Here is a 144,179-nt window from a genome sequence, read left to right on the forward strand (position 1 = left end):
ACGGCCCTGTGTCTGTTGATAAACATTGCTGCCATCTATCATGGGTTTAATAAATTTGGCGGCTGTAGTTGATAAAACTTAACAAATTTGTGATTTATCTTTACATCAGGGTATTTCTCGTACAATCTGGTGTACAATCCTTGGCAGTGGTAGGCTACGAATTACCACTTACCAGACACAAGTTTCCATCTACCCAACGAAATGTACTTCAGGTCTCAAAAAAGTAACAATTCCGTCTAGTGATGAGACAAACTAGACCAAATTGAACGATTTCCAGCAATCTATTTTTAGCGACATCTGGAGTCAGCAGGGGCGCCGGAAGCGGGGGGGCAGGGGGGCGAATGCCCCCCTGCCCTCAATTTTTCTGCAGATGGAGGGGCAGGGGGGGCAATGGTGCCCTTTTAAAGTCATGTAAGTTACTGCACATTTTGCAATATAACAATTTCTGCTATTCGCTTTTAGCTAAATTATATTCTTTCATTTTTTCCTCAAAATAATATTTACGGCACAAAATTTTGCAACAAAGGTAAGAGGCCTTAAAACTCGTTTTTTGGCAGCCATCGTGGCTTACCGGGAGCTCCTTCTCGGCGGCCAAATCTGCGTGCTTGGAGGCCAAAATACAAAATAACGATAGCACAAGTAAATAGAATTAAACTTGCAACAATGCTAAAATGATCACTTAGCGTTGTTGAAGTCTGGGCCTGGGCGACGTCCTACAATAGAATCGTTGCACCACGCAATAACTGCTTTATCGGGGGATTGTAATCCAGTACTGCGGGACCATCTAACGACACTCGCACAAGTGTCTCCAATGTGGCTGATTTTAAAGAAGTTCGCCACTCCCCTAGAATTCTTTTTAGCAACGAAAAACAACGTTCGACATGTGTTGACGATGACGGCAAGGTAATAAAATAAGTATTTCAATGATGTGAAGGACATTACCAGTAAAAAGAAGCATAATTTTTGCAAAATATGAACAAAAAATGTTTTCCCCTCGGATGTCAACTAACTTAGTTCTCCTTTTTAACAACGATTCAATGTCCGACAACATCGAATCGACATAAAAACGACAATATTGCCAGCCGATGTAAATTAGCACTTCGGATTAAGACTTTGTTAAAATAAACGTCGGGAATTACAAACAAGACTTACAGCGCTGGTGATCGCAGATGGATATATTCCATCAATAAGTGTGGTGAAATGCAGACGGCAGCCCACATTATCAAGGATTGCCGGCTATACAGACCACCTCATGGTATGGAAGGCCTAGTTTCCATCGATGACGACACCAGGCAGTGGCTAACCAACGGATGCCCTGACAGGCCTGACATATAGCGACAACACGAGAGAAGAATAACAAATATTCCCGCACAATGCAACAATGGCGATTATGACGCGCTGACCTAATTTTGCGTCACTCTTTGATGCTACATATTTTCGACAGTTAATCTACGATCATTGTACTGCGAAATTAAATAATTGGCTAGAAGAGACCGGTGGCCAAACTTGGCCGATTGAGGAGGTAGCACTGGCGGTCATTCAAGCACTACTAAGCGGTCATGGCCGCCAGCAGCTTTAAGGCTTGGCAGTAGGTTACATCATTATAACATAGCGTGATGCCCTTCTTTGTATACCGGACACTTGTAGGCTATCATTACTCAATACATAGTGAGCTGATAGATTAGCATTATCGCTATATCTTATCTTAAAACTTGAAAAAAAATTGGCCCTTTACTAAACAAAAGTGCCCTTTTTTCGTAATCTTGCCCCCCCAGTCAAAAATCGTTCCGGCGCCCCTGGGAGTCAGCTGGAGACGGTTTTTATTTATGGAAAAGAAACCTTTGATTTTAACATGGCAAGGTGCAGGTTTTTTTTAAGGTTTGGTTTGGGTGACCGCTAAGTAGTTTTAAGAGACCGCAAGTGTTTCATTTAAATACCAAAAAATAGCCATAACTACATACAATCAACGCAACATAAAATGAATTATTCGACAAGGCACAGCTTAAATGAGTGTGACAGCGACCAAACAGCTTGCCCAACACGGCCGCCAAACAAGTTTGCTGCACAATCAAACAAAGTGTGCTTGTTGGCTTCTGCTTGTTATGTTTCCACACGTAAAAACTGATCATTATGCGCCATAAATCAGAAATAAACATTGACGAGTATCGAAGGTGCACTTCTTTTGTGAATAACTCTTTGATTCAGCTGTTAGCTGTACCTCCACTTCTTCTTTTTTTCCGGACGTGAACTATTGATCGTAGGCTATATTCGTATTATCGACAAGACATAGCGAGAAACAGCCATTACTTTTCTACTGTAGTTGCAAGTCCAAATTTTGGGAAACCGCTGGAGAAATTTGGGGGACCGTTTCGGTCCACCAAAACACCTTAAAAAAAACACTGCCAAGGTGAATAAACTGAAGAATGGCTTTTAAGATTAAAACGTATATTTTCGCTACTAAACAACTGCATGTGACGGACTTACAGCGATTTACTTCCATATTGGCAATGTATAACTTTCATAAGCGCCAGTGTTGTATTTAGCGCTGGGAGGATGAAGCGGTCAAATTAACGATAACTATTTATCGTCGGCCCACTAAGCCTTTCAAATATCTTAAGCAATTTATGTGTGTCTGAGTACGGTGTTTCATTATCTCATAGAACACCCCGAGTCCACCCCAACTGCCGGATCTTTTCAACTGAATTCAACTGCTGTCCTTGCACTCACTCCCACGAGCTTCAATCAAAAACTCGACCAATCTTGCTTTGTCATCCACTGGTAACAGTGGATAAAGAAGATTATGCGGAAAAATCCCACCACAACCAACACATGTCCAGAACATGTATATACGTCACTCATTACAACAGACAGGACGCCACTTATTATGTTGTATTTACAAATACGTAGTTAAAAAGGAGAACATGAAACGCACAAAGCTCATGACGCACGGCAGGAAGGGTTAAAGTACACAAATACCTCGCTACAAATTCAAAGCATGTATAATACCGTGTTTGATTGTCGATAAGAATCACTTAGTTTTCTACTTCTCTTTAAAAGGTGAATTCATAAATCATGGTAGGAGATAAACTGCTGTAAAAGTTCATAAAATATTGCAAAGTTTTTAATCTCATCTATTAATTTAAAACAAAAATTAAGTTTTAAATGATTTGCAAAAAAAAACATAAACAATAAAAGTGCACAGCAATACTGAACGTTAGATGAGAACCCAAAATTACAGAAAATAAATCAGCAGTCATATTTACACATCCCTAACAGAAATGCATCTCCAAGTGAAAAGTGAGTTACGAAATGGAACCCATTGTTTCGTGCACGCTGCTACTTATGGAAGCAAAACAAGTGCTCTGAACAAACCCAGACAGCAAATCAGCCGTTTTTACATTGATTCAACGTCTGCAGACTGCAGCAAAAGAATATGCTGACGTTAATTATGCATTTAAATCATCTATCGAAGAGTCAGAACAATATATAAAGAAACCATGAAAAATAATCACTAATAAGAAATTAAAAGTTTACTGATCAAAAAATAATTGAAAAGCTTGTTACATCACCAGCAAAGCAATCCATGATAAGTACCAAGGTGGCAGTTGATTAAAGAAATTAAAATCATTTGCAGACGGTTTAAAATGCAAATACTGTGGTGGCTTAGTATTGAACAGAAACATGTTATTGCAGTGACGTAAGCCTCAAGCTTACGTCACTGCAAGATAGAGGGAGAGAGCAATATGTTACAGAGCAAAATAGAGGGAGTTCATATGGGAGGCCACAGCTGATCAAATATGATTAATCTGTTAAGAAGCAGCATCAAGAAAGTAGACGTCCCAAACGCAAACCGGTGCATTCTACGCAACAATCAATTTTGCACATGATGAGGATTTTTTATAAAGTTTACATGAGGGAGCTTTTTACCAGAAGTAATCACGAATTAATCTTCTAGAAGTAAATTCATCAGAATAGAAAGTACATGAGAGGGCCAAAAATAGGTTATAGTAATAATTGTGGGGCGGTACAGCTGTGTACAACCCCAACCAAATAATAAATCAAAGGACAGTACTTCATACGTTATGGTGTAACACAGACAGTTTGTACCCATTGAAACTGTAATACAAAGATTAAGGTTTCAATAGAATTGGGGGGTGGTAGCCTATTCACAATTGACTTCATTTTCACTCGTTAATTGAAAGATTTCACTTGAATGATGATTTGTCGAAGTGCAAAAACTGAAGACAACATATATTCACAAGTTCATTATGATACATCTGCTTAATGATACTGTTTGCAACATAAGAGGATACGTCATTTTATACAGTGCTTTAAGTAGTGACTATAAAAAAAATCTAAGGTCCACGATTGTGCATTAAAGGTTTCACTATCATCTTGTAGTTCACGGCTAATCTGAAACGATTTATTGATCAATTATTTTCATATACATCAGGCCGATCAAACGAATAAAAATATTCACCAATGAAACCCACACCCTAGTTTAAATGCACATACACTATAAGAGCACACAAAATTACATGACACATATGTATATAGTCCGTATATGTATGTGGTTTTCAGTGAGATCATCATCATTGCTTGGAAATTCTTGCTGGCTGCATGGCGTCCAAGGCGCGGCTTATGTTGCCATTGTTAGCTTTCAGGAGATTCGTCAACCAACCCCCTTGGTCGTTGAAGCCCATGGCCAACAACTGGTTGAGGGAATCGCGAAGTTTAGCGTCTGGAAATAAAAGTTTCATTGAGAGATTGCATTTAATCGTTGAAAAAACGTACGGTAACGTTAATTTAGAGTGAAATGATCATATGTTTAAAATAGATTCATTCCGTCTTGTAATGTAATTAATAGAACACTTAAATCAAAAGGTTAAAAGAAAATTAATTTCAACCAACTACAGGAGTTTTAGAGTTTTAGCAAAGCATAAAGCAAATGATAAAAAACCCATGGTATCAACAACTATTCCGGCAACGTCTTTCAGTTGGGCGTACGCGTTTTGAGCCACCATTATTGGGAATAAACCTTTTCAAATTTAGCACCATCAATGCAAAGGTGGCTAAAAGCCCCATAAAAAAACCATCTATATAAAATACGCATTACATAAACACTATTTTGTACAAATTTTTACCTTCATCAGTTTCCATTTTGTCTTCTGCACCAGTGCTCGGAGGAGGAGGAGTCTTGTCCTTCACAAAGGTCCATTCTCGGTCAGAAGAGTCACCTACAAGAGGAGATACTGGTCAAAAATAACCCACATGTGTTCTCTCCAATTTTGGTGACTGGACCTGCAGCGTTGGTTGAAATCCTCTATAAGTATGCGAAACTGCCAGGATTAAACATCCTAGGCTATGAAACTTTCTCAGTCCGAGGACAACAATTTCACAACTACTACACATAGGCAGCACAAATAGTCAAACACGATCACATTTCAACAAAAAGAAACTTACTATATTACAGATTGAACATAAATATGAAAAACAACAAACATCACGAAAACCTATGTAATCTGTTAAGTTAGTATCTTTTTCGTCCCGGACGCGTTAATGACGAAAAATAAAATTATTGATGATTGATTGATTGAAGGTATTTCACATGTGGTAGCCTAAACGTTGCCTTTAATTTAAACACAGTAAAAATACTAAAAGAAATTCAAACTGTTTGAAAACTTACTGCTGTCTTCTTTTTCCGGCTTGGTATCAGGTGGGTTTGAACTCGAAGGTCCAGCTGCACCTTCACTGGCTGGTGCACTTGGATCTGGGTGTTTACTTCCAGGGCACTTCGCTGTTTCTCCCTTATGCTCAACATTAATATCAACATCAATACCAAACGGTTGCAGGAAATCGGCGACAGCATTTCCCATTGTCTGAAGATATTCCTTCCCTGTATTTGCACATAACTGCATCAAACATATGATTGAAGATGCTTGAACGTTCACTTTAAAAAAGTTCAAAATGAGTGTTTTATTCAAACACTTAAATCTACATACTACACAATCTACCTTTTAAAAGTAATTTTTCTTCGATTTCTATGCTAAAGTGCGCATGTAGCAGCTAGATACGTAGTTTACAGCAAGGTAAGTTGAAAACCACATGAAAAGTAACTTATTCAATATCCAGTTGTACACGAGTAGTCAACAGCAATTTGGCTTATAGCAATCTATTGACATAATTGCAAGATATAATCTAATCCCACATCACGAGTTGCTTTTTCTAGACTATGTACGTAAGAAACCATTTTATTTAAACTAACCTTCGAAGTTTGCTTGTGACTGTTGTTGATTTCCTTGAGTAGATGAAGCTGGATTTGGCTCACTTTGATCCATCTGCAACATATATCCACAATGCTTTCTTGATGTAAAATTACAAAAATGATACAAGCACAAAACATACACTCAATATCTATAGTACGGTAATCTACAACTATTACATTGCTTATTTTACGACAGTCCTAGAATACCTAGCTACCTACCACTGTAAAGGTTATTTGTTACATAATTAGGACTAAGTCAAGAATTATTCCATTATGTTGGTAGCTTATCAGTGAAGAAAAAGTTAGTATACCTTTTCTGGAGTAGATTGGCAGCCTGAAAAGTTTCCAGCAAAGAATGGAAATTTCCCATAGCATTTTGGATCAAATGGCATGAAAGGTTGTTGCCAACGCGAGTAACCTTGTCCAAAGCCACATCCTGAACCGCCTTCTTTTTGCTGGCTCTTAGATGAGTGTTCCTGTTAAGACAAAATAAATTTGTTGAATTTTTCCATTTTATATTCTATTCAATAAAAGTTTAGAAACAAAAATTGTTAAAATACAGATAACTATTGTTGAAAAATACAATAGGTTAGAAATTGCAGTCTCTACAACACCATATATAATGCAAAAACAAAACTTTTATGCTACAAAAGACTCTACTTTGATATAGACTTTGAACACATCCCCATTATGTTCACTTAATGCTTGTACAAGTTCCTCGTCTGAGTTGAAAGAAATAAGATCTCCTTCCTGATCTCTCCACTGAAGTGAGAAATTTTCCTCACCAAGGTTTGGGAATACGCTGGCAATCTAAACAAATATTCATTTCTTTATAAAATTTTAAATGTAGTCACTATCAATGTAGTTTATTTTTTGGATTTTTTTCAGTTAAGTCCATAGCAAAACGTTTTTATATATCTTAAAATAAATAGATCAGCAAATATACAAAAGTGGTCTAAAAAACTATTTAATCGGAATGCGTATTATGTCGTTAGAGTTGACATGCTACCTAAGACTAATCCTATATTGTCACTGTAAGCAATTGTGAAAATAGTCAAGTAATTCTGATAACATATTCTATGGAAGTACTGTAGGTTATATTTGAACACAATCTGATTAAAAAATATCAAACAGCCTACAAGTGAAAATTACAGAAAAGACAAACTATATATATATATACCTCATAAAGTAACATCTAGACATACCTTACGTCGTAAGTATTCATAGCTACTTGATACATCATGATCGACAGTAAATCTTCGAATTTCTTTGCTTCGGCATGATCTTCCTTCATACAAGTAGGCTTTATATTGAAGAGACATTTTCAGATAAATTGCTTGACAAATTTCAATCAAAGTTACAATATAATATAGCAAAGTCTTAAACAATTCAAATCAGATCTAAAGTTCCAAACAAAGATATTAGTTTAATTTTGCAACGTCAAGAATTTGGTAAACTGAACAAGTAGGCTACAGTAGTCAGTTTATCAGACAAATTTGCAACTAAGCCACAACACACAAACAGATAACTAAACTTTGCTAGACTATACTTTGAACAACGTTGTAACACCTTATATACCCAAAATTTGACATCTAGAAGAATCTCAAATGTTTTACAGTGGTGTAACATACCATGATGTGGCTATATTGATTCTTTTCGTTAGTGATAATGCAAAATTGAAAATTTCGCCATTTTCTTTTCTCATAACAGCAATGACTCAGCAATGTGGTGCAGAAAATAATCACATGACACAACAAAAATGAATACTTATTGGGTATTCCCCGTATCGTTATGTAATTCTAGCTGTAAAGCAATTTTTCCTGTAAACCTAAAGGTAATTGGCAATCCATTTTTAAATATAATATTAATTAATTATATCATCAATCGTTTATTCCAAGTCTTGCAATCTATATGAAGTAACAACAATAGTTCAACAAGTCCAGTTTACATGCAACACACGCTATTAAACATTATGCAATATGTGCATGACAAGTTAAAGACAATAAACGTGTAGCCTACGTTCAAAGTTATATTACGTGAAAATACTGTGTGTCTGCGCTTTTCTGCATTGTTAGATAGTAACGAGAATGATTTCATGAGCAATGAAATTAAAACAGAGCATTAGAAAAATTTCAGCAACGTTTTCTAAATGCTAAAAATCTTTCTTATGAAATGTAGTTATGCAACACGAGACTTTAAGCTCACTGGTGTTGATATAACAAGACAATCCATATCGAAAACTGTGAAAACCAGAACATAGAAATTTCCTCCACAGTTGACTTATAGCTTACTATTTTTACCATTATAGTTTACTATTTCATACTAAGTTAGGCCTATATATAGCTTAGGCCTACTATTTTTTGTTTGACCAACTGAACCTAGACTGGAAAAGCTGCATTGGTCAAGCATTATGATAATGGATCCAACATGTCTGGAAAGGTGTCCAAGCAAGATTAAAGAATGTAAAACTTTCCTGTCTATTTTCTGCTTATGGATGCTATTGCTTAAATCTTGTTGGAGTTCATGGTATGGTGTAACTAGGATTCCTGAATGTAACTGCGTTGTCCAGATGTTATATTATTTTAGAAATAATTGATCGACTGTCAGCGTAAGCTGGTGTTATTTTTAATTGTAGCCCAGCCAGATAGCAAATTTAAAGAAAACTGTCTCATTATGCAAGCAGCCTACTTGAGCAGTTTCAATCTTTACTTGTGTGGACTACACTCCTAAACAAGGTTCACTACACTAACCTATTCATAGCGATAAAAAAAAACTGTTCAATTGCCAATCAGCTGACGAATTTAATGGAATTAAAGCTTTAAAAGATGTACCGTAACCAAAGCTGGAGAGTAGGCTACTCGCACGCTTAAGTTGTTAAAGGAGCTATGAATTCAAAAGAAAAAAAAAATTTCTGGAGAAAGAACGCTCCAACAATTCCGTTTCACCAGCTCCATCATACCAGGGATATCATACATACGAAATTGTTTCTGCCGTATGTTGCAAAGGATTCGCTGGCTGTTGGTAGTTTATTAACAAATGTATCAACAAACTTAAACATATCATCGATAAGTTTGAAATTTCGTCGTATGTATGATGTGCAGTTGCGGGCATATGGAACAAATTGTAAGCCTACAACAATGACATTTTGGATGAGTTGGTACTTTTGAAAGCTCACACAGCAAACTGGAGCTGCAAACCGGAACGCACCACCCCAAAATCTGTACTCAAGGAAATCATTGATTACAACTTTCGAAACACTTTTTCCAAATATTTTTGTTGCTTTGAGAACTTGTTACGTAAACAAGTACCCCCAACCAGGGCCGGATTAAGACGAAACTGGGCCTGGTGCTGCAGCGCAAAAACAGGCCTATTTTTTCTAGGCATTGGTACATATGCATTCGACACTCTGACTCCACCGTACACGCGTAATCAGACCGACCAAAGAGCCTTTATTGCTTTCGACGCAGTCAGCCAAATTTTAATGAACATGAACAATAATAACGACGTGTTATCGTAAAAACTCGAGAGTAACATCAGGCTATGTAACACCAACACAATTCAATACCAATATTGCCTGAAAAGCGGAGTTAATGAAGAAAAGGCTAATCCAGATCAACTTAACGTTGGCATATTGTCAATGCTGCGCTAGTGCTGCTTACTTATACTACTGTTTTTCGAGCCTTAGCAAGCGCGAAATCTTCGATCATGTCAGTGCAGTCAAGGCTGCTCAGCACCTCATGTTCAATGCTCATAAGCGCCAGCATGTTTAGCCTTTCCTCCCTCATCGAGGACCGCAGCTCTCCTTTGACTATTCCCAGTTTTGAGAAGCTCCGCTCGCCGGAGGCATTAGACACCATCAAGCACAGATAGATGCGCAAAGCAATCTCGACGTTTGGAAATGTTTGAGAAAGGTTCAACGACGACAAAAGCTTGTACATGGTAAGCTCTGCTGACTCGTTCACACTCACAGATTTCTGGGTGCGCATAAATGCAGCAAACTGTATGAGCTCAGCCACCAGCGTGTCTTCCAAGTCATCTGGATACGAGGAAACGAGATTTTGAGCTTTATTCTCGATCTGCTTTATGCTCAATGACGTTAGCTCCGAAAGAAATCCGAATGTTGTAGATATATCCTCATACGCCTTCATTCGCTTTTCCAGTTCAGCTAACAGTCTGTCGATCATGACCAGATATATATGGGTTTTGAATGTTTCCCTAGGGGTGAGGTTTTCTTCGTTTGCAGCTCCTTCATCAGGCATTCGCTTTCGCTTACGGCCTCGACGTTCTTCAGCCTTGTATTCGCCGTGAGGAACCTTTTCGATCGCCATCTGCTCATACACGTCAAATCTGTCCCGTGCAAATTGAATCGTGTCGACCAGTGATGCCAATAAACTAGTTGCCGTATTCAGACTGACTGTAGGGTCTTGGAGGCTAATGCTCGTACTGTTGAGACGGCATAGGATATCGTTCCAGGCAGTCGCCATAACTGCTGTCTCAAGTTCGTCCATCCTGTGCGAAAATCCGTCGGCCTGGTTTCTCGTATCGGCCTTCTGCTCCTTATCTGGCGCAAGCTCATCCAGGACTTCTTGAATGCTCTTCCACCCTTCTACTAGCGCTTTGACAGCATCTGCACGTTCACACCATCGGGTTCCAGACAAACCTTTGAGCGTTAATGTGCAGCGATTCTTCAGTTTCTGCCAGCGATATGTCGATTCAGACAGGAAAACGTATAGTCCATTGACAAAATGAAAAAACCTGGTACAGCCAGCGCAGCCATTAACAGCCTGGTCTCCTACCAGGTTTAAACTGTGGTTGCAGCATGGAATAAAAGCAGCATATTTACATTCTCGCTTCACAATTGCCTGGACACCGTTGTACCGTCCTGACATGTTTGACGCATTGTCATACGACTGGCCTCTGCAGTTAGTAACATCCAAGCCATTTTCCTTCAGAAAGTTCAGAAGTATGCTAGCCATGTGCGTAGCGGTGTGTCTCATCATAGGCAAGAATGTCAGGAACCGTTCAACTGGACCCAACGGCAGAACATATCGAATAACAATCGTTAGCTGGTCGAGGTGTGATACGTCAGGTGTAGAGTCAATCGAGACAGAGAAATACTTCGCCTTCTTGGCTTCTTTCAGGATGGTGTCCTGCACCTTTTGTCCCATGAGCTGCACCAGCTCCTCGCAAATTGTGGATGACAAATAAGAAATGTGACCTTTCCCGCGGTTCGCATATTTTCTAATATGGCTAGCCAGCAGAGTATCGTACTCCGCCAACAACTCAATGATGCCAAGGTAGTTACCATTATGAGGGGAACCTATGATCTCATCCGCGCCCCTTATAGCAAGGCCACGCTTAGCTAGGAATATCAGAACGTCGATGAGCCGCTTTACAATCTGGCGCCAGTAACACCGCTCTTCCTCGACCTGTTTAGCGGCTAGGTAGTCAACACGACCGGCCTCCCTCTGTCGGCTCCCAAAAGACAACATAGCCTTGCGATGACCATCGCCGCTTTCATGCATTTTTATTCTGGATTCGCCTGACCTCCAATTGTCGAAACCGCTGGATACGAACTTGGTTGCTTGAACAGCATTACCACCGAACAACTTGCATGCAAAGCAGAACACCTTCCCGGTCGAAGGCGAGTAGCACAACCATTGTCTATAGGATTTTTCACCATTGAGCGGATGCGTACGCACGAAGAAGGTCTTAGTGCATCGACGTTGGAATGATTCACCTAGGTATTGTCTGGCGCTCTCTTCAAACATCGATTCAGTGTGTTGGCAGTGTTTTGAACCTTTCTTGGCCCAATATTCTCGAGTGTCAGCGTTGATTTTACCCCACTGTCCTAAATCATTGGTGATATCCTCCAGCGTTTGCGCCAGTGCTTCGCCAGTGATAGCGTCTCCTTTCACCTCTGCTCTCTCCGCTGAACTTTCCCGCTCTTTATCCTCTCTTTTCTCATCAGGTTCATCTTGCTTGGCCTGGTCTTCAGGAGCGCTCGAATTCGCAATCGCATCCGACGCAGGCAATTGAGACGAAGCTGCTCGCATTCCAAAGTATGAACTCAGTTTTGGAATTTTCGCCAGAAGCTTTTCTTGTTCTGCTGCTTCTTTCCTTTTCTTTTTCGCTTTATCCCATCCACTGAGTTGAGACGCCATAGCAAGCGTGCACAAAACGCAGCTAAATTTGTAAATTGTGGAACCGTAAAATTTATCGCATTAACTTAAAATCTTCCGTTACAATAAACACAACGCCGTATATTTAGCCTACGTCACAGTGCAAAAAAAACACATTAGCAATTGTCTTAGAATTAAGGCAGTCGCTAGCGTCCAAGTGAACCCCAATGCTTTCCATCATTTTTTGTTATAAACTGACACTGGTTTCCATCATTTTTTGTTGTGAACCGGCAGTTGTTTGCACGGTGTTAGCTTGTGAACCGGCAATGAAACAACATTGAACTCAACAATAATGATTGCTAACTCTTTTCCCAACCATAATGAGTACTAATCTTACAGCCTTAACCTAATCTATTCCTAAGGCTTAGCCTAACTCAGTGGTTCTCAACCGCCGGTCCGCGAAGTACCGTATCTTACTTTCTGCCAAGCTAATTTTAATCTGGAATCATAAGCATTGCAAAGTTGATACTTCCTGTAAAACTCATTTTACGCTTGGCCGATTCACAGCAGTAGGCTAAAACTGGCATAGCCTATCTCTCCTTTAGTCTAAGCGTAAAACGCGAAAATATAGGGCCGCCTGGAATAAATTGCGACCTTAACAAATTTGGTATCGTTGGAAAGCTTAATTCCTCTAGTTTAGGATTATCACTCTCCTCCAACCAGGGACCTTTGGCAAAAAAAGTTGTGGCCGTTTTTTAAGCAACACCTTGCGCCGCTAGTGGCGCAGCTAATCTAGCTATGTTTTCAGCAGAAACAGCAAGCCGAGTAAAATTCTGGCAGTCGAAGTTGCTCCGGTGACCACTGACCAGCTTATTAGCCATGTAGTGGTATCGATCTTGAACTCTGAGCGTTGCGCAAAAAGAAAAAAAAAATAGCCATGAGGTTTGTAAGTAACTAGGCAGTACTGAGTAGGTTTGGTACAGCAAAGATTCTTGATCTACCACTCTGTACTGGCTGCAGTACTAACCTAAATATCACAGAACTGAGTACCGTACCAGGCAAGCCTACAGTAGTTTAATTTGTTTTGGGAACTATTTGCAAGAACATCATCATCGGTACCGTAAGTTGTGTCAGGTTATTCATTTAATTTGGTTTGCAACAGAAGTCAAAACGTTAGATACGGTACCGGGCAGCAGGCGATACACAGGTACACTAGGCCTATAATTGTGTACAGTACGGTATGCCGGGCTATGATGAAAGTTAAAGGAAACAGGTCTAAATGTTCTTTACATGCAACATGTCTTATCATCTCTAGCTTATGTTAAATTTTTGAGTTTCCTGTTGTTCTTTTAGTTGAGTTCTCTTTCATTTAACATCTTGGATTTTAAATGGCATTGCATGCAGGTGTGAAGTATTTGTACCAATGAATGCAGTATGGTAGTAGTAGTAGGCCACTGTTACCAGTGCACTGGTGCACAAACTGACAAAGGAAGGGTGTTTATTGAGACCTGGTAGCTTCTAGTGATATCCATGCAATAACATATTCAGATATAGATTAAGTTTGAAAGAGCAAATGTTCTGTGTGGCCATTTTTTTCCCAGGTCTGATGTTAGTTTTCTCTCTTTACAGCTTTAAAGATTTTTATGAAATACCGGTAATGATTTCTAAGTTGTATAGCTTAGTTTATTAAACAGTTAGAATTGATAGACTAGGCTAGTTTTCAGATGTTATGGAGATAATTGAATAATGGAAAATCAGAATCATTGAATAATGGAAAATCAGAATCAACAACAATCAAGCTTTTGTACGCGCTGCACAAGACCTTCTGGCAGCCTCTGGTGGAAGCCCTAGCAAACAGTGGTGCCATGCGGCATGGTGTGAACAATAGTTAAGCAGCACGTACCCACTTCGCCAAGTATTCAGATCCCCGTGCGAAAACCAGCTGGGACATGGCCTCTCTAGACTTGCCTCATCAAGGCATAACCGTTTTCTCACTGGTGTTGGATGCTATGGTGCAGACATGTTGCGCTGGGGCTTGGCAGAGAGTGCTGCTTGTGAGTGTGGCGAAATGCAGACGGCAGCCCACATTATCAAGGATTGCCGGCTATATAGACCACCCCATGGTATGGAAGGCTTAATTTCCATCGATGACGACACCAGGCAGTGGCTAACCAACGGATGCCCTGACATATAGCGACAATACGAGAGAAGAAGAAGAATCAAGCTTTTTATAATGAAAGTTTATGCATCAAATGCCAATCTCATAATTTATCGAAGCTACAAGAAGTGAAACGAGGTGGACTGAAGACATTAATCAGCTATGCACAAAACATTGGTGACAGTCATCTTTATCAATATCTAACAGAAAAAGAAGAGAGCGAAAGTAGTTGTAAGGTGCATGAGGTGTGTCAAAAATTACTTGCTGTTTGCTCATGCTTGGAGTGGATGTGATACAACTTCTGCAATATATCAACAAGGTACCAATATAATTAATCAGCTTTGGTAGCAGTACATTTTAATCTTGCTTTCAGTGTTTTATATATATATAGTATTTGTTACAGTGTTTTATATATTCCTGAACTGCTTACCATGCTTGTCTGAAAGTACATTTTTACCATTTTCTGATCAGCTTTTAAAAGATATGCAAGAATTCAGATGGCAGTCATTACCAAATCCACTCAATATTATTCTAATATTGTAATACTTTTATTTGGAATGCCAATGTATGGAGTGTATGCACACATTATTTGGTGACAATGATTAATTATGTCATCTGTCTTGTTGCTTAGGAAAGCTAAAGATTTTCAATTACCTGAAGAAGGAAGAATTTCAACAATCTGCTGATGTATTTGGGAGATTAGATTCTACACGTGAGCAAATAGCTGATGCTGGAAGAGATTTGTTATTGAAAAGGTTAGTTACTGGGACTGTATTGGTGCACAGTTAATTAAATAAGAAGAAATGAAAATGTTGCTGAGTAGCCTACCAGTCTGAATGAGATTCACCGATAGTAATACTATATTTTGTTGATCCATCAAGCTTTAGTGCAAAACCTGCCGATTCACTTGGCCAACTACGGTACGTCAAGTACAATTAGTACATGCAGATGGTTGCAACAGCTTCCACTGTTCATCCTGATAGATTGCCACCCACCGAAGCTGCAATTCGTTTTCATTCCTTCAGAGTACATTTGCAGGTGAAATAATAGTGCGTAGCCTAATGGTATTGTAACACAATATTACATAATTGTAACACATTGTAACACAATCATTTAGTATAAAAGCGTCTTTGCTCTATAGATTATACCACTTGAAGATATTTTTCAAGAATTGTTTATTGTCGGTAACTTCAAAATATTACAGCAAATTGCGCTATTAAACTGCTGTAAGGAAAAGATGCAAGTTATAGCAAAACAACTTGCGTTATAATATGACTAGCATAAACATGTGGTGTACAACAAATCAAAAATTTTATGGCAGCAAGATTTGATTTATCTAAGTTGATATAAAACTGTTGCTTCAGGTATGTCAGTGGAAGCATCTTGACACTGAAATCTTGGATCTCGCACAATGGGGATGGAAAGCTGACGCAGCAGGTGCAGTTATGCCAATAAAGGCCAATTTAGATCCGCCACCAGAATGGCTATTGAACGTTGTACGATGCAAATGCAAAGAAGGAACAAAAAATCAATGTGGTACAATGTCTTGCAGCTGCAGAAAACATGGCTTAAAGTGCGTAACAGCATGTGGAGAGTGTCGTGGGGAAACTTGTTGCAATCTCAGTTGTGTACAAGAAGACTGCCCTGAGGATTGCGACATTTTGATCATGTTTCAATAAATGATCTGTTCTGCCAACAAATTAAAATCAAAATTTTACAAGTGCTCCAGTGATATTAAAAATCTTCTATTCCGTTCATATTGTACTCCAATGTATGCATGTCATCTGTGGGAAAATTATCATCAACGTAACATTAATCGCCTGCGTGTTGCCTTCAATAATGCATTTAGAATTACAGTAGAACTCGGTTAATCCGGATTCGGTTAATCCGGATTCGGTTAATCCGGATCTTCGCCTAATCCGGATGAAACTGGAAGTACAAATGAGTCAGGTTTGATAGAACCGTCATCGGTTAATCCGGATCTTCGCCTAATCCGGATGGAATCGCCGGTCAAATCGAATCCGGATTAACCGAGTTCTACTGTTTATACACAATTTGCCTAAACATTATAGCGTACGTGAACATCAAGTCTTGTGCAACATTATAACATTTGATGCATTACTTCGGAAATATGTTTTTTCTTTTGTTGGAAGATGCGAAGTATCGTCTAACTCTATTGTTGCCTCCCTGATGAGGTCCGATTGCCATCGTATATCAAATTATCGTTTTCATTATAATAATTCTATGTATGCTGATATCTAGTTTTGATGGCTGCCATGTCATCTGATTGTTTTTATCGTTCTGAATACTTTCAGTTCTTCTAACTTGCAACACTACCGTACCATTGTCTGTAAACTTGTAACATTAGATAGCCTATTTAGTGAGATTTTGTGCATTTGCAGTTTGTGTATTATTTCTTTGTTTTGTATATTGACAGCTTTGTCTGATGCAAATAAATATTATTTTTGTGTAGCCTATTGCCCAAATTTGGGCTACCCGAAAGATTCCACTGGATAGTTTAGCTGTACTCCTCAGACATGGCATATCCACTAGCAGTGTGAGTCGAATTTTCACCGTCGACAAGAACAATAGTTACACGCCTTGGGCAGTGGCCGAGTGGTTAGCGCGTTGGGCTCGCAGTCGAGAGCCTGCATGTTCGACTCCAGCCACCCGCACTTGCTGTTGTTTCTCTGGGCAAGAAACTTTACGATAATTGCCTCTACCCAGTGATCGATTTCGAGTAGTACCAAATTTAAGTCATGAGTAGAGTAGACAACCGGAAACAGACCTTGCAGTCGGCTGCAGCGTGGGTCAAGTGTACGTCGGAAGGCGTACACCGATGCATAGCGCTCAAGTCCGCTTTCCCGCAATGCAGGATAAAGATAATAAAACAAAAACACTCCACGGCATAATTATTGAAGTAAAGTTTTAAAAATTTTCGCATTTTTTGTATAATGCCCATAATATACTCTCGCCACTTGTAGCGTTTAGTTTCGTCATTAAACCGGACCTGGGGTTAAAATGCCCCCTTGAATCATTATATGAAGCTCCGTTATGTCTAAAAACGATTTTTTAGAACAAATGTATTGGATCTGCAATTATCAATGGGCTGAGAGTAATAGGTAAGCAATTTTAATTTGATGACGTCAGAGTGACGTCATTTAAATGTAAATAATATTTTATCAAATGTGAGTTGTCTCTTTCTTACACACATAGAGAAAAAAGTTAAAAATGAGCCTAAAAACTTGTGCAAAAGGAAAAATACAGTTTCGCCACTAGCGGCGCAAGGTGCTGCTTCAAAAACGGCCATAACTTTTTTTGCCAGGGGTCTCTGATTGGAGGAGAGTGAAAATCTTAATCTAGAGGAGTTAAGCTTTCCAACGATACCTAATTTGTTAAGGTCGCAATTTATTCCAGGTCAATACGTTTTACGCTTAGACTACTTCGTTGATACAGCAGAACTGTTTAATAATAAAGGTTAACCTTCCGATGACCTAGATTTTGTGCCGTTTATGATTGTTTCGTCATAAACTGCGTCTAGCTTTCAAAAAGTTTTGTAATACAAGGTCATTCTTCACTTTTTAGATGCTGCAATAGCTTGTCCTGTTAAACTACAGAAGGATTAATATGGAATCAACGAACCAACAAGTGTATTTTAACAAGAAGGAAAAAACTAAGACTTCTGAAACAAATAATTCTCAAAATGGAAATGAACCAAGTATCAGTAGGTGCAAATGTAAACTACGAAAAGGGCATATGCAGATAAGTTGAGTGTCACAGAGGGAAGTAAGAAACGAAAAGGGGAATTTGTCAGGCAATACAATAAAAATACTTGGAGCTTGGTTTTACAATAGTTCCGGGTAGTGAACAATCGTCACGGCCCTAATGTTTGGTGTGCTCCCAAATTCTGCCAAATGACGTTATGAAACCTTCTAAAGTTGTTCGTCACTTTCATTCAAAGCACAACAATCTTGAAGGCAAGCCACTTGAATATTTTGGACGAATATTCTCTGATATGAACGATTAAAAAAAGCAAATGAAAAGATGACGACTACCGAAAAATCCTTTCTTCATGAATCCTATCTAGTTTCTCTACGAATAGTTAAAACCAAAAAAAGCATACACGATTGGGGAAGAGTTAATAAAGCCGTGCATCTTATCTGCGGCTGAAGTAATGAAGGGCCCTGAAACAGCTCGAAAAGTGTTATAATTTTTCATCTTAAATAAGTAGTCTATGCCAAAATCTTGCTTTATCTTACGTGCCTAGGCGTAACACTGTGCCTAGGCGTGCGAAAGTCGGACTACAAATTTCATAATAAGAATTATTTGTGGGTTAATTAAGCAAAGGAAAACTGTTCAGCGTCCGGAAAATTCACGTCTGTTTTCGTCTGGGCCTATTTCAGGAATGGGCCTAATGCTGCAGCATCAATAGCATCCACCTTAATCCTGCACTGCCCCCAACGGTTGAAACCTGGTTTTAGCAAACAAAAATTTGTAAAGAATCGTTTGCGCTCCACCATAGGCCTAACTCACAACCGCTTGGACAATGGACAGCCTATGCATGTTTTGCATCAAATTTGACGTTGCAATATCTTTATTAGTTGATGCTGTGATCTGTAACTTTGGATTGCAAAAGATCCGGAATGGACTGAATGCTTTGTTGAGATGTTTTCATTGTATGTACTGTGTGTTTACAATTTTTTCTCCATTTATACCGGTACTAAAATTACCAGCTACAACAATTTCGATTCGCATCATGATTAGAACCAATACTGGCACGTAGACTTGTCTAGGGAAGAGACATTATCACCGACCTAACAGCGGCTCTTCCAGGATTCCACACAACAATATAAACAAGAATGGGTAACAGCTAACAGGATCATCAGCAAACACGCTCTCACTGCCCAAACACTACATAGATGGAGTACTATCAGCAGCCCTGAATGCTCACACTGCGAACCCAACATTCAGGACGTCAATCACCTAGCCAAGGATTGCCCAACCACCAAAATCAGTGGCGAATATGGAGCAGTTGTAGGCTTCAAGAATGTGGCAACTTTTTAAACACTGGTTGAAGCGCCATAGGCACCGCATATGAAATCTGCATACATGACACAAATTCGTTGCTTTCATGATTGCTAAAATTTTTTTTTATTGGGGCCAATTTTTTGTATTGTTTCCCGACCAGTCCTGATTTCTCTGGGAGGCCCTGCCATCACCAACTTAACTCTGGAAGCGTATGTACTTTTGTGCAGCTTTGTGGTTAAGATGAGATATAAATAAAATAAACTCCTTAAGAATGTGATCAATTTTATTTCATTGAAATTTTTTCACAAAAACATCCACATCAATAAAAGTCTTCACGAACATGATATGAACAAAACGTTTCCGCAAAAAACACAACAGGAATTCTTGTTATCAGAACTGTTGAAGTCAAGCATAATCTGCTTTTTTTACACTGATGCATGCAAAAAGCCATATTTTGCCATTCGTAGAACACTACAAAACATACCTGAAGTTTCTGTAATGACATTCACGTCTCTCATGAATTAGTGATAATTTTTATGTTTTATGACATTAACCAGACGTAAACCTGCAGTAAAGATTGCTTGACAAGTTATTGAACAGTATCATTTCTAAATCTTCAGTTTAAGTTGCATCGCAACTATCTTCACAACAAACGACAGCAGTTGGCAGTAATCTTAGGCAATCTTTTGTTGGATTAACGTCGTGTGGCATTGAAAAAATGTAAAACTTGAGTCACAAAAAACGTGAGCAAACAGTGACGTCACAACAAACAGTCGAACCTGCTGCTTTGAGTCTATTCAATCGATAGGAATTAGAAAAAAAGTTTCGTGTTTTCAACCAATGCAAAAACCAGCTAAGCTTTGTAAGGCTGATCAACAAATAAATGGCACAGTTAGATTTTCACAGGGCAGTATGTACAAAACAATATTCGCAAAATGTTCCGCTTAGTTTTCAAAGATGAAACAAAAAAATGAATAAGGTCAGCGAAACGTTTCGGCAATGAAATATGAATTGATGCAATAAGTTTAAACCAAACGTTTTAAAACGGTTCCACGAAAAATGACGAAGCGATATGAAATTTTTCAATCACAGGCTGATGAGCGTGTAATTATCACTTTGTTTCACCTTGCAGTGTTAACGTAGCTACAGGTTCGCTGAACCCTTCAGTTCGGCGCTGTTGTTCTAAAAGCAGCATTTAAGTTTTTATGTCGACTTATCCGTGTAAGATTTTCGTGTATTGTACCAAAAAAATACAAATACATTTGAATTCGTGCAGTGAGTGTAGTCAAATTTTGACTTTGCTATTTGGATTTTCGGTTGAATTTATGATGTTTTGACAATACAGGAGATATCCTTTGATTTATCCAGCCTTTTTATCCGTGTAGCTTAGCTTCACCCAGCTTTAAGTCAAGTTAAGCTGGGTGAAGCTAAGGTCGTCAGAAAGTAATGTCCTTTTTTAGATCTTTTCGTCTGGCGAGGTTAAAGCGATGTTAGAAAGACAACTTTTGCTGGATAAACTGGTAACAACGAAGTCAAAACGTGAAGGAGTGAACAAAGTACAACACAAAACATTATCGAAATAACTCGAAGTGGAAAAGCGTTAAATTAACGTGGAAAACACACGGCGTACCTCAACGCACCGGGCATAATACAAAAACTTAAATGCAACGTCAAGCATAGCAACGAATGTGTGTTTTACGCCAATCTAACGATAGTTTGCGTTCAATTACCGTATGCCTTGCACAAAAATACATGATACAAAAAGGTTGTTTGCGTGTGAAAATCACAATCCTATCTGCAAATGCATTGTGAAAAATGCTGAGTCATGAAAAATTCTAACAAAACGCTGAGTCATTGGCGTAAAAATGCTTCAACAGCAAAACAAGAACTCAAAAAAGAGCGAATTACCCGCAATTTCTACGTTATGCAATGTTCTTTACACGTTTACCTTTGGTCAAATTTAAAAAACTTTGAAAGAACACTTAAAAAATATGATTCAACAACGAATGGCATGTGCTGCGAAATACAATATCGAGAGTGTAACAAAGATTCACTGCAGAAAGAATGTTTGAAGTTAAAAATAAAAACGAAACGACGAATGATGGACACCTGGCTAAGAAAAATTGGACTTGAAGTAATGTAAAATGTACAACTTTTATCGCATCTCAGTCAGAAAATCAGTCTTTTTGCGTTGGTTCAACGTCTGTGGCTGTCAAAACAATGCATAAAAATGAATTTGCTGCCGAGATGATTAAAATGTGCTTTGAACCAAACCACGGTGAAAGTTACATAAAAAACTAGAAAATTCCCATAAAATGCAAATACTCGATTCAAGTACACGTTGATGTGATGTAAAATAACGTGAAAAGAAAATGAACGAGTGAAAACTGTTCAAACGCAATATGAAAAGTTAAAACCGACCTAGCACAATCCTTGCAACATTGTTTCCACAAATGTTGAATCAATGTTACAAGAGCGAATGTTGCCAATTGGGAAAACGATAGAATACACTGACGACAATCCATGACGTATTTAATACACAAGCCTCGCTGCTTCTGCTATAAAACGTTTTTAAAACGTTGATTCATTGGAAAAACAATTTTTCAACGTAAGTACTCATTTAGTTTTGCAAGTTTAAACATGATTCGGTTTGCAATAAGTTAACACAAAATTCAACTAGTGACAGAAGTCATCGGAATGACTTCAACTGTTGAGTTAACGTTGAAACTACAAAAAAAAAACTATTCACTCAGCAGTACGACAGTTAGCGACGAAAAGACTATTTCTCAACATTTAAGTGATATTTTAGTGTTTGAAAGCAGCAACTTTGAACTACGTGGACAATGCGATAGCTCTATTTTCTGCCACAACTGCCTTGTTTTGTGAAATCTCTCCACTCAGCTAGAATGATTAAATGTCTGCAAACTTTGTCAATGGAAAAGAAAGAAGTTGTAAACCGAGTGCACATTTTCTTTCAAGTATGTTTCACAGGAGCTTTGACAAATCGTTCAAACTACAAAGATGCAAAAACACGCAGATATTATAAACTTTTGTTACATCTAAAAAAGAAAAATTTCAAGAGCGTCCGATTTGACACCACGGTTGTTCTAGTAAAGCTATTAAAAAGAAGATCTAAAGACAGAAAAGAGGTAGACCAATTCTATATCACATCAAAATTCACCAGCATTGCAGAGAAAGTACAAAAAGATACATTTCACGGGTTACCACTTAATAAACACGGGGTGCTTCAGCACTTCGACAGCAGTCGGCCGATCGCGCGGGTCTGCTTGCAAACATCGGCGGCATAAATCTTTCAAGGCGGGAGAAAGACTGTCCGGAATCGGTGGAACTGTCGGAGAACTGGCGATCTACCAGAAAACAAGGGGTTTATAAGAAATGGCAGCCAGTAAAAGTTGTCAATTTAAAAGCGTTTCAACGTCGCAGGATGTTGAAACATTGTAAAAAGGTGATATGATCCTGTAACGTTTAAAGATGCGAAACAACAGCTGCTTGAGTAGGAAGCATGTAGCTAACGCTGCCACACTACCTTTGTAAATGTTGAAATTTCTAAAAACAAAAACATAGAGAATGTTCTATTGTTCTGTGAGTCATTGGCAAGTTTAGGCACAATGTGACGCGAAAAAGCCAACTGTAAATGTGGTTTAGGCACGCGGCTGGATCTCGACAAGACACATATTGGCATGCCGAAATAATGGAGGCAGCTGACTCGATGACTAGACCTACATGTTCCTTAGTTGGTTCTAGTTGTCTGTTGTGATACATCTGTGATCACAGTGTGTTGTATGGTGTCGCAATGGGCACAGAATCAAAATGATTATTGTTATGTTATCATTAGACGTCAGAATAACGTGAAAGAAAGCCATCTTCACGCAAACATCTGTTGTGGTGAGTCTCACAATATTAGGTTAACAGAGAAACAGAAGATAAGGGGTTTTCTGCTTGTTAAAATAAACTAAGTCAAATTCAACAGCTGAAAAAAGCCACAGTACCTTGAAAATGAGGGCTAAATGATTGGAATGCATGTCTGCTTCCCAAGGGGGTTTCCCCGATGCCATTTCGGTTACTACGCAACCAGCACTCCATACGTCACAACTGCGTCCATACTGCTCCCCACGCAAAACCTAAAAAAGCAAATAATAAATTTGAAATACTGATCTACTTGAATGAACGCCGCTTTCTAGGTAGCTTTCTATGCAAAATGCTTCAACGCACGTCTTTCTTAAAAAAGCAAGATTTCTTGGTATTTTTGAATGATGAGCATGTTTGTCTATCCAGGCTCATGCACGGTCGATGAAAGTTTGGATTGACTGAACCGAGAGACGCAGAAACTAATCTTCGTGTTCATCAAAACGACTTCACCATCAGATCCGAGTTAGGAAAATTGGTTTTTATTATTATATCAATGCAAAAAAGACCAATTTGCATTGTTGGTATGACATCAGCCATATTACATCAGCATCAGACAGCGAAATAACGCAGAAATGTTTTCAGACGTCAGTTTCATAACAAAAATCACGTTGCAAATTGTGGATAGTCAGATAACACACGAAATTAAACACAGGAGTATCCCATGACGTCAAAAGGTCATCACCTCAGGAGCCATAAAAGCGATGGTTCCCAGCAGTTGGCCTTGGAACTCTCCTGCTCCTGTTCCTTTGGAGGCGAGACGAGCAGCAGCGCCAAAGTCACTGACCCGTAACCTTTGACCCGTCGAATCGATCAATAGATTGGCGCCTGGTGTTTAGACACAGTTACATGGTGAAGACGATGATGTCATCACAATCAAGTGATGACATCATCACATCAGTGAGGGAACAAAAAGCCGATAAAGAAAATGATACGAAAGTTACGAAACCTGGCTTTCGCAATCGGGCGCATTAAAACATAAATCTTTTGTCAAACAACGTTTAAAAAATGTTTTCCTTGTTGCATATAAATTTACGTCTGAAAATTGGTTGACAATTTTTCAATTAAGTGAATAGGAAATAAAGGAACCAATCTCAATGTCTACGTTTAAGCATGTAAAGGCTTGATCAATCTCAAGTTCCCACCTTTGATGTCTCTGTGAATGAGTTGTTGCTCATGAATGTAAGCGAGGCCGCGAAGTAGCTGGATCGTGTAGTTTGTGATCACCTTCTCGTTGAAGGACCCGTAGTGGGACAAGAGGGTGGACACAGAACCACCTTCAAAATGGAAAACATTGATCAGCTTTGAAGAGAGACCCCAGACCGCAAATCAATCGTTTTTTACTTTGGTTCAACGTCTGCAGACAGACGTTGAATCAATGTAAAAAACGATTGATTTACAGTCTGGGATGATCTCAGTTCGAAATTTCATTACAGAAACGTAAAAAAGCGTTGAAATTTATGTAACGGTTGCAAGTTTGCCAGCCCTGTCATGCAACAGTGCCGTTCGAGGTTAAAGAATACTCACAAAGTGAACATCATCCGTTAAAGCTAAACAAAAAATAGCCGAAAACGTCTACAAAAGGTAGTATGAGTATTGAATGCAAAAAAAAGCGTTGACACTCACCAGCACACCACTCGATGAATACGTTATAGTGTGGCCCTTCCTTAGTCACTCCATGCAATCGGACGATGTTGGGATGGGACAAGCGGCGCATTAAGGTTATTTCTTCTGATATCACTTGAAGGACTTGTCTTTCCTCAACTGCGGAACATCTAACGTGGTTGACCTGGAAGACCAATAAGTTTTGATTTGGCCTTGAATGAATAGCTAAGATTGCCGAAGCCAGTTCCAGGACATTCGATGGGTCTGTCTGGTACAAGTTCAAACTTACAATATAAATCATGCAAGATTAACCAAAACTCATTACTAGCCCCAATATCTCAAAAGCTAGATTCTAATTTGTACTTCTGCTTTTCAGCAGTTGCTTGATGTATCATACGAGTTGTTTTTACTTGGTTGTTGCGGCAGTTTTAGCTGCGGATATGCACACTTCCGGCTGGTAAATTAATCATTATTAAAGGATTTAATGTGTATTCAATGTAAAAAGGGAATGATTTGGTGGCTGGATAGCTGCGCAAACACTTAGCCACGTAAGTTTACAACACAACAAAGTCTTGCTGCTTTCCCAATTCTGGTATATCGCATATTGCACTTGCGCTTTCCGTTGTGCTAAAGAGACATCAATGATAAAAATTGAGTGAAGCTATCAAACCACACCTGCTTCACTGCCATGAGGGTTCCAGTGAATATGTCACGAGCCTGGTAGCACGCCGAGAAAGCCCCCAATCCAATCTGCGCTCCTTTGCACCACTCCTTGTTCTCCATGTATTCATGCTGGGGATCGGTGTGCTGTTGCAGAAATTACGTTTTGTTGGAAAGCTCGCGATTATGTAGTCACTTCGCAACGATATTTGTGGTTGATTTATCCTCCAAATACGTTAAAATAATGCAAACAACAACAAAAAAATCATCTTTTTGGAATTGCTTATGAAGGAAAGTCTCTCACTTCATCTTGCGTGCGTACAATATCGTTTTCCTCGTCTGTGTAGCTCAAATGCGGCACTAGCGACAGAGCGTCTTGGACATAACTGATCGCTAGAGTGTGCGCGAACAGCTTGTTCTCTTCCTCAGCGATCTGCATGCGGCACGAGCACTGATTGGCCAAGTCGTCCTCGTAGCTCTCGGCGCCGTCAGCAACGGACAAGAGGTTGCTTCTGGAAGACGTCGGTGTGCCAGCGTCCACCTCGCGAAAGTGGCCGGGGGTTTGGACACCTGAAGATAAACCCAAAGTTACACTCTGCACAATATTCCATGCCTTGATTAGGATATTGTGCTGGTAAAAAACGGAGGTTTGTTGGAAAATAGAAATTCTGATTGAGAAATGACGAGGAAAGATAAAGTTGTATGATGAAAACCAAAATAACTTTCGAGAAACTTTGCCGGTTTCGCATACCATACCGTCTGCTTCGGACAAGGGAATTCAAAGATTTTATGGGCTGGCCAGTTTTAACATGATATGCTTTGGGTGGTAAAGGGAATAATGGGTAAGATGTGATTTCATTTTCGTCGTTGCGACAACATACGCAGATTCGCAACTACTGTAGTACAATTGTGATAGCATCTCAGGCATACAATCTAGATTCTAGAGGAAAAGAAGGTTGTGACTTGAATACTTAAAAAAAAAACAGTAGAAAAGAGGCAGTCAATGGCATTAGTTTTTTAATCAAGCCTTCATACAAAGCGTTGGAGTGCAAGAAATACAACAATAAACCAGCGTACGAACGCATTTAAAAAGCTAAACATAGTGCTTCACCTATTTCGGACTTGAAAGTGACAGGTGTCTTCTCCACCAGAGAATGATCCGATTCCTCAAGATCTTCAACACTTGAGCTCAGTTGTGATGTAGACTGCTTCTGAAAAAGTGACATCCAGTTGAAGGTCATTACAAGTAAACATCCAAGCTAGCAAATCAGTTCCTTTTTACACTGATACGAGGTCTTACTATGTTGAACCAATGGAAAAAGGAACTGGTTTTGCTGGCTGAGATGTGACTGATATTTAAAGAAAATTTTCTATTTTTGCTTGTTTGCCTAACTGGAAAGATATCCTTCACAGCTGCGTAATGCATATCAATGGCCACATATTTGCAGGAGGAAAAAAATTACTATCAAAGCCAAGTTTTGCAGCCGGTTTGAATTTGAAATGAATTCACTTATTTAAACTGCAGCATTATACTCGAAATAGCTACTTTTTTTCACATTATTCCTCTTAATACACTTGAGAATTTCGGCGACAAAACGTTGCCATCATGAGACAAAGAATATGTGAGGACATTAGAACAGGTTAAACAACGCCGAGCAAGATAACTCCGTTAAAAAAAAAAAATAATAATAATGCTGAGAATAACCTTCAGTTTGCTTCGACCTTTCCTTTGAGCGAGAGTCTTCGGCCGCGACGGTAACTTTCTGATCGGAGTTCGCCTTTGAACAAAATGTGTTGAAGGTGATAAGTTCAATTGTGCAAACCAAGAATACGGTTCGGTAAAAAAGTGATGTACTTAACGTTATTGAGACTTCAATACAAAATGTACGACAGCTGTAAAATAAAGTGTCCTACAGATTAAACTAAAGACTGGTTCATAGTAAACGCGGCTAGTAACAAAGCGGCAAACGTTGGCTAGTTCTCAGTGGATTTTACTGAAGCGACAGATCTCTTATTTTAACCAGAAAGTTGAAATATTTCAACTTTTTGCTGGCCGGTTGGGTAACCTTGGGAGGCGGCAAGTTAATTCCGCAGGTTACCAACCAGATCTTACAAGATTGAGAAGGCGTGTTGTACTTTTCGTTGGGTTTCTGGCCTAGGTTAGGTTGATAATAGAATGTAAGTAAATATCCATCCTCGGAAAATATCCACCCTGCTAAATATCCACTCAGAAAATATCGCACCGGAAGTGCGGCCAAAACTTAATTGAAATCGGCCAATCAACCTCATTATAACAATCATATCATCAACCTACACACCTCTGCAATTGAGAAGGTCGTTCGGTCCATGCGGATCCAGGAGAGGAGAGTGATGCATCGTCAACCGCACTATCATCTTTCACAGGAAAGAAGACTTGATTTTCACCATTATTTCTCATCAATGTGGATGCAGGAGCAGATGGACATCGTTGATAACTGGATGTACTTGGTGCTTCCTCCTCTTCTGATCTCAGTATGGTTGGACTTTCTGGGCTACTTAAAGAAGAAACCTCCTTTGGAAGAGAGTTCGACTTGCTCAATGGTTTGTGATGTTTCAATGGTTTAGGTTTCCTACTGTTGGTGGGTTTAGATTCCGTTGAATTTCCGCCATACTTTGCCTCGTTGCAATCTCCTTGCTTCGAGTTTGTGCTGCGATAATCGACTTGGGAATCTGTATTTGTGCTCTCACTTTCAGGTGAAGTAAGACGACTGGATCCGAAGGACTTCGAAGATCTGGAAGTGGCAGAAAATGGAGACATGCTGTCATGAGTAATCTCATTTCCAAAGCCACTGTCATTAGTAGCAATGGTATTTTCAGGAGTGACCGATGCTCCTGAGCTGGAGGAATAGATGCGGGATGAAGGAGCAAGAAGATTAGAGGAGCTGGAATTTTTAAGAATTCCTCGTGATGGTGCACGAGTTGAATGAGATTGGGATTGAGCTAAGAAAGGTGAAATATGGGGGTCACTCTTCCTGCCTTCACTTGGAGAAATAGTTTCTTCATTCACAGTCTTTGGAAGCAAATTGGAGCGGCGGTGAGTTGTGCCTGAAGAGGAATTCGCACCATATCGCAAGCCTTCTCTAAATCGTTCTACAGTTCCTTTTCTTTCTATAGCAGCTTTCAATGACAACGGTTTATTGATAGGGCCAATGTCATCATACCTCTTTTGATGTTTCAATGCTGTAGACTTTCCAGATTTTTCTGCTTTACTCAAATCGACTTCGCTTTCAGGAGTACGCTGCTTCTTTGTCTGTGAACTGTCTTTAACACTTCTCGGCAGCGATGACTTGGAATTGCTGACATGACGTTTCTTCACACTAGGGCTGGTCGTTACTTGTGTAATCTGCTTCCTGTTAATGCTTTCGGCAAGTTCACGCACGCTCAACCTTCGCTCAGAAGCGCGTCGAAAGTCGTCAGAGCAAGACGCTGACGAGGTGGATGATTCTCTGCTGCTGCTACGTTCCCGTGCGGAGGTAAGAGTGGAAGAACCAGCGAGATCATTTGAAGGCTTCTTGGAGGATAATCTTGGAGAAGTGGCTTCCCGGAAAGCTGAAGTTTCTGATTTCAAGCGGAGAAGAGAGGGCCTGGTTGGGTTGTCAGATTGTTTAATAAGACACGTTTGATGATCCAAAAAAACAGGGGTAATGGGGTCCGACTTAATCGTTGTTGGAATGTGAGGAGATTGCAAAGAGTTTTGCGCAATGGCATCTGCGACTGTGAAACAACGAAGTTGAGGTTCATTTTCCAGGTCGTGTACAAGGTTATCATGTGGAAGAGTGTATGGAACACGTTGTTCCTCCATCTCAGGACTGAATGAATCTTCCTCGTGGCCATAAAGTCCGACAGGATCCTCCAATGTAGGAACTTGGGTGTCAGGTTTACTGGAGTCTCGTCCAGGGCTGATGCAACGTATAGGCCTGAAAAGGGAAACCTGCAATATACAAGGCAAAACCTGAATAAATACCATCAGGTCTTACGAAGAAGTTTGAGCGAAACGATTAACTTTCCGTCGAATTAATGGCAAGAAATACTAATTTAACACTCCAAATGTTAATTTATGGACAACATAGTTGTCTTTATAATATTACGGCAAAATCAACGGCAGTTGCCGTTTACCAATCCAATCCAGTTTACAATCCTTGCAGGCATCCAACCTGCTGAGCTTCGCCGAAAGGGAGCCATTATACACCTGGCTCGCCGGGCGGGGGATCCTGACCACTTGCTCCATGCAAAACTCAACATCCCACCTCAGGAATCTCCCCGGCAACTAAAGTCAAGACATCCCTTTGTGCCAGCTGCTGTTGAATTACTACAACCATTCAGCGATCGTGCCATCAGCGCAGCACACTTCATGGAAGACACTTGGAATGCAGCATGGTGCGCCACCGACACCAAACTACATGGTTTTATGCCCCACCCGGTGGCGCGCCCCCCTGGTATGGACCTTCCTCGGCCGACTTGGGTCAAGCTCAACAGAATCCGAACCGGAGTCGGTCGCTTCCATTCCAACATGCACAAGTGGGGTCTGGCTCCCTCATCGGCCTGCGAATGCGGCGCGGAGAAAAAAACTGCTGACCATGTCGTTCTCGAATGTCCCATCTACAAGGCACCAAATGGAACGCATGGTATAGCAACGCTGGACGAAGCTACACTCACCTGGCTCTCCACCACCTGCCCTGAAATTTGATCTAGTCTCAAACGAAAGAAGAAGAAGAACGGCAGTTGCGTTGAATTACCGTTAAGATTCTAATCTAAAGTAGTTCAATTAAAATACGGATTTCTGTGAAGTCGTCAGCTTGCTCAACTCACAACTTACTTGAATGGCAGCTTCTAAGTTGGCGGTATCTACTGATGAAGGGGGTGGGGTTGGCGGGTGGGTAACTGTGCAGGGACTAGGTGGATGACAAGGGTGGGAATCGTTGATTACCCCTCGATCCCGACTTTGAGGGGTCCATGCGTGGTGACTTATTGAGGTATTAGCATAGGAGCTGTGCCCCTGGGGTGTTCGGTAGCTATTTGTGGGGTATGGGGAAAACTCATTAAAGGAATGGTGCAAGTGGGATTCGTGATAAGCTGAATGGGTCTGGGGGTAAAAGCTGGGTGGGGGAGCTTGGGGTGAGTGAATATCCAGAACATCCGCGTCCCCAAAGTTGTCGTCACTATGAGAATGAGGAATTTCCAACCTTGGAAGGAGAAATGTATCAACATACGTATTAACTATAGGCTATACATTTATTCGAATGTAACTACAAAGTAAATACAGCACATATCAAACTTAAAACACATTACACTGTGCTACACTAAATGTGTCCTGAACAGTGGCACTTTTAAGCTAATGTTTCACCACTTATCAATGCACAGAGATGACAGATTTGGTAAAATTTTTTCAACATCATCTGAACTAACCTGTCTCCTTTCAGGGGGCTTTCTGGACCCTCTGTCGCTGCACTTTTGAAGGTGTTTATTTTTCGCAATAATCTTGCTGTGTTCTCAGGGGGTGACTCAGAAAGCATTCCTTCCATGTAAGAAGCCAGTTCCGTGGCCGGAGCGGCCAAAGTGTAGGCCTAAAAAGCATTAAGAGGGCGGAATTAGTTAAATTTTTTGGGGTAGGCCTACCACCTAGAAACTTTTCGGAACAAAACGTAAGGTGGTTTAAAATCAAAATGAGTGCTCTGAAGATACATCAAAGTTGAAATACGAAAACGTAAATTAGCAACAGCGCCATTTTTTCAAAAGCACTTCGCATCGAGACAAAACTTGAAGCAACTTGGTACTTTTAACCTGACGGCAATGTCATACCAAGTATTGAATCCCTGATATCATATATATCTTGTCTAAACTACTTTAATGTCTGTTCAAGTGTTCATTGTTTAATAAACTACTGTTTTGTTCTATTACCTGAAAAAAGACTCTTCTTGCCATTTTGATGACTCTTGGTTGTGACGTATTTCCCAGGCATGACAAAGCAAAATGTGAGATACGAATTAAGTGTTGAGCTGCTGGTGACTCAGCAATATTTCGAAGCGAGCTGTCACTAGAAAAAGCCAATAATGATTAAGCTATTTCATCATCATCAGGTTCCTTCCTCTCATCGAGAGTTGGAGACAAGGAAAAAAACAAATTTGACTGTTGTGAGAATGTTCAGTTGCAGTTTTGTAGTTGTTCTGCCCAGACTTTTATGTAATTTGTCCAGATTCCGCAACCTTTGCTGGTTTTGTTCATTCATTTCCCTTCGAGTAGTTACTTTGGTATAGAATTCCTTCGGATAATGAGCCCAAAGTATTTTTGTTTCGAAAATTTGCAGAATTAGTTTGTTGCACTAGCTCTGAGTAGCTTAAAATATTTTCAGCAATACTACTGGAATTGCCTGCACAATATTACGAATTCCTTCAATTACCTGAACGAGAATTCCGATTTAAACTCCCGGAACAACTCTCCGAGGGCGTTGAGACGGCCCAGCATCCATTGCCAAGATGAGGATTCCGGTTCCGAATTAAAGTCCAGGAATGCCAGAAGATACTTCACATCTCCAACTCCGCGAGTTCCAGCTAAAAGTACAAAATTCTTCAGGAAACAAAGTCAGCCAAGTTCAATGACTTGTTATTTATTGTAAGCAGAGTTTTAGCTACCACAAAAGTGAATTTTTACAATTTATTATCCAAACACAGTCAAAAGAGATCAAAGTTAATTAATCTTTACAGTACGGAATATTGGACGAGAACCTGTGATCGCATGTCATTTGACGAGATTTGATCAATAAGATGCTACATAATACCATAAAAAAGTGCACTCAGGGAAGACCACGGCAGAACTTTCTAGAATCTAGACAACACTGAAAACCATTTTCATACAGCCAATAAAAATTTAAAACACTAAAATCGCAGGGCTTAATGATAACAAATATGCAAGACAGTATGGCACAAGGAGTATACCAGGAAAAGAGTAAAACATTAAATAGAAATCATATAGCCTGCTAGGTTAGAAGAACACCTTTTTAATATTTTCAAATTTAAATGACCGTGTTCTATAGAATACTCACCTCCAGAAACAATCTCCTTCCCCACAGCTAGTTCGCCAGATTGCCCACGACACAGTTCCATGACGGTGCTCACTGACAGTTGGACGGTGCGCCTGGGGAGGGTTCGAATCGGTTACTAGAGCGACTGTTAACTTATTTAGGCGAGGTTAAACTTTCCGGTTTATGTTTTAAAAAGTGACACCCCACACCACCCAACTAAAAGTACTCAACTAATCATCAGAAATATGATGTTTTGCGTTTCAACATTGAATTGGATCACCCAATAGTGTTGCATTTGAATACTCTTTGCATCTGATACTATCTGGCGGCTCGTACTGAGCGGGAAGTTGCAGAAGTCTTTACAGCCATCGAACCACTCGTTTTTTTTATATTGATTCCACGTTTTCAGACATTAAATCAATGTAAAAAGCGGCTTGACGGTGCAGGTAGCGAAAAGCAACGGAACATAGCATACAATAACAGCAACAGAAGATAACAACCTATTGGAGTCGGCACATTTCAAAAGGATAGTTTCAATGACGGGCACTAGAAGACGCTGAAGGGATTGCACATCATCATCACTCCGACATTGCGTGTACGCCATCATCGCTCTGAAGGTGCGCTGTGGAAAGAAAGGTGCAGTTGGCAAGCTGCGTTAGAAACGTCAAGTGCAATATACTGTGTACTAGCCATACCAAGGAGAGCTATTGCAATTTCATTGAAAACATAATACTATTTTGAAATGGTGAATAGATTTGGTAAGCTGGTATATCCTGTAGGTAGCGTCGTTTATACGATCTTTTACGTTGTTTCACAAAAATTGCGCACGAAAACAGTAGAAGTAGTTAAATAATTTTAGGCAAACAATTACCATTTTATGTCACTACGACTGGTGGTTTATACCAATGGAATTTGAAATGTTGAAACTACAGCCAAACGCTGTGTCGTTTTTATTCTTGCTTTTACTTTCCGACTGGTTACCAACCAACCAACAAAACCCAGTCTATTTACATTGTTTTAACCATTGCAAACGTTAAATCAATGTAAAATAGGTTTTGGTAGCCAGGTAGTTTAAAGTCGTTTTTTCGACGTTGAACCAATGCAGAAATACGTTAACATAACAAAACAATATGATCATATCTCACCAGAGCAGTGATATAAACTCGATATTCGGGGTCAGCACAAACCATGGCTAGTATAGCACAACAAGATGCGAGGCATTCATTGGATGCAATGCTGTACCCGGCTGCGTCACCAGCATCAGGTGAAGACCTGCGTGAGATGGAAAACTTGGTCATGTTCCCAGACAACAAATCAGTCGCTTTTTATATTGATCCAACGTCTGTTTAATTGTTGGATTATGAACCTAACGTCTAACGATGTAAAAACGTTGTAAAAAAGGCAAAGTTTGCTGCCTGGGTTATCGATCTCTGAATATTCATTACAAGAATGGCTACTTTCGCTGACTGGAAATACAATTTGTTTTACAAGAATTAAAAAACTTCTCAATTCGATTCTTTCGAATGTAGAATGACTCTCAAATGACTTTTAACATTCTGACGAAAGCGATTGAAACCACAACAATTGCGGAAAAACTTACTTTTTCCTGAGTTCGTAACATCGCAAATGCTAACGAAATATTTTCGAGCGTAGGCAACCACATACTTAGCGGTTTTGTCAAAAATATTATTAGATTTTGATGTTGTTTGAACGTTTTTGTGCATTAAATCGAAGTGAAAAAAAATTAACAGTGCGTGGGATTTCTCGTTGGTAAAAAAACAAAACAAAAAAAGGCAATTCAACCTGTCAGAATCATCGGAGTTGTGGTCTTGATTGGCCGATACTTGGCTGTTCGTTAGAAGCGCTCCTGTGATGTCGTGGCACAAGCGACGCAACGCAGTCTCGCGCACGTTAGCATGGCTGGAGAATAGGAAGGAAACCATGTCCCAACCAAACACCTAAAGACAACCAGGTTTGAATCGTGGAAGACAACCAACCAAAAAATCAAGCCTTTGATTTGCTAGCTCGCCATTGGTAAACATACTGATAGTACATCAAGAAGAAAGCAGTAATTCCGCAATAGAATAACTCAAAAGCAGAAATAATTCTGAAAACTTGTTATGAAGAACAAAATAAAGCTCAAAAAACAGCAATCAAACTTTTGGTTGAAATGTTCCAAAAACTAACCTGTATCCACCGATCGGCCAGCTCTCTGTACTCAGGAGGTATTTCAACCATCAGAGACTCCATATCGGTCCCGCTCCGGGTGTCGGCCGGCTTCCATATTTCACGACACAGGGGACACTTTAGAGGCCCTCCGTTTCGTTTGCACTCTTCTGCCCCTGAAGATGCCAGAAAAACTAACTTAACTGAAAACGACGCTTCATAATCGAGTTGAACTATCTTGAACTAACACAGCAACATCATGACCTACTAGAACACGGCCAAATATGTTGCTATTTGAGAAAATTTATAAGAGTCTGAATTGTTGCAATCATAGCTATGACAAACCTGTCATCTTCCCATTTCCAGAAGTAAGTAAAATAAGCAATATTTGCATCTAGACATATGTTTGGCTTGTTTAACCGGAGATTAGGTATGTACGTTGAGCACAGTTTACACAATAATAATGTAATATCTAAAACTTTCCAACTGCACTCTGGAGGTAGTATCGTTTGGTGCAATTGCATGTTTCATTTAAAATATCAGGGATTTTTGTGGATTCTACTGTATGTTGTAAGTTGTTCATTTGATGTGTCAATTTAAATTTTAGTTCGTTTTGTTTTTCGCCAAGTTTAATTTTGCAAGTAAAATATGGCTTTTGGCGAAAGATCCTGCTATACAAAAAACCTAACGACTGTATGATGAGACTACCTCCAGGATGCAGTTGGAAAGTCTTACATATTTTACATTATTATTGCGTAAATTCAGCTTAACATACATATCTAAATCTCCGGCAAAACAAGCCAAAAAGATGTCTAGATGCAAATATTGCTTATTTTACATACTTCTGGGAATGGGAAGATGACAGGTTTGTCATAGATATGATTGCAACAATTCAGACTCTCAGAAATTTCCTCAAATAGCAACATATTTGGCCGTGTACTAGTAGGCCGTGGCAACATCTTTCATTTTTATGTCTTCAAACATTGAATCAATATCAACATGACAGATTTTGCTGTCTGGGAACTTAAAACAAAGTGCAGCACAGAATCGATAATGCTCCATTGCTCCAATCGTAGAAATGAAATAAGTGACCAAAACAAAATGTGCATTATAAAGACAGTTTACAAGACCTCCAAATAAAAGGTGTTTGTATACACTGCCGGGGCATTAAAATAATTGAGAAAGTACGAAACCTAGTTCCACCAGAGAGCCACTTTAAAGATATTGCTCGCCACAAAGTAATTCACTCAGGTACATGAAGCTACTGTATCCGAGGAGAAAAGATCGATAAAAGATTCATAGAAACTTGCCAACAGATAAGACTGTGCAATAACTTAATAAATGTGAGCTTTATGATAGTCGGCTGGAATAGCATTGGGTTTAAGCACTCTAATAAGACGTAAACAAACCAAAAAATGACGTTTGCAAACACAAGTGAACATCTTCTACTGTGTACGATTCGATTCAAAACCGGTCAAAACAACATGAGAAATATTTCAAAGCAACGTTAATCTAGAAACAGAAACAAACTTGTGTTATACATCAGTCTGATCTGCATTTGCGTTGCTTTGAGAGATATGAATGATTGAAAGTTTACATTGTACACAATCCAACCATGCTAATTCCAAATTTTTTTCTAAAAAACTGGTTTTACAACTTCAAAGGATCTAATTAAATTTCAGGACATTAATTCACCAATCATGCGTCTATGTTCAGTGGCAAAGGCATTTGTTTTTATGCAATTTCAACAGCCAGTGACGTTTGGACGATGAAGAAACGGCAACTTTGATGGCTGGGAAGAGCAGTGTCATTTCGAATTACTCAAGTTTCAAGAAAAATCGGCGGCTTTATTGCATTGTTACACTTTGCAGATAGTAACAGATACATAAAAGATAACAATTTTTCCCAGCAAAACAGCTTCTTTTAGGTTTCATTCCGTAACAATAAGCCCCCTTCCTTGGCACAAAAGCGATAAAAATTCTTCACTAGTTTTTCGGTCATGCCGAGATGTTGTAGCCTACCGTAGATTAAAAACGTCAAGTTTTACGGTAGTACGGTACCATTGTGTGACAAAATCCGTTAACAAACATCCGACATGACAAAGCGAAAAAAAAACAATATTCTTTTTATTTCACGTGTCATTTCAACCGGTTTCCTCCAGTTTAAGAGAGGCAGAAAGATCAATAAATTTTCAAAAGTATGAAATTGGCCGCTTGGCTCGAAACCACAAGTTCTGCTTTTAGTTTCATGTCACATGATACGGTCTCCAGGCAAGAAAAGTCAACAACAGGACTGCTGTTCATAAACAAACCTTCTTTTCAATTTTTTTTTTTTTTGTCGTATCCAGGCTTACACCTGGTGGTTGAAGATTTAGATTAAGTGGACGGGAAGGCAAGGAAGCCAATCTTCGTGTCCACCTTCAGGCATAATGAAAGGATTGGATGTACATGGGTATTAATGACGATAGACGTACACACATACACGCCTACAGTTGTTACTTGTTATAATGCCTAAGCACTGCTTTAGTCGGGTTTGGCAAATACAGTGTAACAGTCGCGCTATGCGTAACAAGCCTGCTGTAGGCTGCATTGCTTGTGGTTGTGCGATTTGTTGAAGCTGATACAAGTCCTTGAAGTGAAAAGGCTGAAAAATCGAAAAATGTCACACCAGAAAAAATTGGCGTCCCATTGCCTCCAGCCTTCGACGAGAGGAAGGGACCTGAAGGAAGTGAAGACGAATAGCTTGAGAATACTGAAAACTCAGTCTTCACAGGTTCAGGGAAGCACAACACACAGAGTGGGTCTCCATCGAACTGAACTTGATGGGTAGAAATGTAGATCGGGAATATTATCTTAAAATCACTAAATTTGCAACGCTGACGACCGTCCGCATTATCAGCCACACTGCGAGTATGCAAAGCTGCTAGGATAAAGCTTGTGAAGTACGTATTAGCATGAAAATCTCAGAAAATAAATGTTTGCAAAATCCACACTTGGTTACTTACATATATTGACACAGTGCGTGTGCAGCTTGTTCCGGCAGCCAACCTCGCACACAGTGACCGACTCACCATCGACCATTTGCAGAAGACAGATCGGACAATTCTCTTCCTCCCCTTTAGAGGAACTGAAAACAACAGTATTTTTTGTTTCGTTTTTAAAAATTTGTACTTGATCAGAGACAGCCCATGCAAAGTCCTAGAACACAAATGGAAACTCTGCCTCGTGCATCTGAATCTGAGGACGTCAACCTTGCTTGCACAGTTGGTCCTTGTAGCATTGGATCAATGTTTGCAGACGTTGAATACTTTTGATAGCAAATAGTAACTAAAATAATAACGCATATTGCTAGCTGGAAAACTTTACGTTCGTTTTCAAATTAACTCCAAGACACATTGATGCAACGTCTATAACTAGTAAACATGCGCAACAAACAATATCGATTGGTGACGTCTGCTACGTTATTCAGTAATGAAATGATTCTTGTATTTCGGCAATGCTTGGACTGTGCCACATTCTGAGCGTCCGACTAATTTGTCAGTGAGCAGAACTAACCAAACGCTTATTGCAAGTCTTGTGGTAATTATGAAAACAATGAAATAATAATGACGAAAACTTCCCCCAAAACACAATACAGAACAGTCGTTAGTAAAATATGGATGCATTAATAGAATAATAATAATAATGTACGTGTTTTTATATGGCTGTGCTGTGCCCATCGCAGATATGGGTTCCTCTTCAGCGCTTTAGAAAGTAGGCAGTGTCGGTGCATCGCAGCAGAGTACAATACAATAAAATTTAGTGAAAATGAGTTGAACGGGTCACCAGCAATGTGCGCTATCGGCTCGTCAATAGTAACCAGCTCAGTGATCGAGTGCTTGGCAAACAACACCAATGGAATAAGTGGTAAGAGAAGCTCCAAGTTTACAGAACCCCATACCATGGTAGCAGTGTTGTTGGTGCTGCACATTCAGATTGACTTTAATCATTACAAAGAGTTCAGAGACGGGACGGGGTGACAATAAACACAACAAGAAGGGGAATTCGCCATTTTGACACTTGTTTGGCACGTTGGGGTTGTTTGGCTTCTGCTGCATGTCGAATGGTCGGTGTGGTGGAACGGCACAAGCTGCCAGTCGCTATCTTCTTCCACTGCCCAATCTAGTCTAGAGCGCAATTTTTGAGATATTAAAATGAAACTGTATGAGCCCCTCGACCCTTGGAGAAAAGGTCCAAACGAAGAAGAACCAAATGGATTTGCTTCATTTAAGGTTATATTCTGTTTATTTAAATCGACCAAGCGAATCACCACTTTCGCTCCCTTCAAAACCGACTGCACTTTTAAAAAAAGTAGCACTACCACGATCTTTGCTTTTAGGAAAGGATCGTTGATAGTAAATCACGAGATCGTGATGAAAATAAAGGTTAGATACAACGGCAGGTTTAACCTTTCAAAATCTTTGACATTTGTAGGCAACGAAGTGTTGAAAAGGGCGACAATCTATAACCTTCACAAACGCTTTTGCAAGCATAGTATTTTCCTAGTTCATGTGGAATGACAAGAAAACAAAACCTAAGAGGTAAACTACGTGTTCTTTACACTGATTCAACGTCTGCAAGACGGATATAAACAGTTGGAAAATGGCTGCATGCATTCTCTGAAACTCATTCAACAGCGATTTGTTATTGAAAAGACCACACTCCTTTTCTTTGTAATTCAATGCGAGCAACAATTCACACCTATGACAACTTTTCGATGTCTAAAAATGTTGCATTGTCGTAAAAGTTACAAAAATAAATATCACTGCTCATTCCATTTGAAACAAAAAAAAAACACTTCAAGCGTGAAAATAGCAGGAAAAACGAATGTTCGTGTGAGGGTTCAGTGATACGTGTTGACGTGTTTGTTTTTAGCAAATTTAATATTTGCCGACCGTTGCGTCAAAGCTTCGTTGGAACAATTCAGGGAAGTCCTCTTCAAGTAAACGCTACTTACGCGGTGGGACCAAAACAATGCATTAGTTAGGTCAAAGATCTTTGAAGGTATGAGGATTGCACACATTCGATTTTAAAGTGTAGAAGCCAAAGAAAAATTGTGAAACACGGTTCAGCTGACCATGGAACCTATTCACATCCGTATCGGTTCAATAGATGGTCATGCAATACAAAACCAACATTGCAAGACCGAAAAAGAAGTTTCAGTTGTTTCAGGTCATCAGTCAACGTATGTTAAATTGATGGCAAATTATACTCATAAAACGTAAACTTTACCTTTGGTCGTCGCTGTTGCTGGACCCATCAGGATGTTTATCGGTGCCATTGGCAAGGTGAGACACCAATCGCTTGACTCGTGATTTCTTGGGCAAGATGCGTAAATTGCAGCGTTCTTTGTAGCTCTTGAACAAACTTTCCACCTGCGCGAAGGATCAGATTAGGTTTGAAAGAACGTAAAGAGTTTTCGTAGTTGTTTGTTTTTTGTAGAGAAATAGTAGGAATTTACAATTGAAACGTTTCTTCAAGCACATAAAGTTATAACTGAGAAAACCCTGGTTTAACAAGCCAGTAAATTAGCCCTTTTTTACATTGATTTAACGTCTGCAGACGTTAAATCACTATGAAAATGGATTGGTTTGCTGGCTGGATAATCTTTTAATTAAACATTTTCAAGAAATTCAAATTCTTGCTCTAATCACCGTCAATTCAAACTACCGTAGTGTCCGCACTGGTATTAGCCCTGATCTAAAAATAACGGAACCTACTGCTGTTGTGCAATTTAGTAATAGTAAAATGTGAATAGTGAATGTCAATTCAAATTAATAACCGATTAGTCGCTGAAACAACTGTAGGGACACTGTCACCTTCACAATACGCTAACATACTAATGACTGCAACATTCATCGCGTCTGTAAGCTATGCACTGGACAAGAAGAATTTAAGTTTATGTGCATAACATTCAATCTTAGAAAGTGATATTTACTTCATATTGCAACATTAAGTTTTTCCAAACCAGAAAAATCCGAGCTTCTTTATATTGACCCAACGTCTGCGGCGTTAAATTAACATAGAATGGACGGATTTTGATGAGTAGATTTTTGTACACATGCGCAACTTCTGTTAAACATTGAAACAGCAAAAACAGAGCAGTTATTTTCCACAAAGAATGAATTGGTTGAATTAAATGTTGCTTTCGTCACGTCAGCCGCAACTACTTACCTCGTAATTTTTAAGCGTCCGTCTCCACAGCAATCCACTAGTTGGTTCCAGTTGAAAAACTCTGAGCATGACAAAGAGTACGTGGACGCAAAACTGGCCCCGACCGCAATTGCAAGTCTAATAACACCAGAAGTATTCAACACACAATCCAAAAAAACAAACGCCACGCTTTTCCAGCCAGCAAATGACCATTTTTACATTGATTCAACGTTTGCAAACAATGAATCAACTAAAAAATGAACTCATTTGCTGCTTGACTTATTCAACGCTGTCAGCATAAGGTAAGCTGGTTGAGCTTTTGCCGTTTATTGATTTGAAAATTTAGGAATTCATATGCTAAAATGCTAAATTAACGTCAGAAAACGAAATATTGAAAGTAAGAATTGAAAACTTTTGGCATCTATCTAATCTTTGAGCTCACCAATGCAGAACAACTTTTTGTTAATCATTACGCAAAAAGAGCTAAAATAAAAACAATCCAAACTCAAGACTGTCGGCATAATTGCCAAATTGCAAAGTTCGATGTGTTTACATTGATTTAACGTCTACAAGCGTTAAAGCAAAGTAAAAAAGGACAAATTTTTCTAGCTATTTTTCAATCTCACCTGCGGGCCGACGATCACAAGATATTTATGCTCTGGGGAATCCCCGCCGATACGAAAGGAATTTGGGCCGTTTTGTTGAAGCAAATACAAGCGAGCTTTCAGCACACGATTAACCTGCAAAAGGTGTCGCTTTGTTAGCCTGTGAGTGTTCAGAATGATAAGACGTTGCGAGTTCGTGAAAGACACTAATTTTAAGAAATTTCTTTTCACTATTACGGCTTACCATCCAACAATATGCCACAGCCAAGTGAAGTACTCACTTGATAAACAAAACTACAGCGAACGTTAAATTCAAAACACATTTTGTCAATCGACTGACATATTACTGAGCGTGCGACTAAATGCGTGTTTGATGAATGAGTGCTGTTGGCTGAACAAGAGGAAAGCAAAAGCAGACAGGATACAAGATAAATTAGCACCCACATTTTTGCGCACTGCCTGTGCTGTAAGCTAACAATAGTGCAATAATGACAAATGTATTTAAATGAGAGTCTTTCAATATGATTGATTGATCAATTGACTGCCTAGCGAACAAAAACTGTAACCATATAAACGCTATTACATTCAGATCGAGACAATTGCCGAAAGTCACATCCTGCAGTTTTTCAACCATAACATTAGAATGTAACTTTTCAAACGTGGAAGATGTACGGCAAATGTCATCAAATATGCTCAATTGCTCAAGCTCACCTTCTTCGTTGTAGCTTCAGGGCTGTAGGGAGATATACCATCAGTATTGGGAGATGGTGGACGTCGGTTAGGAGATGGGTTTCGACCTTTAGGTGAAGGGTTACGGCCTCGGGCCAGTCCTCGGCCGATGGGGCTAGAACCACGCTTCGCAAATGGGCTGGTTCGGCCGGTCTGGAAAAGTGAAATGAGTAAATTGAAAATAATCTTTCGAAATGGATGCGAATGGAATCGTCTGTTTTATACAGGGAGTGCAGGACTTCATTGTCCAGAGAAGTTGATGCTAACACCTTTCTCATACCTGCCCAGACAGCAAAATCCGTCATTTTTCGTCAAAATCCTTCTAAAAATGATGAATTTTGCTGTCTCGGTGGTAAGGGTCATTATCCGCATTCGTGCCACCAGTGGACACTGGCACTTGTGCAGAATCTTTGCAACAAATCTATAAATTGAAAATACGTCCAGAATGTGAGGCTGTCATAGTGGTAAGGATCACGTTCAAATAGGTGCTTTGCAGTGTAAGTGGTTAAGGGAACGGTGTCATAGGATGGTGGTTTAATGACCAGCAGACATGCTTCTAAGACTAAGTTTGTTTATTTTTCTCTCACCTGCGCTAATCGTAGCCTCCTTGTGAATTCTTGGCCAATTGTACTTTTAGTGTGTGCAGTAAAAGTTTGTCGCAACCATTTTGTTTTCTTGTGATATGTGCTTACTACACTAACTGTACCGTATTATGCAAGTTGAAAACGACCGCAATTTTACATAGCAACTTTCAACGCAGGTTACAAAATCCAATGCATACAACAGTTCGTCGCGAAGCCAGGCCTGAGAAGTTTAAATGTTAATTTGAGTGAATCAACACAGGCTATGCGTCATTGGTTTTATTGTAAATTGACTTTTTCAACTAAAAGCCATCACAACCTTCACACACCGCCAATTCAACTATTTCAATTTTCCATGGGACTTAAACCAGGCATTTCTTTGGACAAGTCAATTCCCAGGACGAATGCTGCACTGACTTCAGACACGCATAAACGCTGCGCTTTACTTCCTACTGTTGATGAAACGCAGACAAAAGTCCAATAAAACAATATTACTAAGAATCACGAGTTCAAACAGGAAAAACTAAGCTATCAACAACAGTATTCTCACACAAAACAGATCACTACATGTTGAAGTTAACAATGTGAAAACTCGGAGACCGGAATCGTCCTTCACCAGGACGTTGGAATTTCGTTCGTGATTTTTCAGTTTTTCACGCTCAAGGATAATTTCAAAAGAGCGTCAGAAACGCAAAGATAGCATGCTGGAAGTAAACGAACTGATAAATCGGTCCTTTTTTTCTCAACGTATGCAGACAAAAGCAAAAAAACGTGTGGTTATTCGCAACAATGCATACACAATAGATTGAGATAATTTTCTATGACACAAAGAAATAACATTCGCATGTCCATTGTCCAAGCTTGCTAGACATTGCAGTTTGATACAGTCACTACTCACTTCTAGTGTGAAATGCTGCAATGGTCCAAACAAAAAGTAAGAAATTAATATCCGTTTATGGCAACGAGACGGCTACCATTATGCGTTCGCCATGCACAAAGCACAAGCATCCAGAGAACACAGCATATTGATAGGAAGAAATTACTAAAAACGGCAACGTAAAAGCAACCTTTGTTAGATGATGTTTATATGAGATGTCTGCAGAAACCAAATACAAAAAAAAAAAACAATCAAAAAGCCGTCAATAGGAATGGATTTGCTTGGGCTGCAATTTCAAGAATCAGCTGAATGAAAGCATGTTGTTGCTGTGTTTTACAATATACGTGTAATCTCATTAAAACAACGACTTGAAAATAAAATTTCATCACACCATAGCGCACAGAACTACACCAGAGGTCAACAAAAGAAAGTAGATCTGTGAAAATGAATTATTTAAATTGACAGTCAAGCCAATATGCGAGCAGCATCTGTTCCACAAATAGACGGATACTGCGCTGCTACAGCGTCGTATAACGTTCAACTTAATCACAACGACAGATTTTCACCATGGCCTCCTCAAAAAGAAGCTCTTTCTCAATCAGTGTGAAACCAACAAATTAAAGTTGCGATATTTCAATAAAACTTTGAATTGAAGAGACATAGACTCATAGAGCATGAACAGCAAGCTAAGAAATATAGAAGCAAGCTCGTTTTGATAAAAACTTTGAAAAAGATCATGTCTTTAGAAGTATGCAGTACCAAACCAAGTAATTTTTAAACCCTATTGCCTTGAAATTGTCTGAGTTCATTTTGTATTCGTTAATTGCCACGCCTGCTTCACTCGCTCTTGCATTGTGCTTCCATGTTCATTTTGTGTTGACCTAAACCATGGTGTCCAAATTCCGGGCCGCGGGCCAAATCTGGCCAGCAATACGTTTTTGTATGGCCGCGCCTGTTGTTGCACAAGGTGTTGTTTTTGGGCCGCAGACAAACAAAAATCATACAAATTCAACTTGATTTTTTTTTTAATTGATGAATACGGTATATCTCACAGATAAATCCAGGCGAGAAAAGTTATAATCATTGTTGGGTCATAATTACAAAAATCAACTATTATTGTCTGAGAGCGTAGTTCTGAGTGATACAGCTGAGCATTCATTCATTTTCTTGCTAGCAAATTCAAGGACCGCTGCTAATTGAGCTTCTCTGCGCAGCCGACACCAACATTTTTCTCTCGCGTCTTTTCATCAGATGCTTGATAAAAACAAATTTCAAGAAATGCGTTTGCAACAACAAAAAATATTGAGCTTGTTCGGTTCAACCCATTTGTGGGAGCAGACGTTCTCGGTTATGAACTTGAACAAGGGCCCCTTGAGATCAAAGCTGAGCGACTCTCACCTAAGTGATATTTTACGCTTGTGTACCATAAAGCTCGAACGAGATTTGACCTGGGTATAGAAATCAAGACGTCAGTTTCATCCTTCACATTAACACAGCTGTGTTTTACAAAGTTTCTGGACATGTTAAGTTTTGCTGGAAAAACAGATAACTTATACAGCTTTACTTATCATAAATGTTTTGGATATTTAAACTGAAATTAAATGATCAAAGTATATCTGAAAAAAGCAGTAGGCTATGTACCTATTTATTTTTATACTTAATAGTATCTTTGTTTTTGATCACTTTTTTTTCTAAATTCGTCCGGTCACCCTAAGCCGGTTTCCTGTAATTTTTGCCTTGCTAAGTCTTTTAGGACATTACATTTCATTATTTAAAAACGCCTTTGAAGTCACTGAAAATAAAAAGTTCAGAAAACTCGTAACCTTTGAGTTACTTTTGTGTCTACTCAAATTTAAATCGCCCTTGTTGAACTTGCAAGTGTTAATTGTAATTGTAGGTCGGTTTTCAAAAAAAAAGTGCTTTTATCTAGCTCTCTTTTAGGTTTGGTGGCTGTGCAATTTTAAGACAGTGTTTATAACAGTTTCATCAATGTATATATTAAACCTTTGGGTTTTGCCATTTTCCGTTTTGTTGGTGTCAAGTTCGTGTGTTTACTTTTCCGTTCTATACATGTTTGCGCCAGCAGCAAAAATAAAATTGAACTAATGGGCCTATACGTGAATCGTGATATGTATACAACGAAATATTAAACCTGCATATTGTTTTGTTGTATGAAAATGACATTAAATAATATAATGCATCTTCCTTTACGCAAAGGAAGATCGTCAGACACTGTTGGCCAGCGGACACTTCCTCATTACCGAATTTGGCCGGCCTGGAAAAAATTTTGAGCACCCCTGACCTAAACAGCACGCTTATAAAACTGGTTAAGTTGTGGATGTGTCCCAGTTACTCAGTTGGGTGCTTCATTTAACTCTTGTGCTTTTAGATGCTTCGTTTTTAAGTTTGTTGAATAAAGTAAAGCTAGCTCATCGCATCGCACACCACCAAACGATCGAGATAAAACCAGCACCTTGGACTTATGGAAATACTTGCAGCACATTCAGTTGAAATTATCCTGTCACACATTCGGTGATATCTACAACACGCGCAATGCGTAATAATGAGCACAACTGATCCCAGACAGCAAAATCCGTCAGTTTACAGTGATTCAACGTCTGCAGACGTTAACCGTTAAAATCAACGCAAAAATTACAGATTTTGCTGTCTGGCATAAAATGTAAGCCACATGACCCTAAACTCAGAAAACAAAGTGAAAAATGCTACAAACCACAACATATAATTCACTGCGTGGAACGGTTTTTTTATTGTGCATTTCTTTGTGTTATCACTTAGAAACTACAAATCAAAAAAGAGGCAAATCAAACTTTTGGGACTCGGATTCGTAAAGTTTTGCGCTGAGCTCAGCCATTAAACTCAACTGTATTTTTTTTATAGCCGTAAATGACAAAAGTTGAAAGCAACGACACCGTAAGCATGACTACGGTTACAAAAATAGACAACGATAAAGGAAATTAAAATCTAAGTGCAACTCAGCACTAATTTTCTCCCATGCAGTAGCTATTTTCTGTCAAGTAAAACCCAGCCCAATGCTATCAGTCGAATTTCTCCCAGACCTGGCGTTAGTATCCGACAGATAAGACATTAAAAAACTGACAACATTTAAATCTCTACGATAAGACGTCGAAGTCCCCAAGACAACCTCACACCATTAAATGTGATAGTAGTAACAAACGTGAAACAATGCACAAGTTTCATCAGGCAAAACAGTTTCGAAAAAGTTTTGTTACAGCTACATGGTAACGACGTTGAAAAGAATGTCTGCTGGGGTGATACTCATAACGATGGTCAGTTTTTACAAATTAGAAAAATTCAATAAGATTTCACGCATATAGCATACTTCAATAAGACGGAAAAAGTCACCAAAAGTCAGGAGTCCGATCTCAAAGCACTTAGCATTTTCACTGATATTTTTAGCTTCTGCGGGGGAAATACGAAAGGTAGGACAGTTGTAACATGTCCACAAAAGACAACACTGATTAGAAGTTTGATGTAGGTGCAAAGTAGACATTTTTTTATCAAAACTAGCCATTTTCATTTTCTCACGTATGGCATTGTGATGTAAAAGCAATGGCTGAAACCACATTTGCGGTTTTCTTTTTCAACAACAGACAAACGACGTTACGCATCAAAGAACAATCATGGAAATGTCAAATTCATGGAACAGAAAAGTTTACTAGTTTTCTCTAGCACTAAAATCATAGCTGTTTACCTACAGAAAGTCAAATTCTTGCAAATTCGAGCATCCTTGCACTGCGTTTACAAGTAGAGATTTCTGCACAGGAATAGTGTGGATAAACTGGATATTGTTGTAAGTGGTATATTGAAACCAAGACCTAACCATGGACTTATTAACACCAAGGGCAAGTCAGGCGGGCACTAACCGTCTGTTAAGACCCCAAGCAGCCAATCAGTCCTTTGTTGCATTCATTTGACGTTAGCAAACGCTAATTTACTGGCAGATGTGTTATTTTTAAAACAGTGGAACACAAGCAGGTCTTTTGACGTAGTCGTGAATGCTACTATTGTCAATCCCCCAGCTTGCTGATACAATGATTCCCAACAAATGATATATCATCACAAGTGTGAAAGTCACCTGATGTTTTATTGTTATTTTTAACATTCTAGCCACCTCAAAAGCTTTTGCAAAACAGTTTTAACTTCAAAATGTTCCGTAAAACTCCAAAGCGTCAAGTTGGTAAGTTGGCATATTATGGTTGATGAGCAACAAAACATGAAAACAAAAACAAAACTATTTTCACATTTTGAGGTGAAAATAGTCTAAAGTTTTACATGTTTGTGCTGCGGCAAAAACAGGCCATAATCGCTGCCAAAGCTGCGGAACAACATAATTTTAGAAAGGCGAAAAAGCCAACAAAACAAAAGTTTACTGGAAATCACATTGGTTAAACGTCAAAAAGTATTTCATCAACGCAAAAACCACAGAAAAAAAACTGTGTGATGCGTGAGAAAACACAAAAGTACACAGTGATACACAGAGTCTCGTATTTTTAAACTGGATTAAAATGCTTCTCACTGTACCACCAGATCCGGTTGCTAATATACCAACTTGAGCGACACAATAAACAGTGACAACTTTTCAAGGTTATTCTGCGTTTAAACTGATGTAAAAGGACAAAACGTTTATGTTGTGCAAAATCCTGTGCAAATGCGCAGGGAAATTGATGCCTTTCTTTCGCATCTGAGCGTGCACCGCGAAGTGCTGCAGTAGCAGCAAGCAGCTAATGCTTTCGTGGTAGCCTACTATTAAAAAATTTTTACTTCTAAGTGTACCTTTCAAAGCGTGGCTTTTGGAACTTTGCAGATTTAATAAAAAGCATTCTCGAACGTATAGAATGTAGATCGCATCGCATATTACTACTAGTTCTTAACCTTTTAGTAAAGAAATTCGGTTTGTTATGAAATCGATAAAGTCTGTTTTGTTGCAGATTTGAAAAAAAAATACAACGAAACACACGACAATCCAAAACTCAAAAAGAGCCTTTAAATAGCCTTGACGTTTTCTTCAAAGATTTCTGAATTATTCAGAATGACGTACCTTTAACAAGAGTACTTCGAAACGAAGGTGTTTTTCTTCAGATACAGCCCCTCAGGTGGAAGAAATTTGTATTGTTTTCGGTCGTGCTCATTAACTCTTTCAATTAAGAGCAATGAAGAACACGCAAGAGAAAAAAGTTTTTAGAAAATGATTCCTGCCTACTTTTCGTTGAAGCTAGCTCGATAGCAGCAAATATAGTGAAGCACATTTCTGGCAAGCCACATGGAGACGTGTTTTTCACTACTCGATGCTTTTTAATTAATTCAAGTATGACATATGAAAGCTAATGGAGAAATATTGCACATCCAATTACGTTCAAGATGTCTGAGCGAGATCCATACTCCTTTCCAAAAAAAGAATGTTTTCGCTTTGTTGCTACATATCTGTTAACCAAACCATTATGGACCACCAAAGCTGCACACGATGCTAAAAAATTCAAAATAATTGTTTCTCATCTATTTGCTATGTCTTAACTATGGCGAGTTTAGGCCGTGACAACGTGCAGCTTAAAATTTGACTGAAGGCCGATCTGTTAGTAGTCAAAATCTCTAGTATAAGTTGATAGTTTGAGTAGCCTGTATAAGTTAATAAATATAGTCTTTGTCTATATTTTGTGTGATTTTGGGTTACTTTTGTGCTATTAATACCATTTAAACAACGGACTAGATTTTAACACTTGTGCTGGAAATGCAAAAAGCGTCTGGCAACACTGGTAATTGAGAAAAATTTGTCATTTTTTCTAACGTACAATTAGTACTTTTAGAGTGATTTGAGATTCAGTGATCACACTTTGGCAATTTGGATTCTCAAAACTATCATTTCAAAGGGATGTAGACTAGAGCTCAAAACCAAAATTACTTTGGCCTTTAATCAGGCCTCCAGTTCGCACGTTGTCAAGGCCTGTGTATACAGACCGCTATGGTCTTAACCTTTTGTTCTTCGGGTGTCTCCTAGGGCTAAGCGAATCCCTTTAAAATGTAAATGAAGCCGGCTTTTAAAGATCCGGATATGCATATCTAAATAACGATTCAAATAATAACGCTTAACACATTTTAGGAAAAAAGTACAGTAAACTTTTGTTTTACGTTGCGAAATCCAATTTCGATACTTCCTTGTATATTATTTTCGCCATCGCTTTGAAGACATACTTTTTACTTTGTTTTTGTAAAATTCTAAGAATAGAAGAAGCAGATCACCATTCTGATACATTGATAATGACAATTGGCCACTTAGCAAAAGGAAAAATTAAACCATTTGGGTAGCTCCGTCTCGGCTAATTATAACCTGCTACGACAAACAGTTCACTTCTTGGCAAAAGACAGTGATAAGTAAGTCACGCAAACAATGCATTGTTTGGCAAGCTGTTCACAAAACTAAACGTTGAAGCTTGAATTCAATTTACTACGAATGTTGTACCCACTCAAATTTGGTAAAAGAGTGGAGTTGATAAAAGTTCGGCTTTCATACAGCGAACTACATTTCCAATACTTAGTGGTTTCAATATCGGTTGCGCAAGTTTCGCAGAGTTTTTGCGGTTTTGGCGATTTATTTTAGGAAACACGTTTACACAAAACTTTACTATATCCAAAACATATTTCGACTGCACAATAAAGTTTTATATAACAATGCGTCAATACCAAGCAAAACAGTGTCTTCCATTTTAGATGAATGAAAATCACTGTAAAGTAATAGAAAACATACACACTGCACTTGTTTATTATTAGTTCATTACCGTTTATATTAAATTAACTATTTAGTTTACAGTGTTAGTCTAATTTCTGGTTGCAGATGCACACCCACATCATAAAATTAATTTTTCAAACGTTGATTAAACAACGTCTGCAGAAGTTAAGTTGATGTTAAAAGAACGCATTTTGCAAGTTGAGCAAAAGGTCTTTGCGGTCTGCAATGTAGCCAATTTAGATACATATGTTGTCAAAGTACTTGGACAAATAAAGCAAACATCTTCTAGTAATTTTGCGAGTTTGAGCAAACGTTGAAACTTGATACCAAATAACTACTATGTAAACCTCGCCTCGCCAATCATTTATTGCATTGATTCTACGTTTGTAAGTAAAAAACGACTAATTTGCTGTCTGAGGCAACGCAGTGGTCGCGCAAATACAGTAGAAACGCCATGTCTAATCGGGCCACACAGAAGTATAAATTTCGAGCAAATAATTTCACGCTTTGCCTGCTTGGTTGCTAGGATAAGAAAATTATGCTTTCACAACAAACCACAGAAATGCTGTTGCAGACAAGATCAGAAGTTGTGTGAAAATAAGATTACCGGTAGACAGAAACGCATCCAGATTCATAGCCTAAAATCGTAAACAATTTGCATCAGACTGGCATTGCCTTAACGTTTTTTTGCCGTTGAAAAGAACGAAGTTTGATGAAGCAGAATCAAAGCCAACAACCAATATTCAATCTCAGATTTCACTGAATTCTCCTTATGAAAAGCACCTCGGTTAATGAGTGGCAAGCAAACTGTTTGTCTCATCCTACAATTTGCAACATAGTCGTTTTTATGCGTTGGTTTCCTGGGCTTCGCTCTGCCAGAAAATATAGTCATCTGGTCATCAAACCAGACCTTTTCTACATTGATTCAACGTTTGTGGACGTTGAATCGATGCAAAAAAGAGTGCTAGGTAGGAATGGACAAAAATCCTTTCCTTTTAATAACACTAGTTATAATTATGTATTTCATTGAAAAAAGTAGTTTTGCTCTGAACTGATAATAAACATTTAAAAATGGTTTCAACACTGTCAGCTGAGTTTCGATAAAGACGCAAAGTTTTTATGCTGATTAAAAACACAAGATCTCGTCTTCCAAACAACAACATTCGTACACGTTGAATTTATGTAAAGATGATATTTTGCTTGTAGTAACTTAGTAACGAAATCTGTCAAAGCTAAGAAGCTATCATCAGGCCATTTTTACGCTGCGGTGGTTGAACAAAGACGGTTATTTTTCTTAAATGTATTAACAAAAGAAAAATGATCGAATCGCAATTTCTGCAACAAAATACACAACGTAAGATTGTTAAACTCAACACTAGAACTAGAACAAAAGAAGCTGTTGTTCGCTAGCCTGCCAGAATGAAATGATACGAATAAAACAGAGTACTGCCTCGCGGAGTACACGTGACAAAAGGAGTGCAGAAGTAATCAAGGAAGCATGCTAACTGCAGGCATTTGTGCATCCCCCCCAGCTCGTAAGGCGAAACTGTAGACTTACGAGCTCGACCCCTTGATTACCCATTGACCAGAGGATGCGTCTAAATCCAATGCCGGCCGTCGGGACCGCGTGGAACGGCGCAAAACAGGCGATTTTTCAATGTGAGGGACTCCACTTGTAGGTTCGGTTGGTTCCACTGAATCGAAAGGTAGCGGCTGCTTTGGAGGTTCAGGTGAGTGCTGTGGCTCACAAAGCTTCGGGCTTGAGGCTGGTGTCGGGCAGGTGAGTGCGGGCGGACTGTGATCTGCATCGAGAAGCAACATCGGAGATTCTCCAATTTCTGGGCTAGGGCCTATTTCGTGATGCGGAGGGTGGGGAGGGCAGTAGTCCGTTTCAGGAGGCTGGGCAAAAGAAGATGATGGGAGGCTCTGTGGGTGAGCAATGATGTTTGGTTGAGGAGGGATGGGATCGGCACATGCTTTAGTATGTGGAATTACTCGCAAGAAACGTCGATTCCGTTTTGTGATTCTGCCCGACCCGTCAACTTTCACTACATATTTGTCATGCGGCAACGTTTCGACAACCATTCCCACTTTGTCCCATTTTCGAGGATAGTTGCCGTTTTGGTTTTGGATAAATACGCGTTTTCCACATTGTAAGGTACGTAAAGGACGAGTATGCTGAGACAGCGCCTTATCGGTTCGACCAGCTCGCAGGCGAAGGGCGTCTTCCTTTGCCTTCCATGTATCCCGCCATGTACGACGAATGTGACGATTGGAGAACTTGACTAGGCGGTTTACAAAACCGAATGCGTCGCGCAGAGGGTGACCGAACACGATCTCTGCTGGAGAGATGTCACAGTCAGGATCAGGTGTGTTTCGCAACTGTAACAATGCACGTAAGAAGGAATCGTTGTTCAGGTCTCCGTTTGGGCTCACATTAGTCATGAGCAAGCGTTTTACAGTTTTGACAGCCACCTCAGCTCGACCATTAGATTGAGGGAAGTAAGATGACGATATGCGGTGCTGCACACCCCAATTTTTAAGAAAGAGTTCAGTGACGGCAGCCGTAAATTCGGGACCCCCATCTGTAGATATTTCCTCAGGAACACCAAACGTGGCAAAGTACGAGCGCAAGAGTTGAGTCAAAGCAGCTGCTCCTGCGGCACTCGATCCTGATGGCGTGGCAAATACATCCGACCACCCAGAGAATCTGTCCCCAATGACCAAAAAGTGACGGCCCCCATAGTCAAAATAATCTGCAAAAATTTTCTCAAATGGTGTAGCTGGGGGATCACATGGCGTCGGGGGAGGAGCTGCTTGAGATGGAGCATTACGATTACATGAAGTACACGAGTCACGAATAGCATGGATATCATTAGTCATACCGGGCCAAAATACTATAGCACGTGCCCGGCGTTCCATGGCAGACACACCTTGATGACCAGCATGCAACGTTGAGAGTACTCTAGGCCTAAGCGATGGTGGTACAACAATACGATCATGATATAGAATAACGTCGTCTTCAACAAAGAACCCGTCACGATAGGGGAGATATGGGCGAATGTCGCCGGTGTTGGGAAAGGTGAATCCCGTTTCAATAGCTACCATTAACTTGCTAAGGTTTGGATCGGCGGCTGTTTCCCGAACGATTTCAGGCCATTGCAAGCAAAAGGCATGGGCGGCATCTGCCTGTATGGCAGTAACCAGCGCCATTTCTGCTACATTATTTTCTGCACACGACGCTACAGCAATGAGATCGCATGATACTGGGTGACGTGAGGCAGCATCGGCTGCGCAGTTGGTTGTGCCAGGTAAGTGTGCGATATCAAAGCGCCACATTAGTGTACGCTGTTTTAAACGAAACAGGCGAGTGTTAGTGATTTCGTCCAACGTACGGTCACCGAATATTTTTACCAATGGCTTATGATCCGTTACAATAACCAAATTATCACAGCCTTGCGTAAAATACTTTGTCTGTTCTAGGCCCCACGCAACTGCTAGGGCTTCGCCTTCTATGGGAGCATAACGTCGTTCGGCCGATGAGAGGAATCGGGATCCTGCAAGAGTCACTTTCCAACCTGATGAGCAGCAGTCCGGTATAGTGGAAGCACATACGCAATGTTTTTGGAGAAGGAAATATCCGATGCCTTTGTTGGACCAGTCAGGGCGCAAACATGTTCGACGGCAGGGGTCAAAGATTTCTACCCCATGGCGAATAGCATCAACGATTGCCGATTTGGAGGCGGCAAATGCGGAATCCAGCTCCTGAGACCATTCGAACTTATGCTTTGGGCTAAGGAACGGCTTGAACGGTGCCATTAGGTCACGCAGTTGAGCATAGTTTCCTACTTGGTTGATTAATCCGAACCAGCTGCGTATGTCTGTGATATTATTCGGGACTGGAAATTCTTGGATGGCGAGCAAGTATTTAGGGAGGGGCTCGACCATTGCTTCTGAGATACGGAATCCAGCGAAATCTACGGTGCGTTGGGCAAATTGAAACTTGTCCGGGTTAAGGACAATGCCCGCCCGTCCCACTAAAGTGAGGAATTTTATGGTTCGCCACCAATGTTCCTCCAGTTGGCTATCATAGAACACTGTGTCGTCGACACAGCGTTCTTTGCGCACAAAATCGGTTAATATGGTATTGAAACGGCGATTGTAGCCATCCCCAGAGGATAGGAATCCTTGCGGTGCCCTAGTGTAGCGCCATCTTCCAAAGGGAGTGATGAAAGTTGTGAGATGCCGATCAGAAGGACGCAGTGGAACACTGTGATAGCCGTTCCATGCGTCAGTCACCGATTTCCAAGTGTTTCCGGGGACACGACGGGACAGCTGGAATGGAGCTTCGGAGGCGAAGGTTTCTCTCTGGCAGAATTTGTTTAAGGGGGACAGGTCGACAGTACGGCGTGGTGAGCCATCATTTTTGCGTGTGATAACCATGCGATGACACCATGTGGTGGGTTCGCCGTGGGGGACTTTTTCAAGGATTCCCAGAGCCTCGTCGCGGAGGAGATCAGCGTGTACTTTTTCTTGCCAATGCAAGGGGATAGACGCTGGTGTATGAACGGCCACTGGTTTCGCGTTGGGGTCAACATGTATTTCTATGGGAGGACCAGCCATACAATGTAGCGCGCGGTGCGGGCAAGTGTTGAAAGTGGATGCGGCGTACCTCTGGAGTAGCCAGTTTGCCATCTTGTCATTGTTTTCAGGTGTGCATGGGAACGGAAGCTTGGTTGGGGGAGCTGGAACTGCACCACGTTGAGGGCAAGTGCACGACTCCAGTTGCTTGCTGGGTACTGTGCATCCACCGTTGACAAGTCTGACGACGTTGATTTCTGGTTCGATAAGATTGTGCGCCATTTCTTGCTTGATCTGATGTTCCCCTAGAGTTGGGAACTTCGGGGATAGGGCACCTAAATGCAATAGTGTGTCATGAGATAAGTATAACTTGTCAACGTCTGGACTGATGTAAATCATGCACCGACGTTCAACATTGCAGCCGTGCGCTGTGCCCCGAATGATGGCACGAAATGCTCCTGTAATGGAAATAGTAGAGCGATTTGCAGCTATTAGGTTTGGTGCGGGTACAAGGGTCTCTTGTCCAAAGCCGGATTGCACAAAGTTCTTCAGTGACCATACATTTATTTGGGCACCAGTATCTGCGATTGCTGTTACTTGTGCTATCACGCTAGTGTACCTGCCTTGATGACATGAGTCATCCATAGATATGTCTACCCGAACTGTGGGATGTTCTCGCATGCGGGATGGTGTCCAATGCCCTTTTTGGAATGTGTGGTGAGGACCACGAATTGTTGAGAACATTGGGTCTCGGGCTGCGATGTCAGTTTGTGTTGAGGCAAATGTGCCTATTTGAGGTACAGTAGGTGCTACACAGAGTGCTCCGACTGATGCATCTTTAGGAGGAGCGCCCCATTTGTTTTTATGACGAGATGACCGAAAGCATTCGAGACAAAGGGAATAAGGCGTAGTGTTCCAACCTCTGGGGCCTTCTCTGTAACGATTGAATAATCTATTGCATTTAGGGCAGTGAGTTTTTTGTGACCAATTGGGAGAGGAAGGTGCTGCCTGGATGTGTCCACGGTCTCTTGGAATAGGGCTTTGGCTTTTCTTGCGCTTGAACGTCGACACTGCCGAAACGTCATGAGATGGTACCGCATTGCGAGCCATTTCTTTAATCTCGACAAGGGCGATGATATCGTTGATGGGAATCGACAATACTTTGTCCATTCCCATCATTTCGCGACGAATCTCACTGTCCGAAATTCCACTGAGTAGTGTGTCGCGGATCATGTGATCTGTATAACTAACTTTCAGCCCGCAGGAACATTTCGTAGTGAACGCACATATATCCGCTTTTCCTCGAGCACGAGCTGCAAAAGCGCGAAATTTTTCGTCGCGCATTTGGTGCATCGCCATAAACTCCGACCGTAACACCCCTGTGGCGACAGGTATAACGGCCAGTTGTCGCATTGCAAGCAAAAGTTCATCTACAGGTTTGCTCACTGTCTCAGCGTCAGCTTGGAGAAGGCTGTCCCCTAGGGCTTGGCCGGTACATTGAAATAACTGGACTGAAGCTGCTTCATCAGGAATGCTGCAACCTTCTTTAAAAGCCTTCCATCTTCTGGTGAACACGCTCCATTCTTCTGGAGAAACTCCAATATCTACAGTAGGTCGATTTAGCTTCGGGCCAAGGTTTACGGGCGCTGGAGCGTTGCGCGTCGTAGCAGCATGACTGTACGTGTGACTTTGCAGCACCACACAAGCAACCGCTTCGGGCACGTCGGCTGTTTCAAAATTACAGTTGGGAAAGGCGCATGTTATCACCACCATTCCACAAATTTCTTTAAATTAACCTTATCCTATTGCGATTCGATCATGAACAAAGACGGTTATTTTTCTTAAATGTATTAACAAAAGAAAAATGATCGAATCGCAATTTCTGCAACAAAATACACAACGTAAGATTGTTAAACTCAACACTAGAACTAGAACAAAAGAAGCTGTTGTTCGCTAGCCTGCCAGAATGAAATGATACGAATAAAACAGAGTACTGCCTCGCGGAGTACACGTGACAAAAGGAGTGCAGAAGTAATCAAGGAAGCATGCTAACTGCAGGCATTTGTGCAGTGGTTACCCACGAAAATATGTTGAGTGGCCAAAAGAAACACAACCACACATTAAAGGTGATTGATGCTTTGGTGTTGAAAAAAGGAAGTCGTAATGTGATGTGTAAACACGACACTTTGAATCTCTTTGTTCAATTTAAACTGCTTTTCAACAAGTGGGCCATTATCGGTCTTAACAAGGTATTGAAGAAAAACTTGTTGTAAGAAAAAACATTTCCTGGAGACAAAAAGATTCATCCGTCAGCGTATTGCTGGTAGAAATAACTTGAAGTTTAAAAGCAAAAACAACTCGTTTGGGTCCCATATTGCTTTCAAATTGCAAATTGAACGCAAGCAGCAGAACACAAAAATGAAGTTTTGTTTAAAATCAACCACATAAACATGACAGAAACAAAACCCAGTGTTTTACCCTCTCAGACACGACCATATTCATCAAGCATATCAAGAATAAATGTGGTTCTCTTACGTCATAAACGTGATATCAGATCAGCAATTTCTCCTGCACTCTTCAACCTTTGCAAGCACATTGAAAACTACAAACCAAATTTAACTTCAAATAGAACAAAACTATTTCTCTGAAAAGAATTGCTACATATTCAATTTGAGCAATTCTAAAGGCATGTGATACCAATTACCAGTATTGGTTTTTAATGGATATACCTGAAACTACGCAAACAAAGTAATTTAACTGTGATTGTATTTGGAAACTGCAAGGCTTCGTAAATCTTTGACAGTGTTGGCCTTTTGTTATAACGCTTCAACATAGCTAGACGTTGAAAATATGCAAAAAAAAACGTTGCTTGTTTGGACCTAGACGTTATTTTCGTTTACCTCAAAGAAAACCAAACCTACAAATGCAATCGTGCGTTACATAATCAGGATTTAATTAAAAGAGTTGCTGGGTGAAAAAGCGAGCAACGAAACGCCCTTTTTCCATTATACAATGTCGCCAATGTTGTTAAAAACAACAAAATTTGGTAATTGGCAAATTAATTTCTAAAGTCTTTGTTTGTGCAACGATAAAGCTTTGTTTTCGACAACATGGTAACAAACCACAAAGCAACAGAAGTCCAAAAATCAACCATTAAAAACTGATCTAATCCTTCTAAGAGATCAATGCAAGATAGAAATTGCCAACCTGTGCATTTTTGCTAAAATTTCATCATTACTAACTAAACCTATCGGTTTTCACACATTTCAATTATTTTTGCCGAGTGAAGTGATTTAATACGGTAGTTTTCTTACGCTTGAGCCGGTGACCCCTGTGATTTATCTTTTTACCACCCTTGGCTGCCGATGCTGACCAGCTGCCAGATAATAGTCAAGCGCAACTTATATACAGTTTTTAAACGATTTGTTACACTCACCGGCACAGGGGAACTCTTTCGCCTGGGAGTGCGTGGGGAACCTGGTCTGTTCGCAGCAGTCTGAAAGAAAACGATGATCAGACAATTTTAAGTCGATAGGAAATGATGCTCATTTTTATACCAGGATGTGTTGATAAAAATATGGACTAAACCTGCAGTCTTAGCAAGACAAGCAGTTTGAACGCAGACGTTAGTTTAAGAGAATCAGTTACGTACAATGTCGTCTTAAACTATTCCCTGCAAAGTTACACAAGGTAGGAATTAATAAAAGCGATTTGGAATATATACAATAATCAAGTTGTTTGCAACCAAACAGGCATAGTAAAGTAAACGAAGATTGGCGAGCAGTGTACGTTAGGGCGGTGACTGGCGAAGATGAAAGCGTCTGCTTACAACCGAGTTGTTCATATTTAAGTACCTTCGTGCCTCAATTGGCGGACCGCACGCAAGAAAAAACCTCATGAAAGATTCATTTGCACTCGATAACATAAATGAACACAATGAGAATTGGCCACAGAAATTAAACTTTTCAAGTTAAAATTGGTTTAACTACCATAAAAATACGTTTGAACTCAAGTCAAGAATTTTGTTTGTTACAGTCAACCTGACGAAGCCACCGACCTTAGTATGAGGTGGTGCTGTTCTTAAGTTTGTAAGTCCTGGCTTTGTGGTTGCGAGTGCTTCAGAGTGCTCCGTGTCTTCATTGTGCTGCTGGTTAAGCCGTTTGGCAACCTATTATTTACAGCTTGTAAGTAGATTAAGCGTATAGTGATATGCGTGCAAACAAAGGTAAAAACATCAACGTTTTTATTGGAATGTTCATTGTCACCCTCCGACAATGCAATAATTTCAGAATCAACTCCAAATACGACGAATGTTTTCGATTTCAGATCCTAGCAAAATTCGTAATTTTTACAGTGAATCAACATTTGCAGATGTTGATCAATGTAACAATGACGGATCTTGCTGTCTGGGTAGTTTCACTTACTTGACTTTACATCGCAGAGCATAAAAAGGGTACGACATTGAGCAACAAAAACTATGAATTCGCTGCTTTAAAACACAAATCACCAGTAGCAGCCAACGCTATGGAGTTAGACAAAACCACCCGTTTACGACTTCTCCAGTTTTCAAAAATCAATTGTCGATACGCCAACACCCCTCAACTCTACATTCAAGCTCACAACTTACCATCGGCCCTTTTTGTCTAATTTTATGCAATATGGAATCATTTGCCGAAGCTGTAGGAATGTTAGACAAAGGAGAGGTGCTTGTGGCAACATCAGTACTGGTGGTTCCACCAGAAACAACAGGCGTTGAAGAAACTGTAAAACACAATTCGCAAAATTATCCTGAAACAGGATTATGCATCAGGGTCAAAACCATGGAAGTTTGACTGTAATTACCGTTTGAGGCTTCAGAGTTGCCGAGCGAAGTTTCTGGCTTGTCTTTCTTTGGTGTTGGACGTGAATGTAAAGTTTGTTTGTAGTGCTGTCGTAATTTCTCTCTGAAGTTGCTTGAAGGCAATCCTGTAGCACTTGTAGCAGTCGGATTATGGCTAGCAGAATGAGAAACTTTGTCAGCAAATCGGGTGTTAACCTTTTCTTCCGACAAGGATTTCTCACCAGGTGGATTCACAGGTTTGCTAGTCTTTTCAAGAATTGCTTTCTTGAGAGGTTTGCTTTTGCCTGATGGTACATTCATTTCTTTTGTGAGAACATTTTCAAGAACTTGTCGAGCAGAAGATGACATTTGCATTTGCATCGCCCGTGATCTCGCTTTTCCTGGATGGTAGTTCACAGGGTGTCTTCTGTCGACTTCTATTCCAGGCTTCTGATTGGGTGGAGACGATGAACACTTAGTGTGAGGTCTACCGCCGTGTGCATAACGAGAACTAAAACCTTCAGACGAAATAGCGTCTGACTTTCTCGAATGACGCGCAAGAAGCTCCTCTTTGCTACCTTGATAGGATGCACTTGGGTTTGCCGATTTATCAGAACTTGGTCCAACAGTCTAGTAACATAAACAATAATATGTAAAAAAGACTCACATGAATATGATTAATAATATAATATATTCCAAAAGTTGTTGGTAAACGTTTTATAAGCAAAATTCATACTTGTAAGCTTTCACAGTAATAAAAATCCTGCCACAGCCTGTACTTTTTTACTTTTTTAATTCTCTTACATTGACCTCATTACTTTTGGCAACTCCTAAAGAGAAAACAGTGCCTGTGAGAAACAAACGTTTAGGTGAGAAACCAAACATGATACGAATTTATTTTTCAACTGTGATCAGGAGCCAGCAAATCAGTCCTTTTTCAAACGTTGATTCAATGTACAAAATGATTGATTTGAGAGCTGGGATGCACTTGGACTGTTTGCAGGCACGGAATGGCCCGTTTCGGTGAGTCCGATTTGGTGAGTTCCCTATTCGGTGAGAACCTTTTTCGGAGAGTTCACTATTCGGTGATTTGAATTGAATTTTTTTTTAATTATTATATCGGGTACCGCCTATCATTGCCGTTTTAGGGTTAGGGGTTGTGGTTAGGGTCTTATTGCAACGTTTAGCCATGTTAAAACGATGTAAAAGCGGCAATGATAATTAGGCTACGAACTACAATACCCGATAATTTTCAAAAAAAGTTCATCACCATCAACAAACATTCACACATCACAGCATGCCTGTTTAAAAAACTGCTGGAGCAAAATTTTAGAACTGAAGGTTTTGAAGACAGGTTTTTTGTAAATTGGAAATCTTTGCTCTCACGTAGCTTAGCACTAGCGATTTACCACAAGCACAATTACAAAAGCAATCTTTGGAATGGAATAGTTCTACTTTGCAATGGAAACAAGTTTCAAGGTTGCATCAAGTGAGCCATTAAAAACATATGGTCATCTCAGTGTCATTGATAGATGGCCCAGATACTAATGGCTCACCAATATCAAGTGAGCCATTAAAAAACATATGGTCATCTCAGTGTCATTGATAGATGGCCCAGATACTTCATACCAAAAAAGTTATATACCCAAATAATTACAACCAACACGTCAATCAATCAAGTCTATTTCAGCATAGCCCCACATTCAGTTGTACAATAGCAGAAATCTCAGGTTGTACTTTTTGCAAGGACAGTTAAAATGTATTAATTATGCAAAAGCTATAAAAAATGGGCACACCAGCTTACAGATACTTTTGCATACGATAATCTAATGGCAACATTTAATAAATAGCAACAAAGATGGGCTCTCCATAAAGTTTGCCCTCTCAAACCCAAATAAATCACTGTTATTGATTATGGCATTATGTGAATGAAGGAATTGTAGCATCACATCCACACTTATTTGTTATTTATTCAGTCATTTCAGGCCGTTACACTGATGAGTGATGACCCAGTCATTGATCTACCATACACCATCTTGTTAAAAAAAAGATTCTTTGTACCATAACAAACTGGTTTGGCATGTGGGTGATCTGTTATTAAATTTATATTTTATTATTACTTTTGTAAATTTACATGCCAATCCAGTTTCAAATTAATGTCACCAGTACTGTACAGTGTACATGTTATACAACGATGTTACCTGGGTTGAAAGTCTGGCTTCATTGTCTCCATGAGGGTTTTCGACTTTCCACAGTAACTTTTGTTTATCAGTTCCAGCAGAAGTTGGCAATTTTTTAGTAGACGGCATAGACCTCCGATTAACTTTTTTGGTAAATTGCCGCTTCATTGTTTCCAGGCGACTGTTATAGACTTTTCGTTGTTGTCCAGGTGTATCAACTACATCCCCTCCAGAATAGTCTTTACCATGCAATACAACATTGGATTTACTCCCACTTGGCATTGAAAGGCTCTCAGCATTGCTGTCTTCCATGTCTCTTACTGCAGAGTTAGCCAAAACAACAACCAAATTCAAGATTACTCAAATACCTTCACACCCAACATAGTTAGATACCAGTGCCTGTTCAGGTATTCTTATTCCTCATCTGAAAAAAATTTTAATTATAAATGCTGGTTAAATAGCACCACATCAAAAACAATGATCACAAAACTCATAGGATTTAAGTGCAATAATCCGACATATATACAACCTTTTTCCCATGCTGCCAATTACCATTGCAACTGTTTAATTTTTACAACTCAACACTAGTTTTTACATTGTTGTCAAAATTTTTATGCCAATTGTTCAATGCAGTTTTTTGATATTTGTGTTTCTTAAACAGTTTTTCAGAGTTGACATCAAGAACATCATATAAAATGACTACTTAATCAGCTACCACACAATACCTTTAACTTTTATAGCACATAAATTCACTAAATTGGTTGTTGATAAACCATTGCACTAATAGAACGTATTTGGTTTTCAATACTTTGCAACCTACTTATAGATTGCACTACCGTACTTCTCCAATTGCATGCAATTTTTTTACTCTGTAGTCTACCACAGTGATTATTGACAAATGCATTACCAAAGCTTTGACACACACAAAGTCACTGCAATGAGCCTCATCACAGGAGTCAACAGACGTTTTAGCTACTGGCTGGTTTTTAGTTTGAAGTTTCAGCTTAAATGTGTGCAGTCTCAAATGATCCAATTATCTGTATAGTCTATTGAATATAATTGCTAATTGTTTTAACGTTTGTCATATCCACGACAAATCTTTAATCTATACAATATGTAACTGGTCTACAACACCTCTTCCTAAACTTCTCTTTTCTCTATTTATTAAGGAAGTGGCTACATTTACGGCGCAGAGGTCTAGAAAAAGGTAGAAGCGACAAAAAGCGGATGTTATAGGCTAGCGTGCATGATACCGAAACAGGACAATCAGTTTAAAATATGGCACGGCCGTAAGCCCGTAACACCTTAATAAATTTTTTATAAATTTAAAACGAAGAGGAAAAAAAGGCTAGCGACTTTTTCTAAATTCATAAAAATTTTAGGTGTTACGACCGTGCCATATTTTAAACTGATTATCCTGCTTTGCTATCATGCATGCTATAACCAGTGGCGTACGGTATAGCCAGAAAAAAAATTTGGGGGGGCCAAATATTTAATGAATTGAAGAGAACGACAAAGTATTTGATTTAAGACATCGCCACCTGTGCAATGGCGTATCCTGGTGGCTTAAGCAAGGGAAGCAATAAAGCTGTTGGGGGTTTAGAGCGTGCCGAAGGCACGCTCTAGGGGGGTCCGGGGGCATGCTCTCCCAGAAAAGTTTTGCAAAATTACACTCAAATAATGGATTATAGCGCTTTCTGGAAACACTTTCAGGGTAATATTTGTATGAAATTTATTAGCAGATAAACAGCTATTAACTTATTAAAGGTAGCTGTTACACACAAACGGGCAAAAACTGCGGCTAAAATTAGAGAACAAAAAAAACTGCACAAAAACCCAACAGAGTAAGCGATTCTGAAATTGCTTCCACAAATTAGTTAAAAGAAGCATAAATCGGGTAAACTTTGCGCGATTTACGATTTGCAAAATTTATTGGTGTCTTTCTGTGTGTCTAAAACAAGTCCTGGGAGTTGTTAATAATCAGATGTCTTTTAGAAAACAATATAAATTTATACAAATTATATTAAGAGCTAGTTGAGCACTCTCTTTTGATACAAACATTATATATATTATATTTTCAACAAAGGGTTCAACTTCGGAATCCAAACTTTGAAAAATTGGGGGGGGGGGCATGGCCCCTTTCGTGCAAGAAGCAATGGGCAACAACCATGAGAGGAGCTTCGTTTTTTACTAAAGCAGCAAATCCGGGTTTGTTCCCAAGCATAGCTGGTGCTCTATCCGTGCATATAACTTAGAACAAAGTATATCTTTTTTCTCCAAAATTCATCAAGGTAATCACGGACCCCCAAGGGGTCCGCGAACCCCAGGTTGGGAACCACTGCTTTAAAGCATAGCCTATGCGAAGTTTCTATGAATTAAACATGATTTTGTTCCGACATAAATTTACAGAGCCTTTACATTTCTAATAATTTACTTGAAAACAAAAGCAAAGTAGGTTACGGTCAGTAGCGTATTTAGGGGGGAGGATAAGGGGCGATGGCCCCCCCCTAATGATCAGGTAAAATAAATTAAAAACATATAAGTTACAAATTTTGCAAAAAAAGTTGTAGCACAAGACATAATTGCTTGAATGATTCATCCTAGCGCGGGGAGGGGGGGTATAGGCTACTTTTGCGATGTAATTTGCCAATAATATTCTGAGTTTCCAAATCAACTTCTAGTTTAATCTTGATTACAGTAAGTTAAAAATATTTAATTAAGCAAGCAATCACTAGTAGGCCTATACACTGCATACAGTGGCGGCTCGTCTAATGGTGCTGCAGCACAACAAATAAGCTCCTGCAACGACCAACATATAGGCTACGGTACGTTGAATTCTGCAATGGTGAATGTTAGAAGCTAAACGTAACTGTGTTGCAAGACCTAAGGGGCGATAATAGGCTTTTTCACCAACCTTTTGGCAAGGCTTGCTCAGTTTTTGGCGAAGAAATCCGAATGCCCCGGAGAGCGCCTAGACAACAACATCAACCCAACATTCCAGCTGAAACTTGGGAGATCTATTTCAATCGAACAGTTTTTCTTCCTTTTCTTGACAATTGCATGGCACAAATTCACGAGAGATTCAATGAGCACTGCTTGCTAGCTTTTAAAGTCAGCACATTTCTGCCTTCATTGATTCATGAAGATGAGGACTGCCGATCGACGAGATTTTCGAATTCTACCATGAAATGCTGGATGTTGAACTAAGCAATTGCTTTGCAGCTACTATTGAATTGCGAAGATCCAACTAGGAAAAGAGCTTGCTGGATTACCAGCTTCGACTTCAATATCAACAAGACATTTAAATTCGCAACAAAATAAAAAAAACAGCTGTAGAAGATCAGGCGCCAAAATCAAAGAAGACTAGATGCTATCTTTGCGAAAGACACAAACACCAAAAATGCAGACAATTCTGTGCTACTTGCAAATTCAACGTTTGCCGCGAATATTCATTGCAAATCATTTGCAATGAATACGATAATATATAAACTCACAATATTTCTTGTGAACTAATATGTAGGCCTAATATGCGTTTTTTAGCCAAACCTCTCAATAGTTTGACCATTGCTCAAAAATAGACCAATTCCGTACGAGTTTGGTTTGTGCATGGGTTACTGTATATCGTTTAAGTTTTTGGCAGCCGATTGTAGCATCGAATAGACAGCGATAGACACGTGTTTCGCCCATGAGGCTGGGCTCATCAGTATCGCACCGTATTCTTGCCACTTGAGTAATCGACCGCCGCTTTACCAGTCAGTTTAACTCTTATCTTTGTGGAAAGAAAGAGCCAACAAAACCAGCACGTGCCAGGGGTAGGTCAATGTGAAGAAAGGCGTTCTTCCCGGCTATCAGCACAGGGCTGATTACTCACTAGCACAGCGAGCAGCAGTAACGCTTCGCTAACCAGAACGGTATAGCTTCCACGCTGGCCATTGAGACCTCCAATAAACGTTTAAGTTTTTGGCAGCCGATTGTAGCATCGAATAGACAGCGATAGACACGTCGATTACTCAAGTGGCAAGAATACGGTGCGATACTGATGAGCCCAGCCTCATGGGCGAAACACGTGTCTATCGCTGTCTATTCGATGCTACAATCGGCTGCCAAAAACTTAAACGTTTATTGGAGGTCTCAATGGCTAGCGTGGAAGCTATACCGTTCTGGTTAGCGAAGCGTTACTGCTGCTCGCTGTGCTAGTGAGTAATCAGCTTTGTGCTGATAGCCGGGAAGAACGCCTTTCTTCACATGTATATCGTTTGTTAAGTTTCGAGTATTTTTGGTTTTTCTACGGTGTTTATAAGTTAAGATTTTTGTAGTCTGTGACGTCCTTTCCTATTGAGCTTTAATTTCATCATCGGAGCTGATTTTTTTTTGTCTAAAACAAGTACATTGAAACTTGGGGTCCAATGGACCCCAACGGTAAAACTTGCATATTTTTTTTTCGGTAGACAGAGGGTTAAAAATATAAAATCATTTGTTGTCTTAAGGAAGCGTGAGAAAAATAAGTTAAACGTTCAGTCAATCTGTTTTTGTTTTTTTTGGTAACTTTTGCTGCGTATGCCTATAGCCTACTCTACTGTAATGATCTAAAAACATGTAAAAAATTCTTCAAGCGTAAAGTTCTACTTGCTGGCGAAACGTGTCCTCTTTTTAGGCGATGAAAATATGGTAGGCCTAATAACGTCCGTTCTTTGTCGCTTCTACCTTTTTCTAGACCTCTGCTGTGTTTGTCATATACTGTTTTTTCGTTGTGATGGTCAGAACTAAAAACAAACTAAACTGAACGGCCACAAAAATGCGTAGCCTAACGATTGAGTCACTTCGGGTTAGAATTTAGTTTAAAAAAAGAATCACCTCCTTGTGGTATCGAACTCACATCCTTGGGAGTAAGAATCAGACAAAAATCGCACGCGCCACCGACTCACTTGGCCAAGGCGGTTGAATTTAGAAGTTATATATTCACTTTTTCTTTCAAAGAGAAGGTGAAAAAAGAAAAAATACGCACCAGCGCGCATGCGCAGTAAAAGCGACGTAAAGATTAAAAAAAAGGCATGGAACGGCTGTATTTACGGCGCCGTAAACGTAGCCACTTCCATTTATTAACACAAAACACAGCTTTTTGACTAAACCAATGCATGACAGTGTGATAATAGACAAACCGGGTGTGGAAGTTTCAACAAATAACGTTGAATTGTCTGTGATCCAAATCCCCTGCATGAACATAATTGACTATCCCACAACATGACTCATATTTTAAAGGCAGTGGCTATTTGACCGGCTCCGGTCTTTGAATCTGAAACACTATTTGACCGGTCATGACGTCACTACATAAGCACTTTTTCTCTTTCAAAGCAAAAGACGATAAGCGCGTTAAGTTTTAAATTCAACACGTTTTCTTCAACTGAGTCCGTGGCGCATACGTAACGTCTCGGGCTGCCATTTTAGAGGGAATGAGTTCGATACTATCCGGAAGCGTTCTTTTTTTTTTTTAACTACAAAAGGATACAAACTGATATGAATGAATCAACAAGTGAATAAAAAAGTTTCAAAACGAATTAAAAAAGTTTTTTCTAGTCTTTATTTTTAACAAATTCCTTTCATTTCTTAGCACAATTTCTCTGAAAAAATCACACCTTCTAATAGGCTGTAAGATTACGTTTCGCTGAAGTCCGAAGTTAAAAATTAAATCCAGTCTCATTGTCGCACAACAATCAGTCAAGTTTCAAATCATCATCTCAACCAACCCTTCAAGACAACTTTCCACTTTCAAAAAAAAAAAAAAAGAACGCTTCCGGATAGAACCGAACTCATTCCCTCTAGAATGGCAGCCCGAGACGTTACGTATGCGCCAAGGATTCAGTTGAAAAAAACGTGTTGAATTTAAAACTTAAGGCGCTTATCGTCTTTTGCTTTGAAAGAGAAAAAGAAAAAAGTGCTTATGTAGTGACGTCATGACCGGTCAAATAGTGTTTCAGATTCAAAGACCGGAGCCGGTCAAATAGCCACTGCCTATTTTAAAACTTTGCTGTAAAGTTGCGTACCGTACCTCTGGACATTTTATACAATAAATGCAAAATGCAATAAATGTAGCGCTGTTAAATTATTGACATTCAATTATCTTATTTTTCACAAGTTTGCTAAGTGGCTTTTTTTTCAAACTACTTCAGGCCAAGAGGCTTTATCTGTGGCCAGACTACTGGGCCAGCCTACAACATCTAAGGTGTTGCAACCGTGCCATATTTTAAGCTGATTGTCCTGCTTTGGTATCATGCACGTTATAACGTCCGCGTTTTGTCGCTTCTACCTTTTTCTAGACCTCTGCTATGTTTGTCACATATTGTTTTCTTTCTTGTTGTGATGGTCAGAAATAAAACTGAACTACTTATCTCAGTCACATTTTTTATCAAGCACATTCACTAGATCACTAACGACCAAAGTAGTTTACTGCACTAGAATACCTAAGTGCCATATTCGATTTTGAGTAGCGTACCATCATAGATATCTTACATATTATGTATGTAAGATATCTATGGTACCACTAACAAAGTGTGACTGTGATGCAAGCCACCCACAAAATGGGTGATGAATGATAAACTAACTTGGTCCCGAACAGGGTTGCCAGACTGAAATTTACAAAAATGGCCATTATCATCATCATTAAGTTCCTTCCTTTCGTCGAGGGTTGGAGGCAATGAGACGCCAAGTTTCTCTATTGTAAGATTTTTCTACTGCAGTTTTGTAGTTAAGTCCTGACCAGTCTTCAATATCATTAGTCCAAATTCTTGGTGGTCTGCCCCTATTTCGTTTGCCGTTCATTTTTCCTTCTAGTAGTTGTCTTTGAATAAAATTATTGCGAATCATGTGGCCAAAATATTTCAATTTTCTTGATTCAATTGTTTCTAGAACTCCCATGTTGGTTTGTATTCTGGATAGTACATCTTTGTTTGTGATTTTATCCTTCCATGAAATTTTAAGCATTCTTCTATAAATCCACATTTCAAATTCCTCAAGTCGTTTAACCATAGATATCTTATGGTTTAACCACCTGTGATGACAGACTTGACAGTGTCCATGTTTCTGCATTGTAGAGTAGCGTAGTCCATATATAGCATTTCGCAATTCGTTTTCGAGTGTTGATGTTAATTTTGCGTGTTGTTAATGTCTTTTTCATTTTTACGAAGTTGTTTCTTGCTATTTCTATTCGTCTCAATATTTCCGTATCGCGTCTGCCATTTTCAGTTATTGTGTGTCCCAGATAGGTAGGCTAAAGCTTTTGACTTGCTTGACCAGCATTCCGTCAATAGTAATATGTAAACTTACAAAAATGGCCAAACTCACCAAAAAAAAGTCCAACTTGAGGCCAAATAGGTAAAAAAAGGCCAAAAATAAGCCAAACTCAGACAAGATAAAATAAGCATTGTAAGTCGCATAGCATCTTTTCACAAATTGGGACTAGGTGGGCAAATTTTTAAAAAAGGGCACTTTTAGCCCGAGAGTTATGTTAAAAAGGGCACTTTTCGCGTGTAAATGATGTGAAAAGGGGCATTTTTTTCCCGAGCGTAAAACATGCTTTTTCCTAAGCTTAAAAATGTAGCCTAGATTTCTCAGGCAAATTGTGGGTGAAATAGCATATCATAATTAGACTAAACTTTTGAGACCCATAAATGATTCCTATATTCATCCCCGCCCACAATATTTTGTAAATAATAATGTAATAAAATTTAATCTAGCATCATTTAGTTGCAGAGGTCTTTTGTACCGGTACTAAAGTAAAAAGAAACAACTATCCCAGCCAGCAAGCCCATATGGGCCCCATATACTATTTTAATGGGCTTGTGGGTATGTGGGTTTTTTTGTTTTTGCCATATGCGCCCAATATGGGCTTTCTTGCAGAATGTGTTGCTAAATGACAAGGTGGAATATAAAACTTCCAATCTTCAAATGCGTGATCATATAAATGCATTTTAAGAAATTTAGCCACATAAAATTATTGATCATGGGCTAAGCATGAAATATTGATGGGCTTCCCACTTTGTTTATGGGCAGACCATGGGCTGCCCACTTTGTTTATGGGCAGACCATGGGCTGCCCACATTTTTTATGGGCAGAACATGGGCAGCCCACATTTTTTATGGGCAGATCATGGGCTACCCACATTTTTCATGGGCAGGAGATGGGCTGCCCACATTTTTTATGGGTAGACCATGGGCTGCCCACATTTTTTATGGGCAGACCATGGGCTACCCACATTTTTCATGGGCAGGCCATGGGCTGCCCACATTTTTTATGCGCAGACCATGGGCTACCCACACAGTGATTCAAAGGTTTGTGGGCAACCCATACTAATATGATATACACCTCGATCAGCATTTGTCTAGACTTTGAGATTTTTTAGTTGTCTCAAACGACATTTGTTGATCTTTTAAACAAACACAAAATGAAATTGAACAAGCAAAATTACTGGAGGCACCTTGCTATGCATTGCGCAAAGCTCACTGCTTGCAGTTGGAGCACTTTGGCAAGGTTAGCAGTAGTACTATTTTTTGTGCTTACGTACCACAAATAGGAAAATGTCACATGGATACATATCTACTCGTGCGTTGTTGATCAAAAGATTCATCATCGTGTGCGCTGTCTGCAGTTGACGCTCTTGGCTTACGCCGATTGAGCACTTTACTGGGGGCACCTTGCTATGCATTGCGCAAAGTTCACTTCTTGCAGCACTTTGTCATCTGTCTGCAGTTATATACATATGGGCAGCCTGTATTAGATTTATGGGTTACACATGGGCAGCCCATATTAGATTTGTGGGTTGAGTGTGAGCAACCCACATGAAACCCATAAATGAATATGGGCAGCCTATATGGGGGCAATGTGATGCCCGCGGACACAATGTGTATGGGCTCCATATGGGCATCTCACATGGGGCCCGTACATCAGCCCATATGGGTCCCCATGTGGGGCCCATATAGGCTTGCTGGCTGGGATGGTAATAGCCTATATGAAACACAACTGCTAAGATATTATAATGAGTTAAATCTATATAGAATTAGATGATTCTAAAGAGCTGGTATTTTATTTTGATGAAAATCAGGAAACAAACTTCAGTAATTCAGACATTTAGAATCTCACACAAAATTTGAGGTAGCCTACGGTAGGCTACTCACAACACAAATTGATAATGTGAAGAAAGGGGCGTTCTTCCCGGCTATCAGCACAAGGCTGAGCACTCGGGCGAAACACGGTGTCTATCGCTGTCAATTCTTGCTACAAATCGGCTGCCGAGAAACACAAATTGATAATAATTATTCTGCTTGAATGGAACATTAAAGATATTATAAGTAAGGTCAAAGGTAGGCTCATAAGTTCTAAATGCAGGCCTATGCTAAAGCTTTCCATTTAGCTCAGTGGTTCCCAACCCGGGGGTAAATTACCCCCAGGGGGTAATTTGCCTATTTTTGGGGGTAACGAGACCCGATTTGGAAACAATGAAGCAAGTGAAGGTAATGAACTTTATAAAAGTTGAGGAATTGAACAGCTCCGTCTTTTCAAGGAACTGTGCAAGAAGATGGGAGAAAGATACGAAGCATTAGCCTACTGTACCACACACAAGTACGATGGCTGTCTCGTGGCAAGGTGATGACCCGCCTGGTCGAACTTCGTGAGGCTATCCATGTTTTTATGATAGAAAAGAAGTCGGACTTGGCTGAATATTTCCCTAACCAACAGTGGATTTCCCAGCTGTGTTACCTGGCTGATATCTTTGGTGAATTGAACAAAGACAATCTTTTAATTCAAGGCAAGAATGTAACTGTGATCGACACCAAAGTAGCCGTAGCTGCATTTATCGCGAGGGTTAAATTATGTAACAACCGAATTGGAAGAGGCACAGTAGTGTAGTTTCAGACACTTGACATGTACTTCGAAGGTAATGGACTTGAGTTGACAGCGGCGTTGAAGGAGGACATTGCTGACCACTTAGGCCAGCAAGCCAAGAAGATGGACATTGGCCAACTACTTTCCGAATTTGGACACGGCTAGTCTCCGATGTTGCACTGAGCCCTTCACATGTGATGACAGCCAGGTGGATGATGACGACTTTCCGGCCAAAGAAGAATTTATCACTCTCCGAATGAACAAAGCCTTGAAACTTGATTTCAAGGGGAAGGCTTGGATTGGAACCCTTCTGGTTTGGCAGACTCCAGGACGCACCAACATTAGCGACACAGCATTAAATATCATGACATTTTTTTCAACAACGTATCGCTGTGACAAAGGTCTTCAACTGTCTTGGGAATGAAGACAAATAAGCGCAATCGCCTGGATGTCGAAAGCGACACAAGAATCGCCCCCTCAGTAGGCTACCACAAAGCCCAGGATCACACAGCTGGCGGCTGAAGTCCAGGTCCAACCTTCGCGTTGACTGTTTACCACGCATTGTCATCTTGTATTCAGCATTGTATTGCATTTTGATTGTCATAGTTAGCCCTTTTGAAATACATAGCAATAAACACTTTGTTTTTGAAAATTGATATTGGGGGTAATTGGCTCACTTCATGGCGGAGGTTAGGGTAACAGCCAAAAAAGGTTGAAAACCACTGAATTTAGTTGTTCATTCTTTAACTTGGATGTAATTTAAACAAAAATTAAGTCTTAAAAATTGCCCACCTAGTTTCAAACTTGGGGGGCAAAGAAAGGGCCAGGTGGGCAAGCAAAGGGACTAGGTGAGCAAGTGCCCACTTAGTTTATATGTGAAAAGATGCTATGGTAAGTCGTGACTCCATGTGCCAGAATCCGAACTTGGATTTGTTCTTGTTGAATATCAGCATTCAGCAGCAGAAATGCCAAAGCCAAAGTAATACAAAAAAGGCCAAACAAGGAAAATATTAGATAAGTCAAGTCAATTTATTTTGTTTCAACAGCGCCATATATTAACAAACAAACAGAGTAAATGTAATTGTCAAAATAATGCATTTTACAACTGTTGGTTAGATTATAGCGCAATCAGGATGGTAGCGAAAGACCATGAGTAGTCACATAGTCAGCCACCACCCCATCACAGTAAATCTAACTACACATTTATACACACTACTAGTGTGCAGAGGCAGGCACACTAGCCTACATCAATAAATAAAAAGGTTCGCCACTGATATTGAGAAACAACTGCTGTTGGTTTGAATCTTCTTCTCAGACTGAGTAAGCCGAGGATGAAGACTCAAACCAGCAACCAAGAGTTTGAGTTATGACATCACAACCAAGTTTTTGAATGCGAGACTCTCAAAGTAAAAACTTCTGGAAACTTGTCACTTTTTGAATTTCTTTTGTGTTAAATCGCCCTTGTTGCTCTTTCGAGTGTTAATTGTAGGTCTATATTACAATCGACAAAATAAAAGTTTTCTTTTCTCGCTTTCTTTTCTAGGTTTGGTGGCTGTGCATTTTTAAGATTATGTTTTTGAAACACTGTTTTATTGATGCATATTTTAAACTTTTTGGTTTTGCCATCTTTTCCTTTTGTTGATGTAAAATTCGTGTGTTTACGTTATCGTTCTCTACATGTTCGCGCCAGCAATGAAAAAATAAAATTGAATTGAACCAACCACCAATATGTGATTGTGTGCTAGAATAGGCTACAGCACTTGCGAAAGTTTTCCTGAAATAACGGGGATAAACGTGAATACCTCTACATGTAAAACCGTGTAAAACATACAAAAACAGGACAATTTCAAGAGAGGTAGGTATTTCAAGTTAATTTTAGTCACTCAGAGCGAATCAAGATATTTGAAGATCGTTTCAGTGTTGTTTTCGTGTTTCTTCTGCAGTGTTGTCGATTTTAATTTGATTAATAAATTTCGTATGTCGACTATTGTGTTCCCAAGTTTTTAAAATGTTTGGATTGATATTTCTGCACTAAATAAATAAGAATTAGGAAAATTGCGGATCCCGTGGTAATTTATATTGTCCTGTGGATCAACATCGTTTTTGGGATCCATTACGCCAAGGTTTGTTTTTTTTTTCAGATGAAACTATTTGAAAATAATCAGTAGGTATGCAGGAGCTAACAATGTCAAATGTAATTAAATTTATTCCAAAATAAACATGCAATGAAAGATTTGTAGTATCCACAAATTTCCCCAACTGTACAATTACGTATTAGGGACTTTTCCGTAAACTGCAAAATCCTTGCTCTCAATCAGGTTTTCAGCTGAAATTAATTTTTTGTAAAGTAGCCGCAAGTAGCTAGAAGTGATTACCACCAAAAATATATACAGTACATTCAGAATTAAAGAGTGGGTGAAGAAAAATATTTCGTGTTTACGAAAAAAATTGTGGTTAGGGAAATCACTAATACTGTAAAATGGTGCTGTCCGGTGGCATAGCAAAAGCATAAGATCATGTTTTCTTTGGCATTTTTCGGATTAGTCAAAACTTAGGAAGAAGACAGGTTGCATAGTAATTAATACATAGCTGCTACCAGAAAGAAAGAACACACGTCACAACAAATACTGCAATTAAATGAAAGAACTTCCGCTGCGCCCTGTTGATATCAATTTTAAGCAAATTTCGTTCAGGCCAATTTTATTTCAAGTTCGCTTTTTGTCTCACAGACAGATAAGGCAGTACACAACAGGGTTGAGCATCTACAAATGTTTTTAGATCCAGTTCAGTTCAGTTGTTTTTATTTCTGACCATCATATCAAAACAATACACGTCAGCATAGCAAAGGTCGAGAAAAGGGTAGAAGCGACAAAACGCGAACGTTAAAACGTGCTTGAGACCGAAGTAAGTTATTGAGTTGAAAGAAATTTGGCACGGTCGCAAGACCTTCAGAAAAATTTAAGATATAAAGGGAAAATAAAAAAAGAAAATGTTACAAAACAAAAACAACATATATTTAGGCTATAGCTTTATTGGCCCACATAGCTTTAGCTGATATATTTAAGATTTGTATGGACAGTTGCTATGAAGATCGGCCATGGTGCGTTATCAAGAGTGCTGATGGTCGTAAGGGGGAACACAACGAAAAGTTAAGCTGAAAACATTCGACTGTTTCTCTCCATTCAGCGGCACCTAGTGAATGGGATAATTCTCCAACAATCGGAAAACTTCACTCTGCCAATCTCGGTAACCGGCCCTGCTTCAAGAGCCTCTAACAAGTATGTGAAACTGCCAGGAATACCAAGGCTTTGTCAGCCCGAAGATAAAGATTCAAAACCAAAACACTTGCAAATATGTAAAGTAGCCCAGTCTTCGATATTAGTGTCGGCAATTGCTGAGGTGACTGCCGACGCAGATGCATGAATGGCGCATCAGCGTCAGCAATAAAAATGCCGAAGCCACACGAGCGCTTGTAAGGACCACAAGATTACAAAAAAAAACTAATTTTCTTGACTAGAAGATGTTGATTCAATCTTACTATTGCTGAATGTTTTATTTGGATTACTTCCTACTTCGCCAGCGCTTCGACACGTGCCCAGCTGGGAGAATTGAATCTTTTATAGAAATATCACCCTATTTGCGTTGACTTAACGCCAGTCCAGCTGCTACAGCATCTGATGATACCGATTCTGACTAGTTCTTTATCAAACAGACTTTGTGTTGCTCGCAGAGTCGCAATTGTGCCGAAATTATGTTAACTTATATGCAGGGCTGGATTTCAGCCGGAGCGGTCCGGAGCGCTGCTCTGGAAGCTCGATTAAAAAATTGGATTCTCCGGAACGGCGTTCCGGAAGCTCAAATATTTTATACTCTTATTATGCTTTGTCCTGTTCAGTAAAAGTATATCCATAATTCTTGATGAGTCGAACACGTTAAATCGGGTATTCACTCTGATAATTAATATATCTTCGTACCAGTCTTGACGGAAGCGAACCTGTGAATGTATTAATTTTGTAGGTATTGTTGAGCTCGCTATTCTTACAGCGAATGGCATCTATGATTCCCTGAAGAGCTGCCTAAAATTATATGGCATGTCTACAACATTTTTATCTTCTTGTTTGATTGGTGTTGTATGTGATGGCGTCGTATGATGATAGGTCGCAAAAATGGTGTAGCAAAATTGCTTCGTGATGAATTTCCAGACATTGTAGTGGGGTGGTATTGCGCAACTATAGGTTGGAACTATCGGTTCGTCATGCTGTAAAATCAGTCAGTAATTTGAATCGATTTCGATCTTTTATGGACAAACGCTATAGCCTTTACCACGCTTCTAGCAATAGCAGGGAATTGGGTGAATGTGCAGCGGCTGTTGAAGTGCAGTTGTTGAAAATCGGAAGGGCAGGCTTACTGGACACACGTTGGGTAGCCTCGAGTTTCCGCACAGTTAGTGCCGTCTGGAATGATTTCCCAGCACTTGTCGAATTTTTCAAAAAGGGGGCTATTAGCGACACAAGAGATTCTCGGAAACGTGCGAAATATCAAGGACTCTTGTCGAAGATAACATCCACGGATTTCTTGTTGGACTTGGCTTTGATGTACGAATACTCACAAGAATTATCCGAAATAGCCTAAGCCTTGAATTGTAAAACAGAGCATGTAAGCTACTATTTAAGATGCAGATAACAAAATTAATAATCTTGCAAAATTATTTGAAACATGAAGGAACAAACCCGGACGACATTATGGCATTGCTAAGGATGCTGAAGAAAACTTAGAGTTCAAAGGTGTAGAATTAGCCTACATGTAAACAATTACAGAAATAGCCCGCTAATCACTCCCCGGATCTTCTCACTGTAAATCAAAAAGTGTAGTTTTAACCACTTCTAGGGGTGGTCTAAAAATTCCACTTCTACTTTTTTATTCTCACCCCATAGCCTATTGGGAAATATGGTCATTTCCACCCTACTAAAGGGTGATATTTTCCACCCAACAGAGAAGGGTGTATAATCACTTAGGAAATTCCATCCAAGATCGCTTGTTGAATTCAACAGACTTGTCATTTATTAACAGCTGAAAAATACTTGATTCAACTATTTGGCCAGAGGGCACAGTAGCCTAATTGTTGTGAACGAGAAGCTGCTGTGAAAGGACTTCGTGAATATATAACTACGAAATGAAGATCCCAGAGTCTTCAAAATTTGATAACGTCACTATAATCCCTTCCAGTTTCATTGAGCGAGTGTGAGCGCGGATTTTCACAAATGAACCTCATACTGACATCTGACCGTGCTTCTCTACAAACTGTAGGCCTAACTGTTTCAAGTTTACTCTTTATACGAATGATCCGTCTGCCACTGAGAAATTTTATCCAGCGAAGTATCTTGGATCCTGATTACGCCATGGACGTAACCCGGCAATTGAGACCCGAAGTCGCCAGAGGTTTTATGATTTTGAATAGCCTACAATAAGTGTCTTAAAATTTGTAGGCTATAACTTGAAAAATCAAAAATAAAAAGTGGAAAAAACTAAAAACTAAATTTTTTTCTTTAGGCTATAACTTGTATTTTTTTTTGTATTATTGTTTCACTAAAATATGAATATTTGCATTGAACAACGCTATACCATCTATAGACCATGATACGTACTTTAGCAACGTTTCAGGTACAACAAGTGTGTTGTTTCAAAGTCTTATATTCTGAATTTCTTCCACGGCACCTAGTGCATTTGGAAAGTAAAAAAAGTAAAAAACTAGCGCTCTGGAAGCTAATCTTCTGGAAATCGACCACTGCTTATATGTAAATCGAGGCAATCTTTTCGGAGAGCTATTAATTTGTTACCGGTACCTGGTTGAGCAATTTACGTTATTTTATAATTCAACTTCGCTAGATGTCGAATTAATGAAAAACAAACGTAAATTTCTTATTGGGCATTGTTACGCTGCACAACCTGCCTGGAAAATTAAATCGATTTGTGCTGTTTGCCGTTTGGCCTCGGCAATGTTTTTGCCGAAATAAAAATATGCCAATTTCGAAGACTCGTAGCCTACATTCTTACAATGCCCTGTTGTGCTGCTGCATAAAACAAAATTACTTCGTTTCGACATAATTTCCAAACAAATATTGTATTTAGGTGGAATGCATATTAAAACACAGGTCATTAAAACAAAATGTTTCGTACAAATAAAATATGTTTTCAACACTCATAATTTACGAACGTTCAACATCAATTTTTTTGGAAGAAATGTCATAGGTGGCTAATTAATGTGTGTAGGTTAACAGTTAACTTACACATTCCAGACCTATCAGGTGTGCTCGTTTAACTTTGCGAACCAGTGACAATAAGGTTTGAATCAATGTTTTCAAAATCGACAATTCAAAGCATTCTAACGTAGAAAGATGGAATCAACTCTTTCTCCATTGAAATTGTAAACGTACAGCAGGCTAAACCAGGGGTCCGCAAATAGTGGGTCGAGGACTCCTGAGCTGCACCACACCACACACATACGAAGTTATTCCTTTCACACAATCCACATGATCGATATATTGATGCCCGGCATCAAAAAATCCTGGTTACAAAATTCAACGCATAAAGCACTAACAAATATTGTAATATTTAAATTGTTTCATTCAGTCAGCACTTTGTCAAGACAGCTTGAATGTTTGACATTGCATAGTGCTTTTGTAATTGCTGGTTGGGTCAGATTTTCTAAATCCGTTTTGACAATAACATTTACTCCCTAAAATCTTCTGACATGATTATTTATCCCATGTAGCTTCGCAGAGATGCACCATTCTTGTAGTGGCGTCGAAAGATTGTAAGTCTCTGGAGGAAGAGAGTTTTTTTCATGTCGCTGTTATGCACTACAAATTCTGCAAAACTCCCTGCTCTTGGAAACAGTCTGTAAGAGCAATCAGAAAAGGAACAAAACAAGATAAAAGCATCAATAAGCGAGTTAAATCCTTCAGCTACTGGAATGTAAGAAGCTGGGCTCACTTCCCGATCGGAGGCAGCAATGGCAACGAACGCTATGTCTGTGACGACAGAGACAGCAGTGCAGATGCTTAATCGAATGACAAGAGCTTCTAGTTTCGACCGCTTGCCACTCTTCAACGACTTCAAGTGTTCAACTATGGGCCGAAGAACAAGGGCCAGCAAAGAAAATTGAAACAAAGTGTATATGATGTAAACAATTGGAGCGGAAATTTCTAAATAGCGATTCAGGTAATTGGTCAAACAACCCGATGGCGTTGAAGAAACTCCAGGAAGCAAAGTGAAGACAATCTGAATTATCATCCATGTAAGAATAATGCCGCTGATGACTTCAAATTTTCGTTTTGCGCTTTGTGAAGAAAACCTTCTGGTGGAAAGCTTTTTTTGTCTCACCCATATCACATCACTTTCTCCAAGGTGCCAAAAACAACGCCAACTTTTATTTAGAAGACGGGTCCTTGATGACATGTTGAGTTTGTGCAATTTAATTTCTAACCATGCGCTAGAAATAACCAGGATGACACCAGAAATATCACACAAGGAATTTGTTAATCTCATGTTGCGTTTTTCCAATCGCAGTTGATATGTTACTGCTGCTGCGGTTACGTAGAAGCTAAAACACGCCAATACCCCGATCAAGATCTCATCGGAGAGACAGCAACAGCACTTATATGACGTCATATTGCTCTTTGTTGCATCAGAAAAGTTGCTTGTTGAATCATTCATTGTTCCTGTAGTAAAATCTTTATTTATTACATAAGCAGTGCACACTAGACTGAGGAACCGTTAAACCTAAAAGAAACAATAAAGCTGCATACAACAAAACAATTGGTTCATAAAAACATAAACAATTAATCGTTAAGAACAAGAAAAAACGTTTTTCTAGTTTGGGTGAAAAAAACTTTGAATGTCGAAATCAACAATGCCAGAGTTCTCGTGCTGGATATCTGTAGTGTAGAATCGTCCTGGAATGATTGAACCTGAATAGACGCGCTAAGCATTTCAACTGAAGAACAAAGGCGAAAACAAGATGGCGTTACTTACAACGGGGGCGGCAACTTCTTCATCTCTTGATTTCTTTTTCTTTTTTTTCTACACAAAATGGCGGTTTAAGTTTTAAAGTGTTTCAGGACAAGTAAACAATTAGAAAAAGTAAGCGAATTAGAAAACTAAAATACATTAATGACCATTACTATACTGCACTGGTATTGATCAGGGTTGCCTGGTATGAAAATTATAATGAGCGTTTTCAGAGGTCGGTGCATTGTGAGAAGCCAACGCGGCAGGCTCGTAAGTCTTCAACAACACGCTGCCAGATCAAACTAGCTCTACTATGATAGTCACCAACGCCAGACAGACGGAGTTTTCGTGGTAGAATGATAAAAGTTCATTGTGGTCAAAGGAGATGCCGCACCGGCCCACAAATATTCACTCACAGGTTTGGACGGAGTCACTTTGCTGTCATCTCCGTTGGAAGACGGCTCTGACTTTATCTTCTTCCGCTTCTTTACAACAGGTTGCTCGGAATCGCCCGACGCGGAATCTGCGGAGAAAAAGTTTATTTCCGGGAATAACAATGTATTCCGACAACCGTTTCAGCGGATTTTACAAGTACAGTATAAATCAACTTGGTTTGAAAAATCCTGAATGATTCCGAAACTGTCGAGTTTATTTTATTAAAACGTCGCATTATTGTTATTTCCGATGCTGCGGCATTTACCCATAAAGATATTAAATGGATATTTGTGTAATAAACGACAACATGGCATTAACAGAAGATTGTTTCTGAGGATTAAAACAAAATTAATTTTCGGTGTACAGAGGAAGCTCATTCAACAATCCACAATTATTGCGCAATAGTCACCTTCTTGCTTGACGCTTGTATCAAGCTCCTCCGCTTTGCGCTTCTTGGGAGCGGGGATGGTGTTGTCTTGGGCGGTGTTGTAAGTTAGGATCTGTGAACGAAGATAAATCTTTATTGCTTGTGGACGATTCAGTCAAGGACACGTCCAAGAGCGACGACGTATCCATCGAAGAGACGTGAACACGCGTTTGACCAATCAAAGATCTTCCACAGACGCCTTCTACTTGAACCGAGATGACGCCATAATAATATGAACTGAGCAAAGACGTTTGAAACAAGTGGCAAATTATCATTAGAATTGCACGCATACTCACATTCGCCTTGTTACTCCAATTGTCAGATTTAGAAAATGATTTTCCAGCTTTGCTGATGGGCTTAGAACCGCCGTTCTCTAGTGCCATCAGCCGGCGTTCTAGCTTGGCCCTGTTGTCCACTCCCATGTCAGTGGAGGTCTCCTCAGCTAGAGCATCGTACCGGATTGCCAGCGCGCATTTTGCGGCAAGCATTCGTGAGATTTTGCCCTAGACGGAAGGGTTGTGGGTTAATATGTTCACATATCAATGGATTATATGACGTAAAGCCCAGTAGTTGAAGATTTAGATTAAGTAGAAGAGAAGGAAAGGAAGCCGATCTTCGTGTCCACCTTCAGGCATGCCTTTTAAGTGTCCTGCCACAACACAACCAAGTGTCCTGCCAAAGACAGAGCCACATGAACTTAAGCGGTGTCGAACAAGCGACTTTTCGGGTGCCGTTCCAATGCTTTCACCACTCGGCCATGCAGTCGACTTATGCATACTTTGACGATGTTGTATGAGAATTGTTGATACGTACAAGCCTGTCATTGACGGGAACTCGGGAAGGCACGGCATACTAGAGCACGGCTAAATGTATTGCTGTTTTGGAAAATTTCTAATTGTCTTTTTTGTTTTAGTAGGTCATGGGGAAGGTTATACTATGCAAGCCCTTGACCAAGACGATGAAACCTGCACGGTACAAGCAACAATTTATTCACCTTGTTTTTGGCGTTACACTGTCCGACCATTGTGGCGTGATAAATAAGTCCATACTTGGGCGTCTCCTTGCGCGTCTTCAGCGCGCGAAACAAAGCCTTTTCCGCTCCAAGGATTTGGACAGTAGAAGCTGGATGCTTCGCAAGATTGAGCAACGAACCTGGAAGCAAGCAAATGTGATGGCGCCTGAGCCAAGCTTCGGGCAAATCTTATATCCTTTAAATTAATTTAAATTCCGGGAAAGTGTTAACAAAAAGACGTCATGTTATTGGGGGGCCTGAAGCCCATCAGCTGAACATGAGTGCCCATCTTTTTATTATTTCGTTAAATAAAGCCAGAAATAATCGTAATATTAATGGTAGAAGCCCACTTTTGTCTTTACGACAGCAACACAACAAATGAACAACACAGGGGATTGTTCACGCATTGCGTGTACACTTTTTGCTGACGTAAAACAGAACACAAATCACAACTTCATGCTGCCACTCACTGACAGCTCTTCAGAAAAATTAAGCAGTTAATTCTTAAGACGCAACTTCGGAGATTATCGAGCTTGTAGCAATGGAACAGCAGCTCAACAAACTAAGTGCAATAATGTCCTCTGTACTTTTAAGAAAATTATAAAACTTAATAAAAAAAACTAAAAAAAGTTTCTTATAACTCAACACTTGGTGGAAATTAATCCTAGGGTCATGCGGGGTCAAACGGGACACTTTTTCAGTTTTTTGAATGCCACATAAAACCTATGATGAAATTTAAAAAAAATATTTACCACAGAGCATTACACCTTTCAGCAATGAAATAAGACATTTTTTAGAAAAATTAAAAACTCGCAAAAACATTTAAAAAAATGTGCTAAGCTGGGGTAGGTGTGGCCCATTTAACCCCATCAGCTGTGGGGTCAAATGGGCCACAACTTCTATACATTTAAATGGTAAGGAAAGAACTTCATTTTTGTTATTTTATCACAGACCTGTTGGGTGGCATGTATTTTGTTCAAGTGATGCTCAACAATTTTAGCAATCAAGGCCTTTTACGCCCTTTTCAGATAAAGGTAGAACACATAATTTGCACTGCTCTTTTTTGCAACTAAAACTGAACGATATGAATAAGGAAACTTGTTACAAATGTTCAATTTTAAACCGGCAGTCATAAACAGAGTAGAAGGGGCCAAGTCAAACAGCAGCGTCTGTAGTTGACAATTAAAATAGGATACTATACATTACAATAGGGTGTTTCATAAATTGGGAAAAAATTTAATATTTTGAAATTCAAATCGGGCACCCTCTCGCATCGTGTCAATACCTGAAAAAATAATCCTGTCAAATTTTTAAGGCAACTGAAAACATTTTTAAGGTTGCTACCTACTTTGAAAGCTTCACGGAATACACCAATGATAGCAACACAGGATTACATGATAAGAATATAATGGTAAAATTACTCAAAATTAATTAGTTCAGTGTTGACAGATGTCCAGAATGTTATTAGTTATTGCATCAATGTAGACTTATTCCTATCTGGATACAGCTGTCTGAAGTTTTAGACTGTCATGAGGAGGAACTACTTTTGCTCTTTGTCATTACTGTGCAGAAAATTGTATTCGCTCATCACGCTAAAATTTGTATTCGCCACACCATATTCAGTTATGTCATTCACAACTCTCATGCCAAGTAGAGTTGATTTTGTAGCAATGTAGGTGTCATTGCGTTCCTAAAGAGGTGGGTCTGGACTCAAAAAGTCAAACGGCAGTTCAGTAATTTTTTTAAATCCTGTGGTGTTTGCTGTGATGAAGTCCTGCAGTTTTTTCCTAATGACAGTCACCAAGTCTACAATGGCACGTTTAGAAGGGTTCTCAAATCTTGGACTTTTCAAAGCCTTTACCACTTTCAGTTTTATGCTGTCTATTTTTTATGGCTCAAAGAGAACTAATAGTCATAATAGGCCTGTTTACCTAAAAATACCATATAAATTAAATAGAATTAAAAAGGTTATGCAAGTGAGCTATAACTTGTCGAAAAGCCAATGTGGCCCATTTGACCCCATTTTATTCAAACAGAAAAAGTACAAAAAGTAAAAAAGTGAGACCATTAATATTTTCAGCATACTAATTCAGCATTCTGGGGTGTATGCTGTTCAGTAAATTTTCATTCCAGCTTAATTAGTTTTTGTGGTATACCAAAGTTTTTTTGGTAAATTTTTAAATTTTAATATTTTCACATTTTTTGCATCATCTGAGTATATTTTCCAAATGTAGATCTGTGTTTGTTTTACATGATGCAAATCTATGGGAAAGCAGCTTTAAAATGAGCTATTAACTTCCGATTTTAGAAAAGAATAAGTAGGAAAAAAATTGTGATAAGTAAACAGAGTAACAGAATGGCCCGTTTGCTCCCGCGTCCCATTTGACCCCGCTTGACCCTACTTAAATAAACATCAGCCCAACTGCAGGATCGCCCCACGTGCCTCACCTGCGTGTGCTATCAATCTTGCTCCCACCATCTCCCCGGCCAGTATGGTCAAATTGGGCGCAATAGCCATCATGCGGTTCTTCAAGTAATCATACAGTTGCTCCCTGTAATCGGCCAGGTCGATGATCTAAAGAAACAAAGAGTTAATCGTATGGTTTCAATGCAAAGTTGACAACATCCCACTTGAAGATAGTAGTGACTAGTGAGGCAATATCATCTTGTCGATGCAAACAAGGTGATATAGCGACACATAAAAGTTGGTAAAATGTAACATTCATACCATACTGTAGACCATCTTATAGTTAAACGCCCAGTAAACCAGCTTCAAGGAGGATATCACACAGCCAACCAAAGACGCTCAGGATTAGTTAAATGAAAACTGCCTGAACTTGTAATAAATATTATAAGTTCAGCGTCTCACTAAACCATAACAACATCAGGTATTTTGTAGTCCCAACACGGTGGTCAGTGTTGACCACACCACTGGAAGATTCCTTAACAAGGTAGTTGCTCATATGTTCTCCATAGTACCGACTGCTTCACAGCCGGACCACGGAAACGTGGCATTTGAAACCATTTGAAGCTTTCAACTAACCTGGTCGCAAAGGAATTGTATGTTAAGCAAATCCTCCATTGATATTTCTGTTCCCATTGAAACATGAGCTTGGTCTTTGACCTGAGAACAGAAAATAAGATCACGTTGTGATATCACATCTGTGTCATCGCATGCATAAGCCAGTATCAAGCGCTCAACAACTTGCAAAACTGCTTGTTTGAATTTGATGCCACAAAATGTGGAGTGAATGGAAACGGGCGACGTGAGCGCAAACCTGAGCGGTGATGACGACGATGACGTCATAACAATAACGCTATTTTACAGAGCGGAAACCATCAGTTTTATTACCTTGTTTCGCTCCTTAGCCTATATGCTAATTAGTTACCTTCAAAGCCATAACAACGGCGAAGTGTTTTCTCTTCTCTTAGTGGGAGTGGCCAGTATTTTTTCAAATGGTGCAGTTATACAGTGCTTATTCAAGCAAAACACGGATGACAGTTTTAAAAAATGCATTTTTACTTTAAATTGTATTCATGTAATGGTTCGTTGTGTCGTAGTTTCAACTAGATAAAGTTTGCTAAAATCGATTTCATGTTTGAAGTCACAGAAAATCTCACGGACGTTTGGATAACTCGAGAAATGAGAATAAACATTCAACTTCGCATTCGCTTTTTCGCTACCACACGTTTTGATTTTGAAATTTGCGCCTCACGCGCTGCGTAACGACTAGTCACTAGAACATCACACAACTAAGGTGAAAGAGAACATTGAAAAAAGAAACCTAATCGGGAAAAAACGATGGTTTGCAATCTCGTGTTTTTTGGCGCTAAAAGTAACTACTTTCAATTCTCTTATTTTCGCAAACCATCATTTTTTTCCGATTAGTTTTCTTTTTTCAATTTTCTCTTTCGCCTGAGTTGTGTGATGTTCTAGTTGTTACTAACGCGCTGGAAGAAAAACAGTGTGTGAGCGACTGAGCGTGCGTGCCATGCGCAACTCAGCAGTAATTCACGTTCCAGAGAAAGCCTTGCGATCAGCTGTTTTGCGGGCAAACGTAGGCTGTTTTTCGCTTTCGGCATTCTGTAAGTCCTTTAAAATTAAATGATCTAAATCTATTTCGCGAAGAATTTTATCTTTGAAACACCACTGTCTTGTAATAGCCATGTTTGCCCCTCAACCACAAATTTACGGGTGGCGCCGCCCCCCAGAAGTCGACGCGTATGATGAACAGCATAAATATATCACTACCGGAACAAACGACAGCACTGTTTTCATGTTTAATACCAAAAATGTTTCCCAGACTATTTTCTAGCCATCTCGCTGGATGCTGTCTTACATGACAACTATATACCATACCTGCTGTTCCACTTCTTCGGGCAAAATATCTGAGAAGTCTGTCGTCAGAGCTTCGGTTCGGAAGCCCATCTTTTTTATTGCCTTAGCAAAAGCCACGTGATCTGTGACGACCTTTCCCATCTCGGGGAAGTGCCAACCGAACCACTCTCGGCATCGCATCATATAATTGTTGAGTTCCTTGTCCAGGTCGTCCAGTAAGGCTGAAGAAGATTAACAATTGTTGCACTCCGTGATAGGAAAGCACTGTGGCTACATTTTTCCACCCCTTAATCTCTTTAACAAACTTAACAAGACGTAACGTACAGAAGAAGATTTTTGTACAACTGAAGGTTTTCAAAAAGTCGTCCACCAAGCTGAACCTTAGCATACCGCCTTTACGACGATTAATATGTGACCAAAAACAAAATTAATTCACACAATGCAATGTAAAAATTGGAAGCAAAAAGCACAAGTGATAAACAGATATCAGTTACAAATGTTATAACTTTTGCTATGTTTTTGTGCAATGTTGAGAACAAAGCAGAAAACAGGAGCCTGAAATATTGTAAGGCGAGAACCGAGAAGTCTAAATGGGAGATCACAAAATACCCCATGCTCAACTCACATATCGCTTGAACGATCATAGTATCGACTTTGTCCGGAGAAAACTTCAATTTGTAACGTGACAAACTGTGAGCCAACCCAAGTGCCATCGCCGTCATGTCCTTTTCTTCAATGCCTTCACAACATGGAGGATGGATCAAGATGGAGAAATTCAGATTAATCAAAAGGCAAGTTACAAATTCATATAGCTCAAGCTTACCCGTCACTAAGCTGTCAATGTGCGCACGAATACCTCGCATCAGCTCCTGCACCGCTGGGCTGTATATACATGACAAGTTTGTCTTCTCCTGAAAGTCATTTCAAAAGTTTAAAACAAAACAAAAATAAAAAGTTCAATTTGAAACATCTAATATAAATTGAAATAAAACGACCGATTTTGCAGCGAAGCAGCATTTCAACACTAATTTAAAAGGTGAATCAAATGAATTAAATTCCCAACAGCTTAGTTAAACTTGTCTGCTAGAAATAATTAAATCTGAAACGGAGTTTTGGACATATAGTTCTGTAGAAAAGAAGATTTTTGCTACAACTGATTTTTGTTTTTAACGAATAAAATGTTGATACACTGAATATCAAATCAAAGACTAGTAGCAACCAAATAGAAACTGCCAACACAACAGAACAATACAATCAGTTGTAGGAGTGAAATTAGATAGATTGACTCTTATCCAATTAAAGATTCACCTTTATGGCCTGCCCCAACTTTGCATCAGCAACAGCCAAGGTATCATGGGCCTGCTTTGCCACCACTTTCTTTAAAAACTTTTTTAAAGGTTTCCCAACCTTCCCTTCGACAGCTGCAGTTGTAGCTGAAGAAAATAAAAAAGATTTTTTATAAGTTTAACATAATTTGGATGATTTAAGAACATTGGCTAGCCAGAAGGTGATGTCGGGTGGATTACAAAAGTATGACACTTTAAATTTAATATTTTGAAGATGAAGTGCATTTTTACCTGGTGAGTGCAAGATGCACATTTTAGAAAATACACACTACACAGTATACCAAATGTATACCATAACTGTTTATCCACCAACATTTGTTCATCGATGATGGGCTGGCTTCATTGTCAATGTACAACTTTCTTTGTTATAAAAAGAAATATTTCTATACCGTGCCCAAAGTATAGCTACATACATATATACCCAAGACCCGACAACACACACATGCAAGTACAAACATAAGATAAAAAATAATCTCACATGCTCAACATACAAACACACGGTGAACAATGAACATGATTCTCTGATAAAGAATTTTTTCAGCACCCACTTTGAACTAACCAACCAACTACAATTCGTTAAGCGCATTGCAGAGTAGTTTGTTTTTACAACTATTCCACTATTGAACAAGCGAGATTGAAACTGAACTTACCAGACAAAGCTTCAGTAGTGTCCACAAATCTTTTAAAATGTGTTAGTTTCAACCTGAAACAAAGACCATGTTCTCAACTTCTCAAATATTAACACAGCAAATTCATAGATTTTTATAAATTACACAACTGATGCTAATATTTTGCAACAACAAACGTACATATTTGATGCATTTTCTGCAGTTTGCAAATGTTTAGAGAGGTCATCAGCAGCTTCCAGTTTTGATTCATCCAACACCTACAAATGAAAAGGATCAATGACATATAGGTTAGACTTCAATGGACTCATGTAGATATCAAAGTAAAACATCAAAACTTATCAAAGCAACTATATATGCACTAGAGATGTACCCACACCAATACTTTGGCCGATACCGATCACTTTTGAAATCTGAGACGGATACATTCATTATAAGTCAAAGACTAAAATTTGTCAAGTTTAGAGGATATAAATGCAGCTTTCTTGTTGTGAGAAGAGAAAGAGAGAAAAAATATGTCATGCTTAAATGAACAGGTCCATATAGCCTCTGAAGCTATATTCACAATAAAACAAAAGTCATTTGCACCCTGTACCATTCTAAATGAAATTCTAATCAAAATTTGCTTGTAAGCAGGTGGAGATTTCAGAAATTAAAAAGTTTGTCTGTAATGATATAAACAAAGTAGGGTTAAATATTTGCTGTGGAGACTTTACCCTAACATTTGAACCTACTCAGACTTAACTGCGTTACCAATTGTTTTTTTACTGTCACATAATTTTGAAATATTCCCAATTATGTGCCAACTCAAATATTCACCTTGAATATTGCATATCCTGACGGAGATTCAAACAACACCAACATTTTTCTGGACTTTCAGTGAATTTCCCAAGAATCAAAATTAGTTTGACTGTCCGTCAACACCAGAAGAAGATTGTGATTTCCTGAAGCACCTAAGTTGATCTAAAACAAAAAGTTGAAAACAAAAACACTGTCTAAATTACCATGTTACAAATAATGAAAAATCACCACTCAGGCTGTAACCGCTGTATACGGTATAGTAAAAACTTGGCTTTTGCAACTCAATTTAGCTTCCTCATGTTGTATAGTGTTCTGCAAGCATTAAGCCCTATACCATGTTTTTTAAAATTCAGAAAACTTTAAATTAACACTGAAGCTCAAAAATGTCACCGATTTCAACAAATTCAAAACACAAATAAAAATATAGCCGGATGAAGTTAGACATTTCTGAAAATGAAGTACACTCAGTGCAGTACATGATAAAACACATAGTTACACACGTGCTTCGCATAAGCAATGGAATCTTTACACAACTGAGTTGCCAGAGAAAATTTACCATAGAATCCAATTTTCAAACTGGAAAAGGATGGGCAAAGTCTATTTCTAAGCAAGAGACTAAGCATGAGATAAAACAAATGCATGGAAAAGAAACATAAAACAAGTAACATTACAGGCGATTTATTCCAAAATTAAGTGTTTTAAGATGTGAAAAGTTTGCAGCTATGCAGTAAAAAACATGTACGAAAGTTGGAAAATCATTGTCATTACATGATAAAAGGCACAATGTTTTAGTGTAGGTGTATGTTTTGTATATAAATGTACATGTTCTTTCAAGGCAGGACACTCATATGGTCATGTTAGTAAAGCCATGAGGACCATTCTCTCTAATTGATAAAAGACACGCTGCATTTACCTTATTACAATTTGTGTCAAATTTTTGATCCTTTGTAAAGTTTGTATGATGCGGTAGGCTATGCCTAGTATTATGTCTGCTATTTGTTTTAAATCCATAATGTGGCCAATCTCACTGCTTTAGGGATGTTTATTAGCCATCAACTTCATTTTACACCGTTTAAAGGACATTTTTAATTTAGCCAATCTCACCCCATTTCCAGGGGTGAGATTGGCCTCACTTTGACCAAAAAATGTAGCTAAATGACATCCTTCACACCTGAAATTGATAAGACATGTGAAAGAAACCAAGCGTGCTCATTCTGACCAAAAATTCTACTTTCAGAGGCATTGCAATTTTTTTACAACAGTGCAAAGGTCAAAACTGGCCCAATCTCACCCCGTTTTACGATACATGATCACAACCCCCAACACCTGACAAGTCAAGCAAAGAACATTCCCGACTTGCACGTCGACAAAAATGTTCTGGAAATACGTTACATAATAAAGATTTCGCAATCAAAGGTTACTACAAGACAGTAACAGATAATAACACATCGCTTAAGAATTCCACAATCAGAACAGCACGTCCGGTTAAGATACAAAGCATCCCGTCACGAGGCTTTGCACATTGATTGTGACAGGCTGGTATCCCCAAGGGTATGAGTTAAATGCTACCCAGAAGCATTTTACTTCAAACTAAATTGCCTGCTAAAAAAAACACTGCCTAAAAGTAAACTTATGACAAATGGAAAATTACCCTGAGAAATTCTCAAATTCCAGCAAATTATAAATACTCTAACTTTATTAATCCTATTTGAAGAATCATATGCGCCGCCGATTCAGTTGAATAATATTGTTGAGTTTATATAGGCACTTTTTCATCTTTTGCTATGAAAGAGAAAAAGAAATAAAGTGCCTGTATAGTGATGTCATGACCGGTCAAATAGTGTTTCAGATTAAAAGACCGGAGCTGATCAAATAGCCACTACCTTTTATCTTTCATTTTTAGAGATAATTTCTACTTCTTTAGGGTAAACTAGCTTATTTCATTTGTCGAAGGTTTTACTTTAATTGTTTTAGCGTGAGTTGGGGGCCAGAGGATAACGTAGATAGCCTACCATTAGGCCTAGCCAATAGGCAACCGCAGACCCACTTTCTCTTCTCAACAGCCTTGTTTACTATTGAGTTGTAATTTTCAACTTCACCCTGCCAATTTCAGTGACCAGGCTGACGTCAGTGGTTTAAAGCTTCTGCAAGTACACAAAACTGCCAGGAATAGCTTGTCAAAGGTTTTGTCAACAGTTTTAGGAAAAATATTTAAAATAAACAAACCAATCAACCAATTTCCCACTACACAAGTAGCTTTTCATATAGATGCGTCCTTACCTAGTTGTTTGTGTAGAGTTTAAACCCTTGACTGCAGGTTAATTCCACGAGTTGCCAACAAGTGGCCACAGCTTTCGACTACTGCCTGAACTGAATTGCAGATCACTTCTCATAGGCTATTTCAGGGTAGTCCAAACCCTCACACTCGGGCCGCATGCGGCCCGCGTGAAGCTTTTGTGCGGCCCGCGAATACTTTGTGCATGCCGGAATTATTAGTGTTAAATCCAAAGTTTAAAAATACACCTACGTTTTATAAATACATTACCTTCACCACAACCCTAAATAAGTCGCGCATAATCGGGTCAATAGGTAACTATGAGGGAACAATGTCGGTTTGTGACGCGTTATTTTGCTTTTGTTACTAGCACTTTCTCCGTTATGAAGGCACTTTCTCCGTTATGAAATGATTAAAAAGCGACACAGAACAGAATAGCCGATGAAACCCTGGATGCCTGCTTACGTCTGTCGACCACTGAATTTACACCAGAGATCGACACTATATGCAAAAGCAAAAAATTGTTTTGGTTTGCTAATTTGTTAATGTGTTATGTATCGCATCTTTTTTACTAGCTGAAAATCACTTTTTGAGTTGCAAGCAGAGATTAAAAACTTAGTGAGTTAGACGTGCAGCAAAACATTAGGTCGATCAGAACAGAAAACTCAGTCCTTTCATTGCAACTGTATTTTGTCAACGACAAGATTTGTTAATGTTCATAGCCTGTGAACAATAAGAATGTAGCTAAAACAGATCGAAATCTATAGAAAAGAAGATCAAAATCGCAACCTAATTAAGTTTTTATTTAACGTTTCTACTGATCATTTCTGCAACGCCTAATCATTTTTGCAACGCCTGATCATTTCAGCAACACCTAATCATTTCTCACTATGCGACCCGTGAAGTTTTTCTCAGATCCTAATGTGGCCCTTCATGTTCGCAGTCTTGGACCACCATGAGCTATTTAATCGTATCTTTGCTATTTTTTTACTTTTTCTAAATTTGTGCGGTCATACTGAGCCAGTTTCCTGTAATTTTGCTTTGCTGAATTTTTTATAGCACCATTTTTTTTTAATGTTTTTGAAGACTCACAAAACAAAAGTTCAGGAAACTTGTCACTTTTTGAAATTTTTTTTTGTGTTACGGTATGAAGTTTCATCACCCTTGCAAGTGTTAATTGTAATTGTAGGTTGAGGTAATTAGAGGTTGAGAACATTGGTGAAATTAAATGATATGCAGTTTGGATTTATGCCAGGAAAAGGTACAGTGGATGCTCTGTTTATATTGAGAAGAATGCAGGAGGAATACCGAGAGAAGCAGAGAAAACTATATATGTGTTTCGTCGACTTAGAAAAGGCATTTGACAGAGTACCAAGGAAAGTGATGGAGTGGGCAATGAGGAAAAGAGGTATACCGGAGGTATTAGTGAGAGCTGTGATGTCTATGTCTAAGGATGCAAGAACAAAAGTGAGAGTTAGATCAAATTATTTAAACGAGTTTTTTGTGAAGGTTGGTGTACACCAAGGATCAGTTTTGTCACCTCTGATATTTGCTATTGTGGTTGACGTTGTAACTGAAGGAGTGAGGGAGGGCTTATTGAGTGAAATTTTGTATGCAGACGACCTGGTCTTGACAAGTAATAGTATGGAGGGACTGGAGAGAAAGTTTGAGAAATGGAAAGAAGCATTTGAAACCAAGGGTATGAAGGTGAATCTTGAAAAAACAAAAGTGATGGTGAGTGGAGCAGAAGGAACAGTTGCTGAGAGCAAAGTAGATCCCTGTGGAATATGTGGCAAGAGAGTGATGAGAAATTCAATGCAATGCAAGGAATGTGGAAAGTGGGTACATGCAAGATGTGCTAATGTCAAGAGAGCCGCAACAAGATTGGCGAAGTGTTTTGTTTGTGGGAAATGCAGTAAAAGAAGGAATGAAGTGGAAGGCCATGATGATGAGTTCTGCCATGGCGTAGAAACAGTGACAGACTTCTGTTATCTGGGTGATCGGATAAATGGAAGACAAGGGCAAGATTGGGCTGGGCAAAGTTCAGGGAATGTGGGGAAATGTTGTATGGCAGAAAATTCTCACTAAGGATGAAAGGGAAAGTATATCGGAGCTGTGTGCGGCCTGCAATGCTATATGGTAGTGAGACATGGATATTGAAAGAGAGTGAAATGGCAATCCTAAGAACGGAAAGGTCAATGGTGAGAGCAATGTGTGGGGTGAAAACGAGAAGGGAAAAAAGGACTGAAGAATTGTTGGATATGCTAGAGATGAGAGAGACCATAGACCAACTGGCAAGGGCAAATGGAGTAAGATGGTATGGACATGTGATAAGGAGGGAGGAAGGAAGTTTTCTTAGAAAGGCACTAGATCTAAAAGTGGATGGGAAGAGGAAACGCGGTCGTCCAAGAAGAACGTGGAAACAACAAGTGAAGGATGAATTTAAAAAAGTCGGACTGAAGGAGGAAGATGCAAGGGACAGGGTGAAATGGAGAAAAGGGATTAAAACAATTGCTGCGCAGAAACAATCGGCCACCCCCACTAGTGGGGAACAAATTGACGATGGATTATGATGATGATTTCACAAAAAAAAAAAATTCTATCTTGCTTCTAGGATTGGTGGCTGTGCAAGTTTAAGATAGTGGTAACACTGTTTTGATTGAATCTTTATTCTCGGATTGGGAAAGCTTCTTGCAGAGCTTAATCCTGGCAGTTTCGCATACCGGTACTTGTAGAGCAGTGGTTCTCAACCGGGGGTCCGCGGACCCCAAGGGGTCCGTGAAGCGATTTCCGGGGGTCCGCGAAAGTTTCCGAGTTTTCAACATGACGGATAAATTAAGAAATTTAAAAATTGTTTGTGCTTGGTCTATGTATTAGCCTACAGTGATTTTTAAACTGTAAGTCGCAACGCACTGGTGCGTCGTTTGAAATTGCTAAGGACATTGCACAAAGGTTTGGTTTCTTAACTAAAATATCATATAAATTACTTAAACCTTTTAATAAGGCTATGTTGACTATGTTCAACTAAATTCTTTTAAGACAACAGATTGTTGATCAATGATTAATTTAAAAATACAAACGTTAGTCAGCAGTCTATCACCACTCACAGTTTTGCAATGACTGTGATTATAACGAATTAATATTGATTTCAAATGAAAAAAGGGAGAAATTCTTTGTAACAGTCGCAAGTATTCTATTAACTTTTGATAAAAGTTATAGAAAAATATCAAATGAGCATATAGCTTACCGATGTTTGATCCTGTGTGCCAACATATACCGGTAGCTCATAAGTCATAACATAATTTCGTCAATCTCATCAGTCGTCAAGTGCGTTGCGAATTCAGCAAATTCTTTTAAGTGTGTTGCTTTGAAACTTATGTAACATATGATTCCATAAGGAAACGCGATATACCAACATTTCAAATTGAAATTTTTAGGGGTCCGCGACCGCTTCGAAGACACCAAAAGGGGTCCACCAAGACAAAAAGGTTGAGAACCACTGTTGTAGAGGCTTTGAATCACTGACGCAGGCCCAGTCACCGAGATTGACAGTTTGTAGTTTCCGATTGTTGTTGCTGGGGAATTATTCCATCTATTAGATGCCGCTGAATGGAGAGCAGTTTTTAACGTGCGTTGCTCAAGCGCACACCCCGAGAGTCGAACAAGCGCCGCCGCTTGATCTTGAAGCTTCTTCGTTCCAGAAATGACGCTAATTAATTGAGCTTATCAATGTATACTTTAAACTTGGGTTTTGCCATCTTTCCCTTTTGTTGGTGTCAAATTTGTATGTTTACTTTACCGTTGTGTACATGTTTTCACCGGCAGCAAAAAATAAAATTGAAGTCTGGTCGCTTAAGTGTTAGTTGCTCTTTATTCCACTCTATTTCAAATACCAACAGGTTAGCAAAAGCATATTGACCCAACCCAACTAAAGACACAAACTACCGGTAAGAAAAATAATTACAATAAAAAATGGCAGCTCTTACCCAGGGTTGCCAGATTGATAAAACAAAAAAGGCCAAATGCATCCCCAAAAAAGGCCAAATTATAGAAAAAAAGGCCAAACCTGAGGTTTTGTTCTCTTTATTGAAATCAGTGGTGTTTTTGCACTTACTTTCAACAACAAATTAGATAATATTTACCCAGTTTCTATTGTTCTACATGTTATCTGTTAAAGAAGAATCGCTTAGTAAAATTCCTGAAAAAATGCAATCCATAAAATACAAACAGATAGGTATGGAAACAATTAAAATACAACTGAAATATGCATACAACATTAGGCTAAGCGTCATCCTGTAGACTAAAAAGCCATTAACGTCCACCAGTGAGACCTAGGTGACTAGTGAGAAGGAGTTAATATTGGCATATCACTTAATGCAATATGAAATAGTATATATATACAATATTTATACCCAATATAATTACTTGTAGGCTACATTAAACACCCAACACTGCAAAATCAAAGAAATCAATTGCATTTATGTCCAACATCTTTCCACAATGAACACTCCTAATTATAGGAAAGCTAGCGCCTCTGCCATTTCGTTACTGCTAGTTTCACCATAAACAATATCAGATGTGAAATGCCTTATCATTATGGCACTGCCATCAAAGTTTGTGCAACATTTTCCATTCAGCAGCCTGTCCGTTTGTATTCGGAAAATCGTTTCCAAAAGCTCAGTCTGGATTTTGTTTCGTGTTTATTTTCACTGCAGTAAGTAATAAAAAAATCCTCTCTACTACTGCATTACTGACAGGGATGCAGAGACATGTTAAAGCATAGCTAGCAAGGTCTTTGAAATGGGCATGATGTAAAACGCTACACCAAAACTTTTCACTGTTGCTAGGGATAACCAAAAGAACTATGAAAACCAAAAGAAAAAAAGGCCAAACAAATGCCAATCGGGAAACTAAAAAAGGCCAAAAAAAGGCCAAGCGGCCAAACAAAAATTGTCCAGCCAAACACTTTTCAAAAAGGCCAAATTTCTGACATTTGGCCGTAAAAAGGCCAATCTGGCAACCCTGCTCTTACCTCCACAGCAGACGAAGCAAAAAGACAGAGCGGGAGAGCGAGCAACAAAATGCGAACAACGTGTGCTCGAAAATCAACCGAGCGTGAAACAATTTAAATCATTTAAGAAAGGGAGTCGAGTTTCTAACAGTTTTTTTGTTTTTTGTTTTGTTATCTTTATGCTGCATTGCGGGAAAGCGGACTTGAGCGCTATGCATCGGTGTACGCCTTCCGACGTACACTTGACCCACGCTGCAGCCGAATGCAATGTCTGTTTTCGGTTGTCTACTCTACTTATGACTGAAACTTGGTACTACCCATTAGCCTACTCTAAATCAATCACTGAGTAGAGGCAATTATCGTAAAGTTTCTTGCCCAGAGAAACAACAGCAAGTGTGGGTGGCAGGAGTCGAACATGCAGGCTCTCGACTGCGAGTTTGTATAGAATCTATAGATCAATGGCTATGGAGTGTATTAATTTGCATGTGAACTGGCAGTCATAAGTTCAATATCCTGTCGGATCATATCAAAAACCTATTGAAAAATGGTACTTAACAACGGGATAGATTCAATTCAATTTTATTTTACATTGTTGCCGCGAACATGTAGAGAACGATAAAGTAGGCTAAATACACAAATTAGGCAATAACAAAAAGCAAAGATGACAAAACCAAACCTTTTTTTGTTGTAGGATATCACAAGCGCAAGTTGAAAACCACTGAAACAAATCCACTGAACTTCATTTTTTAACAACACAGTGTTTCATTCCGCATCTCCAGATCCAGCCACTACGAAGTTGGTCAAGTCAAGTCAATTTATTTTGTTTCAACAGCGCCATATATTAACAAACAAGCAGAGTAAACGTAATTGTCAAAACAATGCATTGTACAACTGTTGGTTAGATTATGGCGCAGTCAGGTTGGTAGCGAAAGACCATAAGCAGTCATCTAGTCAGCCACCACCCTATAACAATAAGTCTAACTACACATTCATAGGCTACACACTAGTGTGCAGAGGCAGGCACACTACTTCAATGAATAAAAAGAGTTCGCCACTGCGATTGAGAAACAACTGCTGTTAGTTTGAATCTCCATTCTTAGACTGAGTAAGCCGAGGATAAAGACTCAAACCAGCTACCAAGAATTAATCAACGACCAATATGTGGTTGTGTGCTAGAATAGCCTACAGCACTTGCGAAAGTTTTCCTGAAATAACGGGGGAAAACGTGAATACCACCACCGAATTGCAACAATTATTATGTAAAACATACAAAAACAAGATAATTTGATACTATACTGTAGAGCAGGGCTTCCCAAACTTTTTTGCTCGCGATCCCTTGTGATTAAAATGATGAACAGTGCGAAATATCCATTTGTGATATTTATTAAAAAGCTTAGATCAAACGAAAAACAATTTACCGGCACTCAGTTCAGTTTGTTTTTATTTTTTATTTGTTTCTGACTCTCACTACGAAGCGTATGGGTAGGAAACTAAACAAAAAAGCAAACACATTTATTCGGTGTGATGGGTGTGTCACCAGGTTTTTTTTAAGGTTTGGTTTGGGTGACCGCTAAGTAGTTTTAAGAGACCGCAAGTGTTTCATTTAGATACCAAAAAATAGCCAAAAAATAGCCATAACTACATACAATCAACGCAACATAAAATGAATTATTTGACAAAGCACAGCTTAAAGGATTGTGACATCGACCAAACAGCTTGCCCAACACGGCCGCCAAACAAGTTTGCTGTACAATCAAACAAAGTGTGCTTGTTGGCTTCTGCTTGTTATGTTTCCACACGTAAAAACTGATCATTATGCGCCATAAATCAGAAATAAACATTGACGAGTATCGAAGGTGCACTTCTTTTGTGAATAACTCTTTGATTCAGCTGTTAGCTGTACCTCCACTTATTCTTTTTTTCCGGACGTGAACTATTGATCGTAGGCTATATTCGTATTATCGACAAGACATAGAGAGAAACAACAATTAGCCTACTTTTCTACTGTAGTTGCAAGTCTAAATTTTGGGAAACCGCTGGAGAAATTTGGGGGACCGTTTCGGTCCCCCAAAACACCTTAAAAAACACTGGGTGTGACTGCCTTCTGCTACAAAGCAAGTCCACCCGTGGTTCAATGCAGTGTTGTACGCGTCAATGAAATAACTTGACGGCGTCAGCGTCAGCGCGAATTGCCTAAGAACTTTACGGCGTAAATTACTGCGTCAGCTCTAAAACAAATTGACGGCGTCAGCGTCAGCGCTAATTTCTAGAGCTATTTTAGCCAGGGTCTCACAAAACTGAAGTATTTCAACCAAGTGTAGGCTAACAACAGCTATAAATAAAGAGCAGATTTTATGTTTTGAGACTGTATTGTAATTAGCTGCTTTACCTTATTAGCTATTTCTTTGTAGAACTAGAAACACAAGCATTTCAAAACGTTTGTCTGACAATCTGCTGCGTTTGGGTCCTTTCCAAGCGAAAACATTCGTTTTACAGCAGCGCTGAATGGTATTGGTGTGTTGTATTTCAAAAACAAATCTTGAAAACGTTTACTCAAAAAGGTATCACCATTCCAAGCGTGCTGTGATGGTTTAGCATATATAAATCTTACTTTAACAAGGTCCACTGTACCAACATCGTTCTTTTCAAGGGCATAGAGCTCTTGAAATAAAGTTTCTTCAACCTCCGCGATGACATTCATTGATTTTTCGCTTTCTCTCTCTAATCTCTTGTTCTCGATACTGCTCACGATATGAGTGATCACCATGTGGCGAACTTCTTCCGCTTGTATTCCAGAAAGCCATTCCAACCAACGCGAAAGCGGGTAATTCGGATGAGTCGCGCGCTTGCCAGAATACATTGTGAAACTCCCATTGTGAAACGAACAAAAAATGACGCATAGCACTTGACGCTTAAATTCGGAAAAATAGTTGACGGCGCTATCACTTCCGTCAACTAAAAAATAAACTGACGGCGCTAGCCTCAGCGCCAACAAAAAGTTGACGCCATCAAATGACGCCGTCAAATTGACGGCGAGGTGACTTTTGAAAGCCACCTCACTTCGCGATGCAGTAAAAGAGTTTTTAACTTTTTAACTTTTGAGTTTAATGGTTCCTCAGTCTAGTATGCACTGCTTATGTAATAATTAGGGCAACCAATTTTTTGACCTAAAAACTTGAAATTTTGACTTTATAAGTTACAAATTTTGACCTAATTTTGACCAATAGCTTTCTGCGTTTGCAACCCAAATGCGAAATATAAAGCATATTAGAAATCAAACCGTTAGGTAAGGATATCTTCTTTTCTAATGAAATATGAGAAAAATGTGGAAGACTCAAGGACACCACATCTAACGAACAGTGAACAGGTATAATGAAAGTCACTCGAAAAACTGCAAAAGATAAATATGGAGATTCTTTAAATGTCCCGAAATTACTGAGAGGGTTCTGCACTATTATACTTTAACATCAAGTAATGTTTCACATTATCGCCTTTGAAGTTCCTGTCTCTCGCCAAATTTTTTCCTAAAATAGAGAAATACAGAAGTTGCTTGGGAGTTCCTCAGCAGGCTATAAAAATGTGGTGAAATATCATCTCGTCCCATTTTCACAATGCACTTGATGTCATTTCTTGAGATTCTTGCTTGAATATATTTTCCAATTCGGCAGCCATCAACACCAAAGTTAAGGGACCTCATTTTCTGGTAAGCTTTTTGAATGGTGTATCGGCTGTCTTCCATCTTCTGAATTGAATCGAACAGTGCGCTGTACTGCTCCTCTATTTTGTACAAGGTGAGTAGCTAAATTGGGAGCTTTTACAGCATCTTGCGCACGCCGCAGCAAGACACCACCATCATGGAAGCCTTCCACAATATTTCTTATTTCCGGTAGACTTCTTGAATAATAGAAAGCAGCTTTCAACCAAGGGCCCATCTAGTTACATTTGGCTGTGGAGGTTGGCCAATGGAAGTAAAACTAGCTTTTCTTGACCTGTTTTTAATGGTCACTGCTTTAACCCTGGCAACCAACTCATCAACAGCAGGGTAGTTGGCTAATATTCAATCGTCAGTAGTGGGCGAAACAAGATTATTACCTCAGAAATTGCAACAAATCGATTATTACGTCAGAATAGCAACAGAAATTGCAACAAAAAATCAGTATCTGTGTAGCTTTAATAAAATATCAATAGAGAGAAGAAAAACTACATTAAAAGACAATTTTGACCTAACCATGAATTTTGACTTTTTTTTTACTTAATAACTTTGAAACCTCTCTTCGTGTCATCCGGAAATTTAGTTTGTGGACGTTTTATAAACTTTGAACAAGGCAGAAAAATTTTGACTTTATTGACTTTTGGTTGCCCTAGTAATAATACATAGAGATTTTACTACAGGAACAATGAATGATTCAACAAGCAACTTTTTTGATCCAACAAAGAGCAATATGACGTCATACGCGTCATATAAGTTCTTTTGCCTCTCTCCGATGAGATCTTGATCGGAGTATTGGCGTTCCTGAAGCACACTCCGAGAGCCGAACCAGCGCCGCGTGATCTTGAGCCGGGCGCATAACCCCTGAGCTAACGGGGCGGACAAATAATTTTAACAGTCGAATGTTTTCAGCTTAACTTTTCACCTCATCAGGAATCTGAAAACATTTGTAAATGCTCAACCCTGTTGTGTCCTGCCTTACCTGTCTGTGAGACAAAAAGCGAACTCTCTCACGAAACTATAATTTGGGTTTTGAAATAAAATTGGCCTGGACGAAATTTGCTTAAAATTGATATCAACAGAGCGCAACGGAAGTTCTTACATTTTATTGCGATATTTGCTGTGACTGCATGTGTTCTTTCTTCCTGGTGGCAGCTATGTACTAATATTGCTACCCAACCTGCCTTCTTCCTAACTTTCGACTCCAGTTCCACATTTGTTGAGTGAACATTATATATCGCCAACAAGAGAAGGGTTCAATTGTGATACGAAATAATCACTGCACACTCTAATACGTCTGTCCGATAAGTGGTTCGAAAATCAAAGGCCGAACCAAGTAGCGAAAATAATAATAATGTTAGTTTTTATATAGCGCTGTATCCATCGCAGAACGCGTTGCTCCTCATAGCGCTTTACAAAGCAGACAGTGTCAATGCAGCCGTATAGAGGCGCAACTGAATACATTATTACCTGAATCCATTCCGTTGCTCAGTGCCAAGCAGAAATTAGATTCAGTACCATTTTTAAAAAGTCTTTGGTATGGCCCGACAAGGTATCGAGCCCAGGCCTGCCGCTTCAGAGGTGGGCGCACTAACCACTAAATAGAGAAAAAATAATGAAAGATTGTCGCTCAAGCGTGACCGTGCATCGCAATGACTACGTCACGATTGCGTCACAGTCTATGCTACAATACGGGGCAAATAGCTGGGCAATAATTTCGTGAACAACGTCATTCCTGCGTTAGATATGTATGTCATTCAAGAAGGATTGCAGGTAAAAAAAAAAGGTACAGCCCAATCTGAATAAACAGTTATGTGGTAGAGTAGAATTTTTTTGGTTTAGTTTATTTTGATTGCATCTACTTGTTGGTGTGCAACGTCGTTTCTATCAAATGCTTCCCGGCCGTCGGGAAATTGACAGGATAAACACGTGTTTCGTCTGTGAGGTTAGGCTCAACAGTCAACAGTATCGTACCGGTACCTCTACTTCACGCACAATTTGTAGCAGGAACTATTGATTCGATACTGATCAGCCCAGAGTCATAGGCGAGCCACGTGTCTACATGATAGCAAAATACATCATATCTATATTGATTCAATGTCTGCAGACGTTGAATCAATGTAAAAATGAAGGATTTTTTGTGTAGGTATCGCTATCAATTCTTGCTACACTCCACTGCCTAGAAACATTTGATGTTTGCAAAACTCAATTATTCGCTGTTTAAAAATGAGTGCTCGGCCTTGCTGTGCTGACGCTGGAAAGATCGCTCTTTCCACGGAGTCGTTTCCATCAATCGGTTATTGTTATCGCTCTTCATTTTATGTGACATTGTTACTATTGCTGTGCGTTACATTTTTGTAATATTTATTGAACGAACCATTTTTGAATGGTTCATTCAATAAATCGAATACAGCCCTCGAATACAGCTCTAGTGTTGTATTCGAGGGTATACGCAGTATACTCTCTGCTTTTTTCGAGCAATTATAGTATACCATCTGGTTTTTCGAAGTACAACTTTACCTAGAGCCAAACTTTTAATAAAAAGGACAATACGAATTATTGAGTGTTTCAAGGAAAATCCGGGAGAAAAACCCCAGTTGGCTTTAGCAGCGAAGGATAATTTAACGTTCAGAAATATTCCTCTGATACAGAATTCTAAAATGGGGCCAATTAACGCGAATCAATTCATTCAGAACATTGTTAGCAGAATGCAAATGAGACTTTGCGCTAATGCCGATCTGACAATGGTCAGCTACTGATTGACATTCTTAACGTGCAACCTGAAAAAATAATACAAGGAAATTCGAGTGATGGAGAAGCAGAGGTGAGAAAAATTTGTAGACGCTTTGACATTGATGAAATACAGTCAATCCAATGATTAAGAGATTTTAGTGAAAAAGTTAAAATTCTGCCTAATAATTTGAAGCCTCTTTTGAGAGCTATTTCAACTTTACCTTGTATTGTTCGACAACAGAATGTGAACATGGTTTCAGTTTAATGAACAATATCATCACAGGTTTAAGAGCATCTTTGCTCATTGATAAATGAGAATGCAAGCTGTTTGAGGTTTATTAATTGCAATACCTGTGGCTCAATTTACCGCTAAAAATATGTAGGCTAAAATCCTGCCGGCTAAACCACCGATCAGCTAAGGATAGTCCACTAGATTCCTAATTTGTAAAGAGGATAAAGATGTACTGTAGATTCCTCTCGTCAGGCTGTTTGGATAGTAGGCTAGCCTACTCATAGAAAAATAAACAATTTTGTACTTCTCGTTCAATTTTGATGTTGATAGTTTATGTTATAGTAGAATAAAGGTTAGTATTTTGCAAGTTGTATTAGGCTATTTATCATTTCGGAAAATCTGACAGTATACCCTGTGCTTTTTTACGAATAGCCTACAGCACTCGATAGCTCGTACAAACCGCTACCACTACAACGAACCAGCAGCATTAGACTAAAACAGGTCGTTCGTAGCCCATCTACATTTGCGTAGTAAAAATAAAATATCAGTAACCTCTGAAGTACAAGTACATGAAGCTTCACACAAAATGGAAAGTACATGACTTTTTGACTCTTTTTTATTTCTTTAAAGAAAATGTCTAAAAGACATTGTTAACTGAGGACAGTGACCAAGTTTCGACCAGAGGGATCTCTTCAGCGCAGTGAAATGACAGTAGAGAGTTGTCTTGAATTTTCGGATAAGGTGATGGTTTTTAAGACTGATTAGTAGGCCATTGAGAATTGATTTAATTTTTAACTTCGAATTTCAGTGAAACGCAATTTTCCAGTCACTTAGACGGTATGATGTTTTTTGAAAAAAGTTGCGCTAAGAAATAATTTGAATTTGTTAAAAATAAAAACTTGAGAAAAATACATGAATTTGTTACTAAGCTAGGACATCATATCAGTTTGTATCCTCTGTGGATCCTTCTCTTGTATCATGGGTCAGCTCAGTCCTATAGAGTATAGATGTTTGCTGGTATTTTCTTTCTTCAGTTTCTTCAAAAATAAAGTGTTTGACAATATGAAGATAATTAAAGAATGAAAAACTTGCCGGAATTCATCAACATCGGCCCTGCCTGATTAAGATGTCGGCTACGGCTACGGCTAGCGATTTTCCACAACGATTGTTCTTAATTCTTATTACCGAATTAGGCTATCAATAAAAACAAATGACAGAAGAACACGGAGGAAGTGCATAAGGAAGGGCACAGCTGGTCAAACCTAATCAGTTTATTAAAATAAAGAAGTGTCATGGTAGCGGTAGAGTAGTAGCGCATAGTGTTGCACATTAGCACAACTATCCACCAGAATTATTTTTGTACTAAAATTCGTATCATCAAAACTTTACTTCTGTAGCTTTAATTTTTTGTACAAATTGTTAGTGATAATCTTTTCTCCTTACTTTGCTTTTGTTTTCGCATTTATCACTTTGGCGACCTTTGTGGTGAACCTAATAATTGCTTTAATATTGTCAAAAATTTATTTCACTTGCAACCTTTGTAAAAACCATTGGAAATTGAAACTGGAATTGATTGATCAAACTGTATTTGAACAGAAGTAGTGTAGAATTTTGGCGCAAATTCTACTTTAGAGAATATCATTCTCAATGGCACCAAACAGTGGATCGGATTAGAATAATTTGTCGCTTGGATATGCGGTTTTGAGACCTCCAACAAGACAGAGAAACAAGCCAACACGGTCTTGAGTTCTGTTAGTTTATTGTGGCAGAAAGGTTGCAAGGTCGAGGTTGCAAGATCACAAGGTCGTTTACCAAATTTATTGCGCAGACATACTTCAATCCTAAGTAGAGCTGGTGTAGGAGACAGTTCAGTCGACTAACCGAAGTCAGCAGGGCTTGAAGAATAAAATCATACTATTTACGTATTTCGTCGATTTATAGAGATATTAAAAGCTCCGTAAAAAAAACTTAAATATGAATACAACAAAGATATTTGTGACTTGTTTTTCAATAGGAACACTAGTTTTTTGTGTGAAATGATCTTTCAAATGTTAAATTCTACCCCTCTGGGAAAGCTCAACTCTACGCTTGAAGAAATAAAGCTTTCGTGAACAAACAAAATCTGGAACTTAAAGTGCTGTTTTTATCCAATATGGTCTCAAAACAATGCAATTTTCAATGTTTGCATCAACAAATTTAAAAGAATTCTTTTCCAATTGTTTTCCATCTCATACACTGTCGAAAACGCTCAAAATTTATCCCACTTTTTTTTAAACTTTCCTATCTGCCAAAGTCTTACAGATTTTTGGAAACAAACCTGCTTTAATTGATAGTGTCACCATTCACCAAGCAAATAATATTATGGAGTGTCGTTAGTTTATTTGACTTGTAACACATTTTATTTTGCGTTTGTTTTTTCTGTTGTAGGATATCACAAGCGCAAATTAAAAACTCCTGAAAGAAATCCACTGAACTTCATTTTTCAACAACACAGTGTTTCATTCGGCATCTCCGGCCACTACGAAGTTGGTCGAATGCTATGTGCTGCTACTCAAGGCATAATGAAACTTAGTCAATAACCTTTGGCATTTTAAAAAGCTTTTCATTTGTTCACTTGAAGTTCCAGGTCTTCTTGTCAACTTGAACAAATATAACAGTGCAGCACTGCAGCTACTTCTGCGTACCCCACTGTGGTGTCATTTGAATTAAAGTCCTTCGCCACATCATGTCATCAATTTGTTTGGCGCAACAGGTTCACCACACTGAAACAAGGCAAGAACAAATGCATTAAAATGAGAATCGCACCATAATAAAGTTTTATAATAATGCTATAAGTCACCTTTTCAATTAGTAATTTTTTCACAACTTTTACAGTATGTATCTTTGTGCAGTCTTGTTCGTAAAAGTACCGACGCATACGGAAGTTCGTCAAAGACATAGGCTACACAAACTGGTGTGCCGCAGGATTGGTTGGTTGGTTGGTTTTAAATCTTTATCCTCGGACTGACAAAGTCTTAATTAGTTATTCTTAGTAGTTTCTACAAGTAAAGCTAACTTTCAATGACTTTTATTGTGTATGGTTGCTTCGACGTGGCAGGTTCAATCAAAAAGTTAGTAAAAAACAATATTTCGAAATAAAGGTTGAGGGAGCAAGTCAATGTGCCGAGGTGAATCCCAAAATTCTTTGATGTGCGGTGGTCAAAAAAGTTTCAAAACCACTGCCCTCACGGACTGTAGGCTATAGGCTGGTGCAGACTCTTTTCAAATGGATGAGAACGCCAAAAAGCATAACGTATTATCACCACGCAAATATACAGGATGCTCGAAAATACTTGTTACAATTTCAAAATGTTGAGAACTAAAATTATAACAGGATTTTATGAACACTCTGTGGGCTATATAAGTTACTCTTATCAGAGCGGTGCAGAATGTAGACCAAAGCTTCAACACTCACATTGGATGCTGTGGTCTCGCTTCAACGTCATTTGAATTGCTAGAAAATTGATGCATGATTTCTTGATAATGAGCGTAGGTGGGCAAGCTAGCGTAGGATACATTGGAGTGAAAATGATCAAACACACGCTGCTTCCTTTCATGCTTGACCCTCATTGCATAAAGCAGCATTTTTAATTCTTCAGGTGAGACAATTGACCTGCCCGAACATCTTTCAGATTCAGCTGCTAGGAAATTTACGCCAGCGGGCCTGCAAAGTATTTTAATGTAGCCTAAATGTGAATGTATTTCTCAAAGGTAACTTTCCACTTCGAAATTTGATAGACTTTTTTAAATAGCTAGGCCTACAATGGTATAAAATGTTGAACAGCTGAAGTTTAAAAGCAGGTAGTCGGCTGCGTAGCCGAGTGGTGGGAACGTCTGCGCAACGTTCGAAAGGACGTGGATTCGACACCGCTCCAGAGCACGCGGCTGTGTCTCGGCAAAGATACTTAATGGCAAGCCAAAATAAGGAGAGCAGCTGACTCGAAGATTATATGTCACTTCACTGCTTCCTGTCGTCTGTTGTATCGCATCTGTGATCACAGTGTACTGTATGTCATCGCAATGGGCGCAAATAAAAACACGATTATTATTATTAAAACAATGAGGTTACAGAAACCTATTGAAATATATTTTCCATGTTTCAAACCTACAGTACAATAGTATTGATTAAAATTGACTTGGGGCCAAAACAACAAATTTACAACCACTGTTTAGAAACTTTTCTTCGCACAATTTCGCTATATTCACAATTCCGAAGCACAGCAACTGATCATGGGACCATCTTTGCTCACTAACCCACGTATACGCTATGTAGAATTTTAAAAGAAAACTTCCTTGCGTCGCCATAAACAACTATTTTAATATACACTCTGTTAGAGTTTATCATATCATATCAACTAATTAGGCTACCATATGTAAAGTCTTACTTGGGAACAAACTCTTTTTTTTCATCGCCGTCGTCAAGTAAACGGTTGAAAAATGCTTCGTTAGCTTGAGTCAGCATTTCCGTATCTCTCGGAGTGAGATATTGACTCATTGGTGGTTTTCTGGCGGAGCTCTTCACGAGGGAGCTGTGAGATTGTTCATTTTTTATGTCAAGTTTAGCCGCTAAACCGCCGGTGATTGTTTCAATATTTTCGTCCGAGCTGGGCACATCTGAGGCCTCTGTGAGCGGAGATTCATTCTGCTGGTCAGAATTGTCATCTTCTTTAGCGTTGGTGCCATTCGATAACTTAGAGCAGGTAGACCCGGTGGTTATATCTTCAGTCGTTGTACTTAAAAAGCAACTACTCAAGTCCTCACAAAACTTATCTGAGTCAGGAGTTTCCTTCCCAGAAGATGAAGTGAAAATAAAATCAGAGCTTTCTTCATCCATCTTGTCATCCAATTCTGTACTTCTGTAGTCGTTATCACGTTTTTCATTAGCAGTGCCTACTGGACTCCATTTTAAATCTTTTTCCATCTCCAGATGATCATCACGTGCAAAATTGTTGGTCATTGTATTGATGTCGCTGCTTGGTACAGTGAAGTCATGGCTTGGATAAAACAAGAGATAATTCAGGACTTTCGAATTTCTATATAGTTCTGTGGTATCGCGTGTAACTCCGCTTTGACTGCTGCTGGAGCTTGAAAATTCTGCAAGAATAATAGGATATAACATCAGAAAATGCAATCGATATAAGATCATTTGTTCTGTAACTTACCATTTCACTTTTTACATTCTCATTCAATTAAGCTCACATTTTTGCTTCAAGATTTTAGCCAGATGCTACAACAGAGTCCATTGTCTCTGAGGTGTTTGTATGTTGCCCCTAAATAAGATACATACTCATCTTATAAGATATCCGTAAGAGTCCCTGACAAAGATTGCACCAGCGCAAAAAAATGGCCATTTGGCATATCAATATAGTCTAGAGAGATTCATTTCTCACACTGTACCACAAGCTGCATGTAGGCTACGTCTGAAACAGTTCAATCCAATGGAGTCAAACAGCAGTGAATCAAATTCAAAACTCAGCATAGTGTCATACAACTACAGAGGGTTGAACTCTTCAATCCGTGATATTCAACAACTGTGCCAATCTTATGATGTAATATTGCCTCAAGAAACATGGATTGCAAAACAAGACCTACACAGCCTCTTATCTACCAGTAACTATTCCTCTGCCCATGGCATCTTTGATGTATACTACTCAGAGAAGGTTTTGTCAGGTAGACCACAAAGAGGCTCTGCTATCTTATGGAGGAAAAATATCCAGGGTACATTCCACTCAATCTTCGACAATACTATTATAGGTTTGCAAGTTAAAACCCATGAATCTGATCTTTTTATTATAAATATATTGAACCATGGGCATACGAAGCCGAGCAACGTTATCAAGTTTAACATATTAAAGATTATTATATTTACAAAAAACACAAAACTAAGCAACAATTAAATATCGAACGTTTTCGACATCACAAGATGCCGACATCACATTTAAAGATAAAACCAAATTTATTGAAATCGACGAAAATGTTAAAGTACATCCACCAATTTCTAAAGAAAGATCTATTCAACATTACGTTAGAAAATGTTTGAAAAAACTCGATAAATATCATACATCATAAAATCTCTGATCCCGACTGGAAGTTGCCCTTGAAAATTATATGGTTTGATCAAAGTACATAAGCCAGGCAATCCCGCAAGACCAGTCGTTTCCATGATTGGCACTCCGGAATATCAACTGGCAAAATTTCTGGACAATATCATAAAGCCGTACATTCCCAACACTTACATGCTAAATTCGACTAAACAATTCATGGAAAAGCTGAAGGATTTTAAATGTCCTCCGAATAGTGTTATGGTGAGTTTCGATGTGACATCCCTATTTACTAACGTGCCGCTTCGAGAAACCATTGATATTATTGCTGATCACATTTTTAATGACAACCAACCGCATCGACCACTCATTGAGAAAAAGGATTTCATAAAATTGTTAAATCTGGCCACTGAAACTTCTTTTTAGCGCACTTAGAAACGAAAATGTTTGAAGTGTTCCGTGATTTTTACCTTAAAATGTATGTACGTTATGTTGACAATATTTTTGCAGTTTTTGACAACGATCAGTCTTGTTCCCAATTTTTAAACCTTTTAAATGCTCAACATCAAAATATCAAATTTACAGTTGAAAAATCTGATGACACTATTGCCTTTTTAGATGTTGAAGAAAAAATAAACTATGACTCGTTTGACACACAAATCTGGAGAAAACCTCCAACACTGGCCTACTTTTAAATTACAACGCTTTTTGCCCAAATAAGTGGAAATCTAGATTAATCTTAGGCTATGTCTTTTATCTCGTGCCCGTTTGGTTTGCTCGACGGACTTATTGTTCCACAATGAAACTAACAAGTTGAAAAATATGCTACATTTAAATGGATACCCGTCATACTTTTTTGATAAAATATTAAAAGCTTTTTTGGATACGAAACCGAAAGATAAACCCGAAGAAGACGATTTTAGCAACTTTTTTGATGTACCATTCTTGGGAAAAGATTCATTAAGATTTTCAAAAAATCTAGCTAAAATTGTCAAAAAGAAATTTGATTGTGACATTTACCCTGTGTATAGAACGTTCAAAGTAGGCAGATATTTCCAGCTGAAGTCGCCTACGCCCTTTGCTCTATGTTCTAATGTCGTTTATAAATTCAGTTGTTTGCGTGATGCAAGCCTGACATACATCGGTATGTCAACAAGACATTTATCGACTTTTCTTCTTCGTCGTATGAGCTGTTCTTCGGACTATATGTTTGGGCATGATGTCATCAGCCACTCGACAGTCTCGTCATCCAGGGCCTTCAGTCCAAGCGTTCCATGTGGTGGTTGATGGATTGGGCAGTCATGGACGACATGATCTACTGTCTGGTCTGTGGCGCCACACTCGCATCCCGGTGAGGGAGCCAGGCCCCATCTGCACATGTCTGAACGAAAGCGACCGACGCCGGTTCGTAGGCGGTTAAGCCGGACCCACGCGAGTCTTGCGAGGGACATTCCCGGAGGGTGGGGATCGACGTCGGGTAGGAAATCACGGAGTCGGGAGGTGTTGTTTTGCCACTCCATGTTCCATGTGTAGTTCGTCCAGTGTGCCGCACTTATTCCAAGATCTTCAACGTTGTTCAGAAGCTGTCGTGCGGCGGGCACAAATGGGCGTCTTGATTTCAGTCGCTGCTGTTCTCCAGGTAGGCGCTGGAGTGTACTGTGGAGGAGGTGGTCGGGGTCCAGTGCGCGACGTGCAAGAGAAATCATGGCTCCTTTACGGCGAAGCTCAGCAGGTTGGATGCCTGCAAGGATGGGAAGGCAGTCCGTTGGAGTGGGACGCAGGCATCCAGTCACAGTGCGTAGTGCGTCATTGATGGCGGTGTCAATGTGGCGGGTGTGAGAGCTGCGGCACCACACTGGTGCGCAGTACTCAGCGGTAGAATGAACGAGGGCCAAGGTAGCTGTGCGAAGGGTTTTCGCATCAGCTCCCCAGCCGGAACCCGCCAGCCGCCTCAAAAGTGCAACGCGCGCAGATAGTTTTTTGCGTAGTGACTCTAGGTGTCGTCGGTACGTGAGTGACCTGTCCAGGGTTACGCCGAGGTAGGTGGGTTCGGCGCAGTAGGGGAGGGGTTCGTCATCGGTGGTAATGTTGATCTCACGTTTTGCTTCCTTGTTGTTTAGATGGAAGGCCGCCGACACTGTCTTTGCCTTGCTGAGCTGTAGCTTCCATTTCTGGAGATATGTTGATATAGTTGACATGTCCTGGCTTAGGTTTCTCTCCATTGACTGCCAATCTCCGGCTGGATGCAGGAGAGCCAGATCGTCTGCGTAAGCATACTTCCTGGAGATGGTGTCAGGCAGGTCATAGATGTAAGTGTTAAAGAGGAGGGGAGCCAGGACAGAGCCCTGTGGGACGCCGTTCCTGAGTCGACGTAGTCTACTTCGTCGGCCGCTACCGGTGGAAAGGGTAAAGCTGCGGTTTTGCACAAGTTCCATAATCATATGGACCATGTGCCTGTCAGGAAGGAGACGAAGTAGTTTGCAGGTAAGGCCGCTGTGCCATACAGTGTCGTAGGCAGCCGTGAGATCGACAAACACGGCGCCAGCCTTCTTTTTTGCCGAGAAGCTGTCCTCGATGTCTTGGGTCATCAGAGTGACCTGGTCTACGGTTGATCTTCCGTGGCGAAAGCCGACTTGTTCCCGAGGGAGCTGAGGGTCTATTATCGGTTCGACACGGGCGTAGATAAGTCTCTCGAGTATCTTGAAGGGGATACAGAGCAGAGAGATGGGACGGTAGCTCTTCGGATCCCCTGGGGGCTTCTTCGGCTTTGGGACTGCAACCACTAGGGCTCTTCTCCAGATTCTTGGGATGCGCAGGTGACGCAGGCAGCAGGAAAGGAAGTCTTTTAACCAGGACCTCATAGAGGGGGCAGCATGGAGTATTAGTTCCGGGCATAGGTGGTCAAGGCCCGGGGATTTGCCTGGCTTTAGGTGCTGGAGGGCGGAGGCAAATTCTTCTGGGGTAAACTCACCAGAGATGTTGCCCTCGACAGGTGTTGGGACCTTCCAGAGGTCCGTCATTTCCTTGAGGACGGACTTGTCTGATTCACGGTCTCTCGTTCTGTGCACTCCATTTTTCACAAGTTGTGAGGCGATTGCATTTGCCGAAATGGGGCATTGGCGACGAGAGGCACGTGATCTGCCAGTGAGGTTGTTGAGTGTACTCCATGCTGTGCGGCTGGAGTGCGTGAAGTCGATTGAGTCTATGGCTTCTGTCCAGCGCTTCTTCCTCTTTGAATCCAATCTTGCCAGCAGGGCTGTTGCTGAGTTGGTGGTGGCGGTGCCCTGGGGGGAACGGAGGAAGTCGCGGTAGAGGCTGTCGCACTCCACATTCCAGCAAGGTATGTAGTTTTTCCGTCGAACGCGCGGGATGGAGTCTTTTGCCGCAGATATGATTGCATCACAGAAGTCCTGGTAGGCTTCATCCACTTTGATGGTGTGTGGGGATGGGAGGTACTGCGTAGCTTCGTTTGTGAGGAAGCTGTAGTATTCCCAATCGGCCTTTCTGAAGTTCCATCGCTTGACAGGCTTGCTCGGAATAGGTGTGGCAAGCAAGGGGGCCGTGATTAGCGAGGGTCGGTGTTGAGACCTTGGGAACTTCTCTAGCACACGTCTGTCCGGCTGGCGATCATCGGGGTCATCGCTTGCGAAAGCCAGGTCTGGGTTCGTGCCAGTGTTCCAACGACCGGAGTGGAAGCTCGGTGCGCCCTTAGGATCGTATAAGAGGGCGAGGTTGTTGTTGGTTGCCCAAGCGGCCAGACTTTCTCCGTCGTTGTTGATGGAGTTGTAGCCCCAGTCAGTGTGGTGGCAGTTAAAATCGCCAGCGTAGAGGCTGGGGTGGGGGAACACTGGGATGGCTGTTGATGTTATCCGCGAAGGTGGGGGCTTGTAGACATTGACGATGTTGTAGCCTGCTACATCTACACAAAGCCACTCGATCTCCGATTGAGCTTGGGATTGGTCAACCAAGGACCAGCTCAGCCGGTCATGGACAAACGTGGCGAGGCGTGTTTCCTGCTGCAGGTTGCGCCTGCGAGTGTGAAGTTGGTTATTACCAACTTTTCCACAGACGTACAGTGAGTCTCCTGGAGGAGGATGATGAGGGCTTGATGCTTGGTGGCCAGGTGCTCGATGATGTTGAGCTTGCTGGCCGTGATGCCCTCGGTGTTCAGCTGCAGTACGGTGGGTCGTCGGTACTTTTCGACAGTGCGAGCACTGCCGTGCCCTGAAAAGGGCATTTCCCTACCCACCCTGCGCTGAACAGTCTCATTAGCTCTTGTTTGACAAGCTTCGTTTCGCATACGTATTTGTATAATTTCGTATGTTACTGACGGGGGGGACCACGTGAAGGTGCTTGTCTTCCTCCCCGACTAGAGCTGGGGAACACCTCAATTTGAATTCCGTACAGAAAAGCGCAATTAAAGATCACATTTTCTCATGTACAGAATGTCAAAACAACGTTTCTATCAAGCAATTTGAGATCATGTCCAGAGGCAGGTCTGAGTATCAAACTAAGATCTTGGAAGCCTTGTACATAAAACGTCACAATCCACTTTTGAACAGACAATTGTATGCTTGCGGCTCGTCTTTCTTGCTCTCTGTATTTTAAAATTAGTTTTTTCCCACCTTGCCGTTCTACCATATCATGTGATCTGTTTAACACCTTTTGATGCAGTTGCCTTTGATTCTCGTGGAGCCTATCGTTGAGTATGAGCTAGTCAGAAGTGCTGTGCAGTTTTTGTCTTTTCCTGTTTATAGATTTAGTTAACCATTGTATTTTATTCAGATGTAGTTGAGTTGTATGTACATTATTCCTGAAGAGGACATCTTGTGATGTCGAAAACGTTCGATATTTAATTTTTGCGTAGTTTTGTGTTTTTTGTAAATATAATAATCTTTAATATGTTAAACTTGATAACGTTGCTCGGCTTCGTATGCCTATGGTTCAACAAGACAAACTCTCTACCGAAGCTGTGTTATAAATATATATTTGCCATACTGCTGTAAAGCCAATAAAGATATGCCTATTGAATACTTAGGCTAAATAAAATTACCCATATGTATGACGTAATAGGAGCTTCTAACGTCTGTATACTGGGAAATTTCAATGCTGGAATAACTAACTTTTTCAAGAAGCTTCTAAATGATTTCCGTCAAGAGCTTATCGCTTGTTTACAGTTATTTGTTTTTGTTTACAGTAGATGCATTAGGTTATTTTCTGACGAGGGCAAAGAGTTTTGCCGAAAACGTTCGAATTTACTTGTTCATTTAAAAACAAAGCGTCTACAGACGTTAAATCAACATAGAAAAGAAGTGAGTTTTTGAATGGGCCAGAACCGTGGTCGCATTATCAGGTAAAGTAGTGGTCTTCAGAAACACAGATGAATAACATTTTTTGTACCGCAGTCTATACAAAAGTGTTGATAAACAAAGATTCTAAATTACTACTTTATCGCTAACGTCATCAAACAATCTAAAGCTATTGAAGTATCATTGCTAATAAGATTTTTATTCGTAGCTCTGTACGTTACGCATAAACCTTGTGTTTCTAAGCACATTTCAATTGCATCTAATTGACAGGTCAAATTTGGTCGGCACTTCATTGCGTGAAATAGGTCATGCATTTAGAAACACGTTTGTCAACCTTAATCTCATAAAATGCAATCTTTCATTTATCAAAAACATTTGCATGAGTGTAGGCCTACCTTGATCAAGCTCTAATTCTATCGCATGCAATTGTTTAGTATCAAAAATATACCTTTCAATCCTAAAAGCCATTTTTCTACAGTTTTCTTCTTGCTCATCTTGTTGTGTTAAAATAAAGGTTTCTTTCTTTTTCAAAATAAAAAGTTTCTTTTCTTTTCAAATAAAAATCGTCTCCAGCCGGCTAGTCTGAAAACATGCCATGAACTGTTTGAGCCAAAGTTAGTTTCTGTGAAACTACTGCATGGTGAACTTCAGGCAAGAGCCAAGTAGGGCAATCACTGCTAGAAGCAAGCAGCTTTCACAATGATAAAAATCGTCTCCAGCCGACTAGTCTGAAAACACGCCATGAACTGTTTGAGCCAAAGTTAGTTTCTTTGAAACCACTACATGGTGAACTCTAGGTAAGAGCCAAGTAGGGCAATCACTGCTAGAAGAAAACAGCTTTCACAATGATGACCCAGCCAGCAAAATCTTTCATTTTTACATCGATTCATTGTCTGTAGACGTTAAACCAAGGTAAAAAAACGAATGTTGCCAGCTACGACTCTATTCTGTCACACCTGGGAGTATTTTTGTGTGCTCAGTTATTAAGTTGTTGTTTGTTTGTTTACATTAAAATTCACACTTTGTTTTAGGCATGCGAGAAAGCTGTTTTGAGAAAGCGCTTTTCAATTGTCTGAGATACAAGATTTGCTCCAAACCTACCTCCGAGCACATGCTTGGACAACAAGTTGAAAGTTTTGCGTTGTTGTAACTTCTTGTTTCTTTAAGTTAATCGCAGTTTGTGCCGCTTACTTTTAAGAAAATGGGCGAGTAAGCGAGCCGTCGAGAAAAAATACGCTCCAGAGCGAAAAACTGGGCGCTTAAGTGAGTTCTCTTGCTTAGAAATGTTTTTCCCGCCAAAATATCAGGTCTCCTCTCAGCTCAGTATCCAGACAGGGCAGGGCAGTATCGTTAAAGGATTTCGTTAAGTTTTGATCCCAACCCGTTCTTATTAATGTTGCGGGCTGAACTGGCGGTGACCGTACTCGAAATAGCCCATAGAAAGCACAATACTTTCCAATTTCAAATCCAAAACAGGATCTCAGCAGAAAACCATTGCCATTGTACACTGGGTAATGATGATGGCGTATGAGCGATGTTTCCAGGCTAGATTGGAGGGCAGGAAATCTTCAGCCACTCAGCAGTCTCGTCGTCCAGGATTCTCAGACCATGCGCACCGTGTGGAGGCCGGTGGATTAGGCAGTGGTGGATGACATGGTCTGCGGTTTGTTCCGTGGCACCACACTCGCATTCTGATGAAGGAGCCAGGCCCCACTTGTGCATGTCCGAACGAAAGCGGCCGACGCCAGTTCGCAGGCGGTTAAGCCTGACCCACGCAAGCCTTGCGAGGGACATCCCTGGTGGACGGGGATCGGCGTCAGGTATGAAGTCACGGAGCGTGGAGGTGTGATTTTGCCACTCCGTGTTCCACATGTGGTTCGTCCAGTGTGCCGCACTTAAACCAAGTTCTTCTGCGTTCTTAAGGAGTTGTTGTGCGGCAGGCACAAAGGGGCGTCTTGATTTCAACCGCTGCTTTATAGGTGGTGGTCTCTTGAGTGTTGCATGGAGGAGATGGTCGGGGTCCAAAGCGCGGCGAGCGAGAGAAATCGTGGCTCCTTTACGGCGTAGCTCAGCGGGTTGGATGCCTGCTAGGATGGGTAGACAGTCCGTTGGAGTGGGACAAAAATAGGGTAATAAAACAGCGGTAATAAAAATTAGCGGAGGAATGATCTTGCTGGTTGTTACCAGTCACCCACGCTGACACGAAATTCTGTTTCCAACATTTCAACCTCACTGAGGTGTCTGAATGCTTCAATAAGCAGTAAATTGCGGGTTTGCATCCTTCGCTTTTTGCAGCATTTTTTACACAACTTCTGGGAAGCCATGACTGAAAGACTGCAACAACTTCAAATGGTTAAAGAACAGTCAGTTGCTTGGTCCACTCTGCTGTACTTTAGCGCGAACTGCTATGCTTTGGCGCGAACTTTTTAAAACGTGACGTCATTAAGGATTAGATACTCACGTGACCGCGATTCAAGCGAGCAAAATCTTCGTCGAGGTTGCCAGTGTAGACGAAACGAGCTTAATCACTAGCTTGAGCAAGAATTTCTAAGCAAGAACACTTTCTCGTGTAGACGCACCTTCATCGTAAACCTGATTTAAAATGAGCCCTGTCGCTAAAAGACCTTAGCAGTTGAGCAGTTGTCTTTTTAAAATAAATTGGATTGGGAAACAAAGGCTCTACATCTCAGACTACAAATCAACCATATTTTTACATTGATTCAACGTCTGCAGATGTTGAATCAGTGAAAAAAACGGTTGATTTGCGGTCCGGGTAGTTTGAGTTTGTTATCAAGCCGTGCTATACAAATAGGATTAATCGCAAGTGCTTCATTTTTGCCCAGACAAAATATATTTGTACAGTTCTTATGTTGATAAAATCAAGCTCAATAAAGGGTTTAATTCTAAGAGTTGCAATATGCAAATATCCGAAGCAATAACTTTTAAAGTATAAATACGTCGTGGTAGTGTGGCTATAGTTTCTACCCTAGATAGTCAATCCCACATTTTGCCTTCCCAACGACAAAGTGTGAGCTGCAAACTGTTATGCTTCTCCAGATATGTGTGGCTTCAGAAGTGAAAACCTTAAACTCACCTTAGAGTGACACACATGTTGGGTTGAATGAGTTTGACAAAACTGACAATAAATCATGAAGACAATGATGGGGAAAGACGTTTAATTTAAAAAAAAGCAAAACTAAAAAGATTCAAAAACAAGCATGTACATAAAGTTTTTTTTTTTTATGCTAATAGGTTATATCAATGCAACATTTATCGTAAATACACTTGAAAGATCAAATTGGATTTGTTAAAAAAAGTTGACAATAAAATAAATAGATTTATGAAAATCTTCAGCAGCAATTTATACAAATATTACTTTTACGTCTTCGAAGCATGGTACTTTAGGCTACAAAAGTTTATGCTGTCAATAACCTCGCCCCCTTCCCACTCAGCCACGTCTGGAAATCTCTTCTTTCCCATACACAATAATAAACCTGTTTAATTTTGAGTCCGTTGAAACAAAATGATTTAGGCTACATTGCGAATTACGTATAAAAAACAACAGGCAACTGCAAGCAGCAAATAAGCGTATTAATTATTGAGTTAGCAGCTTCAATTTTTTTTCCATTAAGTAACACAACCACGTACTCAGGAGCGGTATCGAACCGGCGTCTTCTCGATCGTCGCGGAGAGGTTCTCACCAGTCGGTCAAGCCGCTTACAAACGCCGTGATCTCAAGTATGAAAGGATAAGTTATCTGCAGCTATGATATGATATATCAATGTGTGCAGTACATCTTTAGTTAAATTTTATTTGAATACCGTTCACAACTGGCAATAAATGTTTCAATAGTTGATAATATCTGGTGATTAAATTTTAACATAGGTCCTGATGAGTAGTGTACAGGGGTGATAGAAGGGGGGGGGGGTAAATGTACTAACCCTCGGTATCGACGTGTACGAACTTTTGCTTGGGACTAATCTTCCCCTATTAATAAAAATTCATGAATTAAATGGCACTCAGTAAAAATCCTTCGTTGCAGAAATGTAAACTGGGGAGCAGTGAAGGAATTAGAAAGGGATTTGAAAAACAAAAACCCTAATTTACGGCAATGTGTACCAACAATAAATAAATTCATTTTATCATTTATTATTTTTAAATGCTAGTTCAACATACAACTTTAAAATGTTAGTTCAACACGTAACTTAAAATGGTGGTTCAACACGTAAATCCATACCAACTTTAAGTTTGACTAAATAGAGTTATTGTCATTTCGAAAGTCTTTTTTTTACAGAGATATTGAATGGTCACAAGCCCAAACCGGTACTGGGTAAGTATTTTGCAAAAGTAAATCACGTTGTTCAAACCACACGTTTTTAACCACGTAAAAACGATGTTTTGAGACCAATTTCTTTATTGCCAACTTTTGCCAAAATTTTCGAAAAAATTCTATATAAACGGATGATGAATTTTATTGACAAATATAATATTTTAACCCCAGCTCAACATGGTTTTCGTGAAAATGATTCAACAAGCTTAGCATTGACAAAAATTTATGATGATTTACTTTCTAACTTGAATGATCATAAATACACATGCTCGGTTTTTGTTGATTTAAGTAAAGCTTTCGATACAGTTGATCATGGCATACTTTTAAAAAAACTTCACCATTATGGCTTTCGTGGCAAGTTTTTAAACGTTTTAACATCTTATCTAACAAATAGAATGCAAAGTACAAAAATTAACGGTAAGAATTCTAATTTCAATGTTGTTAAATGTGGTGTCCCACAGGGGTCAATCCTTGGTCCCTTGCTTTTTCTTCTTTATGTGAATGATCTTCCAAATGCATCTTCGTTTTCAACTACACTTTTTGCTGATGACTCAAACTTTCATATGTCAGATAAATGCCTGTCATCTCTCCAAAAAAATGTCAATAGAGAAATAGAAAAAATTGATGTGTGGATGAAATCCAATAAACTTTCATTAAATTATAGTAAAACTACTTATATGATCCTCTGCAACAAAAGAAGTGCAGCAGAAAATTTTAGTCTGTCCATCAGTGGCCGATCCATCGAAAGGAAGAAATGTATAAACTATCTAGGTGTAACTTTGGATGAGCGATTGACATGGGATGGTCATATTATTAATCTTAGAAAGCAGCTTGCAAAGGTCTGCGGCATAGCATTTAAGCTGAGATACATTGCCCCTTTAACAGTATTACGGACTTTATATTATGCTTCGTTTCAATCCAAGATCCAATACTCGATTATAAATTGGGGAAGAGCAAACTCTACATTGCTTGCTCCACTACAAGTGTTACAAAACAAGTTCATTCGAACCTGCTTATTTTTGCCGAGGTCAACAAATACAACTGTTCTTTATCACCAATTTAATGTGCTCAGAATTGACGATATTATTAAATTAGAAACTGCAAAATTTATGTACAAATATGTGCACAAAATGCTGCCCCGGGCCTTTGCTGGCTGCTTTATTTTTGTAAATGAAATTCACCATCATAAAACCCGTCAGAACCAAAAGAATGATTTATATTTGCCTTCTACAACGTCAAACTCTGGTAAGAAGATGCTATGTTTTAATGAAGTGAAACTATGGAATCAAGTACCAAAAGAACTAAAAGAAAAGTCTTACAATGTTTTTAAATTTAAATATAAATGTTTATTAAAGAATTTGTACAACGATCACTCCTGAAACGTATCATCCGCTTATTTCTCTACACAATGTTTTTTTTTATGTTGCACTGTGTTATTCCATTGTTAATGTATTGTTAATTCCATTGTTAATTTTTACAAATTAAAGTGCTGGTATTGTGCTATATATTATATACCGTATGTGTTAATGTTCTTAATTTTGGGTCTTTTGTTTAAATGTTTGGGTGGCAGCTGACTTTGGTGACCTTTTGGTCTTTCGCTGCCATCCTTGTTGTGCGAATTATTTGTGTTTATTGTGTTTTTGCTTTTTGTGTCTTTCTTTTTCGCCAACAAAACAAAAAAATAAACTGAACTGAACTTTTTTAAACTACATGCAACAAACTCAAGTGGGTCTTTGTTTGGCCAAAGCATATCCTGATATTCAACGATGTCTATTGGTTATCTGTTCATGGTGTGCATCCGTGGTTTGCTTCATTAATGTTTGATAGGAAATCTCGTGTAAAATCCTATAAAGCTGACAATTAATTGTTAGTTACTGATGTTTCTTTTTTGATTACAACCGATTTGGTTAAATTGTTGAATAGTTTTATAACTCATATTATTCATTTCAAAGTGGAAATTCATTAGAAAACCGTATGGTCGTTTCGTTGTACCCATATTAATAACAAAACTTTAGCACTGTATGTATTATTGGTTTATGTCACTTTTGTGTTTTGATAAATAAAGAATTGATGGATTGAAGTTATATGATTTGTTTGTTTGGATTAAAAAAAAGCATGTGTGACTTTGTTAACAAAATTAAACTCTCTCCAAAATGTAATGCTATCCTATTGACCGTTCGAACGGTAATCCCCATAACACCTCGTCAAGGATTTCCCAGCCACCAAAATCAGCGGCGGGTCTATGGAGCAATACACTCATGCGGTGATATTTTTAAACAATGGTTGAAGCGCCAAACACACTGCATATGAGATGGTCAAGCCAAACGACTCTACTATTGACCCGTTTTTATCTGAAACTTAAGTTGACATCTCTACAGATCACAAATGAAAATATAATTTTGAGTTGCTATTTATATGTAGGCCTATATTATTATTTATATATGTAAGTGTTATATCAAATAAGCCTGTAATTTCTATCCAAGGTTTGCACTTCCGTGAGCATCACCCGTTCGTACATACGCTTCCTAGCTCGGTAGGCTACCACGCGCTTTTGTTTTATGTTCAATCCATTGAAGCAATGATTCCAAAGAGGGGTGCCGGAACGCGAATTTTTTTCCCACGAACTTTCTCTCTCATTTGCATATTTCTGCAAGTGTAGCCATTACTGGTTAACGCGCGACGCACGTAACTGTTTTTACCGATTCATTTCTTTCGGGCGGTTTTCAAAATCAGCAGCCAATTTTCGCCCTCCAGGTTCAAACCTAAACATTGAACTTGAAAAAAAAAACGTAGCCTGGAGACACACCAGGACATCTCTGCGGCTGCTTGGGCGGACCATAAATGGAGTTCTGAATGGAAGTCAATCGCCGCCAGACTCTATTCGTTCATCACCGACGCCGACACACGCCCCATCGGCCTAACACTACCAAGACAGGCATGGGTGCGCCTCAACCGTCTCCGTACGGGCGTCGGGCTTTTTCGCTCAACCATGCACCAATGGGGAATGACCTTTTCCTCCTCCTGCGAAGGTGGTGCCGAGAAACAGACCGCAGATCACATCATCAATGACTGTTCCATGTTCAAGCCACCTAACGGAGTGGAAGGTCTGCCTGTCATGGATGATGAAACCAAAGACTGGCTGCTCTCTAGCAGCCTTCCAGTGTAGTCCGGGAACATCGTGAATCTGGGGTGGTAAAAGGATAGACCCTCTGCCCAAAAAGCTCACACGACGACGACGACACCTAGTCTAGTCAAGTTTAAAAAAGTTGAGAAAAGAAATTGATTCTGGTCACTCTAAAAGTAAGATTTTCCGAATTGATTAAGAATTAACCCTAACCCTACTTTTTTTGAAAAGCTTTTGTGCACCGCAAAAGTTAATTGAAAGAAAAAAATTGACTTCAATGGTCGTCGAACCGTTGTCCTCACAAACATAAGGAAAAAGATGAAACCACTGAACCAAACACACCAACGAAAAGCTGTTTGCATTTACACAGTATTAATAGAAACTCTACGCAAAGTAAAAAAAGTTGGTGGGAAAAAAATTCGCTGCCGGGGCACCCTGGGATGCCATTCACAATACACTGGAGTGCCGCGATCTAATTATTATAATCATTTTTTATCTGTATTCAAATGGTTATCTAGGATCATTATTGCTGATAAAATTTTGCAGATGATTTATGCAAGTAGGCCTACTGTATTATGCAAATAGATATGCATAGGTTAAAGATAAACTTTTACCACTGGATTCTTATCTTATTTTCAACCTTAAACAGAAAGGAAAACTGCAAGACATGCTTTTAACGTCGGGAATTTAAAGCTGTTGCACTGAAAAGTGTCGCCCGATGAGTTTTGGATAAAAGTTCAATATGAATATCCTTACATTGGAGAAAAGGCTTTAGTAATTTTATTACAGTTTTCCACATCATACCCATGCGAGATTGGATTTTTTGTTTTGACCATCCTCAAAGCAAAAAGAGAAAGGCGACTAACAGTCGGGGAAGAAATCAGGGTAGCTTTATCGAATGTACCCATATGTAAAAAAGATTTGCACGAAAATCTAAGCACAAATTTCACATTGACTTTGAAAGAAGTAAACTTGTTTTTTTCTTAAACATTTATTTCAAAGCGGCATTTAGTCTCCAAGCAAAATTACTGTGTTGGCATACCATTATTAATTGATCTCTCCGGCAGTAACTGGAGTGTGGTGCTGAGATTAGTCTTTTGTAAAGGATTAACGGGGATCGCCACGTGATGACAACGACCTCAAAAACATCACAAACAATGCTCTTACCTGGCTCCGACACTGGCGTGACAAGCTATGAATGAATGAATTATTAATTGATATCTGAAGTTGTTATAATTAATTTCATTTCCAAAGGGTACAACATGTGAACTTACCTAATGTTCTCCAGACTGCATTAGAGTTGAAAGTCAGACAGAGAAGTCAACAAGCATGATTATGATTATGAATACCATTTTTGAAGTTTTTGTTATGAAATGCTTGCTTGTTCTAACAACCTGCAGCATTCGCAATGAAAGATCGTTGTTCTGCCACGGGATACCACAAAATAGTTTTCTCTTCTGTAGGGTGCCATAAACCTAAAAGGTTGGAAACCACTGCACTAAAGGCTTGTACCTAGGGTTCTTACAAGCTTAATCCGGGAAGGGTTCGTACCAGGTAGGGTTCGTTAATTCCGCCATACCCAGTTCGCACCAAACATGCTTATCTAGGGATCGTACCAAACACTCCTACGAGGGAGAGCTTGGTACCAAACAGGGGTTCGTACATGTTTATACCAAAACTCAGTACATTTACCTCCTCTACCATCCCTGCACACTACTCAGGTGATGTGCAGAATTCAGCAAACCATTGTTGTGCCAAACACCTCTATGTCATCCAAGGCTGCATCGTACGTCACAGCTTCCAGTTAAAGACCACCTCTGATCTACACTTCCTTCATTAGTTGTGATCATTAGGTTTTTGACATGAGAAACCTAAAACTATGACGCAATTCCAGTTCAAATGTGCATTAATTTGATGTGACGTTGTCTTTTTGAAGTATGCTAATAACCCATATTTCCGCAATATGGCAGTGTTGAGCAGTTATTGTTTTTGTCCAGGGCTTGGGTTCTTAGTCACTATACACACTTATTGGTAGACATTTAGAGGTCAAGCTTTTTCTGCAAGATTTATTTTCGATCAAAACCTTGGCATTAGCCATAGCGTACATTTTTCTTTACTTACCTCTTTTAAAAATGGAGCCTTTACCTTCGAGCAAAAGCCTTGTTTTAAAATATTCTACAATTGCAAAAATAAAAGTTTCTCTGCAGACTTTTCAAAAATCTTAAATCGCTGCGTTCTGTAAGCTAGTTTTAAATAATATTGCGTGCAATGTTATATTTTAGGAGAATTTTTCGTTTATGCTCATTTTCAACGACGTTTGGTAAAAGATTTCGCATACCTAAGTATATTAGTGTACGGTATTAATTTAACATTAGTTTTTTCTTCGTTTTGTTAAAGTAGATATAGGCTACTGTAAGGTGCAGTAGCCTACTTTGTTTACAAATTACGCTATATACCGTAGAAAACATTTCACATCAAACCCTGAACGAATTTACGCATGTTGCCATAACATTAACTGTTAAATAAAGCAAAAATAAAAATCTGATTCATTCTTGGTGCTTCTTTTAAAATGAACATGTGCACTGTGCACTGTGCAGTTGTGCACTGCAGTCTATAAAAATGATGAAAGTGAAATCGAATACTTAAAAACCAAGCTGTGGATGTTGAAAAATCACTTTTTTCTACTCGGATGTTAAAAAGTTTCGAAATGTAATATTGCACTTCTTTAACTGAACTCTTCAACAAATGTTTGTAACAAGAAATTAGCCGACACTCGGAAAATTGTTTTTCTGTTCTCGAGAAAAGCTTAAAATCAGATCCAAGCAATTACCGCATTACTTCCTTGTTCTCAAGTAGGCCTATCAGTAAACTTTAAAAAAAAATTATCTGAGCAATAACTACTCTTTATAAAAGACTTATTGAGCCATTAGAAAAAATGATTATGTCTGCTGATTAATTATTTCAGAGTTTCCCAAAGCGTTTGACACCATTAACCAATAAGTACTTTTGAAAAGCATGAGTTTTATGAACTACGTGGTCCAATAGTCGCCCAATAAATTCGTGTATAAACAATCGTAAACAATATGTTTCTGTTGGTGGCTTTATGCCAAAGCACAAAAACATCACATGTGGAGTTCCGCAAGGATCTGTATTTGGACTATTGTTTTCTCCGCTTTACATAAAGGATTTGCTTCTTATAACATATTATTTTGATTCACTGCCATTTGTGGATATAACACTATTTTAATTAGGGCTACTTCAACAAAATCTGTTTTACAATTAGCCTACAACTAAAAACTGCAATTGAGAAGTAGCGTATCACTAATTGGTTTAATACAAACAAAGCAGGTTGTGCAAGTGTACACTACTCTACAACATTGCTCCGGAGGCTCATTACACGCTTAGTCAAAATTGTTATGCTCACGTCTCTCACGTCTAGGCATAATTTGTTGCTTAAATTATTGTTAGCGCCCTCACCTGCGGGAAAGGCGCCTTCTCAAAGGAAAGGCAGCACTCTTTCGTTTCTTCAGTTCAGGGTCATGTTAAATCCCATCCGGATGGCTGTAACTTTAGTCGTTTATCGTCCGCCCCTTTAGCTCAGTGGTTACGTGCCCGGCTGAAGATCACGCGGCGCTGGTTCGACTCTGGGGGTGTGCGCGTAAGCAATGCATTTCAGGACTGCTCTCCATTCAGCGGCACCTAGTGAATGGAATAATTCCCTGGAAACAACACTTCAACAATTGGAAAGCTTCACTCTACCAATCTTGGTAACCGGCCCTGCGTCAAGAGCCTCTGCAAGTATGCGAAACTATCAGGAATAACTTATCAAGGCTTTGTCAGTCTGTCAGTCCGAGGATAAAGATTCAAAAACCAACCAACTTAAATTCTGCATTTTACTTTGGTGTTCAATGTAAAAATCTAATTTTAATCTTAGTCTGGTAGAAAAAACAGAAATGAAAATAAAGAAGGTGTTGGTTGAAGTCTGCCAGACAGGATAGGAACACTTACTGGATAAGCTCCCTGAACACAGCAAGTGTCTTTTTAAAATTAATTTTTATTTATGTGGTATCAGCTCAAGGAAATAAACAATTAAATACATGAATTCAAAAGGGGCCCAATTTCACTTTTTTTCAAATTGCACTTTTTTTGTTTTTCCAATTTCTTTCAGTGTCTTCTAAATCATACCTAAAACTCACCCAAATGTTTCAAGTCTAAACATGAAAAGTAATCCCTCAGTATTTCCATTGATTTCAAGAAGGGACCAACTCCAGCAATTGGGATCTTGTTGCACTCAATCGCGGTTAAACAAATCAACCGTATAGCTCAGCTGACAGCACAAGGAACCACACTAAAAGACCAAAGAAGCAAGCCGGTTTCAGAAGGTGATATCAAGTTGAAAATTGCTCATACTACAGTATAGCCTAGTATACAGTATCACCTTTCCACATCGGGTGTCTCACTATGGTGGTCAGGGGAAGAAAAGGCGATATCTTGAACGTGATATCAATGTCCTCAGAATGTGTGCCTTTTCTTGTGAAGCATAACTACCATGGCCTAGGTCCAAAAGTACCCCCTGAATCCCCCTATCAACGCTACTGACATGGCCTGAAACAGAAGCTTGAAGGGGTGTAAATGAGCTGGAGAGCTGCCCTCACGTTTACATTTCGAACCACCTGGATGCTAATACACCGAACCTACACTATTTACCGATGGATGTCGTTGCCAAAACCACAATAATACAACCATGCAATATCTGCATTCTTTGGTATTGCATGGCAGATTGGATTCCATAACTCACCAGTCACCATCTGCTCACACGCATCATCTGCCATGTGACAAAGAGTTTGGAATTATAGTGAGAATGCAGAAAAGTGCCACCATGTCCAGCTCTACACCGGCTAGAACGACATGATTTGTGAGCACTTTCAGTTCGTCGTCGTCGTGTGAGCCTCTTGGGCCGAGGGTCTATCCTTCTACCACCCCAGATTCGCAATGTTTCAGGACTACACTGGAAGGCTACTTGAGCGCAGACAGTCTTTGATTTCATCATCCATGACGTGCAGACCTTGCATTCTGTTAGGTGGCTTGAAGATGGTACAGTCATTGATGATGTGGTCTGCGATCTGTTCCTCAGCACCACATTCACAGGAGGAGGAAGAGGCCATTCCCCATTGGTGCATAGTTGAGCGGAAAAGCCCGATCCCATACGGAGACGGTCAAGGCGCACCCATGCCTGTCTTGGTAGTGTCAGGCCGATGGGGCGTGTGTCGGCGTTGGAGATGAACGAATGGAGTCTGGTGGTAGTTCAGTGCAGTTTGTTTTTATTTCTGACCATCACAACGAAAAAAACAATATATGACAAACATAGTAGAGGTCTAGAAAAAGGTAGAAGCGACAAAACGCGGACGTTATAACATGCATGATACCAAAGCAGGACAATCAGTTTAAAATATGACACGGTCGCAACATCTCACCTTGGTACTTGACTTCCATTCAGAATTCCATTTACGGTCCGCCCAAGTAGCCGCAGAGATGTCTTGTTCCTCAGCTTCGTTGATCAAAAGTTGAGTGGCTGGCAGGGGTGCTCGTTTGGGAGAGAAGAGATCTTGTGGTGAAGAAGATGGTTAGGCTCCAGTTTGGCTCCAGTGTCCGTCGACCGAAGGAAAGAGTGGCTTCTTATTACGACGAAACTCAGCCGGTTGGATGCCAGCAAGAATGGGAGATTGTCCAAATGGCGTGGTTGGTGTGGAAAATTTATTTATCATGCTATAGATATAAGCCTAGGATTCTCTATCATAGATCTTCAGAAATCTGAACTTTTCGGAGTAAAAAATACATTTTTTTATATAAAGCCTATATTTGGTCTGGTCGCCATGAACGTTGTGTACTTAAAAGGGTCATTGTTGTTATTTTAATTTTCTGTGATGACACAGTCGGATTTATCAAGTACTGAGAGCAATGGACGCATATCTGCCGTAGATATAACGCTATATAAAAATATTACGATTTAGGTATTATTTTATTTAATTTGAATATATTGGGAAGGAGGTTTTTTCTACGCAAACGCCTTTGCCTTGATGTATATATGCGGTAGCATGTCGGCGTCTCAACAACTTTTTAAAGCATTTTGATAACATCACAGTGCTTTCGATTGAAGACACTTCCGTTTCTATATTTGTTTCGAGAAAAACGGAAAGAGATAGGCCTACGCTTATTTGAATAACCATTTTTAGACCAGTGTGCAGTGCACTGCGATTGGCATATCAGGCCTACTGCATCACCAAGCAAACAGAGCTGTCTCCACGACTCAGACGACACATACGCACTACGCAGTCACGTAGTATGAGTAGGCTTCCTTTTTACTTCCGTGATGCGCAGTGACCTATTTGGCACTGTTTTGGTAAGCTGAGCATTCCGTAGTTATGACTGAAGGTAGTTTCTTCGTATAAATGCAGAAATGACCTCAAATGCTTTGAACATTGAAACTAATTATAATGTTTTTACTTGTTACAATTTCTTTTAGCCTATTACCACTCCTTATAAAGACAATTTCTTCTGTGAGTGCTAGATTCTAACTCCGACACTCGCGAAATTATGAGAGCAGTCTAGTTCATGAAGCAGAACGGCGTAGCTTATGTTTCGGTCTATCAGACAATACATTTTTCAAACTTTTCGAATGGATACTATAGGCTACTTCTTGATTTGTTGAACCAGGGAAACTTTCGGGCTTCTGTTGATTTCGATTCTCTAGTGAAAAGTGACAGAGAAACCTAGTCAGAAGCAATTGCTGCCCCCACCTGCAATAGTTAACTGCTCATTTAACGGAATTGGCAGCAATGTCACAATCAATAACTTTCATCCGCAATGTAAATATCCTGTGGTGTAGCTGTTTTGTCACTTTCATATTTACTTACTGTATTGCATCCCAAGTACATTTTCTGCTGAATAATGCTCTGTCAAAAGGATTAAATTCTGTTGGTTTATTTAGGTAAAATTGTGCCAAGCGGTATCAAAAATATGTTTTGTATTTTTTCTGAATATAGGCTAATTGAACCTTTTTTAAACAAGCTTGCAATGTAGCATTGGTAATTCTTCAGGCTAAATAAGGGTGCTTCAAGACTCAAACACCAAGTTTGCAGGATAGTGGAATAAATTTGCTTGCTCGTTGCTTTCGTACGACTTGAATGGTGTTTTTTAAGATCACAGACCAGAAATATAGCCGATGTGTCCTTTGATAAACTAAATGCTTAGCTTGTAAATTTGGTCTATACGCTCATAAATTTTGCTAGCGTTTGTTTGATTTATCCTGTTAAAAACTTGATAAAATGCTATTTTTTATCTCCCACCACATGCTTACGCAAACATCTCCGTGTTTTTCATTCTTAATGACATATTCAAAAAATTTTAGTTGTGTTTGAGTTTGAATAATGTTATAAGTATAAAACCACAAAAGCCATGGCTTAGTAATATTTTTTTCGATTCAGGTTACGTTAAAAAGAAAGCTATTTTAACGTCATTGAAAAAATGCTTTGAAATTTGTTTTGGATCAAAATAGCCTGAGCTGGGCAAAAGAGCCCATTCAAACCATGAGGAAAATTCAATTCGTGTTTGGATTTAGTTCTGATCTTTGTTTCGCTTGAATACCACAGTCTTACATACAATTTACGCGTGTCAGTGTATTGCTAAAGATTGTTTTTGCAGAAAACTAACGAATTTAAAAATGGTGTGAAACAGAACATTTAAAAAAAGCTTTAATTGCTAATTAAAAAACAGTTCTGTGTTTTCAAACGCTTTTCTTGGATGCAAAGTAGGCTATAGGATGTGAGCAGACGTTCTATCTTGTTTCACTAGCCAATCCAAGCTTTAGCGTGATACCGGAGTTGGGACTACCTTGGTCTGGCAGCTCATCTGTAGTCAAATCAAGTATGGGAGTTCCATGGCCTTGCTTGCCTGACAGATTACTCAGTGCTCGCAAGCCTCCACACGACGGCCTGAACTGCTACCACTTTTCATCCATGGGGCTATCAAAACACACCAATTTGTCCAAATTGCAAAAAAAGCATGCAAAGTGCTGATCATGTGATTTTAGACTGTCTATGGACTGCACTACCCTGAGGTTTTAACACAGTTTACCAATGCGGAAATATATTTAAAAACTGGCTAAAAGACAACGAGTTTCACGCGTGAAAATGCCGTATGAAATTATTACCAGTATGTTAGATTTCGCAATGGAAGCCTAGGCCTATGCCAAATTCGGGTACAAAGTGTACATCAGCTCAAATAGGTTTGTGTTGCCGACAGCTTAGGATTTCTAAGAATTAAAGAATTTCAAGTTTCTAAGTAAAAAAACTAAAGCGACCTCAAATGCTCTTCGTCACCCGCACGTAGCTTGGTATATGTGTTGCTGTCACTACTTATGGAGGCAATTTTGTATTTTATTTCCACATTTCAACTATTACAGCCACCATTCCATCAGGTCATGAAGTAGACTTGAGTAAGTTCTGGTCTACCAGTCAGGTTTTTGTTTATTTTTGAACTAACAGTTTCATTTCTTTATCAGTTCTGGCTCTAACGTGATCTGACATGTGCAATTTGATAGGCTTACAACAACGCTTACAAATATAAACGCCACAAAGAATGAGTCATCTGCACGACATCTGCTAAACTTTTGAAGCGTTTATTGTTCTTTGTTTGTTGTACTGAAAAAGGGTACCTTAGCAGGCCGGTTAAATTTAATAAACCTTTCGTTAATTTTTGTGTTTTTTTTATAATGTTTTTTATAAATCATTGACACGCATAATATAAGAAACAACTTCGCTTATATAAGAAACTTGAAATTTTTTAAACTGAATACTGAAAAGTTTGGGTGTTCGTTTAAACTCTTATTAAATTATCCAAATCATTGAGCTACACAATGCTAGCTTTTGTAAAAGTGGACTAGATTTTGTTTTGCGTTTGATTAACTAAAAGCAGGATTTTTCCAGACTTTGCCGCCAAGTGTCTGGACTCTGGACACATATTATTGTAGGTTATTGCTCAGCTATTCTGAAACGGTGTTCTACACGTTTCCCCTTCATACAGTTTTCCATTGGTGACACGAAAATAAGGTTTTTGGAGCCATTGACATTTCAATAAGTTTAGATGGTCGTAATTAACTCTTCAAAAAATGGTAAAACATATTCCATATTAGGCTACATATTATTGAGGAACGTCAATTCTTATCTTGCATATTATTGAGGAAGCACTGCGTCAATAAAAAGTCCGCAATTTGCAACCCCCCTGACTGCGGACGTCTTTTATGGACAGATCTTTATTGGGATTGATTGAATTATAACGTAGGCTACATTTGCTTAAATTCCACGCTTTGTTTGTATGGAGTGGGTTTATGTAGCGCTTAAACATTGCTTGGCGACCAGGTATAATCTATGCATATTATACAATCAACAAATTACCATAAGGTTGAAGGTGTGTTAGTTTGTGAGTATTTATTTACAGTTATAGGCCATGGCTAGCTTTAGGGTTTCAGGACGATAGCCGTCGTCACGTTATATTACGTAGGCTATAATCTTACTAAGACGACAGTGCCTTAGTTTTCGTATAGAATGACGCACATGTAACAAGTAGGCTACACGTGGAATTGAAAAAGTTAGCGGCTCAAATCTAATGTTCTCATGCCCCATTTTTGAACAGACACATGGTTTGAGAAACTATCGGAAAACATTTTAGGTGCCGTCACTAAAAAAAGTCTTTCTAGTCGAGTTCGAGGGACCCGAGATGGTGCTCACAAGCACTGGATAAAGCTAGTGCGCCTTTCATAACTTGCAATTATCAAGATGGAAAACGACGCGTTACGGTCTTCGCAAAAACTTACATCTTCTTTTAGACACGTCATCTCGTGTACACGAACAAACTGATGATGACTGATAAAACTTGTCTTTGATATCCAACGCAAACGATCAAATTTTTCATAAATTTTTATTGACGAGGGCAGCTATATTGCATCATTTCCTTTATACAAATATTGCAATTTTCAAAGTTTTGCATAAAAGCGTAGTGCCACCGTGCTTTCACGCAACGTGACACGTCACAAATATCACATGTGACGATTATTATGGTGACTAAACAAATGGTGGTATGACACACAGGTGCCCCAAATAGGGGGAAAGTCGGGCAACTTTCCTCCCTAGCATAACACTGTAAAGGAAGAACGAGTAGTTTGTCATTTTTTTCACTCTTGAAGGAGACTCATTTTTGCTACTAAAATAAAAATGCATGAACTTAAAAATGAATGAATTTTTAAGTGAAATGAGTAGTTTTAAGTATTTTTCGATTACTGTAAATGCCACGTTAGTTGGTTTCCATCAAGAACCAGTCGTTTTCGTATTAAGATAAGCTATGTTCAATTGCTTCAATACGTAAAACCTAATGCTGTTAAGCCTAACTGATCTCTGTATCTCTGAACGGTTTCTGTTGTTTTACTTGGAAACTGGTGCTGCTTTTGCTAAGCGTGTAGCCCACTATTTTTGCTTGACCAACTGAATCTTGACTTCCAAAACTACGTTGGCCAGGCATATTGATCCTACATGCCCGGAAAGGCGAAAGATGCTCAAGTAAGATTAAAGGAAGTAAATCTTTTCTGCAAATTTTCTGTTTATGGATGGCATAGTTTGTAATGTCAGTAGCGTACTTCTTCCAAAAACATTGACGAATTTAGTTTTCCATATTGCCTAGTATGTTAGTATAATTATTCATATGTAGCAGAAGCAAACCTTATCAGCCATATAAACAAATTCAAATATACCGTACGGTACCACATGAAAACGTGCGATCCCAAGAATCAACTTATTTTTGTCAATTCTACTGTATTATCGTAAAACTGCAAGACAAAAGAAGAAAAGTGAATGGTGCATATTGCGTGAAGCCAAAATAAACAAGCATGATCATGAACAATTAACTTTTTTTTAAAGATTGTTGTTTTTTAATCTGGCCAGGCCTGTTCGCGGTAATAAAAGCATACCATAGACTTAGTTTCGCTCGTTTTAATCCGGTTGACCTTATGTCTAGTTGAGTGAAATGACGTAGACCATGAATGAAAATCAGATGAAGATCTTTTGTAAGCAGAATCCGTGCTTTTATCTCTGACGTTAACACCCATCTTATCTGCTCGTTCCTTCTCAAACAGCTCTGGACCTGGATGCGCTCCAGCATCTTTGCACTGGTGTCTGGCTTTTCCCCTCCACCGTGCACCAATATAGCCTACAACTCACAACAACAAGTTTTGGCTGTGATGGTCTGTAAAAATATTTGAACTGATGTAAATTAAGCAAACTGGAAGGCAAGAAAGACGGTTTCGTGTTCATCGTCAGGCATTTCATTCAGCGTCCTGCCAAAGACTCAGCTGTATGCGCATGAGCGGTGTCGAACCGGAGCCCTTCCGATCATTGTACAAGGACTCAAACCACTTGCTTATGCAGTTAATGTTTTCAGATAAAAAATGTTTTGAACAAAAACTTGTTTTTTTTAAAGCCCAAGCAGTAGCCTAACTTAAACTACTAATCAGACTGCTATTGAAAGACAAATACTTTTCCCATACTAGTGACAGCGTCATAAGAACCAAGTCCGGTTTAAATTAAAATCTTTCACTTTTCTGCGTTGTAAACAGTTTATAGCAAATGTTACTAAGCTGGAGTTTCAGGGGTCAGTGAGCGAACTAGATATTATATTTGTTTGTATCGTTGTTAGATAGATAGATAGATAGATAGATAGATAGATAGATAGATAGATAGATAGATAGATAGATAGATAGATGGATGGATGGATGGATGGATGGATGGATGGATGGATGGATGGATGGATGGATGGATGGATGGATGGATGGATGGATGGATGGATGGATGGATGGATGGATGGATGGATGGATGGATGGATGGATGGATGGATGGATGGATGGATGGATGGATGGATGGATGGATGGATGGATGGATGGATGGATGGATGGATGGATGGATGGATGGATGGATGGATGGATGGATGGATGGATGGATGGATGGATGGATGGATGGATGGATGGATGGATGGATGGATGGATGGATGGATGGATGGATGGATGGATGGATGGATGGATGGATGTTTATTGGCTGCTGCGAAAAAGATAATACCATCACAGCAGCGGGAGGCTGCGAAGTGACCAGAGTAGTGTTAGTTTATACGACTTATCTGTAAGTCCTGCACTCGTATGACGTTTCCTTTTCGATGGTTAGTGAATGTATTATTTCCTATTGTAGCATTTTATCTAATTTGATGTCTACTATATATACTGTATTTCTTTTAAACTCTCGTATTTCATCTGGATCGATCTTAACAATCTTTAATAGTTAGGGATGCGTAAGTCTAATACATTTTAAAAAGGGTCTAAATAAAAGTTGGGTACCACTGGTTTATAGTATATCTGCTTTTATGTAACAAAGTTAAACATTTTAGTGTTACTTAGTTTACTTACTGTGACTGTGTTTAGTCTGTAGAGAGAGCCTCAAGTTGTGATGTGTTTATCATTTAACGTTACTAAACGTTTTGGAAACGTAAGTTTAAAATCGATCACACCACTTTTAATTAAATTTCTAAGGCTTCTGAAATTAATATTTTCTCACAGTTTATAAGTAAAGTAATCAATCCAAACTTCAGGTCAAGGATGAAATTTCCGAAGAATTCCATGACTCAAGTCGACAATGTCATTAAACAAAATAACCACAGACAGCTTTGGTAGTTGACTGACCTGTTGCAAACAGTTGGCAGCTTATTGGCATAGAAACAAGTCGAACTTCTCATAAACCAATCTGTCAATCAAAAATAGATTTCTCACTTTATTTAGACTGGCAACAGTGAGACGAACACCAGTGTAGGAGCTGGGACCACAAGGGTATGGCAGCACTTTAAAACGATTTTGGTTTCTTGAAACATTTGCAAACATGCTAGCTAAGTATTTGTTCAAGTAAAATTTAAAACGCTTTGCCAAGCTCTTCAGAATAAACTTTTATTTTGTTTCTTGCTTAAATCTGCTCAAGTTTGTGTTTTGATAAAATAAATGCAATAAATACAAACAAAGCGCTTATGTTTGTTTGAAAATGTGCATGTTTATCTTTTAACAACCTATGTTATTGTCCAGTTGAAAAGCTCTGACTCAAGATCTGATTGCAAAATTTGTCAGCTTGTTCTTTGATTACTAAACTTGTGCATTAAAGTTGGTTTATTGTGGTGAAGATCAAGATGTGTGTGTTCTATGAATCTGCAACAAACCGTTTTCTTTCGTGTTGTACTTGAGTGACACAGCGTATTGGCCTTTCAAGGAGTTGCAACTTGCAACCGTACCAAATCTTTGTATTTTGGTAATAGTTTTGGTTTCGAGCACGTTTTAACGTTCACGTTTTGTCACTTTTACCTTTTTCCAGACTCCTGCTACGTCATGGTGAGTAATATTTTTTCGCTTTGGTTGTCGAAAATGAAACTGAAACTTCTTTTTACATGAAAATAAAAAAGATTTGCAATTCGAAAATTTAGCCTACACTACAGAAAGATACCATTGCTGCTTGCCAGCAGCATCTACAACAGTTAAACATCGGCTTAAGGTCTTTGTTGTGCCCATAACTCGTTTGGGTTCAGCTTAATAAATCCTGCTCTTGGTCAATTGGTTCTAAATTTCATATTATTGAGATCGAAATCCATGAAATGGTTATAGAGTTACGTTTATATCCTTAAGCGATAATCTCTAACTAGACAATAACATTGAAATAGTCAAAGGTATGGTACTGTAAAACAAATAGTACCAACACAACGTATTTATTGTGCAGTTTATACCCCACGGCCCGATTTGTCGCATTATGAACATTTTTCCAGATTTTGCCTATTTTTGGTAGCCCAACTTTCTGAATGAAATTCAAACAATAATATTTTAACGTATTTTTACTTCCTTCAGGTAACAAATTAGGTTTTAACATCATCGGGCGTCGAAAAACAAACATAACTTGAACTTGAAAATTTTAGTCAGACTGTTAACCGCTTGCTAACAGTCTGATTGAACGTTTTTTAATTTATTTTCTTATTTTGTATACTGGTTATTCAAGGCAACAAAATGCTTTTATATCATTACGAGTCGGTGAAATGTAAAAACATCTTAAAAATTTTCACTCAGACAGTATATAAGGTAGCAGTAGCCGTGGTTAAAAAATCCGTAAATTGTGGCAAATTAGGTCGCATCTCCAGGTAGATATGTTTGTTTATGTATATACGAATATAGCCTACGTGCAATGACGATTGGTCTACACAGGCGATTCAACTTCTCGTTAAAGCAAATATAAATTATACACTAGAAAGAATTTATGCAACAACGGAAAGCTCATTTCAAGCCAGAGTTGGCTATAAGTAGCCTATGAATAAACTTATTTGTCTTGCACAACTGTAGTCTTCTTTTTTAAAAATGACAGTTTGATGAATTTTGTTTGTTTTAAATCACAACACAATGAAACAAACAGACTGGGCGCTAAAAATATCGCACCTTAAACATTACATTTCCACAAAGATTTCTGATTTTGTTCTTCTGAAAGGTTGAAGTGGACGAATCATAAACAAGTCGAAATCATAGTTTCCAGTATTTTCCTTCTATAAACGTTTTTATTGGTCACATAGTCGAGATGAAAAATCCCGACGGACTGTCCTCTTGTCCAAGAAATTGTTTCCACCAGCAAATGACTAATTCGATATAGGCCGAAATAAAGACTACGAAAAAGTTTTGAAGCAATCCATTAGTTGACTATTCTGAAACAAATACGAATTAAAAATGGTGCAAGTGTGTACGTTACCTTACCCAGACGGTTTTGGCAAAATTTTACTGCATCAAACGCAACACCGGTACTCAAATCAATCAAATGCACAAAATTGATTGCAGTGGATGGTTATTTTTTTATATTGCAAAAGAGATAGTCACAGAAATTTAAAAAAATTATCCTAAGTAGGATAGTTTTTGATGCAACAATTAGGCTATGATGCTTCCTGTTACTTTTGTCTTGTCATATTGCCTAATCTTTACTAAAAGAGTATTTTATAAGATAAATTGTCTTTGTCTGGTTTACTGCGAAAAGTTGCCCAAGAAGTTTGAATAGATTAACTGAGCCTGCGACCAAATGATGTCACTATGACTGATTTATTTTATTTTTGCAACAAATAGAAATAACCCGAGTTCATTTTATTTTGATTGCATGATCTTTATGTATCATAATTCATAACTCTCACTGGTTGGCACACAAATTGTCAGTATAGCGGTTACTCCACACTCCAGTTACTGCCGGAGAGAGCACATTTAGGGTGGTAAAAGGATAGACCCTCGGCCCTGCAATGAAAATAATTAGCTTCAATACGAAGGTTTGTCAGCCACAAAAGTAGTTCTTATTGCTAACTTACAACCAGTAGCGTATTTAGGGGGAAGGATAAGGGGCGATGGCCTCCCCCTAATGATCAGATAAAATTTTGTTTTAAAAAAAAAAAAATTGCAAAGAGAAAAGTTCTAGGCTAGCGCAAGACATAATTGCTTGAATGGTTCACCCTAGCGCGGGGGGTATACTTTTTGCAATGTAATTTTTCAATAATATTCTGAGTTTCCAAATCAAGTTCTAGTTTAATCTTGATTACAGTAAGTTAAAAATATTTAATTAAGCAAGCAATCACTAGTATACACTGCATATGGAGTGGCGGCTCGTCTAATGGTGCTGTGGTGCTGCAGCACCACAAAATTTTCTAAATAATATTCTTCTAGGTTACTAAGCCTCTTTCTAAGCTCCTACAAGGACCTACACATACGTTGAATTCTACAATGATGAATGTTAGAAGCTGCGCAACTGTGTTGCAAGACCTAAGGGGCGATAATAGGCTTTTTCACCAACGTTTTAGCAAAGGCTTGCTCAGTTTTTGGCGAAGAAATCCGAATGCCCCGGAGAGAATCTTAACCACAACATCGACCTAAAATTCCAGCTGAAACTGCAGAGGTCTATTTCAAACGAACAGTTTTTCTTCCTTTTCTAGACAATTGCATGGCACAAATTCACAAGAGATTCAATGAGCACTGCTCGCTAGTTTTTAAAGTCAGCACATTTCTGCCTTAATTGATTCATGAAGATATGGACTGCCTGATCGACGAGATTTTCGACTTCTACCATGAAATGCTGGATGTTGAACCAAGCAATTACTTTGCAGCTACTGTTGAATTGCAAAGATGGAGAGCGAATTGGCTTGCAGTTTCTGCGGATAAACGACCTGCGACTCTTGTGGATGCGTGTCAACTTCTTGAACAACTCCGCACTTATCCGATCAACCATAAATTAGGCTACTTCGAATCTTTGCTACGCTTCCAGTTACAACTGTCTCCAATGAGCGATGTTTCAGTTCACTAATTTGAAAAATCAGGCTACCTGAAAAATTATTACCGCACGACCATGACCGAGCCACGTTTGGATGGTCTAGCTCAGATGTATTTAAGCAAGGATATTGTACTCGAGCATGATGCAGTCATTGATATATTTGCCAAGCACAGCCATCGCACTAAACTGTAAATTGTCATTGTGAATCGCCGAGAATGTTCAAAAGGTATTCGAGGTTGGAAAGACTAACTTATTGTTTATATTCTGAAGTGTTTGATATCTTTTGTTGGTTCATTGATTGGAACAGTAACTTACTTCTCTGGATTCGCTCTTAATTTTGGACCCCCTCCCCTTATCTGACGGTATTCTGACTGTTTCAGCTAACCCCATCCCTCCGTTCTGACGCATTATATGACATTTTGGTATACCCCATTCTTTTTAAAGGGTCAAACAAGTCTAATTTTAACCCAAGTAGAAAACATTTGAACCAATCAACAGCCCTTTTCACCAAATTTGAGCTATCTGTGTATACTACCGTTGAGACTACCCGGTGTGTACTACCCCCAGACCCCCATTGGCCTCCACCGCCGAGTCAGCCGCTACGCGGTTGACTGACACAATGTCTTGCCCCCCCCCCTAACAAACTTTCTAAATACGCCACTGCTTACAACCAGTATAGCGGTGAACGCTATTTAGGTGACAAAATGGCTATGTGGTGTTTTAGTACAAAGTAACTGAAAAAAGTTTAAAATTGAGTGACGATTTGGTGCAAATGGTTTAGAATCAAAACCATACAAACGAGGCAGTTTTTCGTCTAAAAATATCGTCTGTTAACTTTGGCACTGCGTAAAACGCTTCTATGGCTTTGTGAAATCCAATCTTTACATGCTTCTATGCTTGCTTCTGAAGCCTAGCCATTTTTTTACACCCTCAATCTATTCAATTGCTATCATATTAAGATATTTTCAAAGTTATCAATTTTCAAATATTATCATCTTTTTGAAGAAAACTTATCATCTAAAATGACATATTTTTGAAAAAATTATAGCATTTTTGACTTTTAATTCCGGTTTGTTTGTCTCTGGTACGGCTAAGTTTATAGCTGAGTAATGAACCATTTTGCTGTTAATTTAAAACAATAAAGCTTAACAAATAAACAATATTTCATTACAAAATGACTCGGGTTGTGAAATTATTTGGTTCATTGATGACTTTTTGCTACAAACATGCCTAAAAGTTGGAGATATAGAATCAACAAGATAAATAGAATTCAGATCTTTTTTACAGGCGGAAGCGATCTCGATCATGACCAAAGAAAACGAACCTCACCACTTACAGTAATCAGTGTCAGAAATCTAAGCACACTTGACCTTTCAAAGTCAAGCAGCTGATATTAGGCTTCCTTTCGCGAAATGTCATACCCCATAACCTGCAATTTTTTATTCTACTTTACAGCGATAACACTATCTTCAACAAAATTGTCCAATAAGGTCAAAAAGTAGTTTTTTATCAATAAAATTTAAACAATTTTACAAGAAATGGAATAATTTTTAAATTAAAGGTTATTTCGTGTGTAAGAAGGCAAAACCATACCTGAAGAATTGTCAATCATATAACCTTGCCCTGTGCTAAATATTCTACGTAATGAGACTACATCACACCTCAAACACCATCTTACAGATAATAACTCTTATTCTTTCCTAATAAGCGACACGTCTGTTTCATATTACCGAATGAAAAACAGCAAACAGTAGAAAACAAGTCTTGTTTGATTGATCTATTAATGATGACAATAGGACTTTGAATGGTGACTTTTAAATTGTTTAAACTAAATTAGGAAGGCTAAGCAATAACGCGAAAGATACTGAATTCTGCTTTTTATTTCATGGTTTTTCAGAAAAGTTAATTTTATACTAATAAAATTGAATGTAACTAAGAACTTTTTATGAGACCTGTTTCTAAAATCATGACTCAGCAGGAAGTTATTGTGACAGCAGTTGTCTTAAAATGGCTCAAGAAGCTAATTGTGCTTAAAAATATCATGTCCGTTGTGAGGGAAACTAAGCTGAAATGACTTTATATTTGTGCCAGAGAAACCGACATCATCCCTGGGTTATTTATACAACTTATGAAGATTGAATTGGAAATATGTATTGCAAAATGGACTGGCTATTACTAAACTGGCTAAAGACTATAGGCTAACCAAGCTACCCATAAGACTATTCTTATAGGTTACGTATATGATATTAAAAATGAAACAATAAAAACAGATTATTTGAATCGTAAATTTTCCGAACGTCGATTCGTACTGCGACACGACGAGTAGCTTTATAATTTATTAAGCAAAGCCATAAAAGATATATTTTGCTTGCTAAAGCTTTTCCAAAAACTTGCTTTCAAAATTTGGCAAGATGAAGAAATATATGTTTTTAAATTGTTCAGCTATCGGTGAAAGCATTTCTGACAACAGCAGAGATTCCAAGTAAACTTACACATCACCCATTCTTGAATCAAGATGCCTAGAATAGCGTGGTCTTATACTCTATGTCCAATGGAAAACAACATTTCGGAAAAATGATAAATAAATGTAAAAATTAATGTTTAAAAAGGATTAAAAAAAACCTTAGAATCAAGTTTTAAAGTTGTTTCTAAATTTTCTGACAAATAAAAACTGACTTTTAAAAGTGTTTGTGCAGCTATTACATGATATTGAAGTTACAAAATATAATAACCACATGAGTTGGAAAGTTGTTTTACTTGCATGTTTAAGTGTAACTTTTCAAAAACATGGTATTTGCGTCACTCTGTCAGATACAGTCACAACTGAACGGAGTGTTTCAGCCACGTGTAAAATATATTTCGCCCATTTTCCTTTTCACTATTTTTTTTAATACTGGTGGCCACTTGTTTTTTATATTTATATTAAATAGATTTAATCTCATGTTAGAAAAGCGTTAAAATAGCGACTGGTATGTGAGTAATGTAGCCTACACATTACGTTCTTGCGGCTTCATAAAGTTTATGTTATCAAATCACAATTTGTCACATTCATACTCATGGTTTTAACGGGGCAGGCTATGTTGTTGAGTGGATTAGGAAGTGTGTGTATTGGTTGTTTAAGAAGAAAGTGTTTCATAAGCAATCTGCAGCTTTGGGATATATTCAAACTGCTTTGACGTTTTTTTGTGACAGCAATAGAATAACTCTAGAATCTAGATAAAGGTTCGTTAAACTTTTCATGGAACAAATTCTTAATTGAATGCACCAATCCCTGTGCAGATGCCAAGTGTGACATAGCAAAAGTAAAACAACCTAAAAGAAAGTACCACTGTAAACAAATGCACTGAAATCTATTGTAGAACCCTCTTACCACCCAAGCGTGGCTTCATCATCACAATTTCGTGCTCAAATTTTATCTACCGTTTCCCAAGTGCGATCAGTTACTTGCGTGAAATGAATTATCAGAGTTCACCATGAAGGTTTCATCCATGCTCGGACACGTAGCTTCTGTTGCTCCTACAATAGCAAGAACAATACAAAACAGAGCTCTTTTGCTGTTGAAATAGCAAAGGAAAAGGCTCATATGAAGAAGATACCGTATCTGAGAATGAGAAGATATCAGATACCGAAGCCGGTAGGCTAAGTTTTCATGCATTTTCTATTTGAATAAGGAAATATGCTGATGAAGCCACACTTGTGTGACGAAACCTCTATATTAAAATTAAGTTTTTTGATTTGGCGTGATGTTTTCTTTTTCTGCTACATCAAAAGCATTAAGATTATTTTTCGGAAAAGTCTAACAAAATGCCAGGATATGACAAACTATTTTATTTAAAGAACTTTTTATGAAAATCAATTGAAGTGCAACATTTACAAAATGTTTACACAAATTTCTAAAATAGACGTCATACATTCATTACGTAATCTCGTAAGGAAAATTGTGAACTACAGTAAGATTAGCTTAAGTTGTTTATATGTCGTTTCTCACCTTACGTGCGGTGGTTGACGGTACGGATTAAATAGGCGGGAAAGTAAAGAAAACACTTTTCTTGTCTATCTTCAAGCATTTTAAGTGTCTTGCCAATGACACAGTCGCATGCTCTTAAACGGTTCCGAACTTGCGCTTTTTCGACCGTCATACAAGAGCTCCCACCCCTGGACCTGGGCTATGCAGCCGACAAATTAGCTTGAGCAATTTCATTTCAAGTTGGCTCATTCAGCTAGACAAAAGTAGGCTAATACCTACTCTATGTCTAAGTGCAGTGGCGTACGCAGAGGGAGAGGAGCGTTGGGCCATCGATTTAAAAATTTTCTAGTCTATGACAATATTGTTAATTGCTTTAACAGTGCTATCCAAAACATATTAAATGCCGTACTCTACTTCGTTAAGTTACTGCAAAAATTTCTTTAAAACTGGAGCATAACCCAATGCCCCCCTCTGCGTACGCCACTGTCTAAGCCTAAGTGCCGTATCAAAGACTTTTTCGGTGCTTGAAATTGAACCGACTTACGTTAAAATAAATTTGTTTTATCACACGACATGAACCGAGTTGTTCATATCAAGCATTAGTATGGGTTTGACAACTCTGAGAAGATATTTCTTCACTTTCTCTCGCGGTATAGCATCAATGAAAAAGTCTTAACATCAGTGGGTGCACACTAAGACTTTTTATGGGGTGTCATAATTTCAATAAACAATAAGACTCAAACACAGTCAGAGGTTTAATTAGTCAAGTCAAGTTATTTATTTCCATTGCGCAAGATCTATTTATCGAATGATTCCACACGGCTTAAATCGAGCTTGCCAGCTTTGCTTTGCATCGTTTTGAAGCACCACGCGAACGTGAACTGCGCAAATAAGAACAATTTATGAGAAGACAAAATTAATATATCTGGCAATCATCAACGTTTCCATGAACAAATCAACTTTTGCGCTCTTGTCACGGAGTGGTGACGCATGTGACCGTTCGTTCAGTTGCGTAAGAGTTGATCTTGTGACCGTGCCACGATTTCTCAATGTGATCGGGTAATTTCGTCTCATTTGCATGCGGCCCAATGTGAAGACGGCGAAATTAAATTTTAAGCCAAAAAAAATAATTTAGTTATGGTGTAGATACAGTAGAAACGTTGTGAAACTTTGTGCAACTGTTGGTAAGTAACAAATTCGCAGCTTAGCCTATTGCGCAACCCGCATACCAGACTTGACACGCCCTCACCACGTGTAGAGATTTGCTGCAATGTAATTCAGCTCACAAAAATTTTTGTGCTAATCGAAAAGTGAAAAATTTTACTGAGAAAAAAACACAAAGTAGTCCATCAACTTTTACTTTGAAAGGTCAAGACGCATTGGTGGAAGTTCAAAAGGAAATATGTCTCCAAATTGACAAACTTCAGCCTCTATTAATTTGTCTGAGCCTTGAGCGACGAAACTAAATAATGAACGATTACTTTGACTTAAAACATTAGAAACTCAGAATTACCATACAATGAGCATGGACAAAGTTTAATGACGTGATTTAGTACCTTAGAGTTTAATCGCTTTATACAGTTTTGACAAAAATTTCAAACTGTGTTAACTGAAGCTACGGTAGCTGAAGTGTTAACGCTGTGGCCTTTCCAAGCTATTTCAAAATATCGATAAATGCTTGTCTTTTCACAGTTGTTTTGAATACGGTATTCAAACGTTTAAGATTTCAACGTAATATTTTTTTTTTGACCGACCATGCAAAGTTGGCATCACAAAAATATTACAGGAAAGTCAACATTATGATTTTCAGTGCGAGCCTA

The 144,179-nt window shown here is 39.1% G+C and overlaps 5 protein-coding genes and 1 long non-coding RNA gene across 9 annotated transcripts; 1 reads left to right on the top strand and 5 right to left on the bottom strand.

Annotated features, from left to right (window-relative positions):
* Positions 1-2,879: 2,879 nt before the first annotated feature.
* LOC145774276 (sequestosome-1-like) lies at positions 2,880-7,661 on the bottom strand. The gene is made up of 7 exons (XM_082585476.1): positions 7,471-7,661; positions 6,926-7,075; positions 6,577-6,741; positions 6,266-6,338; positions 5,687-5,896; positions 5,145-5,237; positions 2,880-4,741 (listed from the first exon to the last, which is right to left on the bottom strand). Exons 1-7 carry the CDS (start codon positions 7,585-7,587, stop codon positions 4,593-4,595), a joined length of 957 nt encoding a protein of 318 aa, XP_082441602.1. The 5' UTR covers positions 7,588-7,661; the 3' UTR covers positions 2,880-4,592.
* A 2,263-nt stretch (positions 7,662-9,924) lies between these two features.
* On the bottom strand, positions 9,925-12,429 carry LOC145773712 (zinc finger MYM-type protein 1-like). The gene has a single exon (XM_082584847.1). The coding sequence runs from the start codon at positions 12,427-12,429 to the stop codon at positions 9,925-9,927; it is 2,505 nt and encodes an 834-aa protein (XP_082440973.1).
* A 1,957-nt stretch (positions 12,430-14,386) lies between these two features.
* On the top strand, positions 14,387-16,391 carry LOC145774846 (uncharacterized). Of its 4 annotated transcripts, none has more exons than XM_082586173.1 (4): positions 14,387-14,864; positions 15,177-15,300; positions 15,427-15,583; positions 15,910-16,391. In XM_082586173.1, exons 3-4 carry the CDS (start codon positions 15,488-15,490, stop codon positions 16,222-16,224), a joined length of 411 nt encoding a protein of 136 aa, XP_082442299.1. In that variant the 5' UTR covers positions 14,387-14,864; positions 15,177-15,300; positions 15,427-15,487; the 3' UTR covers positions 16,225-16,391. The 4 variants fall into 3 exon arrangements, 3 of the variants coding, with proteins under 3 accessions (XP_082442299.1, XP_082442301.1, XP_082442300.1); XM_082586175.1 differs by lacking the exon at positions 15,427-15,583; XM_082586174.1 differs by lacking the exons at positions 14,387-14,864; positions 15,177-15,300 and having other exon boundaries at positions 15,407-15,583.
* A 3,468-nt stretch (positions 16,392-19,859) lies between these two features.
* On the bottom strand, positions 19,860-62,626 carry LOC145773713 (mitogen-activated protein kinase kinase kinase 1-like). The gene is made up of 29 exons (XM_082584848.1): positions 62,336-62,626; positions 60,158-60,764; positions 59,943-60,076; positions 59,373-59,483; positions 58,752-58,811; positions 42,496-42,666; positions 41,806-41,919; positions 41,201-41,317; positions 40,259-40,401; positions 37,993-38,114; positions 35,010-35,164; positions 34,626-34,780; positions 33,968-34,094; positions 33,323-33,444; positions 32,844-32,935; positions 32,202-32,352; positions 31,703-31,838; positions 31,211-31,368; positions 30,621-30,987; positions 28,084-29,735; positions 27,471-27,543; positions 26,877-26,976; positions 26,070-26,335; positions 25,781-25,912; positions 25,127-25,289; positions 24,646-24,777; positions 24,186-24,328; positions 23,584-23,715; positions 19,860-22,941 (listed from the first exon to the last, which is right to left on the bottom strand). Exons 1-29 carry the CDS (start codon positions 62,624-62,626, stop codon positions 22,795-22,797), a joined length of 6,273 nt encoding a protein of 2,090 aa, XP_082440974.1. The 3' UTR covers positions 19,860-22,794.
* Positions 62,627-79,771: 17,145 nt separating this feature from the next.
* On the bottom strand, positions 79,772-89,299 carry LOC145774082 (nucleolar protein 58-like). The gene is made up of 15 exons (XM_082585230.1): positions 89,205-89,299; positions 88,569-88,645; positions 88,410-88,462; positions 87,722-87,846; positions 87,237-87,324; positions 87,039-87,152; positions 86,435-86,634; positions 85,118-85,198; positions 84,523-84,649; positions 82,057-82,214; positions 81,359-81,565; positions 81,045-81,135; positions 80,617-80,723; positions 80,225-80,272; positions 79,772-79,911 (listed from the first exon to the last, which is right to left on the bottom strand). The coding sequence occupies exons 1-15, from the start codon at positions 89,247-89,249 to the stop codon at positions 79,903-79,905; spliced, it is 1,530 nt and encodes a 509-aa protein (XP_082441356.1). The 5' UTR covers positions 89,250-89,299; the 3' UTR covers positions 79,772-79,902.
* Positions 89,300-105,647: 16,348 nt separating this feature from the next.
* Positions 105,648-106,789, bottom strand: LOC145774081 (uncharacterized). The gene is made up of 2 exons (XR_014290003.1): positions 106,601-106,789; positions 105,648-105,908 (listed from the first exon to the last, which is right to left on the bottom strand). It is a non-coding gene; the product is annotated as an uncharacterized LOC145774081 (long non-coding RNA).
* Positions 106,790-144,179: the final 37,390 nt, after the last annotated feature.

Source organism: Aplidium turbinatum, chromosome 7 (assembly GCF_918807975.1).
Source record: "Aplidium turbinatum chromosome 7, kaAplTurb1.1, whole genome shotgun sequence".
NCBI lineage: Eukaryota > Metazoa > Chordata > Ascidiacea > Aplousobranchia > Polyclinidae > Aplidium > Aplidium turbinatum.

Coding starts and splice junctions, on each gene's coding strand:
- LOC145774276 (XM_082585476.1), bottom strand. CDS start 7,587: ATGTCTCTTCAATATAAAGCCTACTTGTATGAAGGAAGATCATGCCGA. Junction 6,742..6,925: donor TGTTCAAAGTCTATATCAAA/GTAGAGTCTTTT, acceptor TTGTCTTAACAG/GAACACTCATCTAAGAGCCA. Junction 6,339..6,576: donor GCCAATCTACTCCAGAAAAG/GTATACTAACTT, acceptor TATATGTTGCAG/ATGGATCAAAGTGAGCCAAA.
- LOC145773712 (XM_082584847.1), bottom strand. CDS start 12,429: ATGGCGTCTCAACTCAGTGGATGGGATAAAGCGAAAAAGAAAAGGAAA.
- LOC145774846 (XM_082586173.1), top strand. CDS start 15,488: ATGCAGATGGTTGCAACAGCTTCCACTGTTCATCCTGATAGATTGCCA. Junction 15,584..15,909: donor CCTTCAGAGTACATTTGCAG/GTGAAATAATAG, acceptor CTGTTGCTTCAG/GTATGTCAGTGGAAGCATCT.
- LOC145773713 (XM_082584848.1), bottom strand. CDS start 62,626: ATGGAAGACAGCAATGCTGAGAGCCTTTCAATGCCAAGTGGGAGTAAA. Junction 34,781..35,009: donor TGGCCGATCGGTGGATACAG/GTTAGTTTTTGG, acceptor GGTTGTCTTTAG/GTGTTTGGTTGGGACATGGT. Junction 26,336..26,876: donor CACTTTCAAGTCCGAAATAG/GTGAAGCACTAT, acceptor GTTTATCTTCAG/GTGTCCAAACCCCCGGCCAC.
- LOC145774082 (XM_082585230.1), bottom strand. CDS start 89,249: ATGTTGGTGTTGTTTGAATCTCCGTCAGGATATGCAATATTCAAG. Junction 82,215..84,522: donor AAGATTGATAGCACACGCAG/GTGAGGCACGTG, acceptor GCTTGCTTCCAG/GTTCGTTGCTCAATCTTGCG. Junction 81,136..81,358: donor ATTGGAGTAACAAGGCGAAT/GTGAGTATGCGT, acceptor CTTCGTTCACAG/ATCCTAACTTACAACACCGC.